The 118,653-nt window shown below is 51.4% G+C and overlaps 5 protein-coding genes across 8 annotated transcripts in view; 3 read left to right on the forward strand and 2 right to left on the reverse strand.

The window, feature by feature from the left end:
* The window catches only part of Fkbp5 (FKBP prolyl isomerase 5), a 115,139-nt gene extending 89,144 nt beyond the window's left edge, over positions 1-25,995 (forward strand). For all 4 annotated transcript variants that reach the window (XM_076917250.1, XM_076917251.1, XM_034524620.2 and 1 more), the window contains 6 exons: positions 5,786-5,942; positions 11,591-11,681; positions 14,564-14,647; positions 18,252-18,437; positions 22,737-22,976; positions 23,860-25,995. In XM_076917250.1, coding sequence (XP_076773365.1) covers positions 5,786-5,942; positions 11,591-11,681; positions 14,564-14,647; positions 18,252-18,437; positions 22,737-22,976; positions 23,860-23,946 — 845 coding nt within the window. In that variant the 3' untranslated portion in view covers positions 23,947-25,995. The remainder of the gene's footprint in view (positions 1-5,785; positions 5,943-11,590; positions 11,682-14,563; positions 14,648-18,251; positions 18,438-22,736; positions 22,977-23,859) is intronic.
* A 30,992-nt stretch (positions 25,996-56,987) lies between these two features.
* Positions 56,988-70,367, forward strand: Tulp1 (TUB like protein 1). Its single transcript, XM_034524033.2, has 15 exons — positions 56,988-57,144; positions 57,259-57,310; positions 57,651-57,732; positions 57,840-57,992; positions 58,408-58,554; positions 59,366-59,461; positions 59,555-59,674; positions 59,872-59,993; positions 63,099-63,104; positions 63,187-63,357; positions 63,540-63,652; positions 65,507-65,618; positions 65,698-65,796; positions 67,886-68,057; positions 69,870-70,367. The coding sequence occupies exons 1-15, from the start codon at positions 57,098-57,100 to the stop codon at positions 70,001-70,003; spliced, it is 1,626 nt and encodes a 541-aa protein (XP_034379924.1). The 5' UTR covers positions 56,988-57,097; the 3' UTR covers positions 70,004-70,367.
* Positions 70,368-71,328: 961 nt separating this feature from the next.
* On the forward strand, positions 71,329-91,446 carry Tead3 (TEA domain transcription factor 3). The gene is made up of 13 exons (XM_034523960.2): positions 71,329-71,716; positions 80,718-80,969; positions 82,085-82,149; positions 85,428-85,490; positions 86,512-86,523; positions 86,962-87,099; positions 87,223-87,272; positions 87,551-87,612; positions 88,100-88,242; positions 88,353-88,526; positions 88,696-88,836; positions 88,945-89,097; positions 89,207-91,446. Exons 1-13 carry the CDS (start codon positions 71,329-71,331, stop codon positions 89,318-89,320), a joined length of 1,755 nt encoding a protein of 584 aa, XP_034379851.1. The 3' UTR covers positions 89,321-91,446.
* Positions 90,943-93,716, reverse strand: Rpl10a (ribosomal protein L10a). Its single transcript, XM_034524035.2, has 6 exons — positions 93,634-93,716; positions 93,364-93,438; positions 93,060-93,140; positions 92,574-92,722; positions 91,306-91,478; positions 90,943-91,144 (listed from the first exon to the last, which is right to left on the reverse strand). The coding sequence occupies exons 1-6, from the start codon at positions 93,636-93,638 to the stop codon at positions 90,974-90,976; spliced, it is 654 nt and encodes a 217-aa protein (XP_034379926.1). The 5' UTR covers positions 93,639-93,716; the 3' UTR covers positions 90,943-90,973.
* Positions 93,717-95,727: 2,011 nt separating this feature from the next.
* Positions 95,728-108,566, reverse strand: Fance (FA complementation group E). Its single transcript, XM_076916807.1, has 11 exons — positions 108,543-108,566; positions 107,596-107,954; positions 105,485-106,136; positions 104,639-104,683; positions 104,318-104,383; positions 103,950-104,093; positions 103,541-103,664; positions 103,285-103,363; positions 100,832-100,898; positions 98,795-98,920; positions 95,728-96,043 (listed from the first exon to the last, which is right to left on the reverse strand). Exons 1-11 carry the CDS (start codon positions 108,564-108,566, stop codon positions 95,942-95,944), a joined length of 1,788 nt encoding a protein of 595 aa, XP_076772922.1. The 3' UTR covers positions 95,728-95,941.
* Between the last annotated feature and the right edge of the window lie 10,087 nt (positions 108,567-118,653).

Genomic DNA, 118,653 nt, shown 5'->3' on the forward strand with positions numbered 1-118,653 from the left:
CCATAGGATTTTCTTTCTTTCTTTGTTTTGTTTGTTTGTTTGTTTGTTTTATTTAGGTTGTTTTGTTTTGAGACAAGGTTTCTCTGTGTAGCCCTGGCCATCCTGGAACTTACTCTGTAGACTAGGTGTCCTCAAACTCATAGACATCTATATGCCTGTGCTCATGCCCGTGCCCGTACCTGTGCCTACCAACCACTGGGATAACGTGTGTGCCACCACCGCCCAGCAAAATCACAGGTTTTTAAAACCATTTCATTATGTCTCAGAAAATAGCCCAGTGTATTCTCAGTCTGAAATGTGCAGTATATGCTTTCATGTGTCTTAGATGCAGGTAGCTCCTTTTTCTACAAAGTATCTTTAGGTCTTCAGGTGGGGTGAAATCATAATAGAGAATAGTCTGGTTTTTTTTTTTTTTTTTTTTTTTTTTTAAAGAAAAAACAATAACAACAACAAAAACAAAAAACCCAAACTACTAATGCATCATTCATTTTAGGATTTTGTACAAAACAGAAGCTGTGGGTGAGTGGTGCATTTGATAGCCTCCTGGAGCTTATTACAATCAGAGCACTGGACAAACAAAACAAAGGCCAGGTGTGGTGGCACACACATTTAGGCCCAGAGGGTGCTGGATCTCAAATTCAAGGCCAACCTGGTCTACAGAGGGCATTCCAGGACAGCAAGGACTATACAGAGAAACCCTGTCTCAAAAGAATAAAAGTTAATTAATTAATTAACAAGGGTGCTGACTGATAGATTCAGAAAGGAAAATTTCTATAAATTGGTGAAATTTGCCACTGTTTCCTTAAAAGCCCTGTTTTTACATTAGTCATTAGGTAAATGCTTATTGAGGATCCTGAGCTGTGTGTAAGTTGTGGTGTACAAAGGTGGTGCCGAGCTCTGGCCTGGCCTGCTGGGACTCTTCCTTGTACTTGACATAAAGTGCATTCTTCCAGAGATACTAAACCATTCAATGGAGGGAGACTCCCTCCTAACGTAGAGGAATGGCCCTGTGTGTGGTTCCTGAGTTCATCTCCATAACCACACGTAATGCACTGCTTACCTGTGAATGGACAGGTGAATTCCAGCTCTCTTCAGATGCTTGAATGTAGCACTTAACTTTCTCTTTCACAATTTTTAAACAAGTTTCTGTTGTATGCTTGTGTATGTTTTGCTTGCATGTATGTCTGTACATACATGACTGGTGCCTGAAGAGGTCAGAAGAGCGTTATATCCTCTGGAACTACAGTTATAGCAGGTTGTGAGCCACATGTGGCTGCTAGGAACTAAACCCAGGTCCTCTACAAGAGCAACAAGTGCTAACACCTAACAGCTAAGCCATCTGTCCAGCCCCTTTGTTCTCTTCAGGGACAAGATCTCATGTCCATAAGGCTGGCCTTGAAATACCAGTCCTCTTGCCTCTCTGCCTCTTGAGTTGAGTGGTAATCAGATTTCCCCCAAATTGCCCATGCCGCTGTGCCCACTCTTAATTCTTAGTTATTTTGTGTGGGTTTGAGAATCATACCTAGTGATTTGTGAGTACAAAGTAAGCACTCTATCACTGAATTCTATCACCAAGCTCCCGAGTACTTAAGATCCCCTGTTGCTGTTTCATGTAGTTGCCTGAGAACAGGTCTCACTAAGTAGCTGCCAACCTCCGACTCACTGTGAAGCCCTGGTTGGTGTCAGCTGGGCAGTGATCCTCTTTGCTTGCCAAATGCCACTACACTTGGCTTTTGATTGCTTCGCTTATCCTAGCAGTTTCAGGTTAGCCAGTGTCATCTCGCCGCAGATGGGGAGACCAAGTGCCCCACAGCCAGAGTTGTCAGGTGGCAGAATAGCACTGGTTAGTATTGAGGGGTGCTCGAGCAGTAAGATCGTAAATGCCATTCCAGTAGTGACTGAGCCTGCCCTCGGCTAGGGTCTGCCTCGAAGTGTGTTCTTGCCCTGGGTTAGAACAGAGCGATGTGGAGCAGGAAGGAAGGCTGTGGGGGTAGGGGGGGATGGGGGGGTGGGGGGATCTGAGCACAGAGCAAGCGGTGTGGAGCAGGAAGGAAGGCTGTATGGGGGAATCTGAGTGCCAAGTCTGACAGGAACGATGTGTGCTCAGGGGTTAACGTGCCTCTCCTCGCTGCTGCAGAAAAGTCTCTGCTTACCTCCTTGGGGATAATAACATTCACTCTCCTGGAAACCCTTGCCCAGCGGGATTGACTGGTCCTAACCTGGTTTCCTCCAGCCAGATGACCAGTCTTCTCTAGTAGGAATGCTGTTACAACACTGCCACTCAGATCCCATGACCCAGTCATTGTTTGGGGGAGAGTGCAGAGCGATCAGACACCAGCTACTATAATTAGAAAAGGAAAAGCAGACACTCACCAAGCTAACGTCTTAGGCTGTGGCGTTTACAGCACTTTTTTAAAAAGTTATACAGCCTCTTCCTCAGTTTTGCTTCCTGAAATACAAGCTGTACAGTTTTGGGGGGTTCTTGCATTCCAGTTTTTGTTACTGCTGTGTGCTCCTCCCTCCCCCCCATTTTAATCGGAGAACAAATTGCTGTCAGCACATCGAGTTCATGTGCCAGCCACATTCAGAACAGGGTGTTCTGTGCTCTTCAAAACAAAATTGCTCTAGGGCAGTAAGAGAACAATAAGTCAGAGCTTCAGCTTAAATGATGTTTTGCAGTGACCGGGCTCACTGATGTGGTTACACTCTGGATGGCGCAGCTGAACTTGGGTAATTTGGTTTGGTTTGACTTTGTGGGGTTTGTTGGAGAACCCCCTTTCAGGTTACACAGACAAAATATTGCCACGTTTAAACTTGTTTATTTCTCTTTACCAAAAAAAAATCCCTAAGTAGAAGCATCCTGTATTCACTTCTGAACACTTGGAGATTGTCGTAGATCATTTGCTTCCTGTAAATCATGTAGGATGAGATTAGCAACAGACCTCCTGAGCCCTAGAGGCTGAGCTCCTGAGTGAGTCATGGTGGCTTGTATTAAATAGTTATGAAGTGAGTATTTGTATGGAATACAGAGTCAGAAGCACCCATAGGTCTTCCAGAGACAGAACAGAGGAAGCAGGGTTCTTAGGAACTGGGTGCCTCTGCATGTGTCAGCTCAGTGAGTCCTTACTGTGACTGCGGCAGCCTGCCAGGGCCCTTGTGCTGTGGGCTCTTGTCAGCAGCCTTGCAGGACTTGTCACACTTCTGTTCAGAAGCCAAATAATCCAGCCTGGGGAATCTTTCTCCTTGTAGATGGAGAGAATCACGGGCTGCTTTACCCTGCTCTGGTCCTTTATTTCTTGTGACTTCACCCTTCATCATGTTATGAGTGGTGTGTGCATGTATGTGTGAGGTGAAGCGTATCAGGAATGTCACCTAAGGGTTTTAATTTGTATTATTATATATGTAAGTGTGCACAGAGAGGTGAGAGGAAATGATTCTCTTCTTCTACCACCTGAGGTTGGGACATCAGATGGAGCCAGGCAACCTTGGGCTAGCTGCTGATCTTGCAGACACAGCTGGACAACATGAAACTGCCTGTGACTCCAAGTCCTGGGGATCTGATGCCCTCTTCTGGCCTCTGTGGGCACCTGTACACATAGCATGTAGTCAAATACACATATGCATAGATTAATAAAACTTTTTTATTCCTTTTTAGATTTTATGTGTATATGGTTTTGTCTGAATGTATGCATGCAGTGCCCATGAAATCCAAGAGGGCATTAGATCCCAGGACCTGGAGTTCCAGCCGATTAGGAGCTTCCATACAGGTGCTGGGAACTGAACCCAGGTCCTTGGCAAGAGCAGCAGGTTCTCTTGCCCACTGAGCTATCTCTCCAGCCCCAGTGTTTGCCTTCCTGTGCTGCCTTTGTCACACCCTGACTTTCTGGTTACTTTCTCCCTCCTTTCCACATTCATCTTTCCTGTACACAGCAATGGCTTAGCACACGGAAAGAAGGTGTCTGAAATTATTTACAGACTGTGGGAAACACAGTGATGGGTTAGCACACGGAAAGAGACCTGAAATTATTTACAGACTGTGGGTATCTCACCTAAGATTTTTAATTACACTTTTATGTGTTATCTATGTAAGCTTGCACATAGAGGTAAGACATTCCACTCTGCAAATCAGTTGAGGAAACTGATCCTTAGCAGAAGTCTCTGGATTTCCTGTTTTGAAAACACACTCAGATTTGATCAACCAAGAGCCACAACAAATGTGGTGATAATTTCCTCCGAGCTAAAGACACTCCACTGCAGGGAGGAAGGTGATGATCTGACAGTGAACCTCAGAAGCCTCTCCCCTCAAGTCTGTTAGGTTGAGAGTACCTAGGATGATAAATCTCAACACTAAAGAGACTCTTACATGGCTTGGGCAGGAGTTCCTGCCCTCATGGACAGCACCATCCATTAGTTTAAATTCAGTTTCTTGGACAAATTTAAGAACAGTAGTTACATGAATTCATAGTTTGTTTGATTGGTTCTTTGATTGGATCTTCTATGTATATGTATTTACTGTGGTTGTTGGGACTGAGCCTCAGGCTCTGTAGTGCTAGGCAGGCCCCCTAGCACCAAGATACGCCCCATCCCTACCCTCCTCTTACTCTTTATTCTGAGGTAGGTTGTAGGTGTCTGAGGACCTGGGCTTACAGGCCGAGTCAGCTCAGCTTAGACACCTAACCTAAGAACTAACAGACCTTTTCCAGATACCACCTCTTACTCCATAGAGAACACTGTGAGCCTCAGGCGTGCGCCCAGACCTCTGATGTGCACGCTTTAAAATAAGGTCGATTCTCTTTTTAAAATAGAAGGGCTGGTTGACAGCCTTTGCTGCTGCTCAGCTGGATGCCCTGTGCTGGATGCAGCCTGCTTTGTTTTTGTTTTTCATATGTATGCACTAAGGGAGGGGGGTGTTTTGTAAGTTGGCTGTTTTATCTAGAACATTCCAAAAGTGAATCTAATATATAGAAGTCATCTGCCAGGCAGTGGTGGCGCACACCCTTAACCCAGCACTTTGGAGGCAGAGGCAGGTGGATTTCAAGGCCAGCCTGGTCTACAGAGTGAGGTCCTGGACAGCCAAGGCTACACAGAGAAGCCCTGCCTGGAAAAACCTAAAAAAAAAAAAAAAAGAAAGAAAGAAAGAAAGAAAGGAAGAAAGAAAGGAAGGAAGAAAGAAAGAAAAAAGAAAAAGAAGTCATCATATGAATGAGTATGGCTGTAAAACAGGAGGCAGTAAGCCACATCTGAGAGCCAGGCTGCCATAGCCTTTGTCTTGAAGGAGCTGACTTAGGATTTGGGTTGACAGCAGTAAGAGCAGCCAAGATGGCATCCGTCCTAGCTTTGTGTGCGACTCTGAGGTCCTGACACATAGCTTACGACTGTTTATCTTCGAGAGTTTCTCCTATTTCTCAGGCCTAGGCTAATGGTGATCTGATCAGATGACTGATGAGGAATTAGCTTTGAAGCTAGTTTCCACGACGAAACAGTCATAGGCTTCGAGGCTTTAAGAGACTGCTGAGGTAGGTGGAGCAAGTTGGAATTGGATTACTTGGAAAATGGGTTATCATTGGACAAGGAGTTCATGCTTAAGAGATTAATAAGTATACATTTAACTTCAAATGGAAAAAATACTGTTGTTCTTAAACTTTCAGACTAGGTGGGCAAGGCTTCCAGATGACACCCTGTGTCTTATGAACTACAGGGGAAGTGGTGTTACTGCACTGTGGGTCAATCACTTGGCAAGCTGTGCTGAGTGTGGCTTGTGACTGTCCTGTGTCCTCACCCTCAGTCCACCTGGAAGGCTGCTGTGGTGGAAGGATGTTTGATTGCCGAGATGTGGTGTTCATTGTTGGTGAAGGAGAAGACCACGACATTCCGATTGGAATTGACAAAGCCCTGGAGAAGATGCAGAGAGAAGAACAGTGTATTTTATATCTTGGACCACGGTAAGAAGCACGTGCCAGTTGCAGTGCCCAGTGCGTCTGCCTGAAGACCGAGGAGTACTCCCTCACTCCCTCTCAGCACTTTGTTGTTGCAGGAAAGCCATTGCATTGAGTTGGGTGACAGTTAGTCTGGAAGTTTGGGGCCCCACACCACCGTGGAAATTTGCGAGTGAGTTGGCTCAGCTGAAGAATGTTTAAGAGTAGGACTATCAGTCTAGCCTTGGTTTTGATTTGTTCAACTGCCAAAATGCCACACCAGCAAAGATTGGCCGTTTCCTATGCTCTCTTGCTCCTCTTGTCTCTGGATTCAGCAGGAGGGTGTTGGGAATTGCAGTAATGCATGATTTACTACCCCTTGAATCCATGCCACATTCTTATATGGAGTCCCTGAAGGAAGGAGCCAGCTTGTTCTTCCTGGATCTAAAGACAGCAGAGATGACTCATTTTTGCCTAACTTTTTCCCGTCATAAGGATAGCCATTAGCACTGCCAAGCTGAGAACCACCCGGCATGACAGTCTCCTGTGAAAACATGCTTCCTATTATTTTTAGATCTAAAATTATACCATAAATTCAACTCTTCTATCTTGAGAAATGGGCCCCTGAGAGGATGCAGCAGTGCGCCTGCGTGCAAGTGCGTCTGCTTGTTGAGAGCAGCCTCCCAGGCGGCACACACTGCCACTGCTAGCATTCTGAGGCTCTTTGGGCTGCCCTCACCAGTAGGGAGTACAATGCTTTTGTCACTCTCCAATGGAGCTATTTCTTCTTTACTGAAAGAGCTACCCCATCCCTTACTTACAGAGTAGGTTCTAATCTTGTTTTTTTCCTGAGATGTGTTCTCACTATGTAACCCTGACTGCCCTAAAACTCAATATGTAGACCAGGCTGGCCTTGAACTCACAGAGATCTGCCTGCCTCTGGCTCCCAAGTGCTGGGATTAAAGTCTCTAATCATGTTTAACCTACCATTCCAAAATTACAGTAGCTCTACAGGCAGATGTCTCAGGTCTAGTCTCACAGGTCACCTCTTTAAAGCTGGTTCTGTAAGGTGTGAGCATTTAGAAACACATGACCCAGGTCTTTAAGTCTTAAGCTCACTGGTAGAGAGTTTGGAGAGCAGACGTTACAAATTTAACAGCAGAGTGAATCAAACTGCGTCTGTTTATTAGTGCAGCTAGTTCTCAGCAGGTGTACAGTTAGTGGTTTGTGGCTGAATCCTGCTCCCTGCCGCCTACCAGTGGTGGCACCTGGGCAAGTCACCTAACTCCCCCAAGACTTGCAAAGTTGCAGAGGCCCAAATGGAGTAATGAGGCGAATCCCACAGCACACCGCCCGCGCTGCCCACTAGCTGTCACTGCTTAATCCCACAGCACACCGCCCGCGCTGCCCACTAGCTGTCACTGCTTAATCCCACAGCACACCGCCCGCGCTGCCCACTAGCAGTAGCTTCTGTTCATTCTGCCCTTACACCACAGAAAACAGATCTCTGGAACGAATGGTAGAGTTTTCCAGTCTTTTCAGGCATAAAAAGAACATCAAGTTCTCCTACATTGTAGTGTATAAAGGGTTTCTCCCCCACACACACACACTTTGGGGGATGGGGATGAATGCATATGTTAGTGCATCTCCAGGGCGTGTGTTGGTACATGGAGTTCTGCCAGTACATTCTATGCAGTGCTTTCTCTGCTGTCTCCATGTGCTGTGTCATACTGTATATGTAGGTAGAGTATCCCTAAGCACCAATCAGAGTCCACTGAGTCTGGGTTGCTGTAAAATGCAGATGGCATTTGTACTCAGTGTCTTCTGCATTTCCCCTCCTACCCTTCCCCCACACGCATCCCAACTGACCTCCGGAGACTCTTTGGCAGGACATTTCCATAAGAAACTAATAAAGCATTCAAGTTTCTCAGTGGAACACCATCTTTTCTTAGTAGTCTTCTTTAAAATACTCTGGCAAGGGTGTATGCTCTTCGAGGCCTTGCACCCTCAGGGATTCTTTTCTCACTTTTTAAAAATTTGCTGTTCTCCTCAAATAAATAATTGAATACTGTGACTGATTTCTACTTAGGTTAAGTGTAGATAACTAACTTTTTCCTTCGTTTTTCTTTATACCTGTTTTGTAACAGTCCCAGACACACCAAAGGCTGTTGAGAGTGGTCAGTCTAATTAGGAGCTGTGTCATAGCCTTAGTTTTCTCAGGACAGTAAAGTCTGAACACGGTCCTGCCTCTGTGTAACCTCTCAGGAAGCACATGTCTCTGGCCTCAGTTTTCTCATCTATAAGAAGCAGCCAGCGAGGGCATTCCTGCTGCTGTGCACTGCAGGGCTGGCTGTCCCTCCATGCTTTAGTGTATTGCCCTCCAAGGCAGCTGCTCCTCAGAGGCCTTGCCTCTGACTTTCATTTCTGATTATTTAGTTTTCAGTTAGGCACTATATTTGCCCAGTTAGGCATCTTTCTGTTTAACACAAAATCAGGCTAGCCATTCCCAGAACTGATGGCTCCCCCCGCACCCCCCCGTCTCTTTCAGGAAGATGTGTTCCACCAATCCTGACAAAATTACTTTGTTTTAACCAGGAGAAATGGTACAAATAATCTTTAATCTCTACTTCCACTGATAATAGCCAGGCTGTGCCTGTTCTAGACCAGTCCCCACATTCGCCATACCCCAATCCCCTGTCACAGAGCCTCCAGCGGAAGTTTCTTTTAGACAGGGTGTTTGTTTTGTTTTGTTTTCAAGACAAAGTTTCTCTGTGTAGCCCTGGCTGTCCTGGAACTCACTCTGTAGACCAGGCTGGCCTCGAACTCAGAGATCTGCCTGCCTCTGCCTCCCAAGTGCTGGGATTAAAGGCGTGCGCCACCACTGCCCAGCTTTAGACAGGTTTTCATGTCCTCAGTACTATGGATGTTTTGTGGTGGATCCTGTCCCACAAGGATGTGCAGTAATATCTCTGACTTCCACCTGCCATCCAGTAGCAACTCTAGGCACTGCTAAATGTCCCTTGACAAAGGAGGATTAAAATCAATCCAGGTAAGTGACATGGTTCCAAAGTGATGCCAGTTCACCTGTCACATTCTTCCCTACCTGACAAAGACGGCCAATCACAACATGCTCTCGGCAACAGACTTAAGAAGTATCCACCTGTCTGCCTCCTTTGAAACAAGTGAAGGCCAGTCCTTACCACTGCGCGCGCACACGCACACGCACGCGCACACACACACACACACACCCCTCCAGGAGAAAACCAGGCTCCATTCCTAGATGGGCCATTGGCTGTTGCACCCTTTCCTCTGTTCCTTTGCTAGTGATACCCTCTGCATGGAGTTAAGGCTGCCACGCCCAGTTCTCCCCAGCTCTGTGTGCCAGTGCTCCAGCTGCACTTTTCCTTGTGTAACAATGGAGGTGAGAAAGTAAGCAGATTTTCCTGGGAAGTTCAGACATGAGGTAGAGAAGTAGCACGTACATCATACAGCATGGTGTGCGTTCTCCACAACTCCCTTGGCCCTGGAGAAGGCCGAAGGGGTTACAGCCTTGACCAGTTTTGAACCTTCCAACTATGGCCTAAAGGTTGAGCTCACTGAGCCTTTTCTGCCGTTTCCTATTTCAAGAGTTGTCCAGCTCACAGCAGACAAACAGTGCGCCAGTAAATTCCCTGCTATTATGCTGACAGCTGATCTACTTTTTTTTCCTTTTGTTCTTTTTGGGATGGTTTCTCTCTATTTGTATATAGCCTTGGCTATCCTGGAACTCACAGAAACCTGCCTGTCTCTGCCTCCCAAGTGCTGGGAATACAGGTGTGTGCCACTGCTCCTGGTTTGGGGCGTTGTTCTAGATGCTGGGAAACACTGAAGCAGACAGACAGAGCTCCATGGGGATCTGAACTAGTGCCCCAGAACAAGCTTACAAGAGCTGGGTGTGCTGGAGTACTCCAGGAAACCAATGCCCAGTAGGCTGTAGCAAGAGGATTGCCTCGAGTTCAAGGCCAGCCTGGGCTACATAACAAGACCCTGACCCTTACAATGACATTTACATAGCCTTGGGTTTTATTTTGTCTCTCTCTCTCTCTCTCTCTCTCTCTCTCTCTCTCTCTCTCTGTCTCTCTCTCTTTCTCTCTCTCTCTCTCTCTCTCTGTCTGTCTGTCTCTCTCTCTCTCTCTTACTAAGTTTTGGCTAGCCGGGCGGTGGTGGCGCACGCCTTTAATCCCAGGATTTGGGAGGCAGAGGCAGGCGGATTTCTGAGTTCGAGGCCAGCCTGGTCTACAGAGTGAGTGCCAGGACAGCCAGGGCTACACAGAGAAACCCTGTCTCGGGGAAAAAAAAAAAAAAAAAAAAAAAAAAAAAAAAAAAAAAAAAAAAAGTTTTGGCTAAAGGGTATTTATCCTGCATCTTAAGCAGGATAGCTGCAGAAGTTTAAGTCTATACCCTCAGAGTGAGGTGCTGGGCTGCTGGGTTTGATTACTTGTTGTCATCTGGTTGTCAGTGTGCCTTTTAAAATCTTTTTCTGTTTTGTTTTTGTTTTTTGAGACAGTATTTCTCTGTGTAACAAGCCCTGACTGTCTTGGACTCACTTAGTAGATAAGGTTGGCCTTGAACTCACAGAGATCCATCTGTCTTTCTCCCAAGTGCTGCAATCAAAGTTGTGTGCTTCTGTGCACTTGTGCCTTTTAAAATCTTTAATACCATGAGAATTTGATATCACGAAATCTGTTGTCTTTGCTAATGTGTTACCCCCTTTGGTTTTTCTGATTGGAGGAGGTGCTCTTGGAAGGTGACTCTGCCTTAAAGTGAAAAGCTTGTTTTAAAACGGAGTCCTTAGAGCAAGCCCACGCCCTTTGCGCGCTCTCTCTCTCTCTCTCTCTCTCTCTCTCTCTCTCTCCCCCCCCCCCCCCCCCCCGGTTCAAATCCCGCGTCTCCCGTGTGACTCTGCCCGAGTCTCATGGGAAAAAACAAAAAACAAAAAATCGGGGTCCTTAGCAAACTCAGTGACTGTCACTCAAGAAAACGACATGAGAGTAGGTAGGGACATAGGGAAAGGTTCCTGTGGGTGAGGGAATGGCGAGGGAGCTGGGGTAAAATGAGAAATATAGAACTGTCACAGAACAGCAAAAACAATAGTAATAAAATAACAAAAATGTGGGGCTGGAGAGGAGATGGCTCAGTGGTTAAGAGCACTGACTACTCTTCCAGAGGTCCTGAGTTCAATTCCCAGCAACCACATGGTGGCTCACAACCATCTGTAATGAGATCTGATGCCCTCTTCTGGTGTGTCTGAAGATAGCTACAATATACTTGTATACATTAAATAAATCTTAAAAAACAAAAAAACAAAAATGTTAAAAGTATTCAAACAGGATTTCAGTGACTTCACTACTGCTGTGATTATAGTAGTGAGCTCTTCTGTCCTTTCTGCTCATAGAGCTTAAAGGGAAAAGGTCCTCGTAGCCAAACAGAAAAGAATAAAGTCTAAAATCAGGCATCAATACTGGGCAGCGTAGTAAGTCCACTGTCCCAGGTAGTACAGGAATTGTGCGCTTGTGCTAAGAGAATCCAGATGCAGGGGTCTGAGGAAACCACAGCAGTGACTCCACACCTCAGACACAGAGGCAGTGCCTGGGATACGCCGTTCCCTTATGTCTTGTTCTCACTCTCCATTTCAGATACGGTTTTGGAGAGGCTGGGAAGCCTAAATTTGGCATCGAACCCAATGCAGAGCTTATATATGAAGTTACACTTAAGAGCTTCGAGAAGGTGAGGAAACTGACTTCTACATCGTGGTAGATTCTTCTCCGTCCTGTTCCTGTAGCCATGCAGTAGGTGGTATGGCTAAATGGTGTTTATCTCTGTGCTTGCTTTTCTTTACCCGTGACTCTTGTCCGGCACACATCTGCGTAGAGCATGGGAAGCTGACATGACACAGTTGAGAGAGGAGAGGAGCTGGTGTTCTTAGTTTTTTACTGTGTGACAGCCTTTTTTTTTTTTTTTCTTTAACTTCTGGGTGGAATCCAAGACTTGTTCCCTTATTTGTTCCTAGGCTTGTTCTTTTTGTACATTTTTTCCTGAGTTGAGGACAAAAAAGTTAACATACTGCCAAGCAGCTCCTTAAGGGAGTTGGGGTGCAGCTTCTCGGTGCTGAAGGGATTGTATACTCCACAGGAGTTACAAAGAGGCCTCCGCTGGGGCTCCAGGTTACAATCCCAACGTCCTGGCCTTGGGGCCAGCGGCTGCAACTAGAGACAAGAAGCAAACCTGCTACCCAGGCTGTTTCTCATACTTGTCCAAGAACAGGAGAGGGGATTTGCCATGGCCTCCAGACATCCTCCAACCCAGGGCTATCTCTGGAGGCTTTCAGCTGTACTTCACTGGGCAGATAGGCAGTTCCCCATAAGCTAAATAAGCTGTCATCCCCAGCTGTATCTCAGTGATCAGCATCTCCCTTCCCCGAGCCCCTCAGGAACTGACCGGCCTTTTTATTACATTTTTATTCCTACAAAATGACCCCCGTGTTCTGTACGGTAAGTCTTCACTAGAAAGTGACCTTCTGTATTATACTAGATTTCAAAAAGAAATTGTCTCCTTGTTAGCCTGTAAGTTTAGGAGGAAAAAGTGGGATTCTCCCTTCCAGCATCATGTCCCCAACACGTGCTCCTGTCATACAGTTGTGTGTTTGGGGGTGACCTCTTCTGAAGGACTGCAAGTTCAGTCCTCATTTTGTCATGGACTTCATTGCTAAGCGGGAGAGAAGACTCTGGTACAGGATTATGAAGGCCTTGAGCTTCCTGCCCTTTCTCCTCTACCTTTCTCCATGCTTCGTGACAAAATGCTACTGTCACGCTGCACCACATGAGTGTGTGCTAGAGACGTGTGGAGCCTCCAGTGTTTACCTGGTTTAGTCTCCTGCCTTGTAGAATGGGAAAGAAGCAGGACAAGGCAGCACAGCATTTGTAGCCCCAGTGCTCCCTTAGCTGAGAGTGTCACCTGACATGGAGACAGGGGCTGGGGCAGATGGGAGGGACACGAGGACTTGCTGGCCAGCCTAGCCAGTCGATTTGCTCCAAACTCAGTGAGAGACGCTGTCTCAAGACATTCAGCAATGATCTGAGAAGAGCGCAGACTGCACAGAACTGTGCTCTGACCGCCACACATGTACATGTAATAACAAGTGAGAAGAGGACATAAAAGTTAGTACATTGTAGGAAATGTTTTCAATAAAGTTTAAGTCAAAGAAAAATATATGAAGGACTGGAGAGATGGCTCAGTGGTTAAGAGCATTGACTGTTCTTCCAGAAGTCCTGAGTTCAATTCCCAGCAACCACATGGTGGCTCACAACCATCTGTAATGGGATCTGATGCCCTCTTATGGTATGTCTGAAGACAGCTACAGTGTACTCATATAAATGAAATAAATAAGTCTTAAAAAAAAACTTTAAAAAAAAATATATGAAAAAATAAACAAAAATGGTTATTCTAAAATAAAAAGTTGGGGAGTGAGCGAGGGAGCCGTGGCCCTGTGCCCTTCATGGGTGCACGCACAGGAGTAATGTTTCTCAACACTAAAACCAGTATGCACATGGCCCTTGGTAACTAGGCTTTCAGATAATTAAGCTGACAGAGGAGATGGCTCTCTGAGTGAGAGAAACTGCTGAGAAAGCTTTTTTCTTTTTTTCTTAATAGTGCTGGGGCCTTGAGTATGCAAGACAAGGACTGTCTGACTGAGCTATGGCCCCAGAGCTGTTGTTTCCAGGCTGTGTGTACTGTTTTGGAGAATAGGGTATGCCTAATACAAGCCGGCAGGTGATGGTGACCTTGATGGATATCTCTGCGGTGATGTTTTTGCATGAGCTCTGTCTTCACACTCATACTTTGTTAAAAATCCCCCAAGTAACGCCAGACATAGTGATGCACCTGTGACCCTGCATTGGGAGGTGAAGGCACGAGAGTCCAGAGTTCAGGGTCAGCAGTACATAGTGAATCTGTTGTTGAATCCTGTCATTTGGGAGGATCAGAAGCCAGATACAGAGTAAATGGAGGCTTGCCTGAGGTACGTGCAGTGCTGTCTGCAAGAAGAAAAAGAAAAGTCCCCAGGTACACGCCTGTACACTGATACTGCTAGAAGCCATAATACATCTGGTTGGGTGACTGGAGAGACAGCTGACTGACCTGGAATTTTAGAAATACTCCATGTACATGCAGCTTGGCCTGGACCATAAGTAGTAATCTCACTTTCGAGTTGGAAAGCAAGCTGGACAGAAATGACCTGCTAACATGACAGCAGCCCATAGTGAGGAAGCTAGAGGAAGGGAAGTCGGGCTCCTTCCGTCCCTCAAGAGGGCTTGCTTTGTCACTCTATAAGTGCAGTCTTTGAGGGTGCTTGGTGCTGTGTTCCTGGCTGTGCTTTGCCTGTTCATCCCTCTTGGACAACATGGGTCAGACCACAGCTGGGCCACAGCACATGCTCTTACTGGAGTACCAGAGCACAGGCAGCGGTGACTCGGCAGTGGCACACAGTTAGACCTGCCAGTGTCTTTGTTTGGGCTGTCTTGTAGACATTGCTGCTGTTTGTTCTTCAGGCGTCGGGTGGTGTGTTCCCTCTTCTGCTTATCTAACTGATGATGACACAAATCTATATGCAGGCCAAAGAATCCTGGGAGATGGACACCAAAGAAAAACTGGAGCAGGCTGCCATTGTCAAAGAGAAGGGAACCGTGTACTTCAAGGTGTGTGAGTCTCTGTAAGTTCTTTCTGTGTCAGGATACTTACCCAGTATCCATGAGCCGTGCAGGCGGTCCCTCAACACCCTGGTAAGACACATCCTCAGTTCTTACAGGCCTGCTGTGTTCGGTATAAGGATTAGTGAACAGAGTGAGTTCGTGCGCAGGAGATAATTCAGGTGCCTGCTCTGTGTGCTGTGAGCAGTGGAACTTCCTTAGAAGCAGGCGAGGCCAACCACCTGCGTCTGTGCCGCTCAAGGCCTAGAGTAGCCTGGTTGTTGTCTAGTGAGCATGAGAGAAAGGATGGAGGGGGTATGTCACAGGTCAGAGTTCACAGGGGCCAGCTCCACACCACACTTCTCCCCTGACAGTCACTAGGACATGAGACAGGAAAGAACATGCAGATTCTTCAAATCACTTTGAATGATTTCTCCCAGGTTACCGTGCTGTGTTTGTTTTTATGTAACTGCAATGAAGACAAGTCTCCTCCTGATTGTTTTAATTATAATTTTCAATTGAAAAAAATTTTTTCAGGCTGGAGAGTGGCTCAGCAGTTAAGAGCACTGGCTGCTTTTCCAGAGGTTCTGAGTTCAATTCCAGCAACCACATGGTATTTCACAGCCATCTGGAAAGGGATCCAATGCATTCTTCTGGCATGCAGGTGTACATGTGCAGAGAACGCATACATAAAATAAATAAAAATAAAAACAAATCTTAAAAATGTTTTTTAAAAAAAGAAAAAACTTTTCTCTTTTTTTCTCTTTAAATTGAAACAGAAGTTTCACAGCAAATATCCTCAAAATAAATGTTTAATAAAGTTTTATCAAGAAATACATCACTACTTATCAGTACTGCTATTAACTGAGCAAAAAGATAAAGTTGCCATTAATGGTACCGGCTGGGTACCAAGAGAGTCCTGGAGATCGGCATGGATGCTGTAGCATCGGGGAGACCAGGCTTGGCCTTCCCAAGAACCTGATGAGGAGGAAGCACTGGGTCTGTGCTGGTCACAGTGATGAGTCAAGTGGAGGGCATTGTGGTGAGAGCTCAGAGTGGGCAGTCTTCTGCGGCGTGGCTGGGTGATGCTCTGCCTCGTAGTGAGGCAAATCCAAGCCAGAAGCCAGCTTTGTTGGCACGCCTTTAATCCCAGTGCTCTGGAAGCAGAGGCAAGTGGATCTTTGTGAGTTTGAGCCAGCCTGGCCTACAGAGCAAATTCCAAACAGCTAGGGCTGCACAGTGAGGCCCCACCTCAAAAAAAAAAAAAAAAAAAAGAATGTGTGGCAGGAGCCCAAGTTTTCTTTGCTTTTCTTTCTTTTAACAGCAGTCTTCAAACACAGTTGTTGGGGGGTTTTGTGTGCTGTTGTTTGGTTGGTTTTTTAATAGTACTGTAAAGCAGAGAGGGCTGAGACAACTCTTCATGAGCCTCTATACTGAGAGACACTGTCATGTCTATGGTCTTACCTGGGGAGTTGGAGAGTGGCACCATGTAGGACATCTGCAGAACTGTGGGGTTATAGTCCCCTCAAAAGGAGCACTGGCAGGGAGGGTAGCATATGTTTGTGACAAAGTTGTAAACTAATATGTGACTGACTCATCAGCAGCCATGCAGAGGTGATATGAGCCCTGAGTGGCGGTTGGGAATCCGGCTGTCACCTTCGTGTCATTGAGGTCACTCACCTGTGTTGCTGGGAGTGTTACAGGGCTGATGCATATATTTCAGCATGTTTCAAACCGTCCTAAAATGGCCAGTCTGGATAAAATCTGGACCATCAGTCACACATATGGAACCCATTATTTTTAACATGTAATTTGATAGACAAGATCTTTCAAAACATCACTCTGTTGGGGAAAAAAATTAATGAAAGGTTCAAAACCACTGACCTAAGACTTACCCCAGAATGTCTCTGAACATTTTGTCCCACCGAGCACTTCCTGGAGGCACCTTCCTCATTCTAGGTGAAGAGCACAGCGGCCCACGGGTCAGGCTGTCGGCCTCAGAGCCAGTGGACTGTCCTCTGCCCACGATCCCTTCTCCCTTCCAAGCTTGAGGCAGGGGCCTTTCTTTCTGCTGCACTGCTCTGACCATGTATCTGATGTGACATGTGCTGTGTGCAGCGTGCAGTGTAGGAGACTGCAGAGCTGGGCTGGACTACAGTTCTGTATCCTATGACATCTGCACGCTGTATTTACCAGCTGTGGGCAGAGAGGGACAGACTGGTATTTAGACTGATGTTGAGACTTCCTTTCAACCTCTGAACACTCATGCAGAAACACAGGAGAGCACTGTCCTCATCCAGTTTTGAAAGTCACTGTCAAGTACAAGAGAAGGCTAAGGATGCTCTGCTGTGTGCGGGCATCTTGCACCCCCTAGTGGTCCTTGGGATGGAAGTGTGGCCGACTCTGGCTGTGCTTGAGGGCTGGAGCATTATGGGGAAAGCTCTGCAGTGTCACAGCCCCACTGTCCTGAGTGCAGTCCGGGCTGGCCGCCCTGTGCCATCTTACAGGATGGGTCCTCCATTCCCATCGTGTTACTGCTTTGCAGAGAAGAGCCCTCACCTATACTCCAGTTTTCTTTGTGTGGTTACAAGCTGCCCTTCCTCTCGTGCAGTAGTGACTACAGCAGTCAGCACACTGTCTCTACCCCACAGTTTGTTGTTTAGAGCATGTGCTATGTCATTAGTCAGCAGGACCATGTCTAGAGTCTGGTTATTCTGAAACAGTGGCTCACAGGGGTCATGTATCAGATACCTTCCATATCAGGTATTTACGTTATGATTCATAACACTAGCAAAATGACAGTTATGAAGTAGCAACAAAAATAGTTTTATGGTTGGGGGTCAGCACAGCATGAGGAACTGTATTAAAGGGTTGCAGCGTCAGGAGGGCTAGGAGCACTGCTCTGGAAGCTGAGGCAAGAAGACCAGAAGTCACTGGACTGGACAATGTAGCAAGGCCTTTGCTGTGTGAAATAAGAATAAAGGCCTGGAGGTAGAGCAGGGACAGTGCTTGTTAGTGTGCGCAAGGCCTTGGAGTGGCAGGAGGCTGATAGGACAGACAAGAGCAGGACAGGCTCTCACACAGTGTTTGCTCTTCAGGGTTATGCACACTGTATGTTACCAGTCACCTGTGTGTGTTCCTCTGCCCGTGGTCAGCACAGGATACTCTGACCCACCCACTCGTACAGTAACATGGTGCCAGGATCTACTGCTACTGAGAGCCGCCCGGGCCTGCTGTGGGATTGCCAGTTACCATATTGCAGTATTTACTCTCAGTGCTGTGTGCCAGGAGAAAAGAGGAAAGTCGCCTCCTCTCCCATAAGCCAAGCGGCTCACCATCCTTTTGAAAGACTGAGGAATGTTGGCTCCAAAAGGTGTCACGTCCTGCTGCCAGGCTGAAGGAATGCTAGACAGCATGCTGTGGTGTTCCCCTGGTCCTGGTCCAGGCCACTCCGCAGGCCAGCGGAGCTTCCAGGGGACTGGGGAGGGACAGCAGCTAGAGTGGGGCCGTCGTGCAGGCCTGTTCCATGTGAGGACCTGGCTGAGGCAGGCCATGCTCACTTCACTGTATCCTTTCCAAGGTGATGCAAGTCATTTGGGGCTTTCTCTCCTAGGGAGGCAAGTACATGCAGGCTGTGATTCAGTACGGGAAGATCGTGTCCTGGCTGGAGATGGAGTACGGCCTGTCAGAGAAGGAGTCAAAAGCTTCCGAGTCGTTCCTGCTCGCAGCCTTCCTGAACCTGGCCATGTGCTACCTGAAGCTCAGAGAGTACAACAAAGCCGTGGAGTGCTGCGACAAGGTGGGTGAGCCGCGCCTCGCCCTCCGCCCATCCTCCCATGGGCACCTCTGCCCTTCAGGCTGCTTCTCTACTAGAGGTCAGCATGAGCTGGACCGCCCTAAAGGATGGAGCTTTCAATGAACTACTTTTATCCTGCATGTTACATGAAACTGTTGACAGAATTGGTAACAGTCTGCATCCTTGCCCTGGTTCTGAGGATGACAGTAGACAAAGAGCTCTGAGTTTCCTTCTTTATTGTTGTGTTTGCAGGGCTGAGGAGAACCCAGGGCATTATGCATGCTAGGCAAACACCTTACCACTGAGCCACACAGCCTACCCCCAGTGATACACTTCCTCCAGCAAGCCACACCTCCTAGTCCCTAATCCTTCTAATTCTTAGAAAGAATCCCATTCCCCTCTGGTGAAGTATTCAGATCTGTAAGCCTATAGGGGCCATTCTTATTCAAAGCACCACAATGGTAAAAGCTTGTGATCTCAGTATTTGAGAGGCAAGACAAAAGTTGAGAGTTCAAGGCTGGCCTGGGCTATATGAGTTCCTGTCTCAAAACCAAGTGCTGTCAAGATAGCTCACCTGGTAAAGGCTACCAAGCTGGTGACAGGAGTTTGAGTCCTAGGACCTATGTGGGAAACAAAGAACGACTTTGTCACATGTCCTCTGGCCTCTTCCTCATTCATAGTATTATGTGCATACAGAAATGTAATAAATTTTTTAGAGATTTATTGATTTTATGCATATGAGTACACTGTCGCTGTCTTCAGACACACCAGAAGAGGGCAGCGGATCCCATTACAGATGGTTGTGAGCCACCATGTGGTTGCTGGGAATTGAAACTCAGGACCTCTGGAAGAGCAGTCAGTGCTCTTAACTGCTGAGCCATCTTTCTAGCCCAATAATACAGTTTTTTTAAAAAACAACAGAAAATAAATATGAAGTGGCAAAAAAAGACATTTTATGTGCTATAAGACTTTAGTTTGCTTGTTTGATTTGTTTTTATCACATTAGACTAAATTTTTCCCTTGAGAAAGAGATATTATTATTAATTACACTTTTTAAAGCTTGTGGGTTTTTTAATATATACAGTTGTTACAAAGTTCAAAATGTAAGCACACAAGAAAGCCCAGCCATAAAATTCCCATCAAGTTTCTCAGAGCCACTCATTTAAAGATTTACTTTATGTAAAATATTTGTACATGTGTGTGTTACCTGTGTGTGGAATATGTGTGTGTGTGTGTGCAGGTCCTCCCAGGGTCCAGAGGACATGTGTGTGTTACCTGTGTGTGGAATATGTGTGTGTGTGTGTGTGTGTGTGTGTGTGTGTGTGTGTGTGTGTGTAGGTCCTCCCAGGGTCCAGAGGACCTGTGTGTGGAGTGTGTGTGTGTGTGTGTGTGTGTGTGTGTGCGCGCGCGCGCGCGTGTGCAGGTCCTCCCAGGGTCTGATCCTCTGGAACTGGAGACACAGGCAGTTGTGATGAGGATGCTGGGAACTGAACTCAGGTCTTCTGCAAGAGGCAGACTCTTGACTTTGACAATTCCCCTTCCCCATCCTTTAAACACTGACTGTGTAGTAGAGAGACTGTGTGGACGGCCTCAGGTCAGATCTCTTTCTCCGTGCAGAAGAAGGACCAAGTTCAGTCTGTGAAGCTCATCAGCAGGTGCCCTTCCCACTGGGCGCCCCTCCCCCCAGATCAGCACTCTATAGATTCCTTCTGCTTTTGGGGTTTGTTTGTTTGTTTGTTTGTTTGTTGTTTTGTTTTTTTGTTTTTCGAGACAGGGTTTCTCTGTGTAGCCCTGGCTGTCCTGGAACTCACTCTGTAGACCAGGCTGGCCTTGAACTCAGAAATCCACCTGCCTCTGCCTCCCAAGTGCTGGGATTAAAGGTGTGTGCCACCACTGCCCGGCTCCTTCTGCTTTTCCAAATGAAGAATAACATGTCTGTTTTTTTTTTTCAGACAAGCTCTCATATCCCAGTTTGACTTCAGACTTGCTATGTAGCTGAACTGGTCCTCCTGCCTCTACCTTCTGAGTGTGGATCACAGCTGCACACCACAACGCTTTTGTTTTGTTGGTGGTTTTGGTTTTTGTTTTTAAGCTGAGGATAAAATTCAGTATTTTGTATGTACAAGGCAAGCTAAGCTAAACCCCAGCCTTTGCATTAAAATACATAGATTTATGGCTGAAAAGATGGCTCAGAGGCTGTAAGAGAACTCGCTGTGCAAGCGTTGGGAACCAGGGTTCAGATCTCAGCACTCACATACCAAGCAAGCCTGGCCTCACCCACAAAGGACGGGATCAGGATAGGAGGATCACTAGTGCCTGCTGGGAGCACTGAGTGGATCGGGGTAGGAGGATCACTAGTGCCTGCTGGTGGGAGCACTGAGTGGATCGGGGTAGGAGGATCACTAGTGCCTGCTGGTGGGAGCACTGAGTGGATCGGGGTAGGAGGATCACTAGTGCCTGCTGGTGGGAGCACTGAGTGGATTGGGGTAGGAGGATCACTAGTGCCTGCTGGGAGCACTGAGTGGATTGGGATAGGAGGATCACTAGTGCCTGCTGGGAGCACTGAGTGGATTGGGATAGGAGGATCACTAGTGCCTGCTGGGAGCACTGAGTGGATCGGGGTAGGAGGATCACTAGTGCCTGCTAGCTGCCAGCCTCTCTGAAAACTTGAAAATTGTGAGCTTCAGGTTCAGGAAGACACCCTACCTCAAAAAGAAATAAAGCAGAGAATAAAAGGGAAGATACCTGTCCTCTAATGTGTGTGTGCGCACATCTGCACACACTTGTATAATACACAACCCGAAAGTAAAAAACAAATATAAACGTAAATAGAGAAAGGCTTGGGCATAATTATTACGTGAAACCAGCACCCTTTCACACAGATGGGTATGTTCTATGGCTCTCCCTCACTGTGCTTAGTGTGAAAAGACCCACCCCTTAAGATCCGTTCTGTGAACCATGGGGATTTACTTAACTGACCCTCACAGGAAGATCTTCAGGGTTTGTTTTTATAAGGGTCATAATAACCCTAAGAGTTATAAGAAAAGCTGTTCAGTATCTCTCCCCTCAGGCTTCTGGGGGTGTCGCAGGATAAGCACTAGAAGCAGAAGTACTCGAGATACGCACATTGAGACTTTGAGGGGCTGAAAAAATGGCTCAGTGGGCAAAGGGCCTGTGGTACGAGCTAAGGACCTGAGCTTGGTCCCTGGTGCCCACATGAAGCTTGTGTGAGGAGCTGGAGGGATGGCTCAGTGGTTGAGGACACATAGTGGCTCAAGTTGTCTGTAACTCAGGTTCCAGGGGGTCCAGCTTCCTTTTCTGGCTTACACAGGTATGCAAGCAATGCACAGACAGATAGCCAGCAAAATAACACACACACAATTCTAGACTGCCCATGATGGTGATGTCAGTGCTGGCCAGCCTAGCCTAGGCAGCAAACCCCAGGCTGATGAGAGACTGTCTCACAAAACAAGGTGGACAGCTCCTGAAGAATGACATCAGAGCTGGACATCTGGCCTAGGTACACGTGATTACGTGCACACATACACCAGAGCTGGACGTCTGGCCTAGGTACACATGATTACATGCACACATACATGTCGCGTGGGGACAGCTTGGCTTGTAGTTAGTTCAAAGATTCAGTTCAGGTTTGGCTGGCTGGGGCTGTGGGCAGAGAATGGTGCAGAAGGGCAGAGCAGAGCAGACCAGAGCCTCTTGCTTCCTAGAAACCCAAGGTGTAATAAGACCCAGCCAAGATGTGCCTTTTAAAGCACACCTCTAGGGCCAGGCACTCGGATGGCAGGGACGAGCGGATCACTGCGTCTGAGGCCCAGCTTGGTCGACATAGTGAGACCCTGTTTTTTAAAAAAGGCACACTCCTGGTACTTTCCTCTAATCCAGTGGTCCTCAACCTTCTAATGCTGTGACCCTTTAATACAGTTCTTCATGTTGTGACCCCCAACCGTAAAATATGTCCTTGCTACTTCAGAACTGTAACTTTGGTACTGTTATGAATCGTACTGTAAACATCTGATAGGCAGAATATGTGATATTAAGGTTCAGTAAGGACTCACTGGTGAGGTGTCTCAGCATCCAGTCAAAGCACTCAGCACCATCTGGGGATCCGGGCTTCCACCCTGAACTGAAGACATTCTGTACTAAAATACTGACAAGTGGGTTTGACGCTGACTGACTGTTACATGACCCTTGTACATACCTTTGTTTATCTTGGGGATTATGCTAAGCACTGAGGTGACTAGAGCAGCAGTCGTCCCTTCTAAACTGTGACCCGTCTGTCCTTAGGCCCTTGGACTGGACAGTGCCAATGAGAAAGGCTTGTACAGAAGGGGTGAAGCCCAGCTGCTCATGAACGAGTTTGAGTCCGCCAAAGGTGACTTCGAGAAAGTGCTGGAAGTCAATCCTCAGAACAAGGCCGCTCGGCTGCAGATCTCCATGTGCCAGAAGAAGGCAAAGGAACACAACGAGCGAGACCGCAGGGTGTATGCCAACATGTTCAAGAAGTTCGCGGAACAGGACGCCAAGGTCAGCCCTGACACGAGGCACCAGAGCCAAGTGTGCCCATGGCCTCGGGTTGTAAGGACACTAGCCTAGGGACAAGATTGGGTTGCCCAGCTGGGAGAAAGAAGCCTCAGGGAGAGACTCGGTGTGGGCACAGGCTCAGGTGAGGAGGCCCTGCCGTGTCCGTGAGAGCTGAGAGCCAACTCCCTGAGATGGCACAGTGCTCTTGTTCCCTGTTCGTTCTTCAGACAAGGTTTCTCTCTGTAGACCAGCTAGCTTCATCTTAGAGATCCTTCTGCCTCTGGCACATGAGGGTTAGGATTATAGGCATCTGTCACCAAACCAAGTTCACTTGTTATTTAAAAAATAAATAAATAAATTCAGCCAGGCAGTGGTGGCACACACCTTTGACCTCAGCACTTGGGAGGCAGAAGCAGAGGCAGGCAGTTGTCTGAGTTCAAGGCCAGCCTGGTCTACAGAATGAGTTCCAGGACATACAAAGAAACCCTGACTCGAAAAAATGACAACAAAAAAACCCTAAGCCCTTCAGCGTTGTTTTCCTAGTGATACTTCCTAGTTGAGTCCAGGTGGGATTGGAAACAGGTGTCCCTGCGGTGGCCTTTGCTGTACACTCTGCTGTCACCCTGAGCCTTGAAGGCAGTGGGTGTATCTGAACACAGGTCAGCTTCCTGCCCCACAACCACCCTCTAGTCCCAGGTCTGTCCTCCGTCTCCAGCTACCAGAAGAACACAGACTTAGTTACTCAACAGCTGCCTGAGGTAGCCAGCTCTTCCATTGCACCCCAACTTACCTAGTGCGCCCCAGATACAAGCATGCACACTTGCTGTAGACCTGATTAAACCATCTCGGGAAGGCAGGGGTTAACTTCACCTCCTTTAACCCTCAGGAAGAAGCCAGCAAAGCCATGAGCAAGAAGGCTGTAGAAGGAGCTGCTGGTCAGACACCCGAGAGTCAGGCCAAAGGCCATGTATGACGCCACGCCAAGGAGGGAAGAGAGTCCTAATGAACTCGGCCCTCCTCACTGGGCTCGCCCCCAACTCAGGACTGAACAGTGTTTAGTGTAAGGTTTGTTACAGTCTCTGTGATTCTGGAAGCAAATGGCAGTACCAATAGCTTCCCAAATAACCGCCTGCTGCTGCCGGGGGTGGGGTGGGGTGGGGTAGGGGGACATGCCAGGGAAACAGCAGAGGAAACCGTTGGTGTGGAGAGACCAAGCCAGCAACTCAGTCCAGCCCATTTCAGTTTGTCACCTTTCAGTGTCCAGCACAGCATCCCTTGTGATCCTAGGGCCCAGCTGCTATGGGTTCTGCATCTGCATTGTGGTCCCACTGCAGAAACCGTGATAAAACAAACTCAGTGGAGCTCTGCTTTCCTATTGGTGGGCATGGCAGGGCCGGTGATGAACACAAGCCCACAGCATGGGGCTCCTGGTCCACAGCTGGGTCTCAGGCCACTTGCCTGCCTTCCACGTCCCCCTCTCAGACTCTTGAGTGTGACTTTCTGTCCTAGCCAGCATGTCCCATGGACTCTGTTGTTCCTCCAACACCCTTCATTAGTGACACCAGGTGGGAGTTTCCCAGGTGGCTCTCTCTATTTTGGGTGAATTTCCAAGGTGTGGAGAGCGGTCAGAAGTGGGCTTATCGTCTTCCCCACTGTTCATCCCTCTCAAGAATGGTGTTAGCGCTCAACCCTCCATGCTCGCTGCAGCTGCTCTGCTCAGCCTCTTGGTCCCATTCTCTGCCTTGCTGTGAAGCACCTAAGGCTTGTTCTTGTCCTAGACCTGGAGTGGACAGACTCCATAGGACTTCCTCAGCTAGGACTGAGGAGCTGCTCTCTTTTGCATTATGGTTGTCTATCTGTAAGCGTGTAAGCTGCTTTTTGGAGGGAACTTCACACTCCTGTATTCTGCAAAAGTATTTTTCAATTTTTACTTTTTAGCTTGGCTTTTGAAAGGCAAACTAGGAGGTTTAAAACAAGCAGTTACTCTTAAAAGCGAGGTACCTGGAGGTCCAGCAGGTAGATGCCTCGCCCTGCACTGCAGCTTCTTCGTTCTGGTGGGGCTGTAAGGGTTGCCAGCTTCCGGTATCCGTATGTCAAGCCAAAGTCTCCAATACTTGGGCATTGAATTTGGGCAAGTCTTAAATAGTTTTGGAGTTGGATTTCAGTCCTACAGGTGATGTATGGGATTGAGCATGGCTGGCTTCTCCACAGCCTAAGGAACCCCCATGGGGACACAGCCACCAGCCCAGTGATCCATGCACGTCTGCCTGGACAGCTCACTTCCAGCCTAAGGACCACCACACTCAAGACGTGTGGCTTTAGTGACAGTCTCCTGGTCAGTCATCAGGACCTTCCACCTGCAGGTCAGCTACTCCTCAGTTCCAGCCCTGCTCAGCGTGCAGCAGTGTGAAGGTCTCGGGGTGTGACTGGGGCCCTCCAAGCTCACACATTGCTTCTGCTGCCTCTTTCCATCCATGTTTTTGAGCCCTGGTCTCGCCCGGGAAATACGGAGCAGGAGCCAACTTTCCCGTGATGTACTAGCGTTTGTAGTTGTCTTGAAATTCTTGACTAGAATTGCAGGGGCAGGGAGGCCATGCTGGAATCAGAGCCTAACAAGTTAGGTTTTTACAGAAAAACTCTTTCAGAGACTTGGGTGACCCTCACCAGCTGTCTCCCAAGGGTGTACTGTGGGCCGAGGAGACCGGTACGGGAAGGGGGATGGATGGTCAAGGTTCTAAGCCAGAAATGGCAAAGTGCCCGCCACCACTGGATTTTACATGCTCTTGTATTCAGGAATTTTAGAGAATTTATACGGAAACCAGAAGATGTCTTCAAATACCCTTAGACTGGATAGTGATGGGTAAACAGATGATAAATTGAAATTTTGGTTTTTAAAAAAATCACATAGACGCTGGAAGTAATGGTGACACACACCTTTGATTCCCTGACTTGGGAGATCTTGTCTCAAAACAAAAATCATTTAGATGCATTTTGTGTTCCTTAAATAAATTTTTTAAAAAGAGGTTTTTCATTGTTCATGGCTTGGGGTTTTTGTTTTGTTCATTATTTTTTAAATTGACTTTTATCTTTGCTTGAGAGTATTTGTGTCCAGCTGCCCTTGGGAACCAGAGAAGAACTTTGAATCTTCTCGAAATGAAGGCGCAGACACTTGTGAGCCGGATATGCGTGCTGAGAACTAGACCCGAGTCCTCTGAAAAGCAGGAAGTGCTCTTACCTGCTGGGCCACCCTTCTCCCGCTCCTCCATTGTTTGGGTCTGACTTAAACACACATTTTTGATGATTTTGTGTGCATGTGTAGCCATGCTTTGTTGCGGTACTTTATTATGTTCTTACGTAGCCCTTCTAACCCCCTGCCCTAGGTAGGGGGGAGAGGGAAGAGGAGGTAGATCTTTTCAGACTGCTTCTTGTTGATGGCGAGTTCCTTGGGTGAAGTCTGAACTTCATTGTCAGAATATCCAATCTTCTCTCTTCACTCACAGCCACATGACAAACCACAGCAGCAATGGAAGCAGCAGCCTCCTCGGGGAGCACACTCCCACCTGAGAGCCCCTCTCAGAGCTCGGCATTTATACCCTGTGAGAAGTTCCCAGAATCCCAAATGTCACACATTGCAGGAACAGTCTGCAGCTGGCAAAACCACTCTGTCTGTTAGAGCACGAGGCAAGCCATAGCCAGCGTTGTGAAGCAGTCTTATCCCACATGTGGGATTAAAACAAACATTCACATAACAACTGGGTTTTTAAGAAACCAAAATTCTCACTACATGTATGGGTGTTTACCCACATGTAGATACATACACCATCTGCATGTGCCCAGGGAAGGCAGAAGAGGGCATCAGATTCCATGGAACTGGAGTTACAGGATGGTTGTGAGCCGCCATGTGGTTCTTCTGGAACTGAATCCAGGTCCTCTGCAAGAGCAGCCAGTGTTCTTAACCATTAAGGAGCTACTTCTCCAGCTCCTGATTAAATAGTATAAAAAGAAAAACGTTTATGTCTACAGCCGTCACTCCCTAAACCCAATGGATCTCCACTGATCTCAGAGGCTAAACAGACTGGCTTTAGTGTTTCATTGCTGTGATAGCACCATAACCAAGGTAATAATATAAGGAAGAGATTACTTGGGGCTTGCAGTTTCAGAGTTAAGAATCCATGTTGGGAAAAAAAAAAAAAAAAAAAAAAAGAATCCATGTTGGTAGGCTGGAAAGAAGGCTCAGGGGTTGAGAGGACTGCCCTCTTCCAGAGGTCCTGAGTTCAATTTCTGACAACCTCCTCACACAAGGCCACACCTCCTCATACAAGGCCACACCTCCCAATCCTTCCCAAGCAGTTCCACCAACTGGGGACCAAGTATTCCAGCCCACGAGCCTGTGGAAACCATTATTGCTTAAACCACCTCAGGGGTAGTTTGTCCTTGGAAGCAGAAAAACTGGGTTGAAGAACTCTAATGGAACTCAACTGAGGAATGTGATTTGGGGGCCTGGAGAGATGGCTCAGTGGTTAAGAACACTGACTACTCTTCCAGAGGTCCTGAGTTCAATTCCCAGCCACCACATGATGGCTCACAACCACCTGTAATGGGATCTGATGCCCTCTTCTGGTGTACAGATAAACATGCAGACAGAGCACTCATACATAAGTAAATCTTTTTCTTTCTTACCAATGGATAATCCAGCTTTTTAACTGACTTAGGAAATGATGCCCTACTCCCACTAACAGATAAAACAGAAGTGACCATCCCAGATGGTATATCCTGTGCTCAGTGTGTTTTACCTGGAAAGTCCAGATTTCCAGTACAGATGTTCTGCAGGCCTGAGATGTCGAAACATTTTGGGGCTGGCCTTGAGGTCAGATCCTACTTCTGCCTCTTAAGTTCTGGGATTAAATCATGTGCCACCTCACCATGCCAGTTCTACATTTTCTTAGGAACTTGGGGTAAGCCAAAGTCCTGCCTGGAACATTGTCCCTGGGCTACACTTCAGAAGCGCTGTGTGCCTTCCAAAGCATGCTGGTGAGGGAGTTGTGACCACGATTGGCCTTAGCAATGTCCCAAATGCTCTCTTACAGTGGCACATTAGAACCCTGTGCCTTTAGCGATTGTCCCTAACACTGACAAAACTGTCCCGGCCAGCGTTGCTCCGCACTGCCCCACGTTTGGGGGTCAGTCAACAGGGTCTAGCAAGACAGAGAGTGAGGATGGATGGGCGAGAGACGCAAAGGATGGAGACAAGACAGAGGCTCTGATCAAGTCCCCTTTATTGAAAGGAAATCCTGGGTATTTGTACACTTTACCACGTGCCTTGCAGCAGTGGACAAGCAGGGGAACACAGCTGAAGGTGCTTTACCATGTGCGCCTTGCAGTTGGGACGCTAAACAACAGAACACGGTATGTGAGAAAAACAAGATGTTTATCAGAGTGTGCTCAGCTGTTGTAGGCTGTTGAAAACAAGTCTCTTGTCAGAGTATATGGCTCAAGATGGCTGCAAAGATGACAGACGCTTTCTGCTAGGAGTTGGCTCCCAACATAAAACCAATTAAATTTGAACCATTTTCGACCCAGAAAATTCAAAGCCACCAGCCGGGCTGTATAGCCCCACCTGTATGTCTGGATAAAGATAGCAGCACTGATCCAGCCTTTAAATCCAGCAATCAGGAGGTAGAGACCTGTGAATTCCTGGCAAGATAGATCTACACATAATGAGTTCTAGATCAGCCAGGGTTATATAGAAAGATCCTGTCCCAAAAAAGTGAAAGAAAGAAAGAGAAAGGGGGGAGGAAGAAAGAGAAAGGAAGGAAGGAAGGAACAAAGGAAACAAAGAATCAACCCAAGGTTGTTCTTGACTACAAGTGAATTGAAGCCGCCTGCAATTCATGAAACCCTGTGGGGAAAGGCGGGGAGGAAGGGACCACCCCTGTCTCTGGACAGCAGCTTATGGCATTAAGCACTTGTGACAGCCCATGATTCAGAGATTCTTTGTCTTCTGGGGATGAGGGAACCTTGGAGAATCAGGAAAGGGAAGGAATCCTAGACTAGACATGCAGCTGACCCATGGTTATGAAGTCACCTGATGCCCTGACCCAGTCCAAAACAGGCCTTTTCCAGACTGTGCTGGGAGTCTCTTCCTGTCATTTGGTAAGCTTGGAATGCAGCAAAGGCCTAGGCCCCATCCCAGACTTCCCAGGTCACCATTGTGGCCTGTGTCTCCCATTTCCTGAAGCTGCTCTGGATAAAATTGGAAGTAGAGATCATTTTGGGACCCTTTTGTGTGTCTTGCAACCTGATTAGTGGAAAAAAGGGGGGGGGGGCAGTTTTCTCATCTCCATTCATGTTGGGCGGCCCGTTCTGCTTGTTGGAATCCTGCTGTTCATTGAAGGCTCAGCTCAGCTGCACCAGCCCCACACTCATGTGGTCCTTGCGATCAGCTACAGTGGACAACAGCGGGAAAGCCACTCCGAAGTCACAGACTGGAATGGGGAACGATCACCATTTCCTGAAGCCCCAGCTGAGCACTGGGGCCCTCTCTCTGGTGAACTTCCAGAGGCAGGAAGATGTGGCCGCTACAAGGTTCTCACTTGAGATCCCAGAACTGCAGGCCAGCAGCACTAGTGTGTCTCAGATGACAGGGTACAAACGTACCTAGTCTCTGGACCTTTCTTACGGTAATTCAGAAGTTCTAGCCCAACTAAGTCTGCTTTGGGATATTATTTTCCTAGGATAACTCTTGCTCCAAGACATTATAATTCAGCCTCAAGTTAATCTCTGTAAAGTTCCTGACCAGGAAAAGAGATGATAACAAATGATTATTAGTATTTAAGGAGAGATGGGAACGCCTTTAATCCCAGCATTTGGGAGGCAGAGGCAGGCGGATTTCTGAGCTCGAGGCCAGCCTGGTCTAGAGAGTGAGTTCCAGGACAGCCAGGGCTACACAGAGAAACCCTGTCTCGAAAAACCAAAAAAAAAAAAAAAAAAAAAGAAAGAAAGAAAGTAAGTAAGTCTAAATCTGGCTGACAAGATGGCACAGTGGGTAATGCCCTTCTCCAAACTGATGACCAGAGTTCATTGTCCAAGGCCCAGTATGGTAGGAAAAAACAGACTGGCCAGTTGTACTCTGACCTCCAAACACATTTACACTTACACAAAATAAGCAAAAAATTATTTAAACCACAATGCATATACACTAATCAAAACCTACAACATAGAGCTGGAAAGATGGCTCCGCAGTTCAGAGCATTTTCTGCTCTTGCAAGAAACCCAAATTGGGTTCACAGCCACAACCAACTGAAAGTCCACTTGCAGAGGTTCTGTATGGTATGCTACTTCTTCTAGTGCCCACACACACCTGCACACAGGTGAGCACATGAACTCATGAAGGCATGCACATACTCAATTAAAAATAAATAACTGAGGGCTGGAGAGATGGCTCAGCGGTTAAGAGCACTGAGTGCTCTTCCAGAGGTCCTGAGTTCAATTCCCAGCAACCACATGGTGGCTCACAACCATCTGTAATGGGATCTGATGCCCTCTTCTGGTGTGTTGGAAGAAAACAACAGTGTGCTCACATACATAAAATAAATAATTAAAAATAAACTGAAAAGAAAAATCTTAACCCCAAGCCTAGCACAGTGACCCACAACTTTAATCTCAGCACTCAGGAGGCAGAGGCAGGTGGATCTCGGAATTTGAAGGCCAGCCTGGTCTATGTAATGAGTTTATAAATAAATAAATAAACTTTAGGCCCATACATAGACTATTGCACGCTGACAATACCAATCATGACTTGAAGTTGGACATGAAGTTAGTAAGATGTTAACACCCCTAAGAGATCTGGGAAGCCATGCCTTGCCCCACTGTGTAGCGCATGACACATGGCCCCAGTCTGGTCCCTGGCAGATACTCAATAAATGGCTAGGTCCCTCATTTCCCTTGAAATGTGGAGGCCGGAAGCACCCCGATGACCCAGCAGCAGTGTGATGTTGAGGGTGCCATAACTGTAATATGGGTCAGCCACCCATTAGCCTATATTCAACTATGTGAATGTGTGTGTCGGTGTGTGTGCACACATGCAAGAGAGATTATGAGACAGTTGACAGTTTGCAGCATTGGTTTCCACCTTCTGCCACGTGGGTTCCAGGGATCAAATCCAGGGCTTGGCAGACAGTAGTACCTTTATCAGTCTAATAACCCTATTTATTTATTTATTTATTTATTTATTTGTTTTTGAGACAGGGTTTCTCTATATAGCCCTGGCTGTCCTCAAACTCAGAGATTTACCTGCCTCTATCTCCCAAGTGCTGGGATTAAAGGTGTACACCATCATCACCCAGCTTCCTTTTTTTTTTTTTTTTTTTTTTTTTTTTTAAGATTTATCTAACATATATAAATGCTCTATGCGCATGGTACACCTGAAGCCAGAAGATGGCGCCAGATCCCATTACAGATGGTTGTGAGCCACCATGTGGTTGCTGGGAATTGAACTCAGGACCTCTGGAAGAGCAGTCAGTGCTCTTAACCACTGAGCCATCCCTCCAGCCTCGCCTCCTCTCCTCTCCTCTCCTCTCTCCTCTCCTCTCCCCTCCCCTCCCCTCCCCTCCCCTCCCCTCCCCTCCCCTCCCCTCCCCTCCCCTCTCCTCCTCTCCTCTCCTCTCCTTTGCTTTTCTTTCTCTCTTTTTTTAAACAGAACATTGCTATGTATTTCTGCCTGGCCTAGACCACATCATATAGACCAGGATGGCCTCAAAACCACAGAGCTCCACCTGCCTCTGCACTTGCCCCAAGTCCCAGGATGAAAGGTGTGCACCACCATGCCCAGCCACGCTGACTTTTTAGGTGGATGCTGGAGGACTGAACGTAGGTCCTCAAACTTGCACAGCAAGCACTTTGCTGACTCCCCATCTTTCAAGTACCATCTTAACATATTTAAGTTAATACTCAATAGTCTCAGCCCGGGAGGTGATGGCATGCACCTTTAATCCAGGCACTAGGGAGGCAGAGGAAGGTGGATCTCTGTGAGTTTGAGGCCAGCCTGGTTGACAGAGTTCCAGGACAGCCAGAGTCACACAAAGAGACTCTGTCAAGGAAAACCTAAAAGGGAGAAAATAGTTCAATGTGATCTCAATGTTGCACAATCAGTCTCCAAAACTCTCCTCTTGACTCTGAAGCCATGCCATTAAAACCTTAAGCCCTCACTCAGTCCCGGCCGCCACAACTCCACGCCTCCAGACCTGATGCTATGAGCAGACTCACAGTGTTTAACCCTGTTCTTTTTGCAGTGCTGGGTGGCAGACTCACACCTGCTAGCAAGGGATCTCTTGCTGAGCTGTGCCCCAGCCCAGTACCTGCTTGTCTTTCTGTGACTGCATTATTGAAGCAGGTGTCAGAATTTCCTGTTCCAAGGCTGAATGACCCATTGTATGCCTCCATCTGTGGGTGGCGGCTGTCTCAATTGAAGAACCAGCTGGGTGTGGTAGCATACACTGGCATCCCAGCACCTGGGATGCAGAAGCAGGGAAATCAAGAGTTCAAAGCTGGTCTGGGACACTTGAGACCCTTGTCAGAGGAAAAACTGAGTGTCATGTTTGAAAGAAAAGGAAGGGAAGGGGAGGGAGGAAGGGAAGGGAAGGGAAGGGAAGGAAGGAAGGAAGGAAGGAAGGAAGGAAGGAAGGAAGGAAGGAAGGAAAAAGAACTTTGTGTAGGTAAAAGTCACTGAATCACTTTCAGCGGCTGTAATGGACTTTGGTGTGTATGGTGTATGTATTTTATGTCTGTATCAGTGCTTTTGTGTCTGTGTGTCTGTGTGTCTGTGTGTGTGTGAGAGAGACAGAGACAGAGAGACCAGAGGCTGATGTCCAGTGTCTTTGATGGTTGGATGAGACCAGTTCTCAGGCTGGAGAGATGGCTCAGTGGTTAAGAGCACTGACTGCTCTTCCAGAGGTCCTGAGTTCAGTTCCCAGCACCCACATGGTGATTCACAACCATCTGTAGTGGGATCCAATGCCCTCTTCTGCTGTCTCTGAAGACAGTGACAGTGCACCCATATACATTAAATAAATAAATAAATAAATAAATAAATAAATAAGACCAGTTCTCCCACTGAACCAAAGTGCATCCATTTGGCTGGGCTGGCTGGGATCTACCTGTCTACATGGCGCCAGTACCCTAAGTTCAGATGTGGTGCCCTCTATACCCAGCTGGGTGTGCCACTGTGCCATGGATGCTGAAGATCTGAATTCTGGTCCCTAGTGTAAAATAAGTGCTTTTCCAACTGAACCATATCCCCAGGTCCTTAAAGCCTTTTTCAGAGCCTCCTGTGAGTCTGAGTTTCTACACTCCAGACTTTGCCTCCTGTCCTCCAAACCGCACAGTCTCTTGGGAGACGTATTGAAAGGCTTGGAATTTGCATAATGAGACGAAGTGTATCTCCCCCAACAAACATACCAGCTAAGCACTGCTGAGCCACACTGCCCCAACCAGTGGAGACAGGTGGTTGTTGGGAACTGCTGGAGAGAGGAGGGCACTGAGCCACACATGCTCCATCTTCCTGTGTGGACAGAGAGCAGACATTTGACTTCATAACGTGATTCTGCTTTGGTTTAGTTTTGCATTTGCAAAACTAAATTTAAAATTAAGAAATTGTCTCTCTCAGAAGAAGAAGAAGAAGAAGAAGAAGAAGAAGAAGAAGAAGAAGAAGAAGAAGAAGAAGAAGAAGAAGAAGAAGAAGAAGAAGAAGAAGAAGTCTCTCTTTTTGGCCTGTGTGTGTGTGTGTGTGTGTGTGTGTGTGTGTGTGTGCGCGCGCGTGTGTGTGCACGCGCGCGCTGGTGTGGAGGTTCATTTTTCACAGGTGTGAGTGGAGGTCAGAAGGTTGCCATCGAATGTCTGCCTTGTTCTTTGTTCCCAGCTGATACATGGAGACAGAGACTCTCACCCTGAACCCAGAGCTTGTCAGCTCCTCAAGCTAGCTATCTTGCTTGGGGGTCCCCTGTCCCCACGCCACAAGCACTGGGGTCATGAGGTGGACACCTTTGCACTTCATGACAGCACTTTAGTTTTTAGTTCCAATTGGATATGAGTAGCTTGTCTATTTTTTCCAATGCAAATACTAGAGTTTGGTGTAAATGGCAATCCTTGTGCCCTTAGGGGCACAGTTGCCTTATCGGAAATCCCAGATGCTGAGAGAGAGAGAGAGAGAAAGAGAGAGAGAGCTCACACACGATCACACACTCATACACGCACATGAGTGCAGGTGTCCCCAGGGACTGACAGAGAACATGAGATTTCCTGGAGTTACAGACAATTGTGAGCTGCCATGTGTGGTGGATGCTGGGAACTGAGTTTGGATCCTTTGAAAGAACAGTACCAGCTCTTTGCTGCTGAACAATTTCCCTGTGGGGGCTGGGGGTGGACAATGAGAGGAAGCCTGGTAAGGACAAGCTGGGCTTGAAGCCCTGGGGACCTAGAAGGGACAGTAGGAGCTTCGCCTGCTCCCAACATCAGGCCCCTGTCACCCACAGCCCATCCCAGCCCCCAGAGAGAATTGTGGCCATCAGTCACATGGGGCAGCGCCCCCAAGCCCTTCCACAGGTAGGTGAGGCATCCCTAACATCTCAGACCAAACTAATAGGAAGCACCTGCTGTCAGACCCCAACCCACCCCAAAGCTGTATAAGATTGTATCCAGAAAGAATAAAGGTATGTGAGAATTATTCTGTCGTCTAAGAATGTCTGTCACCTGAGCTGTAACACTGCCTGGGAAGAACAGCAGCGGCCAGGGCAGCAGCATCACCAGAGCAGTGGTGACAACTAGCCAGAGATATCTGAGGATAGCCTCCGGTACACAGACCAGCGTTTCCCTAGCCCTAAGATCTTGCTCCACCCCCACCCCCACCCCACTGCAGCTAACATGCATTGGTATGGTGCGGTTTGTTTCAGATGTGTTATTTCGTGTTTTGCCTGCACGTGTGTCTGTACGCCACATGTGTACCCAGTGCCCGTGGAGGGCAGAAGGGAGTCAGATGCCCTAGAACTGGAGTTGCAGACAGTTGTGAAATGCCACGTGGATGCCGGGAATTGAACTTGGGGCTCTTTGTGAGAGCAGCTGGTGCTTGTAACCAACGAGCCATGCCTCCAGGCTGCATTTTTGTCTTAATTCATCCCAAAGTATTTTCTAATTCCCTTCATAATTTTTTCCTCGACCCTCGGCTTGCTAAAGAGTCGGCTTACGTCCCACATATTTGCGCCTTTCCAACCGCCTTCCTCCCTTCTGTTATTAATCTGATTTCATTCCACTGTGGTTAGAGCGCACACCATGTACCATGTACGAGCCTTTGTTTGACTTACGTTATTTTAAATGTATTGAGACGTTTCATGGCCACATATGGTCCCCCGCCCCGGCACCCTCCCCGGCACCCGCCCCGGAGAATTTGTCCTGCTTTTAAGAAGATCGTGTGCATGCTTTTGCGTGGCATTTTAAAAAGCTTTTTGTCTCATATTTTATACTGTTTGCCGGTATACATGTGTGGGCATGCATGCCGGCAGACATGTAGAGGTCAGAGAACAACTTGGGGGATCCACCTCGCTGGCCCAGGGTGGCATTTTGTAAGCACGTGTGAGGTCCACTGGGTTTCCAGTGCATGTGGCTCAGCCTTGTACTTCTGTCTAGCTGCGCTGTCTCTTGGTGGACGTGTGGTATCTGAAGCCTCTGTCGTGACTGCTGAGCTGTCTCGCCTTTGCTTCCTCCACTTGGCTTCGTATATTTAGGGGTTTGGTGCACACATGTGTTTATAGTAATGTCTTTCTCCTGGGTTGATTTTTTTCATGGTGAGATCTTCAGCTCATCCTTCAAGAGTGCTTGCTGCACTTCCAGCGGACTCAGGTTCATGTCCCGGCATGCCACATCCACGCAAGGCAAGCACGCTGCCAACTGAGCTGCAGCCCAAGGCCAGTTCGCACGTTTTCTGTCTTACTGCTCTGCCCTGGCTGTCATTCTTGGCCACTGCCTTAGTTTGTGTTGCATAATATAAATATTTTCTAGTGTGACATCCCAATGTCCTTGACTTTTAACATTTTAAAGATTTATTTATTTCATATATGTGAGTACACTGTTACTGTCCTCAGACACACACACCAGAAGAAGGCATCGGATCCCATTACAGAGGGTTGTGAGCCACCATGTGGTTGCTGGAAATTGAACTCAGGACCTCTGGAAGAGCAGTCAGTGCTCTTAACCACTGAGCCATCGCTCTAGCCCTTAACATCTTAATTTAATAGGATACAATTTGAGCTCATACTGATGTAATTTCAATACCCAAGCATGGGGGGAGGAGGGGAGTGATGGTGCATGCCTTTAATCCATTGCAGAGGCAGAAGTAGGTGGATCTCTTGAGTTCTACATCAGCCTGGTCTACAGAGTGAGTTCCAGGACAGCCTGGGCTACACAGAGAAACCCTTTCTCAGAGAAAAGAAAAAAAAAAAAAAAAAAAACTTTAGCCAAATATAGTAGCCAGTTCCAGTCCTTCAGAGAAGAAGGCAGGAGGGTTAGAATTTCAAGGCCACCCTGGGCTGCCTGGAACTCTATCTTAGAAAAAAAGAAATCTATTTCTCTACCATCCCTTTCTCCCCATCACCCCTTCTGACACTGTGAGCCAGCCAGAACATGGTTTTTTCTTTTTGTTTGTTTTGGGGCATACGCTGCTACAACCAGCCAGCCAGCTCCTAACTAGTGAGCCATCTCTCTCTCTCTCTCTGCCTCTTTTTGTTTGTACATCTGGATTTGAATTTCTGTCTTCAGTGTCACTCCCGTCTTTGCCGCCCCCCCCCCCACCTACGGAATTTGGTTTTTTTGTTTTGTTTGTTTTTAATTAAGCCTCAACAGTGACCAAATCATTTGACCATTTGTATCGAGTTTAGATCCTAGCAAAAGATCTGGGGATAGGAAGGTTTTAATCACTGGCCTTGCTGGGGGACACCTACCGGGAAAGGGCTTTGTTTTGTCTGCTCACTCTGATCCCCCTGCCTGCCCATGGCATGAGCTGCTCTCTCTCCTCTGCTCCAGGATCCTGTGCTCTGGAACCTGCAGGGAAGGGCCCAAGCATCCATAGAGATGGGGTCCGCTCCCCAAATTAATGCATGGACACAGAAGGGCGCCTGCTGCCCCACCCCCTCCCCAAGGTGATTTCAGCACCCAGCAATGAGGCCCTGGGCGGATGGTGTGGCTTCACCAAGTGAATGGAGTCTCAGCCACTGCCCACCCGGAGGGAAGAGAGGCCCCACCTCTCCCTGCCCTTCAGTGAGACCAGCTCCACAGCCTCAAGCTCCACCCTCTGCCGTAGCGCCAGGCACGGTCCCACCAGTGGCCACTACCTGATGCCCAGGCTCTGAGGCAATTTTCTGGCCCTCCAGCTCAGCTCTCCCTGCCCTCCCCTGCCTGGCTGGCAGCCTCCTGTAATTACAGGTAAGCTCCCTCAGGGGAAGCCCGGGTGTGCAAGCCTGCTGTGTGGTCTTCCGCTGACTGGCTACGCTATGAGGTGGGCGGAAGTCTGGAAGGAACCTGGGCCCTTCAGTTAAGCACAGCAAGGTGCCACTGAGCAGCGCGCTAGGGATGGGGACATCAGAGAAGCTGCAGAGTCAACCCTGCCACCCTCTTCAATTCGGACTCCACTGAGGCCATGTGCGGGATGGGGGAAGGACAGAGGGGCAGCACAACAAGGGTTTTGGAAAGAAAAACAACAACAACAAAAAACAAAACAAAACAAAAAAAAAACACAGCCCAGGTGATCAAGGTCCTTGTTCGCAAAGTCTCCACAGCCATATACTCGTTATTGCAGGCACCTGAGATCAAGCTTGCCTCGGTCCCTACAGATGGTGCCTTAAGATTTAGTTAGCGCACACCTTTAATCCCAGCACTTGGGAGGCAGAGGCAGGCGGATTTCTGAGTTCGAGGCCAGCCTGGTCTACAGAGTGAGTTCCAGGACAGCCAGGGCTACACAGAGAAACCCTGTCTTCAAAAACAAAAAAAAAAAAAAACAAAAAAAAAAAAAAAAAAAAAGATTTAGTCAGCTGGGGCTGGAGGGATGGCTCAGCTGTTGAGTACCAACTGAAGTTGGGTTCCTAATACCTGAGTGGCATGGCTCACAAGCACCTGTAACTCCAGCTTCTGGAGCTCCTGCCTCGGTGGGCACCTGCATCCAAGTGCACAGAGACACACAAGAGGCACACTCACCTACATAATTAAAAATCAAGCTGTAGGGGTTGGAGAGATGGCTCAGCGGTTAAGAGCACTGACTGCTCTTCCAGAGGTGCTGAGTTCAATTCCCAGCAACCACATGGTGGCTCACAACCATCTGTAATGGGATCTGATGCCCTCTTCTGGTGTGTCTGAAGACAGCGACAGTGTTCTCATATACATAAATAAAAATAAATAAATAAATAAATAAATAAATGAATATCAGCCTCCAGGAATGAGGGCTCAGGAGGAAAACCTGGCACAGTACTAGGCTGCGGCTCAATTCTCAAGAGTGTGCTACCAGCAAGCACAAAGCACTGGCTTCCACCCTAGTTCATCACAGACCAGTGGTGTGTGTCTGTAACCCCAGGTGGAGGCAGGGGAATCAGTGGCCATTGTCAGCTACACTGCTTCTTAGAGCTTGGTCTCCTTGAGACCCTATCTCAAAAGCAACTCATTAAAAAAAGAAAAGCCAGTTGGGCAGTAGTGGTGCACGCCTTTAATCCCAACACTTGGGAGGCAGAGGCAGGCAGATTTCTGGTCTATAGAGTGAGTTCCAGGACAGCCAGGGCTGCACAGAGAAACCCTGTCTCGAAAAACCAAAAAAAGAAAAAAAAAAAAGAAAAAGAAAAGCTAAGCCAGACACGCGTTTGATCCCAAGAACTGGAAGTAATGTCGGCTTTTTGGGGGGTGGGGGGTGAGAAAGGGACACAAGTTGGGCAGAGGGTGAGAGAGGAAAGGAGAGGTGGGCGTGGCAGGCAGAGTCTGGAGCCAGGTAAAGGACTTTGTTCCCTCTGGGCTGAAGATTGAGCGGGATTTTGGTGGATGGGGTTTGTGGCCTGCTCTGACCTGCCCTGGCCTCCCCTGGCCTGCCCTAAAGGGGAGGGAAGAGAAGGTGTGAACAGTTGGGGTGGGTGGGATAGCCAGTAGAGACCTGGCAGGTGCAGACTGCTAACACAGCCCTGGAGGCTGGATTTGCTGTTGATTCCCGGCACCTTCCCTTCCCCCAGGCTGGGCTAGTCCCTGCAGCCTCTTGCCCCAGTGACCTGGTTCCAGAACTTACCTGGCAGGTGGCCCATCCTGTAGTGAGGAGGGAGGCCCAGCTTGGAGGTCATGTCTGTGGGGTGAGGCACAGACATGCCAACCACGGAGAACAGCAGTTTGAAGGGAAACTGGCAGAGAGCCACACAAGAGAGGTGACCCAGGAAGTGCTCTGACTGAAGACAAATGAGGGGCTTGGCCCAGCATGGAACCACCAAGAGTCCACCAGATAGCAGAAGGACACCTCATGTGGCTGTCTTGGAGAGAGTCATTCCTTAGAGGTGACAGGCCATCCACAAGCTGAAGGGCATCAGTCAGTCCTTCAGGGCTGGCTGACAAGGGTAGCATCAGGTACCGATGCCCCGGATACCGTAGAGTCCGCAGTGTTATTCTAGGAGTCAGCTTCCCAGTCCCCATTTCCTCCCATAAAGAGAAGGTTTCCAACACTCTAAATACCAGTTACTAAGAGATGTGAGGGGGTGGCAGGATGGCTCCGTGGGTAAAGGAGCCTGCAGCCAAGACTGATGGCCAGTGTTTGATCCCTGCTTCCCACATGGTAGAAGGAGAAAACTGGCTCCTACAAGTTGTCTTCTCTGACCTTCAAATGCACATGTGCACAAGCACTCACACACACACATACACACACACACAAAATAAGATGCAATGTTTTTGTTTTGTTTTTTTGGTTTTTCCAGACAGGGTTTCTCTGTGTAGTCCTGGCTGTCCTGAAACTCACTCTGTAGACCAGGCTGTCCTCGAACTCAGAAATCCACCTGCCTCTGCCTCCCAAGTGCTGGGATTACAGGCGTGCGCCAACACTGCCCGGCAATGTTTTTTTTTTTTTTTTTTTTTTTTTTTAAACATGTATTTATTAGGGTCTAGAGAGATGGCTCAGTGGTTAAAGGCACCGACTGCTCTTCCAGAGGTCCTGAGTTCAATTCCCAGCAACCACATGGTGGCTCACAACCATCTGTAATGAGATCTGATGCCCTCTTCTGGTGTGTCTGGAAAACAGCTACAGTGTACACTATAAATATAATAAATAGATTTATTTATTTCATTTATATGAGTATAAATGAAACAGCTATGAACTATTCTATACCTTCTTCTAGCCTGGCATGGTGGTGGCTTTTGTCTTAAATCCCAGCACTCAGGAGGCAGAGGCAGGTGGGTCTCTGAGTTCAATTTGCTTACAGTGCAAATTCCAGGACTACATAGTGAGACCCTGTCTCTCAATAAACGATGCTAAACATCTACTCAGCCTGGAGAAACTGAAGCATCCACCAAGAGGAAAACGGAGCCACACTGACATGCATACCAATCCGTGCCTTCTGTGCGGAGTGTAACACCTAACACCTGAGACGGGAGATTTCACTGGTGTGGGGTGAAAGAACACAGGCTCAACAGTATCTTCTGTAGAATGGGCCACATACGATTGCAGTGGTCAAGAGCACGTGAGCCAGTCCCAGGTGACAGAATGGCAGAACCCTGAAGAGTGGGTGGCTCCGGGCCACAGAGGCAGAAGGGATCAAAGGGCTATTGTTGATGGAGTGTGCAGTTGTCCAGTGTACATGAGGTGACTGGTGGAGTCCAGACAGGGCCGCAGCACTCAGATGCAGATGAGCAGAGCATTCTGGGTCAAGGTGTTGAGGGAGGCTCTAATATCTCAGCCCTGCCTGTAATTGTGTTGCTGTCGCAGGCAAGTGCTCTTGCTGGGAGGAGCAGCCACTGCCAGCCTGGGATTAAGTACCTGAAGAACCAAAGAGGGAGATGCTTCGTGCCCGGGGACACCAGAAAGATGGAAGAGAACTGCTAAGCCAGTAGTAAACGCTTTTCTGTGAAGGACCGGTGAGTCTCTCTGGTCCGTGGGTCTCCACTGCAGACACTCAGTGCTGCCCTCTTGTGGGCATCACCTGGGAGATCTCGGCCAGGCTGCCTCATGTTCCCAGCTCAGCTTACAGCTTTACCCACATTCAGTGGTCACCCACATATAAGGCTGTGCCTGTCCAGCTGCACAGGGGTCTGGAAGGGTAGCCTGTACCACGCTAGCCATGTGCCTATCAGAAATTGACCTCGGGAGCTGGCGAGGTGGCTCAGCGGTTACGAGTTAGCTGCTCTTCCAGAAGACCCAGGTTCAATTCACAACGCTCACAACTGTCTGTAATTCCAGTTCCAGAGGACTCAATGGCCTCTTCTGGCCACAGATGGTGGTGCACACCTACAATCACAGCACTCAGGACACAGAGGCAGAAGGATACAGAGTTCCAGGAAAAGTCTGGACTGTGCTGTGAGACTCTTAAGCAAGTGACCAGCTAACGGTTGTAGAGTTTAGAAATTCATTCACAGCCATGGGATTCTAGATCAATGCACAAAAAATGTGGGGTTCTCTATGTGCTAAGAATAGGAAATCCAAAATGAAAAAGTAAGGGAGTTGGAGAGACGGCTCAGCAGTTAAGAGCACTGACTGCTCTTCTAGAGGTCCTGAGTTCAATTCCCAGCAACCACATGGTGGCTCACAACCGTCTGTAATGAGATCTGATGCCCTCTTCTGGTGTGTCTGAAGACAGCTACAGTGTACATAAAATAAAAAGAATCTTAAAAAAAAAATGAAAAGGCAATTAACAAAACCATTCTGCTCTGATGCCAGGTGTGGCATTGCAGCCCCACAATCCCACAAGGGGAGATGGAGGCAGGGATTGAAAAGTCCATGAGCCAGGAAGATGAATTCAAGTCCCATCCCTAGGACTCCACACTATGGGACACCTTCCCTCACAGTCATTCTCTTAATGTTTTTTTTAAAAGCCAGGCATGCTACATGTCCCTGTAACCCCAGTGTTGGCAGCTGAAGGTGGCAGACAATAGAGGAAGACACCTAAATGTCTCTGCATTCTCACACGTGAGTGTGTAACGTCCCCACCATGTGTAAACGCCACACAGCGGAGCACTTACCTGGCGTGGGTGAGCCGTTGGGCTCATTGAGGCCCACGGGAAAAAAACAGCATAAAATATTGAGGCTCAAAGTGAAAACCCCGTGTGGAGATTTTCTCAGAAAGCTACAAAGCACAGTCTCAGGGAGTACAGTCCCGAGCCTGCGAGCGGATACCCTGTGTTTGTGGATTAGAAGACATGGTTTGGGTATAAGGCCAGTAATCCTTCAGCCAAACAGCTTAATGCAATGGCTTCCAAATTTCAACTTTGTTGCTATCAGATTTCTTTTTTGTTGAGTGTTTGTCTGCATGTATGTATTTATGTGTGTGTGTGTGTGGTGTGTATGTATGTATGTATGTCATGTGCAAACAAGTGCCCAGGAAAGCCAGAAGAGGGTGCCAGATCCCGTGGAACTGGAATTAGGGATGGTTATGAGCCATCTTTTGAGTACCTATTGTTTTGAGGCAGGGTCTCATGTAGACCAGGCTGGCCTCAAACTCTCCATGTATCTGAGGATAACCCAGAACTATTTTTCCTTTATTTTACTTATGTGTCTCTGTGTGTGCCATGTGTGTGCAGGTGTCCTCAGAAGAGGATAGTGAATCTCCTAGAGCTAAAGTTACAGGCCATCTAACTTAGATGCTGGGGACAAAACGCGGGTCCTCTGGGAGAGCAGGCGGAGTTCACTACAGAGTCTCTCAGCATCAACCTGAACTCTCGGAGCTCTGCCTCAGCCTCCCAGTGCTAGGATGAGAGGTTTGCCCACAGCTTTCAAAAGATGGTGATGGAAAAATGGGCAGAGCTTGTGTGTGCACACGCACACGCACATTCACATACACTCACACACGTTCACAGACTCACATTCATACAAACACATAACTCTTTCTCACACACACACACACACACACTCATGCACATACACTCACATACACACACTCACACAATACACTCACACACCACACATACTCATTCATATACATACACTCAAACACACATACCCATACACAGATACTCATTCACACATATACTCACACTTAGACACTCACACATACCACACTCTCACACACATACATATAAACACACACATATACTCACACACACTACACATACACACTCACACATACACTCACATACCACACATATACACTCACATACACAGTCACACATACACACATATACACTCACACTCACACATCATCATGTAACTAAATGAACCTGGAACCTTGCACACGCAGTTGGGCTGGTGAGCCCCGTGCCCTCGCCTCTGCTCCCTGCACACACCCTGCTCACACCCAGTTCTTTATGAGGTGCTAAGATCCTCCTGTTAGTACAGGAAGCTCTCTGCCAGCTGGGCCATCTCCTCAGGCCTCCTTCACAAATCTCGAACACTGGGTGCCTTCTGGAAGATTCCACGAGCAAGTGACATACAAGTCACAAATCCACTCCCCACCTCTCCTCACACTATGCTTTTTTCTTTTTAACTTCCTTGGATCTTTTTGTGATTGTTGGTTTGGGGTTTGGCTACTATGTTTTTTTTTGTTTTGAAGTTGAGTCTTATTTTGGTTTTTGGTTTTTTTTTTCTTTCAAGACATGATCTTAATATGTAGCCCACGCTATCCTGGAGTTTACTCTGTAGACCAGGCTGGCCTCACAGTTAGAGATCTGCCCGCCTCTGCCTCCCAAATGCCGGGTTATGCTTATGCTATATCTCAGGCTGGCTTAGAACTCACTATGTAGCCCAAGCTGACTTTCAACTTACAGGGAGCCTCCTGCCTCAGCCTCCCCAGTGCTAGGATTTCAGGTATGCATTCCAAATCTGGCTTTCTCTACACTGTCTCGGGGACACAGTGGAGACTCTGCTCCCTACACTCATCAGCCGAGCACAAGCTGATGGTCCCTCGGGGTACACGGCCAGTCAGCTCACCGGGACCTTGTGGCCCCAAGACCTCAGATGAAGAACCCTGCATGGGTCAGCCTGTAGTGAGAGTTTTGGGATTTTTTTGTTTTGTTTTGTTTTTTTGTTTGTTTTTGTTTTTTCGAGACAGGGTTTCTCTGTGTAGCCCTGGCTGTCCTGGAACTCATTCTGTAGACCAGGCTGGCCTCGAACTCAGAAATCCGCCTGCCTCTGCCTCCCAAGTGCTGGGACTAAAGGTATGTGCCGCCACTGCCCAGCAAGTTTTGGTTTCTTAAAAAACCCAGTTATGCTATTGTGATGGTTTGAATGTGCTTGGCCCAGGGAGTGGCACTATTAGGAGGTGTGACCGTGTTGGAGCGGGTGTGGCCTGGTTGGAGTGGGTGTGGCCTGGTTGGAATGGATGTGGCTTTGTTGGAGTGGGTGTGGCCTGGTTGGAGTGGGTGTGGCTTGTTGAGGTAGATGTGGTCTTGTTGGAGTAGGTGTGTCACTGTGGGTGTGGGCTTTAAGCCCCTCATCCTAACTGCGAAGCCAGTCTTCTGCTAGCAGCCTTCAGATGAAGATGTAGAACTCTCAGCTCCTCCTGCACCATGCCTGCCTGGATGCTGCCATGTTCCCGCCTTGATAATGGACTGAAGAACCTCTGAACCTGTAAGCCAGCCCCAATTAAATGTTGTCCTTTATAAGAGTTGCCTTGGTCATGGTGTCTGTGCACAGCAGTAAGACCCTAACAAAGACAGCTCTGCAAACATGTTTTGTTTGAATCCCAGCTGTGGGATACAGGGCCGCGTCAGATCCTCCACGGCCGCCGGTTATTTGCCTCGTGCTTGCTCTGGCAGGGCGGGGATTCTGCCAGCTGAAGATAGTTTCCTTCTGGGGAACTCCAGAGTGGGTACAAAAAGATCCGAGTCCCAAGACAGAAGACACAGCTGTCTTTCTCCTTCCATCAGGTCGGAAGGTGGCCCTTCAGTCTCAGGATTGGCAGTGTTGCTTGAAACCGCGGGTATCAACCAAGTCCCGGAATGTTCCGCTCCCTGTGTCCCGTGTTCTGTGGTGGAGTTTGAGAGTGACTTCCTTTACTTTTTCGTGAGCCCCGTCACCTCAGCAGGTGCATGCTCTCTCCAGGGAAAATTTTTCTTCTATCATTAGGTTTTACTAGAAGAAGCACGCAGGGGTACAGAACTCCCTCAGACACAGGTTCTCTCACAGTCCCTTGGGAACTGACTAGTGAGGTCAGTGCTGGGTGTTACCACCCTGGCTCCGTGGGTCTTGCCGGTGCCCTGGACTACGCACCGGTGGCCTGACCCTACCTGCCCTTAGGGGCTGGAGGTGGCACAGAATCAAGACACAGACTCTGGGAGCAAGTGACAAAGTGGCCTTCTAAACAACAGTTCCTGATTGGCTGGCTTTGTCTGCACCAGCAACCCTTGGTCTCTCAGGCAGTCCTCAGTTAGGTCGTCCTGCAGGAGATGCTTTTGCGGCTATGCCCCCCACCCCGTGATTAGAAAGAGGTGGCCCCTCTGTTCCTGCTACTCGTGGATATCTGAAGAAAGATCTAGAAGGGTCTCTCTTCTCCTTGGATATCAGTTTACTATTTTGGCTGGGCGGCCGCTCCTCCTGCTGGCTCCGGCAGGTTTGTCACATGGTCCTGAGAAAAAGGATGAGAAGAAACTGGAGCTATCCTGACCAGACAAAGATCAGACTTGCCCCAAGGAACTCCACACCTGAATCAGCAGGAAGTAAATTCAAATGACCCCAAGGACCTCTATCTCCCCACTGGCCTTCCATCCTGCTCGGTGTTGGGGTGTTAGAAGGGATTGGGGTGGAGAAGCCTAGTAGCAGGAGACAGCTGTCTGAATTCAGCCATCTTGGTAACAACCTCCATCTTGCCGGGCAGGGTCAAAACTGAGTTCATGGTCCCAGGCTCCGGTACCAATGCCCAGCCTGCTTCTTCAGGTGTTTCTCGTTACTCAGTAAAGGAAGTAGAGAGGAAAGCTGCCAGGCATCTGGGGCACACGAAGGTGCCTGTCTTGACTTAATCGACTCCATGCCACGCTTGCCCATGCCTTTGCTCTCTTGTCATTCTGGATTCCAGCCCAGGAGGGGACCCTGAAGCCAGGTGACCCAGATAAGGCCCAGTCACCTCTTATCAAAGTGTGATTGGACAATACCACAGCGCCCCCCCTGCTCCCCCAGGTTTTGGGGTTCCAGCCTTTAAAAATGCTATGCATTTTCTCTTCGGGTTGCTTTTCAGCTGCTGAGTCTGTTCCGCAGCCCTGATTGATCAGTGGTGGCCTCGAGTTTAATTCGGTTTTGTCATCTGTTTGAATAAGAAGGTGATTGTTCGAAGACATTCAGCCCCCCGAGACGGTGCTGTTGTCTCTGATTGGTCAGTCCAGCCTGAATTCAAATACAGATCTTGCTAAGCTGGACTCGTCACCGCACATGTTGTTTTGGGTCTTTTGAACTCCAACACAAACGAGTGAGGGCTCAAAGCATTGGACACCAAGAATGGGGGTCTGGGAAGATGGCTGCGGTGGAGGTTTCCAGTAGAGAGGACAGAGCCGTCCAAAGGTGAGCTGCCTGCCGTGGTGTCAGCCCCATGTCTGACGCTGGGAGTTCGCAGGGATAGGAGGAGCAAGAACAGGGACTTCTGAGGCAGGGGTGGGACAAGGTGGGGACACGGAAGCCTCAGACGTGGGAATGGATCAGGGTTAGGGGTCACCCCAGATCACCACAGGCCTGACTGAAACAAATGTATCGGCTTAAGGCTGAGACCTTGGGGCAGAGGGAAGGGTGAGCTCGGCGGCCCTGGAACATGAGGCATGTGGTGCCCTCCTGGCCTGGTTGCAGGAGCCAAGGAAGCAGCCACCAGCAGGGGTGGGTATTGTTCTCAAGGTGGAGGAGGCCTCACAGAAGTCACCACACCCTATCCCCAAACTGCCCTCCCCTTCATCTGTTCTACCCTTGATCTGAGACTCAGGAAGCGGGCCAGATGGGGATTAGGGCAGGGAGGGTGTCCAGCAGGTTGCTATGATGTAAGCCCAGGATAAAGCTCTAATGAGATTAGTCCTGGAGAGGGAGGAGTCCCCACCCTCCCATTTGTGAGGAGCCCTGCCAGTGCCCTGCCCCCCTATCTGCAGACCCCTGCAACAGCCCCCCCCCCCCCCCCATGCATCAGGGAGTCTCTCCAGGGGCCAATGGAAACTAGAGGGCATAGATTTTTCCAGAACCGTGACATGAGCGACTCAAAGGTGCTGGACCAGATCAGAGTGTCCTGCCGGGAGTTGGGGGTGGGAGTGGGGGTGGGGTGTCCGTTTGGGGGAATTGGAAGATCAAGGTCGTTTAATAAGTGGTGCCCGTCTCCCTCTGCCCCAGCAGGAAGACAATGAGGCAAGCCACCACAGCCCAGTAAGAGTAAATCCAGGTCTGAGCACGTGAGTCCGTGGGCAGAATGCTTGCCTGGCAGACACAGACCCCAGCTTCATCTCCAGTGCCTCATATACCCTGTTCAGAGGTACAGGTGGAAACGGGAGAACCAGAAGGTGGAAGCCATCCTTAGTTACATAGTGAGTTCAAGGTTAGCCTGGGCTGCTGTTGTGGTAAATGTTATTTGGGGGTTTTACCCTCACGTAGACAACGTAGCTCCCAAATCAAAGACACAAAACCTTTATATTTATAATAAACTTAAAAGCACTAGAGCTGGGCAGATATCAACCCTCTGTCAATAACCCCAATATGTCACTTGCCTTGTTCTGCCTGGGCTGCTCCTACACCAACAGGCTAGAACCCATGGCCAAGCGTTCATGATCCACCCATGGCGACCTCTTTCTTCTTCTCCCCTAGTGGTCCCTGTCTGAGACCCCAAGCCTGCGATGTTGGGGGGGGTGTCAGAGTTTACACAAAAATGACAAGAATGGTGGCATACTGAGATCTGCTCATCTGGAGATACCATGCTTAGCATTTGAATGAATAGCAGCAGCAGACCAACCCCTACAGGCTACTTAGGAACTTGTGTGGCTAGGTTTTGTTGTCAGCCTGACACACCTGAGTCCCCTAGGATTAAAGGAAACTCTGCTTGTTCCCGAAGCTTGGCCTGTGAACAAGTCTGTGCACCAATTTCTTGATTAATGATTGATGGGGAGGGGCCAGCTCATTTCAGGCAGGGCGGTCCCAGGGCAGGTGGTCCAGGATGCCATAAGAAAGTGGGGCTGGAGAGATGGCTCAGTGGTTAAGAGCACTGGCTGCTCTTCCTAGAGGTCCTGAGTTCAGTTCCCAGCAACCACACTGTGGCTCACAACCATCTGTGATGGGATCTGATGCCCTCTTCTGGTGAGTCTGAAGACAGCTGCAGTGTATTCACATACATAAAAATAAATCTTTTTAAAAAAAGAACCTCCCCTCCCCAAGTTGCTTTTGGTCATGGGGTTTATCACAGCCGTAGAGATCTACCTAGGACAGAACCTATCTCAAACAATGAATAAATAAGAAATATAAAAGCCTGAAGTGTAAATAAAATATCTAATAAAAAAAAAAAGAAAAAAAAGATTAAAAAAAAAAAAACTGAAATATGCTTTAAAGAAGAAGAAATAGAAAAAAAAAAAGAAAAGAAATATAAAAGCAGCCGGGCAGTGGTGTCGCACACCTTTAATCCCAGCACTTGGGAGGCAGAGGCAGGAGGATCTCTGAGTTTGAGGCCAGCCTGGTCTACAGAGTGAGTTCCAGGACAGCCAGGGCTACACAGAGAAACCCTGTCTCAAAAAACCAAAAAAAAAAAAAAAGAAAAAATATAAGCCTGTCATGTCAATTACTTTTTAGCCCAGGCTACCCTCAAACTCAAGCTTAAATGAAAATTCCAGCAAGTTTTCCTTTATTAAAAGTAACCCACGAGGGTTGGGGAGACTCTCAGCAGGCAAGAGAGCAAGGCTCTTGCCGAGAACAGGGGTTCAATCCTCAACACCCACATCAGGTGTGTCACAACCTCCTGAACCTCCAGTTCCAGGGGATGTGACACCCTCTAACCCTGTGGGCACCTGCATGTGCACACACATACACACACACACAAGTAAAACTAATAAACAACTCTTTTTAAAATTAAAACTAGGGGCTGGAGAGATGGCTCAGCAGTTAAAAGCACCGACTGCTCTTCCAGAGGTCCTGAGTTCAATTCCCAGCAACCGCATGGTGGCTCACAACCATCTGTAATGTAATGTAATGGGATCCGATGCCCTTTTCTGGTGTGTCTGAAGACAGTAACAGTGTACATAACATAAATAAATCTTTTTAAAAATTAAATTAAAACTAAAAACTTATACATAAGACAGACTAGGGATTTGTCTCAGCTGGTAAACTCTGAGTGTCTATAAAGTCCTGGGCATGATCACCCGCACCCCATAAAACTGGACATGGTCCTGCATACCTGTAACGCCCAAACTGGGGAGGTGAAAGCAGGAGGGTCAGAGGTCAAGGTCTTCCTTACCTATAGAGAGTGAGTTTGAGACCAGCCTGAGCTACAGGGGACCCTGTCCCAAACACAAAGACGAAATAAAGATTTAACACACAATTCCACTAATTTAATCATTCAAGACAGATAATTAGGACCCCATGTTTGAGGGAGCAGATGGAAGTCAGGTTGCTTTAAAGGGTCCCTTTGAAGTGGAGGAGAGACTCTTGTAATGTGATAGAGGGGTCCTTGGAAGCTGGCTTAATGCCTGCGTGTGGACTTGCCAGTTGGTTTGTCTGTGCCATTTTGCTCACACGCTATACTTCGCAAGAGTTTAAAGAAAAAGTCTCGGGCCAGTGAGAAGGCTCAGGCAGGTAAAGGAGCTTGCCACTAAGCCTGATGCCCTGAGTTCAAACTCATGGGTAGAGGGAGAAAACAAATTGTACTGATTCACCCATCTGAAAATTCCAGGGTTTTGTAGGAATAGCTGTGTATTTGTCAATTTTTATTGGTATAAGCTGAGTAACCTGATAAAGAAAAAGGTTTTATTTGGCTCGATTTTATAGGCTGAAAAATCTAGTAGGAAGCAACCTGTCAGTTTAGTCTTTGGTGGGGGACTCCTGGTGGATGTCCATAGTGGGAATTTGGGCTTCTTTAAAAACACAGAAATATTATAAGAATATGTTTTTGTTTTAATCCCAGGTGTGGGATATGGGGCTGCTTCAGACTGACTGCAGCAGCTGACTGTGATTTGCCTCGTGCTCTAGCAGGGGCGTGATTCTGCCAGCTGCAGATAGTTTCCGCAAGCATGTGACATTTGGAATTCTGGGGACTCTCCAGAGGGTAGGTAAATGTTAGGGCCCTGAGAATGGGCTGTTGGTCGTGGTTTGTTAAGTAGTCGTGAGCAAAGAAGAAACGAGAAGAAAGTAGACATCCTGACAGCGAAGATCAAACTTGCCCCAAAGAACTTGATGTCCCAAATCAGCAGGAAGTGTCTAACGATAATTGATAACATCGCCTCCTTTCCCCTGTCATTTTTTTTCTCTCTTATCTAGTGTGAAGGGGGCTTAACGGGATGGAGAGGGGTGGAAGAAAAATTCACAAAGCAGCCCATGCCCACCTACAGATGTCATCTGGTGGGAGAAACAGAGTTGGCAAATTTCCTGCCAGACAAGCTGGTTCCCATGATCCCATCTCCTCAAAATGATCACACTGAGAACCACCCCTCCAGCCTGTGAGCCATATGCTCCCAGCAGGCCCCAGAGCAGGAGACCCATGTCCCCTTCTCCAGAGCCTTGGGAATGGTCCTCAAGAACTTCCTGCTCTGTCAGAGTCCCTGCTTATCTCTGACTAAGAACTGAGTCCTAGTGAGTCAGCACCCACGGGTCCTGGTCTGGAGGCCGGGAGAGATGTTTGAGCAGGAAGTACCACTGGGCAGGATGTCTGAAGCGGGTCAGAGAGGGGGTGTGGCTGGGGACAGCGCAAGGTGGATGGGAAGAGACGCTATTCAGAAGGATGGAGGGTGGATTGTGATTTCAGGGGCGGGGCAGTTTCGAGTGATGACAGGAGCAGGGCGTGGCTATGTCGATGGGTGGTAGAGGGTGTGAGAGCCACGTGCCAAAACTTCAATAAGAAGGGAGAAGCCCAAGGATGCCCGGGCTCAATAGCGTCTGACTCAAGGAACCAATTCAGTGGCCCCGGGTCATGCGGTGGTGGCGCACGCCTTTAATCCCAGCACTTGGGAGGCAGAGGCAGGCGGATTTCTGAGTGCGAAGCCAGCCTGGTCTACAGAGTGAGTTCCAGGACAGCCAGGGCTATACGGAGAAACCCTGTCTCGAAAAACGAAAAACCAAAAAATAAAAACAAGTTAAAAGCCAGTTCTGAGTTAGGGGCTGACTCTGTGGATAAGAGGGCTTGTTGCTCAAGCCTGAGGACCTGAGGTTGGATCCTAGTGCTTACCTAGAAGCTGAACATGGCCTCTTGTTCCTGTAACCCCAGCAGAGGGAAGCTTTAATGTTAGATTAGAATGACCTGTGTAGGGAGCCCCGCCTGAGGCGGTGACCGGATTGCCCTGATTGATCTAGACCCGCCCTGCCTGTAGGTGGCACCTTCCTCGTGATGGAGAAGAGCACTGCCTTGCCCTTAAGCACTTGGCCTCCCTCTTGCCACAGAGCTAATTTGCCTGCTACCGAAGCAAAACCAGCCAGTCCTCGCTTCCGTCATAGCCCAGGGACCAGCAGCTCTCCAAGATCCTTGCTGGACCACTCAGTAAACCAAGCAACTACCAGGTTCCCAACTCTCACATGTGCTCTTGCTGTTGTTTCTGGTTTAAGGTGACTTTAAAAGTGCACAAGCACACGTGCGTACACACACACACACACATTCACATACACTTCCACTCATGCAAAATACACACATAGACTCATACCTACACAGAAACACAAGACACACATACACTCACACTCACCTACACTTAAGCTCACGCATACACACATTCAATACACACACACACAAGGCTCACACCCTCCGTTGATTCCTCTAGGAAACCCTGACGAACACAGAGAGGCAGAGTCAGGATCCCAAGTTTGCGGGCCAGGCAGTTTAGCCAATCAGCGACTGAGTTCAGAGAGAGCCCAGTGAGAGCAAGAGAGTAAGCCATCGATGCTGATCCCGCCCTCCACACAGGCGGGGATACCCTCCCTCTGTGCACCAGGCTGTATTTCTTCTCTGGTTAAAAACAGGGACCCCATTTGCAGAGAGATCAGGGACTAGTGACTGGCTCAGTTCTAGGAATTTGGATTTTTTAAAGAACCTGGTGTGCCTTTTCTCACCTAGCCGGTTCAGGACCATCCTGCCCAAATGCCCCTCAACCCTTCTGTGACTTCAGGGGTTAGGAGTCCCACAAAGTGTCTGGGTCACTTCCTTGACCAGTGACTAACAATGTCTAGGTATCTTCACTCCCAAAAGATGAATTCCAGAAGAGGATGGATGGAGAGAGGGGAGGAGGGGAAGGAGGAGGGAGAAGAACGCTTCAGGGAGGAGGAGGGTGGAGAAGAAGCAAAAGGAGGAGGAAGAAGAGGAGGAGGAGGAGGATGGAGAAGTCTTGCACCTGCCTCTTGAGCAGTGGGCGCCCCCGTAGGTGGGCTCTGCCGCCACCTGGTGGTGAGGCTGAGTTGGTGCATCCTCATCTGGGCCATCGCCATCCCCTGTCATAGAGGAGACCAACTGGTGGCCCCTCCCACTCCCACTAACCTATTAAGTTCAGTAGTTCTCAATCTGGGGTCGATACCCCTTTGGGTTGAAGACCCTTTCCCAAGGGTCACCTAAGACCATCAGAAAACACAGACATTTACATTACAATCTACAACAGTAGCAGAATTACGAAAATAATTGTTTGGGGTTTTTTTGTTGTTGTTTTTGAGACAAGGTTTCTCTGTGTAGCCTTGGCTGTCCTGGAACTCATTTTTGTAGGCCAGGCTGGCCTCGAACTCACAGAGATCTGCTTGCCTCTGCCTCTCAAGTGTTGACCTTAAAGGCATGCACCACCACTTTGAGAATAATTTTATGGTTGGGGGTCCCCATAACATGAGGAACTATTGGAAATCACTACCTTAGGTTCAGTGGTCTCCTGGGTCCCAGATGCTGGAGGTTGTCCCACTAGAGTCCACAGGAGATCTAGCCTGGCAGTTCCCACCTCTTTTTACAGGAATGGGAGATATTGAGACTCTCCCATTCTGTAACCCAGGTTAACCTGAACTCACAGTAGTCCTCCTGCCTCAGCTGCTGGGATTACAAGTGTGGGCCCCTGTCCTCTTTAATAAGTGTGTTGGAATGTGTGATACTCTGTCTGCAGCCTTACAGACAGTCCCACAGTTAACAGAGTTAAGAGCGAGCACTTGGGCCCTGGCAGCCTTAACCCAGGCTAAGCTACCTGCTCTCAGCAGGCCGCAAATCCTGGAGTGCAGGATCAGAGGCAGAAGAAACCAGTGAGTTTGAAGCTAGCCAGAGTTACATGGTGAGACTCTTGTCAAAAAACCAAAAAAAACCAAAAAACCAAAAAAACACCTCAAGAATAAATAACTGAATAGTTGTAATGAAATAGTCATAATGAAAAGCAGAAAAAGAAGATTTATCCAGCATGGACACACTGAAATGAGAAACAAAGAGGCCCAGTGACCCTCCAGACCATCTTTGGGACTCTGATGTGAGGTTTAGGTTTAATGGAGTCAGGAGGTACGCATAGCCGCATAGCTAAGCAGTCCAGGTCAGAGTGTAGCTAGGTCAGAGTGTGGCCCCGCCCATCCCTCAGTGCGGTCTGGGCTTTGGTCTCTCCTGCAAGGTGGTCTGGGGACATCCCAACTCTTTGGAGACCGTTGTCTCTATAGTTTCCTTTGTTAAACTTCTTTTGAAATTATTTATGTTATATATGTGAGTACACTGTCGCTGTCTTCAGACACACCAGAAGAGGGCATCAGACCTCATTACAGATGGTTGTGAGCCACCATGTGGTTGCTGGGAGTTGAACTCAGGACCTCTGGAAGAGCAGTCGGTGCTCTTAACCGCTGAGCCATCTCTCCGGCTCTCTTTGGGTTGGTTGGTTGGTTGGTTTGCACCCATCAGTAGAGTGCTCCCTGACGCTGCTCCTGGGGGTCTGAAAGCCCACTAGGAGGATGTAATCCTTCCAGTGAGCAAACAAGTTTCATAGATGGAGAAGCTGCAGCGAGGACAGTTGTCGGTCGTCACCAGGCTGGGATGTGTGTTGCAGGTCACACATGTAGTTTGTTTCTGGCTGAAGACACAACTTTGGCTTCCTCCGTGGTCCCACCGGCTCCCTCGCCACTCCGCCGCTAGGGGGAGCCAGGGAGCCTGAAGTTAAGTCCTGTTCCGGGTCTGTCATCCGTCGTTGGTCATCCCCACACCCCCAATACCTACCCAGTTTTCTGATCCGTGACAGGAGGTTATGGGATCTGCCGGACATAGGGTACTGGGAACATAGTAGGCACTTCGCAAAGTATCAGTCAGTTGCTAGAATTCCCCCGTGTTAGGTGCAGTTAGTCACAGAGGGGAAAGGGCATGTGTCTACTGGTATTTAAACCCAGAGACTAGGCTTAAGAGAAAATAAAATGGTCAAAGGAGGGGGTGTAGAGATAGCTCAGCAGTTGAGAGCACTCGCTCTTCTTGCAGAAGACTGGGTTCGGTTCCCAGCATCCATTTGGCAGTCGACCATCATCTGTAACTTCCAGGTCCAAGTGCTACGACGTCCTCTTTCACCTCAGAGAAGGCAAGCTTTCGGTGAACAGATCTGTGTGAGGGTAAAACATCCACACAGCAAAAATGAATATTGTTTTCTAGAAAGATATTATAATAAATAATAAAAAAAAATACCAGGCCTGCAGTAGGTGTCTTGTCTGGATTCGTTGAGTGCAAGCAGTGACGCTTTAGGCAAGTGACTTAAGTCACGAGTCATGGGAGTATGTGGCTGGGATGAACTTGGGGAACAGGCAATCTCTTGTCTTCTGAAAGTTGATTTTAGAAAGCAGCTAAATTTATGTGGAATTGAGTCTGGTGACTAAGGCCAGGCAGGGATCTGGTTGAGAAATATCCCTTCGAGCTCCAAACAAGGTGTAATTACAGAGCCCAAGTCTGTTTGTCCTGAAGTCCAGGAGGCAAGCAGATCAAAGCTTATCTGTGAGCCAGACCTGACTCTCTCTCACCCTGTGCTGGATGCTAAATGCTCAAGATCCTAAAGTCACCTCTGACCCACCTGAGTCCCCTTCCCATGCCTCAAGCCAGTAAACCCTCAGAGGTCTGCTTTTCCCAGAGTCCCCTGTGGGCGGCCCCTGCCCGAACTGACTTTAGGAAATTAAGATGTTGCTGTCAAGGGGAGGGAATTTGAATACTCATACATTCTTCTCAAGATGACTCAAAAATTATTTATTTTTAAAGTTATGTTTGTGTGTGTGTGTGTGTGTGTGTTGTGGGTGCTTTGGGACACATGTGGAGGTCAGAGGACAGCTTACAGGAGTTAGTCTTGGCTTCCCACCATGTAAGTTCTGGAGATCAAACTTGGGTCTTTGAGCTCTTACTACTGAGCCATCTTACCAGACCTTGGCTTTTGTTTTGTTTTTTTTTAAGAATTATTTTTTAAAAGATTTATTTATTTATGTATTTATTTAATGAATATGAGTACACTGCAGCTGCCTTCAGACCCTCCAGAAGAGGGCATTGGACCCCATTATGGATAGTTATGAGCCACCATGTGGTTGCTGGGAATTGAACTCAGGACCTCTGGAAGAGCAGGCAGTACCCTTAACCGCTGAGCCATGTCTCCAGCCCTAAGAATTACTTGTATTAATATTGTTTTTGAGGGGCTGGAGAGACAGTTCAGTGATTAAGAGCACTCCTGTGAGCCCCAGGTGAAATAAAAATTGCTATGTGAAATCAAACCATGGTCAAGATGTGTGACTGTGGGGAGAGCCAGCAGGCCCTAAAGAAGGGCGCCCACGGAGAGTGTTGTGTGTAACTACTCCTCTATTACTCCATCTCCTTCAGGATAGCGACACCACGTGGCTTCTTGGGGCTATTACACCTATCTTATACGTGAGGGAACGGGGTGGGGGTGGGGCGTCAGCTCTTCAGTGGCAGGCTCAGGGCTGCCTTCCAGCACACGAGGCTCTTGGTGACCCCAAGGGCCTGTGTCTAGCAAGACTCCCTCCCTGATCTGGAAGCTTTGGGGACCCCTTAACCCAACAGAACACGTTACATCTCTCACACCAATATTCTAAAGGCCCCAGACCTTTAAGAGTGTTTCTCAAGCCAAACCAGCAAGGCAAGCCTGTGATCCTACACTTGGGAGGCAGAGGCAGGCAGATCTCTGGGAATTAATTCAAGGCTAGCCTGGTCTACAGCAAGTTCTAGATGAACTGGGGTTACATAGTGAAACTCTGTCTTAAAAGAAAAGTCGAGCTGGAAAAATGGCTTACACAGGGCACACACATGTCGCCACACCCTGGAAGGAGAGGACTGATTTGTGGTCAGGACCCCTTCACACATAAACCATGACATGTGTCCCTCCCACACGTGCAATAAATAAATTAAACATTTTTAAATGAGCATATCTCAGGCTGAGTATGGCGTCACATGCTGACAATCCTCACACACAGGAGACTGGAGAATCTTGGGTCCCAGGCTAGCCTATACAGGAAGGCCCTGGCTGCAGAGTGAGACCCTGTCTGGTGAAAGAGGGAGGGGAAGACAGTCTGGAGGGCCAGCCTGGCCATTTACTCTCCAGCACCACTGACATCTTAGATAGGGAAGTGCCTGAGTCTGGTGGAAGGTGGTATTCTTTTTTTCCAGGCTGCTGTACTGAGGAGAGCTGGGCTCTTCCCTTCAATGGTTGAGTCCATGGGGCTGGAACATCTTGTCCTCAGAGGTGCGTCCTGATGGCCTCTTGGCCCGGAAGGTGGGGAGAAGCTGAGCTGAGATTAGCTAGGGAGGAAGGGAGGCTGGGAGCTTCGGGTCACCAGAGAGGGGTGGCGGCCCTGGCAGGAACACAAGAGCGCCATGCCACTGCAGGAAGAGACCCTTCGGGAAGTGTGGGCGTCAGACAGGTGGGAGCCCCCACATCGCCCCCACCTGAACCCCAAACCCTAGTTTTGGGCCCCAGTGGGGAGCGGGAGAATAGAATGCAAGAAGGGAACAGCCTGGTTCCTTTGTTCCCTCAGCGGCCATGAAGAGGACTGTCTGAGCCCTGAGCCCCCGCTGCGCCCCAAACAGGTGGGTCACCCGGTTTGGGGATTAGAAAGGAGGTGTGAAGATGTTTTGGTGTGCACAGGAAGGGGGGCTGCCTGGGAGAGGTTCTCTCACCAGCACCTGCAGCTCTTGGCTTGACGAGTTTAGAAGAAGAAAGGGGGGTTAGGATGTGGGGTATCCAGAAAGACTTTGGGGGGGGCTTTGGGTCTTGGAAGTGACCACCATGTGTGGATAGGACATCCACCCGGAGCAGGGGCTGCAGCACCCCTTGGGATAATCCGAGGCTATTTCTGGAGGCTCCAAGAGATTAGAGGGGATGGGAACCCTAGAGTCCCCTTCTCGCCCCATGACCCCTATTCTGCAGCGACCCGCCCAGGGACAGAAGTTGAGAAAAAAGAAATCTGAGACCCCCGAGTCTCCGGAATCCAAACCCCGTAAAGCTGGGGGTGAGTCCTGGGGTGGAGTGGGGAGAGGCACGGGAAGGTGCGGGTGCGGGAGGCTGAAGTGGGGACCTCCAGGCCAGGACCCTGCTGAGCCCGAGGTCTGGCCCCAGCTGGGCGCAGGAAGCACGGGGAGCCGCCCGCAGACCCCGCGGAGCCGCGCGCTGCGCCCACAGTCTACGCCAAGTTCCTGAGGGACCCCGAGGCCAAGAAGCGGGACCCCCGGGAGACCTTCCTGGTTGCCCGCGCCCCAGACGTGGGAGGCGGTGAGTGACGGGGAGGGGGTGAAGGACAGATGGTGCCAGCTGGCCAGGGAAGCAGGTATCACCCCCCCCCCAGCACCCAACCCTGGGGGGGGGGCAGTTTCTCTGCTCTGCCCCGCTCCCCCTCTCCTACACTATAGGAAAACTGAGACAGCAGGAGTCCAACCTTGAGCTACAGCTAGTAACCGTAAGTACCCCAGATTGGTCAGAAGCAGCCTCACAACGGCAAGTGGGCAAGTGAGGCCGGTGGGAAGGCAGATTGGAATACACAGACAGACAGATCAGGAGGGAGGGTGACTGGGAGACAGAGCAGAGCCCTCCCACCGCAGCCTACTGCAGGAAGGTGCTGGGAGCCCCGTAGCACCCTACAGGGACTAAACCTCTGGAGCCTGTTTTATCAGAGAATTTCTCTCCACAGAGGAGGATTCGGAGAAGGATTCCGATGATGATGACGACGATGATGATGAAGAGGAGAAGAAAGAGGAAAAAAAAGAAAAAAGCTCTCTGCCCCCCAAGAAAGCACCCAAGGAGAGAGAGAGGAAAGCCAAGACTCTGGGATCAAAGGGTAGGTTCAGGGAGCACCCAGGAGCCCGTGAACAGGCAGAGAATCCTCTGGAGGGGCGGGTGAGACCCCAAGGCTCCTCATCACTTTCGACCTTGTGAAGAGGTGATACGCTCTCCCCCCTACACACACTGGCGGTCTCTAAGGAGATCAGTTGTCAGGGCTGCCACAAACTATGGAGGTGCTCCAGGACGAAGACTGTTTTCTTGGTGGGGTTTTGCCTCGTGTAGATTAGCGTTATAATTTTTATAAAGTAAATAAAGGTAAAAAAAAAAAAAAAAATCTGTGGCTAAAGACACTGATGGCGCCAGGCTTGGGCGCTGGCCCAGGAAGGTCGGGTCAGAAATGTGTGGGACACTGGAACCGGGTCTCTGTGGAGGGGCAGAGGCTAAGGGGCTGGGGAAGGTCCCTTCAGGAGAGGCTGAAGGATTCAGAGGTTCAAGCGAAGACCTAGCAAGACCCATTCATTCCGTCCCTGCCTCTTAAGTAGGGGAAAAAAAAAAAAAAAAAAAAAAAAAAAAAAAAAAAAGCGCCGGGCGGTGGTGGCACACGCCTTTAATCCCAGCACTTGGGAGGCAGAGGCAGGCGGATTTCTGAGTTCGAGGCCAGCCTGGTCTACAGAGTGAGTCCAGGACTACACAGAGAAACCCTGTCTCGAAAAAAGAAAAAACAAAAAAAGCTAACACAAGACCAATAGACCCTTGTCTGGTTTGGGCACCCCAGGGACCTGAAGCTGGGTTAGGAGTTAGCCCTCAGCCCCAAAAGGTTCCTTCCTTCCCTGACCCCGCCCCCATCCCCAATCTCCTGTTCCCAGGGGATGTAGGAAGCCCCGATGCCCCTCGGAAACCACTCCGAACCAAGAAGAAGGAGGTAGGGGAGGGAACCAAGCTGAGAAAGGCCAAGAAAAAAGGTAAGACCGGACCCCGGGGGGCGGGGGGCGGGGGGCGGGGGGCGGGGGGCACTGGGTGTGGTGCTGTGGTGACTCCGTGGATCCTGTCTGTAGGGGCTGGAGAGTCTGACAAGGACCCCTCTGGGAGCCCAGCAGCCGTGAAGAAGAAGATTCCAGCAGCCATGTTCCTAGTTGGGGAAGGTGGCACAGCTGAGAAGGGTGTGAAGAAGAAAGGTGGGTGGCTCAGGGGTGCTGGGACCGAGGACGTTGTGTGTGCAGTGCCCCGTGACGGGTGTGGGTGAGAGCGACACCACGCGGCAGGCTTCTTGATACCCCTGATCGCCAGGCTCTGACAAAAGAGGATGATGGGTATTGGAAAACGTGGCCAGGTGGGGATGAGGGGTTTACAGCCTTTTCTCCTCCACGCTCAGGGCCCCCCAAAGGCTCAGAGGAAGAGAAGATGGAGGAGGAGGAAGAGGAAGAAGACGGGGATGCATCCATAGTGACGAAGAACAGCAACCAGAAGGGCAAAGCGAAAGGAAAAGGCAAAAAGGTTGTGACCCGAGGGGCCCGCGGGACTTCGGGGTGAGGACCTGGCTCCCCATTATGTGACAGGGCACAAGGCCTAGGAAGATCAGGTTCGTGGGAACAGAAGAGACAGGGAACCCACGGGCTGCAGAAATATCTTTTAGCTCCCAGTTAGAGGACATGTGTACTAGGGAGGCTGAGCACTCCGCAACAGGGCTGGGTTGTTTTTTTTTTGGGGGGGGGGGAGGGCACAGATAAAGTCTTGCTATGTAGCCCAGGCTACCCTGGAACTCTGGCACTAGGATTACAGGTGTGAGTCCTAGGATTCCAGGCTTCCTTGAGGCACAACTTAGACACCTTTGTGAACGTCAAAGGGCTGAAACTGGCTAGCTGGACCAGTTTTAAAATGCTCCTCTGAGCTCACCCTCAGGACCCGTGGACGGAGCAGCCCGGGTTCCATATGCACACATATGGGAAGTGGCAAGCACAGGCAGCAGGGTCAGGTTGTTCAGAGTTAACCACAGCTACACCCTGAGGTTGAGGCAAGCCTGGCCTATATGAGACCCTGCCTCAGACATAAAATAGGGCCAAGGCAGAGAGAAAGCAAGCAAGCAAGCAAGCTGGGCAGTGGTGGCTCATGTCTTTAATCCCAACACTCCGAAGGCAGAGCCTGTGTCTCTCTGTGACTACTAGGCCAGCCTGGTCAACAGAGTGAGGTATCCAGGACAACCATAGGATAGCCATAGCTACACAGAAAAACCCTGCCTCAAACCAACATAAATAAATAAATAACTAGCTGGGCTGGAGATGCCTCTACAGTTAAGAGCATTGGGTGTCCTTACAAAGGAACCCGATTTGATTCCCAGCACCACCCACTTGGCACTTCACGTTTTCAACTCTACTTCCAGGGGCCCTGATGCCCTCTACCACACTCTGAAGGTACCAGGCGCACCTGAGATACACAGCCATGCACTCAGGCAGAACGGTCACACAAAGAAAAAAAAAAATACATCTTTACATATAGTCAATTGATCTCCGGCTGCCAAAAGGCTCCAGAATGTTCCCCAAAGTTACAGAGTCCATTCTGACTGGACGTCTTCCACAGTCAAGATATGTTGCTAAGTACTTTGAAGATAATATAGGCACACATGCTTGAGTTCACAGACAACTGGGGGCCTGGCTGAGATTGTCGTACACAGCTCCTCTAACGAGACGGCCCAAGAGCCAGCCCTGGTCCAAGCTTGCAGGGTTAATCGTTTGTGGGGGAGTGTCAGGTCTTCTGGGATGGGTTCCGCATTAACCCAGATCCCTGTGGTGGTCATAGTATCTTACCTCAGGTAGAGGCAGCCCTCAGAGCAGCAGGCTTCTGAAATTCACAGGTGTTAGAAATGTTTGAGTAAGGTTTTCCCCGGCTCACATTCCACACATAATCTGGTCTTTCCCAAGTTTCTTCTGGAGCAGGCTGGAGTCCAGTCAAGATGGTCATTTACCCCTTGGCATTGTCCCCAGGCTGTGTCTTACCTCACACAGGTGTAGGTCTGCCCTCAGCAAAGGGCTGTTCCCATAGATAACTCCACAGCCTCAGGGGCTGAAACCTCAGCCTGATAGGTCCGTCTGTCCCCTGAGGGACTCCAGTCCCTGTTCCCCTCCTGTCACAACCAGAGCAGGGGGTGAAAGGGCACCAGGGCTCACCCTGCCTCCTCCTGTAACTGGCGTTACTAGGAAATTCTCCAAGAGTGAAGTGAGCTGATGGGTTCTTGAGTCAGCTATGTCTTGCGGAGTAACACACAGCCCCCAAGCCTCCGGGCTTCAGCTTTCTCCTGCTAAGTTTCTGGGGATCATAAATCTAGGCACGGCTTCACAGAACCGTGTGGGCTCAGGGTGTGGCACATGGCTGTAGTCCCTGGAAAACCTGGGAGAAATGGACAGTTTCTACATGGTTTCTACATTTCTACATTGTTTCGGTCATGGGTTAGAGACCTCTCTTCCTCTCCATATAGACTGATATGCATGGCAGTTTCCACAGAGACAGCTACTTCCCAGTGTGTTGAGGACAATGAAGAGACTTATTTGGACAGCTAGACATGGTAGTAAAGACTTCTACTCCAAGCGCTGGGACGCTAAGGAGGATTTCAGTGAGGCCAGCCTGGCTACAGACTTTGAGGCCCTATAGTGAAACCCTATCTCAAATAAACTAAATAGTGGCTGGAGGAATGGCTCAGTGGTTAGAGCACTGGCTGCATTGGCAGAGGACCTGGGTTCAGTTCCCGGCACCCACGTGGTCACTCACAACAACTCATAACTGCAGTACCAGGGGTTTTTGTACCCCCTTCTGGCCTCCAAGGGCACCAGGCACATGTGACACAGACAGGCTGACAAAACACTCATAAATATTACAAAAACCAAACCAAACAAACAAACAAACAAAAAATCACCTCCACAACAGAACTGGTCATAGTAGGTAGTGTTATCCCAGCATTTGGGAGGTCAAGGAAAGAACATCAAGAGTTTGAGCCTAGCCGGGCGGTGGTGGCGCACGCCTTTAATCCCAGCACTTGGGAGGCAGAGGCAGAGGCAGGTGGATTTCTGAGTTCGAGGCCAGCCTGGTCTACAGAGTGAGCTCCAGGACAGCCAGGGCTACACAGAAAAACCCTGTCTCGAAAAAACAAAAAAAACAAAAACAAAAAAAAGAGTTTGAGGCTAGCCTGGGCTACATGAGACTCTATTTTAAAAAATGAAAATGGCCGGGCAGTGGTGGCGCATGCCTTTAATCCCAGCACTTGGGAAGCAGAGGCAGGTGGATTTCTGAGTTCAAGGCCAGCCTGGTCTACAGAGTGAGTTCCAGGACAGCCAGGGCTACACAGAGAAACCCTGTCTCGAAAAACAAAACAAAACAAAACAAAACAAAGCAAAACAAGAAAATGAAAACAGGAATGTTATATCCAGCTTACAGACCTTTGGTGGTAGAATATGGAGTCAAACTGGGACTGTTTGTACTCAGGCTAAATAGTTATAACACATCACAGAATCTAGAGCCTTCTATCATGGGGCTGGGCTGCTGGATATAACATGAACGAGGCACCTCAGCTCCCAGGTCTGGATGCTAGACCTTGCTCTTTTCTCCCTACAGAAAGTGGTAAGTGGTGGCCTGTCCTCCCTGGGGTGCAGAGATGGGACCTATGGAGCGGGGTGCCCTGGCTGATGCACCGTCTGTGCAGCAGGAGGAGAGAGCCCCATCTCCCCCTGTGGAAGTGGGTGAACCCCGAGAGTTTGTGCTGCAGCCAGCACCCCAGGGCCGGGCAGTACGCTGCCGGCTGACACGGGACAAGAAGGGCATGGACCGCGGCATGTACCCATCCTATTTCCTGCACCTGGACACGGAGAAGAAGGTCCTGAGAAAGGGAACGGGGCATTCTAGGGCTGGGGGCGGTGTCGAGGGCAGAGAGGGAATAACTGTCTAGAGCTGGGGGCGGTGTCGAAGGCTGGGGGGTGTCTAGGGCTTGAGTGTCTACGGCCTCTCTGGTCCCCCAGTTCCATCTGTCTCACTGTCACCTCTCTGTCTTCTCTTCAGGTGTTCCTCCTGGCCGGCAGGAAACGCAAGCGGAGTAAAACCGCCAACTATCTCATCTCCAGCGACCCCACCAACCTGTCCAGGGGAGGAGAGAATTTCATCGGGAAGCTGAGGTGCAGCTGTGCTTCTGTCCCTCATGGCTGGTGGGGTGCTCACCCCCCCCCACACACGGGGTGCTCCAGAGACGCTCCAGAGACATCTTCCAGCCTAGGGCATTTCACACTCTGACATGCATAGATCTCTTGGGGGAACCTTGTCTAGATGGTTTTGGGGGGGGGGCATGCCAACACCTCCCCCAGGGGATATAACCAAGGGTCTAGCTCCATGCAGGCAAAGTCAGGCCTGTAGTCCTTGTCATTGAGAGCTAACACTTCACACATAGAATCAAGGAGGTTATACTACAGGGTGTGGTGGTATGTGCCTATAATCCCAGCTGCTGGGAAGTAGACAAGAAATATCAGGAGTTCAAGGTCATCCTTCCCTGTGTAAGGAACTTGAGGCCAGCCTGGGCTATGTTAGATGCTGTCTGAGAGGGGGTGGAGGGAATGCAGCTTAGTTGCTAAACCACATTTGGTCCCAGCACCATATAAATCAGGTGTCATGGAACATGTCTGTAAAACCAGCACTTGGGAGGCAGAGGCAGGAGGATTCACACTTCAAGGCCAGCCTTGGCTCTACGGCAAGTTCAAGCTTCACAGGAACTCCCGAGACCCTGCCTCACGTCCTGAACCCCAGAACCAGCAGGCAGAGGCAGGCAGGGCTTGATGAGTTCAAGGTCAGCCTGGTCTATACTGTGTGACAGTCTCAAAAACAAGCAAAAGCAATATTTACTGGGTGAATGAACAAGAAAAGGGGTGACTCGGTGTCACCAGGATGACTTCCTGGCCACCCAGTTACTCTGAGGGCTTATTTTGTTTCTGTATTTAACAAAAGGCATGTAGGGGCCTCCCTGAATCTCAGACATAGTTCTAAACACTTGCCAAATATTAGCCAAATGTTGTATTTTCTTATGAACCAAACCAGAGGGGGATTGTAGCTGTTCTGACTTTCAGGTGAGAAAGCTGAGGGCTAGCAAGACAGCAAAGGGGGTGAGGGGCTTGCCACCAAACCTGATGATGAGAGTTCAATCCCAGGGACCCACATGACAGAGGGACTGAAAGTTGTTCTCTGACCTCCGCTGTGTGCATGACCACACACACACACACAATCACACACAATCACACACACACACACAATCAATTAATCAGTCAACTTAAAGAATAATCAATGACAACCAAGTAGGATACCTGAGACTTTCCTGTTTCCTAGGGCCACATAGCACACAGATGGAGCAGAAATTTGAATGATTTGCTTCTTAATCTTATTAGTCTGGGTATGGCCTATGCAGGCACAGGCATGCTGGTATATGGTCATGTGGAGGTCAGAGGACAACTGTGTGGGGTTAGCTCTCTTTCTACCATTGTGTGGTTCCCAGGGATTGAACTCGGGTCCTCAGGCTTGTGCTACAGACACTACCACCTTGCCAGCCTTTTTTTTTTTTTTTTTTTTTTAAGACAGGGTTTTATGTAGCCCAGGCTGGTTTGGATCTCACTACACACACTGGAGGATGACCTTGAATTCCTGATCTTCTGCCTCCATCTGCCAAATGCAGCTGCTTCTGCCACATCTGGCTCTGCTCTTCATGCTGTTGGAGATTGAAGTTAGGGCCTGAGGCATGCAAAGAAGACTTAGCAGGGTGCTGATGAGCCCCACAGCCAGACTGTGTCAAAATAACAATGATAAATAATAATAATTATCTTAAAAGCTCCCCTTCCCTTTAAGGGAAGCCTGGATCAGGGCACATGACATGCTTAGTCCCAAGACACACACCACCCCTTGCTCTCCCTGGGAGGCTATGGGAAGGCTCTTGGGGTAGGAGGTGGTGGGTACTCCCCTGCCTTAGCCCAACTCTCTCTTTCCAACCTCAGGTCTAACCTCCTGGGGAACCGCTTCACTGTCTTTGACAACGGGCAGAATCCACAGCGAGGGGGAAGAGGTGATGTGGGAAGCCTGCGCCAGGAGCTGGCAGCTGTGGTCTATGTGAGAAGCCACTGTCCCCGCCATGCCAGGTTCTCCTCAGGTGGGATGCAGCCTGATGCCCTCCCTCTCTGTGTTTCAGGAAACCAATGTTTTAGGCTTCCGAGGACCTCGCCGTATGACCGTCATCATCCCTGGAATGAACTCGGACAACGAGAGGGTCCCTATCCGGCCCCGAAACGTGAGCCTCTACCATCCTACCACCTGTCCCCCAGAGCCTTGCTCTCTGTTCATCCACTCAACATCAGGGCCAGGGATCCAGCTTGGCCAAGTGACTCTCCTGGGTACACTTGTCACAGATTCCTCTGGCCACTTGTAGAATGAGCTCAGGTTCTCTGTGACTGAATTCATGCCAGGCACAGTGGCACACCCCTGTAATCGCAGAACTTGGGAGATGGAGGCAGGCTCAGTAATTAAGAGCTAGATAGCAGGAGAATTCCAAGACCCTAAGCTACTTGTAACACTGTCTCAAAGAAATAAACAGGTTTCCAGGCCAGCCTGAGCTACTTGTAACACTGTCTCATAGAAATAAATAAGGCTGGAGAGACGGCTCAGCAGACAATCTCTTTCAGAGAGCTTGAGGTTTGTTTGGAGGATTGGGGGGGGGGGGGCGTCTGAGGCAGAGTCTCACTAAGTAGACCAGTTCAGCGTTGAGTTCCGAGATCTGCCTGGCTCTGCCTCCACACACTGGGATAAAAAGACATGCACCACTATGAAGCAATACGACCCCTCTTGAAGCTAGAGTACCAGTGGGTGAGGGTAGACTGTGACAAATGAGCAAAGTCTGGGAGACATTAAGTGTTAGGGAAGGGAGGGGGAGCAGAGAGGGACAGCAGAGGCACATGGTCGGCACACAGGTTTCCATCCATGGAAGGAGGGTGGTCTTTAGTTTAGGTTTAGGGACATGGCATTCAGAGAGCCTTACAAGGAGCCTGAGGCAGAGGTACCTGATGGGTCAAGAGGTCAGTAGGGTGACCATCATGGCTAAAGGTCACAAAGGCCGAGGTGATTCCTAGGGGTGGAAGGGGCCTGGTTAACTGGCTTTTGCTCGAGAGACATGAGAAGTCATATTGGGGTTTGGGGCCATTGAACGACACTTTAAAGAGGCGAAGTTGGAGAGTACGCAGTGTGGGATAAGAGGGAGAACTAACCAACCAACCGTCCTGGGCTCTGTCACTCTTGTAGGCTGTGTGAGCGGAGGATTTCAGAGAGCAATGACTGGTGTGTCTCATGCTCTTCCGTGACTGATGTCCCTTTATTTCTTTCTGGTGAAAAGTAATAGCCCTGTCAGCTGCTCATGCATCCTCCCTGCTGGAAGGCCAGGCTGTCCTAGATGGACAGGCCATCCTAGGAGGCCAAGCTGGCCAGAGAGCTGGGCCCTGCAGGTTCCCTGGGCCCCACAGTTGCTTCTTCTAAGCCCAATTCAGTAAGAACCAACATCTAAATGTACCACGGCAGAGAGAGAGAGAGAGAGAGAGAGAGAGAGAGAGAGAGAGAGAGAGAGAGATGGAGTGGGCTCACCCAGCAGAGAGCTCACCCGGCAGGCGGGAGGTGCTGGGTTCCATTCCAGTACCACAAAACACAGGTTTCATGGTTCATGCCTGTGACCCCAGCACTCAGGAGGTAGAGGCAGGAAGATCAGAAGTTTAAGATTATTCTCAGCTATACAGGGGGTTTGAGGACAGCCTGGGCTATATAGGACCCTGAAAACACACGCACTTGCACACACACACACACACACGCACGCACGCACGCACGCACGCACGCACACACGCACACGCACGCACGCACGCACGCATGCACATACGAACTCGTACACATGAATAAAAAGGAGGACTTGGAGATATCTCTGCTAATAAAGTTCCCATGCACAAGTCTGGACCCTGAGTGTGGAGGGTGCTGGGGAAAACCCATGCAAAAGTTGAGCACAGTTCCTGTAACCCAGCACTGGGCAGGAGATGGGTGGATCCCTATAGGCATTGATCACCCAGCTTTGCCCAATCAGTGAGCTCCAGGTTCAGAGGAAGACTAGAACTGGAAGGTTCTAGACTACCAAGAACTCCTGTTGGGTTCCGGGTGCACCTTTCCGCTCTACCACAGTGTTCCCCAACAGGGCTTCTTCTCAGCAGGGTTCTCCCTGCATCTGCTGATGCCTTCTGTGGGCGTGGCAGTCCAGTCTGAGCAACAGCCACACACACATCCTGGGCCCCTGAGTAAGCCCAGCCGCCTCTAACCACCCTTTCTTGGTTACCTCTCCTCGGGCACCCCAGTCCAGTGATGGGCTACTAGTGCGTTGGCAGAACAAGACACTGGAGAGTCTCATCGAACTCCATAACAAGCCACCCATCTGGAACGAAGACAGTGGCTCGTACACCCTCAACTTCCAGGGCCGGGTCACCCAGGCCTCTGTCAAGAACTTCCAGATTGTGCATGCTGATGACCGTGAGTATCCGAGGGCCACCCAGACCTTTTCCCACCAACTCCTACCCCTGCTCCCTCCCAGGACCCTTGGGTAGGTGCTAGGACATTCCCAATGGTACCTTGATGAAGGGAGGGATAAGTTGCTGAAGTCTGGAAGCCACACTGAGTCCAACCCCTTTGTATGGAGTAGGTGGGGAGACCCAAGGCCCTACAGAGGAAAAGAGAGAGAGAGTTACAACGTATTGTTATCAAGATGATTGTCCTAAGACAAGGTCTCACTATGTTGACTTGGCTGTTCTGAAACTCTATGAGGCCCAGGCTGGCCTGAAACTCACAGAGATCCCCCTCCCTCTGCTTGCCCAGTGCAGGGATTAAAGGCATGACCACTGTGCCCTGCTAAAATAGAAGATTGTGTTTTTAAGGGCAGGGACCGTTGGGGTTTGGGCAGAAGCATACACCCCCTTGTGTGTCGGTGTGTGTGTGTGTGTGTGTGTGTGTGTGTGTGTAGTCCCAAGCAACCTGCAGGAGTTAGCTCGCTCTTTCCCTTTGAGCTCTGAGAATCACATTCAGGCCTTCAGGCTTAGCAAGAAGTAGAGTATGGATCCCACATTTCTAAGTGTCTATTATGTCCTTTTTTGTGTGTTTTTGTTTTTTAGGATTTATTTATTTATTTATTTATTTATTTATTTATTTATTGGTTTTACACAGAGACAGGGTTTCTCTGTGTAGCCCTGGCTGTCCTGGAACTCACTCTGTAGAACAGGCTGGCCTCGAACTCAGAAATCCACCTGCTTCTGCCTCCCAAGTGCTGGGATCAAAGGCGTGTGCCACCACTGCCCGGCAGATTTATCATTTTTATGTGTGTGCCTGCATGAGTTATATGCACTTTGTGTGAGGTGCCCACAGAGGCCAGAGGGTGTCAGATCCCCTGAAACTGGAGTTGTAGGCAGTCATATGGGTACTGAAAACCAAACCTGAGTCCCCCAAAAGAGCCATCTCTCCAGCCCTCTGTCTCTTGTCACAGACTTACCAAAATGAGGGTCCCTCTCAGAAGCTTGGGCAAGAGGTCCCACCGGGAGTACCACACAAAGGACTCCGGGTTAGAGGGTTTGGCCAGTACTATGTATCTAGTACCTCCTGTCTCCCCAGCCTTGGGACTACTCTCTAGGCTAGTTCTTGTAGGAGCCTGATCTGCCCCCTGACCAGAGCTGGGGTGGAGGGGGGTTTGTTTTTGTTTGTTTGTTTTAAGGTGGTCAGCTTTGTCCTCAGAGAGCTCCAGGCCTGGACATTTGGGAGGGAGGTAGCAAAAGGATTAGGAGAAGTTCAAGGCTAGCCTTGGCTACATGAAGTCCTGTCTCAGAAGAGACAGAGAAGGGAGGAAGGGGCTGGGGGAGGCTGATCAGTTGCAACTGATAGCCCTGATCAGAACCGGCGAAACCTGAGTCCAGTGCAGTGAAGGAGGGAACACCTGGGGTTAGAGAAGGGTCTGAAGTAGGGTCAAAGGTTAGCCTTATGGACTCGGGGCAGGCCAGAGGAATGAGGCCAAAAGACAAGCAGTGAGGGAAGGGTTCTGGTTTGGGCAAGTTTGACAGGGTCTGGTACTGCTAGATTACAGGTTTACTGTAGCCCCAGGCGGCAGGTGACAAGGTAGGGCCCTGCCCTGCAGACTCTGTGTGACAGACCCTGTACAGGCTGGGCTGATTGGATGACACAGACCAGGGAGGGTGGCCAGAGGCTGCATGGGGGCTAGGAGTTCAAATCAAGGAACAAGACCTCGCTTTGTTGAGGGGTTGCCTGCCGAGATGGGGGTCACTCCACGGTCTGTGTTCACAGCCGACTATATAGTGTTGCAGTTCGGCCGCGTGGCAGAGGACGCCTTCACGCTGGACTACCGGTACCCGCTGTGCGCCCTGCAGGCCTTCGCCATCGCCCTCTCCAGCTTCGACGGGAAGCTGGCCTGCGAGTGACCCCACAGCCCCTCAGCGCTGGGAAAACATTCGGTTGGGGGTTGGCAGGGTCCCTCCTCCACAGCTCCTATGGAAGGGCTCACCCCTCTGCCTCTCGGTGACCTCCGTACATCCCCCAGCCTGGCACCGGCAGAGGCAGAGGGGATGGAGACGAACATCTGGTCGCCCAAAAATACTTGCCTCGCCCCCTCCTCCCCAGTCACTTCCTGTCCGGGAGCCAGAGTCAGATGTTCGAGGCCCCTCCGGGCCCGAGTTGGGGGGGGGGAAGGGTAGTAGGGGGGAGGAGACGACGGTGAAGCGGAGACAGGGTCCCACATCCCTAATAAAGTCACGTCCCGGGCGGAACGCATCGGTAGTTCCTGGATTCGTGTGTGTAGTAGACTCAGGTGCTTGCGCGTGTCCTGCGCTCCCGCGTCCCCTTCTCCTGTCCTATGGAACCTCGGCTAGAGCTCAGGGTCCGGGCCCCCGACTCTCCGGCAGCAGAGAGGAGAGGGAGGGCCCCAGAGGTAGAGGAAGAGGGAGAAAGGGAGAAATTCGAGAAACAAGCCACTCGGGGAGAACCAGACAAACCGGGTCCGGGCAGGGCGGAGCCGGGTCTGGGGCCCGGAGTGGGGGGCGGGCTCTCGGCGGGAGGGGAGCTGCAGAGGCCTGGGCTTCCGCGGACCGGAGTAGAAGGGTGGGGAGCCCGAGACCCCGTGCGCGCTCGGGTGTCACTTGGATGGGCGAGACCTCGCTCCCCAGGACCCTAAACGTCTCCGGGAGTTCAACCCAGTGGGCAGAGCTCCACTCTTGGCTCCGCCCCAGGCCTGATCCCTCAAGATTCAGCGGAGTACCCATAAGGGGCCTGTGTAGGGGAGGTGGGGACTCTGAGATGACCAGGGAGAAGTGGGGTGTGCGGGAGTGTGAATCCGCAGCGACGGGCGTTCTTGGGGCTGGGTGGTTAGAGAGACAGCAGGCCCCGGCCCGCCTTAGACCACTCCCCCCAAATAGCACCGCCCACCCGTGGGCCCGCCCGCCATTGGCCCCGCCCACCGGTCCCGCCCCTCCCGCCCGCAGCCCCCACCCCCCGCCCGGCTCCCTCAACACAAACTTTCCGTCCCGCTCGCTCCCTCCTCCGCGCCCAGCACCTCCCGCTCCGGCCCGGCTCATTCCGTACATTCCGGCCATCCCCCTGCCCACGACCCCCCTTCTCGGCCCCCCTCACTACTCCCTCGGGCCCGGCGGAGCGGCCCGGCGGAGCGCCCCCGGGAGCTCGGAGCAGGTAAGCCGGGGGAACGCAACTCGGAGGCCTCGCGCGCAGAGGTGACTGCTCGGGTGGCTTCTGGATGGCGGGGACCCGGGACACTCTGGGGGCTCTGAGCTATTGTCCAGCCCGCGCCCGAGCCCAGGACCTGGGTGCCGGGAACTTTGGAGGGAAGGGGGGAGACGCTCTCCGGGAAGCCCCGCCCACCCCACCCCACCCCCCCGCGACCCGGAGGCTGGGAAGCCCGGAGTGTCCCGGGTGCCCGGGCCTGGCCCCGCCGTGTGCTGGGGTGTGCGCCCGGAGCCGCGGGCTTGGAGGGCCTGCCGCCGGGGACTCGTATCCGGGGCGCCCTTTGGACTCCGAGAGCCCGCGGGCCCCGGGCTCCACGCAGGCCTTGGCCAGGGCGCGCCAGTGTGCGCGCTGCTCGCGGCTGCGCTGGGACCCGGCCTGGGTGATCTGGAAGCCACAGTGTGAGCCCGGAGCGTGTGCGCACCCAAGGGCGGGGTTGGGGGGACGCCTGTCCCCTTCAGTTCTGCCGCCCGCGTCCGGGCGAGTCCCAGCTCCTTGCTCCAGGAGCCTCGCTCGGGACGCGGCTGGATTTGGGGCCTTCCCCTGCACTTCTCCGGAGAACTTGTTAAGGCAGTTGTGAGCGGCTGGGCTTCCCACTCGGGTCCTCTCCATTGTCTGTCACGTCTTTATTTCTGACTGAGAAGGGAGACCGGAGCGCTGGTGTGGGTCTGTTTTCCAGCCCCAGCAGGCCCTCGGGCAGTGTCACTGAAGCCCCTACTCTACCCACCCCCCAACAGGGGCCCTGATTGAGGGCTTAGATTGTTAAAGAGCAAGGAGGAAACGAACGAAGCCTGGGGCCGGGCTTCTCAGGGCCTGTGTGTCCCTCTGTATCTCGAGTTCTCCAGGTAGGGGCAGAACCAAGTCAGGCCTGGACTTGTAGTCCAGCCGGGAGGATGGCAGTGGGGGCTGGACAGAGCTTTGAGGGGCTGGTGTCCATGGTGGTTCCGTGTATTCGAACTCTCATAGCCTGGATCTGTCTGTACACACAGGGTTCCGCCTCAGTGCTGGGGTCTGGGACACCCCTACACACACAACCAGCTTGCGGGATACTGCCTCCTGGGGTCAGGAGGGAAAGCAGATAGAAGTTGAAGGCATAAGGAGACTGTGTCTCTGCCCTTCCTAGTCCCCGAACCTCCTTCTCCAGACCTGTCCGGTCTTTCCTTCCCACTCTGGTCTTCCCCGTTGTCTGACATGCTTTTTATTCCTTCATGGAAAGGGTGAGGGGTCTGTCTACTCATCCCTTGGGCAAAGACTGGACACAAGACTGAACTACCCCCTCCTCAGGGAGGGGCTGAAAGCCAGGCCTTCCCCACCTCCAGGGAGGGAACTGTAATTAATCCTAATTAGCACTTTGGGGAACAGAATGGTCAGTGGTTGGCAGGAAATCTTTGAGTGTGTGCACACACACAGGTGTGTGTCTACCCAGGCTCTTTTCATCCACCATCACTGAAGTTTTACACCCTAACTTGTTCTGCTGTTGGGGGAAAGAAAAAAAAAAAAAAAGCCTAAAAAGAGATAGCTCAGCTGAGGGCAGGAGACAGGTCTCTGGCTTGCCAGCTGTGTTGGTGGCTCCTCAGGTGCCTGATCCCTCATCTCCTCAGAGGCTTGTTCCCCTGTCTGCCTTTGGTCTCCACCCATCAGGGAAACTGAACCTGGCTGGGGGTGTCTGGAGAAGTGGGTGGGTAGCCCCAGATAGTACAAGGAAGGGGTGGGGAGCAGAGTCTGGGGAAGGACATGTAGTTAAAGCATGGTAGCCTGAAACAGATCTGAAGGGATGGGGGAGGCTGCGTGGAGTTGGGGATACTTGCCTTTGTAAATGGGGTTCAGAGGTCACTGGATGGCTACCATCAGCCTCAATCCTAGAGCCTTTCAGGGCCCCCTACGGTTCCACATAGGAGCTTTTGCTGGAACAGAAGCCACCAGTCCTGTCCTGGGTGGATACAGAGGAGCTGAGGGTTGGAGGGGGGACTTGAACTTGAGGAGTGGTAGAGGGAGCTGACACAGTGTTCTCGGGTTCCCAGGAGGTTCCAGCCTATCCCCATGGGTCACAGGAGCTGTGGCAGCCCAGGACCCCAGCCTGAGCCTGTCTGGTTACACTTGGGGATCGGCAAGCCGCTGCTGTCCCGTCTTCTAGAGAGGCATTGCTTGCTCCAGACCCTCTGGAGGCTAGGGCCAGAGAATCCAGACCCAGGTCCCCAGAGCCTTAGGCCTTGGGGTTTCCTAGAGTGCCGGATTGTTTCCTGGACTCCCTGCCAGGCCTGAAAAGACAGGAAGTGATAGACGGAAATGGGAACACAGCTGCGGTTGAATGGATTTGAGGGTAGTGAGGGGTCCTCCATGTGGGCCACACTGTGCAGTGGGTATGTGTGGGAAAGGACCCAGGTATAGTCTCTGTGACCACAAGTGGGAAAAGCCACGTAAGGCGGCGGGCAGCAATGTGTGTGTGAGAGCCACATTCCCCCCCCCACCATCACTTCGGTCATGAGAGAAACAGACCTTGGGCTGTCGGGAGAGACAGCTCTGAGGGTAAAAGGAGTTGGATGTCCAGGACCCATGTGGTGGAAGGAGCCTGTGAGAATCTGGTGTAGGGCATGGAGATGCCTCTGTGTGTGTGTATGAGTGTGTGACAGAGAGAGAGAGAGAGAGAGAGAGAGAGAGAGAGAGAGAGAGAGAGAAGCTCCACCCCACGGGGATGACATTCCGGTGTCAGGTACCACACTAGGGTAGTTGTGGAGAAAATTTGTGTGTCTGTGGGTACACTGGCTGTGTGAGGGACCATGGTGCTGAGATTCTACCTGAGGGGGACATTCCATGTGACCTGTCATGTCATGGTGTGGCCACTTCTGTTGTCGGTTGTGAAATGATGTGTGAGGTGGCTTTGGGTTTGCCTGTGTGACTATTGATGACACTACGTGTGAGTACAAGGACAGGGCGCTCTGCCGCCACAGATGCATACGAGGGCGCAGTGTGTCCCGAGGAGCTGGATGCAATCTATGCAGTCTGTATCCTGTGAGACAGCCTGGGAGAGCCAGGCGGAGTATGTGGCTCTCTGTGTGAGAAACTGGGGTGTGACTGAGACCAACTCCGTGGGTGGTCACTGCCTCAGCTTGTGTGGGTGACATTCTCAGGGCTCTGCCACACAGGGTGTGGGGGCCTGTGACCCCAATGTGCTATCTACCTGGAAGATACCTTGGAAAAGATACTGTCAAGTCAGGTGTGGCGGTGCGTACCTTTGGAAGCAGAGGCAGGTGGATTTCTGTGCGTTAGAGAGGCCAGCCTGGTCTACAGAGCGAGTTCCAGGACAGCCAGGGCTATACAGAAAGAGTCTGTTTCAAAAAATTTTTTAAAAAATGATGTGAAAGAAGAAAGAAGAGAGAGAGAGAGAGAGAGAGAGAGAGAGAGAGACTAACATTGTAGATGTTATATGTACAAATTTTTGTTTTTAACACAATATGACTTTTTTTCTCCACTCACATTTGCAACTCCCAACACATGGGAGGCAGAGGTGTGCGGGTGGTGAGTTCAAGGCTGGCGAGAGCTACAAACTGAGACCTTATATCAAAACCCAGTAAGAAAAAAAGGTAGTTAAAATGACAAATTTACCTTATAACACACGAAACCCTAATTTGAGTTTTTCTTCGAAGTTGTGAACCCCAACACTTGGGAGTACCGCAAGTTCCAGGGTAGCCTGGGTTTCCAAAAAGGGTGGTGGGGTCAGCGAGATGGCTCAGCAGGGCAAGATGCTTGTGGCCAAGGCTAACAACCTGAGTCTGATCTCCAGGACTGATGTGGAGAGGACTTCTACCAGTTGACCTCTGACCTCCACATGTGTGCAGTGGCCCGTCAGTGCTCATACGTGCATGGATAAATAAATAACTACCTATGAATACATGTGAACATCAATATACACATATAAATGCATATATTTAAAAAACAAGAGGCTACACCTTGCTATGGCAGCTGCCTCCTGTGAGAGGAAGGGGAAGGGAAGGTAGGATAGAAGCCTATGTGCTTATAAAGGATACTGACTTCAAGTGGCATCATGTTCGCTGGCAGCCCAGTGGATGACCTGGGGCAGGTAGACAGACATATGTTAACCAAGCTTTGTGAGACCCCAGTTCCTCAGATTGTCCCTCAGCCTGTCCCCGCTGGATCTCTGAGGTTCCTTCTACTCGGAGACCCTGGAGAGGGGTTGGAAGGTGTTCTGTTCCTGGACCGATCAGCTTTGTCTGTAAGAGGCCTAGGGGCTCTGGGGAGGGGGCTGTTCCTGGCTGGGGCGCCTAGAAGTGGGGGAGATGGATGGGAACCGTGGCTCTCAAAATTGGAAGCACATTAGTAAGCTGGAGCGGTGAGGCCCCGCCTTCTCCAGTGGGTCTGGAAATTACTCCCTCCTGTGGAGAAAGGGAGAGGGTCCTCCCTCCCCCAGCATGGCAGGGCGTGGCAACTTGGCAGGTCCCTCCTGGGTCCTTAGACTGGAGGTGGGAGAGGCACAGAGCATCTGTACCCCCTCCCCTAGCCCATTCTGGTCCCAACCAGAGCTTGGCCACTTGTAGGGTGGGAGCCTCTGGCAGCTGGAGAACAGCTGGCTGCTGTTGGGGGTGGGGTGGAGGGAAGAAAGGCTAGGGGTGTGGGGAGGCCCAGCGCGCCCTTTCCAGCCCACGGTGGAGCGCTCCGGGACCCACTGATTTACCCACGTTGGGTTATAGCTCCAGTAAGCGGAGCATTTGGGGGCTGGGATCTCTGGAGGGCAGGTAGCTGCTGACAGCAGGGCCCAGCTCAGCCTCTGTACCCCTGGGAAACACATCGATGTTAACCAAGCTTTGTGAAACCCCAGTTCCCCAGGTTGTCCCTAAGCCTGTCCCCGCTGGATCTCTGTGGTTCCTTCTACTCGGAGACCCGGGAGAGGGGTTGGGAGGTGGTCTGTTCCTGGATCGATCAGCTTTGTCTGTAGGAGACCTGAGGGCTCTGAGGAGGGGGCTGTTCCTGGCTGGACACCTGACAGACAGCGTGCCTCGGCTCTGCTGTGCCCCCACCAGCTCTCGGGGAGCCTTCGCCTAAGCTTGGCTCTCCCCCCTCAGAGGGAGCCACTGGACTGGTGGTCTGGAGGAGCAGGGCCTGGACAGACGCCCAACTCTGGCCTCCACTCAGAGCTGTCTGGCCAGTTCTGCCCGCAGATCTGGCCCCGGGGCTGGGAGTGGGCAGCCAGGGCCCCTTATCTCCTTGGGCCTCCTGGCCCCCTTCCTCGTCAATGACCCCCAGGCTGAGGGCCTGGGACGGGGAGGAGGCAAGTGTGACTGATTTGCGGGCCGAGGGTGAGGAGAAAGACTAAAGCCATGCAGGAAACTCCAGCTTGAGGGAAGAGGGTCTGTGGGAGGAGGAGCTGAGCCAGGCCCCACCCGCCCCTCCCGCCTTTCTCCTCCTCCTCATGGGTCAGTCTTTACTCTGATCTAACTTCCAGGCCCCCCCCCCACTTCCTCCTGCTGTATCCTTATGGGTCCCACCTCCTTGCCTCTTCACCTGGGTGCCAGTGGGCCCATCCCTAGGTCCTTGCTGGGTGTGGACGGGTTACTCTTCTCCCTCCTCCTACCCCAGATGGGAGTCCCTCAGTCTGCCTGCCTGTCTGGAGAGCAGGCTGTCTGGCGTTTGCTGGTTTCTGTCTGCTCTCTCTCTCTCTCTCTCTCTCTCTCTCTCTCTCTCTCTCTGTGTGTGTGTGTGTGTGTGTGTGTGTGTGTGTGTGTGTGTGTGTGTACAGTTCGCTGTTCTTGTTTGGCTCGTGCTAGGTGACTCTTCTGGGACCCTTCCATCCACCTGGGCCCATCTGCCCCTCCATTTCCTGTTCCCCTGTTCCTCTCAGAACACAGCCTCCAGCTGGAGGTTGTCTCTGGGGACTGGCCTGCCCAAGTAAGTCAGCCCCTTGAGACTCACAGCCTCCTTTCTCCCATGTGGTCCCAGGGTTTGGGGGTGAGCACCCACACTCAGCCACTATCTTCACCCACCATAGTAACCCTGGGAGGGCAGTTGTGATCACCCCAGTGGTCTCAACCCCTCCTGAAGGATGTCTACATGAAATGATGTCAGCAGAGGAGACCCCTGACCACAGTATTTGCTGGGCAGCCAAGAACCTTTCAGACATGTGCTGTGTGAAGCTGTTGAGGGGGGGGGCACCATTTATGTCATCTGTATGGACACTCTGCCCTCCAGAGGTGTGTCCCTAGAACCATGTCAGGCCTGTCCTGCAGGTGCCCAGGAGGCATGTAGAGTGTGTATATTAGGGTCCCTACTCCTTGATACTTTCTACCCCCTTTGCCTTTTTCCCTCCCCAGCTATCTATCCAAGATCCCAGCCAGGGGTTGCCCCATCCCCCAGCCTGTCCCAGCTCCCAGGCTGCTCTGTTCGCCATATTTGGCCACATGCTCCCTCGGGGGCGGGGCAGGACTGACATCACCCAGGAGGGGGGCATGGCCTGGATGAGGGGAAGCAGCCAGAGACTTTGGGGAGGCCAGAAAGTTTCTTCAGAAATCAGGCTACCAGGACTCCCCATGCTCTGAGTCTGATTGTTCCACTGGAGGTTGAAGGCCCGGACTGAAGGCTCCTATCTCTGGGTGGGTCCTCTGACCCTTCCAGCTGGTCCGACAGCCAGCCCGTTAGCATCAGACTGGTATCTGAGGAGGCTAAGGCCTTCACTGCTCCCCCAATGGCCCCCTCCCCCAGCTATCACAGCATCTTGTCCGTTTCTTCTGTAAGCAGAGGGTTACCGACCTAGACAGGTCCTGTGGTGAGGGACAGGCTCTGGATAGGAGCATCTGACCTTTGCTGCCCACTGGCCACCGAGAGAGACTCCTGGGTACCTTGGAAGCCACCAGAAAGGCTGGTCTTGTACAGTGGTGTAGGGTCTTTGAAGTTTTTACACCTACTTGAGCTGAGGGGGCTTCGTGGCTTGGACTTTCTTTTCCTATTCAGGCGGTGGGTTTCGATGCCTTTTTTTCTTGTCTACAGGGTCAGGGAATGAGCAGCAAGGGCCTCTCTTCTCCCCCATGAATGCTGGCTGCCATCTCTGCCAGTAGCCAGTAACTCTCTTCAAAACCTAGCTGTATGTTTCACTGTGTATCCTTGGGGTAACTGTTTAACTTCTCTGTTCCTTGGGTTTCCTCGTGTACAAAGTAGCAATAATACTAAGTAGCACTTCTGAGTCCATGTATAAAGTCCCACACTTGCCTGGTGTACGGAGGCGCCACTGTTGGAAATATTAACACTAAACCTGATGTCCAGCGCTCTGTGTAATTGCATACATATGCCTGGGAGGCTGAGGCAGGTGAATGGCCAGCTTGGGCTACATAGTGAGACTGTCTCTAACATAGATATGTCCTGGAACTCGCTCTGTAGACCAAGCTGGCCTCAAATTGGGAGATCTGCCTGCCTCTGCCTCCTGAGTGCTGGATTAGAGGTGTAAGCCACCAGGCTGGCAGATGCTGCATCCCTGCTTCCCCAGAGCAGAAGTCATGGAGGTCTAGAGATCCCCAGGTTCCGGTGTACCGGGGTTGCTAGAGATACAAGTGGTGTTCATGGAGGATAGAAAGGGTGCCCCCCCATTCCCAGAGCCTCGACCCATCTGCCATGTGGGCCAGGACAGAGCTGTGTGGGGGTGGTTTATGGGCTGGTGTGGGGCTGAGGAGGCACAGGAACAGGAAGTGGATGGAGGCCAGACTGGCGGAGCCAGGTTGCTGGCTGCACCTCCTAGCTGTCCTGTGTAGTCTCTGTCCTGGCCACTCCCAGGGCATCACCGGGCCCATGTTAAGGTCCTCTGTGGGGTGGGTGAGAATGGTCTCACCTCACAGCAGGACTGCTCCAATGCTGGTAGGAGTGGGTAGTGAGGACCCTGACTGGAGTCTTCACCTCCTTCCCCCTGAGGGCCGCAGACACACCAGCCCTTGCTTGACACTCCTCTTCAGAGACTGCCTGGGGAGCCTCAGCTTTCTTGTTATAAATAAGTATCCTCCATGTCTGCCTGTGTAGAGACTGACCAGATTTGCAGTTGCCATGTGTGTGGGGTGTAGCCCTCACATAGTCCAGGCTGGACCCTCACATAGCCCAGGCTGGACACAGCTGAGTGTGACCTTGAACTCTTGCCACAGCCTCCTAAGTGCTGAAGTTACAGGCTTCTACCCTCATGCCCAGTGTTTCAAAAGGTTTTTAATTTGTGATTTGAGTCAGGGTCTTCCTGTGCAGTCCAAATTGAACTTTGCAATGAGTCAGCCACCCAAAGCTGGGTTACAGGCAAACACATGCCTGGCTCAAACCAGCAATCCTCCTGCCTCGGGCTCCCAGTTGTGCAGCACCTGTTGATATGTATTACTGTTATAGTTGGTGATCAAGATCTTTTCCCTTTTACCCTTTTTAATTTATTTTTATTTCATGTGAATGGGTATTTTGCCTGTGTGTATGTGTCTGTGAGAGGGACTGGAGTTACAAGTGTGAGCTGCCATGTGGATGCTGGGAATTGAACTCAGGACCTCTGGAAGAGCAGCCACGGCTCTTAACCATTGAGCTGTCTCCCCAGCCTTTTACAGTTTTATTACAATTATTTATTCCTATGTGCATGTCTATGCCTGCGTCTGGAGGTTAAAGGACAGCTTCCAGGAGTTGGTCTCTCCTGCCATGGTGTGGCCCCTGGGTGGGTATCATGTAGCCCAGGCTGTTTAGTGGAGGAGGCTGGATTCCTGATCCTCCTGCCTCAGCTTTCTGACTGCTGGGATTACAGGGGCACACCCCCACCCCCACGTGCAGCTAATATTACTGTTTCAGTGTTTCCAGCCTAGCCTTTTAACCCTCATAACTTAAGGAAACCCTTTTTTTTTGTTTGTTTGTTTGGTTGTTTTTTGTTTTTTTGTTTTTTGTTTTTTTGAGATAGGGTTTCTCTGTATAGCCCTGGCTGTCCTGGAACTCACTCTGTAGGTCAGGCTGGCCTCAAACTCAGAAATCCGCCTGCCTCTGCCTCCCAAGTGCTGGGATTAAAGGCGTGCGCCACCACCGCCCGGCATCCCTTTTTGGTTTTTAAAATAGATTTGCGCTTTTAATTTTGTGTATGTGTGGCATGTGGGACCAGAGGTGTCAGGGTCCCCTGGGACTGGAGGGACAGGCAGGCGTTAGCTGGACATGCGTGCTGGGAACGGGACTGGGATCTTCCACTCCTAACCGTCTCTCCAGCCCTCACCTTTGACTTTTTATAGGACCCCCATGCTCAGAGAGGTAAACTAACTCCTGCAAGGTCACACAGCTCTGAAGAGGCTTGATTAACTTCAGTCTCCAGCCTGGAGCACTTACCCGTGGTGTGGGGAGCACTGAATGTGACCGCTGGGGTGGGTGGGAAAAGCCTGCCCTAACCTTTGACATCTGCTTGTCTAGGCTCAGGCCATCCAGGGGGCTCAGGCCCAGAGCCCAGAGCAACCAGCACAATAGCGTCCAACAGCTGGACCGCCAACAGCAGCCCCGGGGAGGCCCGGGAAGATGGGTCCGAAGGCCTGGACAAGGGGCTGGACAACGATGCCGAGGGGGTGTGGAGTCCGGACATCGAGCAGAGCTTTCAGGAGGCCCTGGCCATCTACCCGCCTTGCGGCCGGCGCAAGATCATCCTGTCAGATGAGGGCAAGATGTACGGTGAGTACCAGGCAGAGGTGGGCGTGGCCCCGCCCGCTGGCTCCGCCCCCTGCTCTCTGTTCCTTGCCAGACCGGTTGGTTGGGGGAGCCCTGGCGGCTTGCCCGGCGGGCGAGTCCGGGCCGGCCCGCTTGGGCTGCGTGTGTCTGGGGCCTCCTCCAACTGCACCTCGCAAACAGGCCTGCCACAGCCCACACGCGCCCTGCCTCTCCCCAGCCCTGCCGGCTGGAGGTTTCGGGGTGACTCAGGGGGCCAGGAAAACTGGGTCAGTCCAGTGAGCCTCTGTCAGGAGCCTGTGGCCTAGTGAGGCAGCCCCAGACTCCAACTCCCAACATCCAGGATTGAGGGGATACCATAGGGAGATTAGGGGCCCACTGTCTGGACAGGACAGTCCCTTGATGCTTAAAAAACTGCACTCTTGGGACAGGAAGATGTTCTGGGGTGCCCCACCGGGTGGGGCCGCCTGCCCACACTGCACCCTCACCAATGGCTGGGCAGCCCCATGGGGTATTTTTAGACAAGGGGTTGGCGGGTAGGGAGGAGCAGTGGGGCCTGTTCTGTCATCGCAGAGGAATTTAGGGAATGTGGCAGTTCTGGGGAGGCCAAGAGGTTGGGGGGCTGAGCGCACACCCTGGATGCTGACATACACCCTGTGGTATGTCTAGGCGGCCCCCACATTGCATAGCCTACTCCCCAAGATGGTCTCTGGTATTGTGCAGTCTCTACCCCCAGACTCATTGGGCATTGTTGTATAGTACGCTCGCACATGGACCGAGTGACAGATACACCTTGACCCAAGCTGTCAGTATAAGAGATGCATCAGAGATCTCCTGTCTTCCTCTCACTAGAGAAGGGACAGAGCTTACTCAGGGTCTCCCATGACCGGGATGAAACCAGACAAAACAGCTCACAGATAGGGGACATGGGCTGAGACCCACCCAAACCCCCAGCCTCTGAGCCTTGCTCAGAGTGATACCTTGCTGCCCAGGAAGCCTGTCAAAGCTTTTCTGTAGGCCATGCCCTCCCCCAAGTCCTGGAGGCAGTATACAGTGAAAAATAGGCGTGCCCAGCCCTGGGTTCTACTCTCTCTGTCCTCACTGGCTGTCTCCCTCACTAGGTCGAAATGAGCTGATTGCCCGCTACATCAAGCTGAGGACTGGAAAAACCAGGACGAGAAAACAGGTAGAGAGATGGCCCTGGTCCCCTGCCCCCCCCCGACCTGAGATGACCATGGTCCCCTGTCACACCACCTATGGGTGCCTTGGCTGTAGGAAACACAGTTTAGCCCACAGGGCCTGCTCACCGGTCAGAAAGATGGGTATTTGCCTAGTTGGGGTGGATAGTAAAACAGCTACAGTCCTGCTGGGGGTGAGCCTGAAGGAGGAATGCCAGAACCTCCATCGGAAGGTGTGGGAGTTAACCAGGGAGGGGAGGGCCATGCCAAGTGGGGGTTCAGTACATCAGGCAGGGTAGCAACCCCCACAGTACCCTACTTGCGTCAGCACACACCAGAAAACTGCCAAGTGATGGAGGTCACACCATTCGGCCTGCCTGTGACCAGAGGGCCACTCAGAGCCAGCTCTTCATTGACTTCCCACATGATGCAGGGTTTCCATTGCTGTGATCCAGACCCACGACCAAAATCACCTTGGGAAGGAAAGCGTCTGTTTCACCTTACAGGTCTAGATATCAGGCCACCACTGAGGAAAGGCAGGAGCCTGGAGACAGGAGCTGGAGCTGAAGCAGGGGCCATGACGGTTGCTTCTTGCTGCCTTTAAATATATATATATATTTAATGTATATGAGCACACTGTCCTTGACACACCAGAAGGGGGCACCAGATCCCATTACAGATGGTTGTGAGCCACCACGTGGTTGCCGGGAATCAAACTCATAACCTTTGGAAGGGCAGTCAGTGCTCTTAACCATTGAGCCATCTCTCCAGCCCCCTGCTACCTTCTTACAGTATCCCAGACTTTCCCAGGCATAGTACCATCTAGAGAGGGCTGGACTCGTCCGCATCAATCAAAGGGATGCACCACAGGCTTGTCCACAGGCCATTCTGGTGGGGACATTTTCTCAAGCCTGGTTCCCTTTCCAAATGACTCTAGCTTGTGTCAAGTTAACATAAACCTAAGAAACTGGGAAACGGGAGTTTAGTGATACCTCCCACCTCACCCACGTATTGTGTCACTGAGCTAGGTGGAGTGGAGTCAAGATTGGACCCTACACCTAACAGGATGAGCTAGGAGAAAGGGAGGGAGCCTGGGTAGAGGGGGAGGCGGATCAGGGAGTGGAGGTGGTTGTGGGGCAGTGAATCCAGGAAGCCAGCCAGGAGGCAGAGGCAGAGACTACATTCACAGGGTGCTCCTGGGAAAGCTGGCAGCTGTGGGTGATGTTGGATGAATTAGATCTGGGATACCTAGGGGAGACGTCAACTGAATCTCTAGCCCTTCGAAGGGTTGGGACTCAAACTCCACACCTACTTCTGAGTGTACATAGACAAGCCCCACCTGTCCCTAACCTCAACTCTTAAGAGGGTTCTAGGCTCATGCCTAGGGCATTTAGTGATGCCTGCCCTTGGCCCTGAATGAGTTTCTATGGCAACCTCAGAGACATTCCTTGGGCCTTCAGTGCAGCAGAGGTGGCCACTCGGGCCCCTGTCCATAAGCTCAGGCCTCCTGCACACATGCGAGTGGCACATGCGTGTACTCTGAACACTTGAGAGGCTGAAGTAGAAGCACCCCGTGAGTTTGAGGCCCCAAAGTAAGGCTCCATCTCAGTCCCGTCATCCCCCAGATGACACAGACTCTGAGGTTCCGATAGTCTGTGCTACCTGGGGTTAAGTTGACTTCCCAGCCTCGGCACCTCACAGCTGTGAATTAAGAGATACATGGAAGCAGCAAGTGTATCTGCTGCCGTTTCTGCCACACCCTTATTCTTAGGAACCCGGTTAGCCCTGTAAGTTCAGACTCTGAATCAAACCAAGCTGGCCAAAGGTTGGGCATACGTCCTGCCTCTTTCTGACCCCACTTGCACCTACTCCTGGCTACACCGACCACACAGGGCAAGCCAGCCATCTGGGGATTGGTGTCCATACCTCCTGTCACTTGTAGCATTGGGACCCCCTCTGATTGAACTATGTAGCCCAGGCTGGCCTTCCACTGCCCGCCTCTACCTTCCAAGTGCTGGGGTCAAAAGTGTATGCTACCATGCCTGGCACAATGACTTCATATTAAACAGACAGGCAAATATTAAGTTGGGAGTAAGCCCCTGCCTGTGACTTCCAGCGGTTAGAGCTGGCCCTGAGGAGGTGGCCCCAAGTGCTAAGGGTCTGAAGGAATCCTGGGAGAATAGCTTGGTAATGAAGCCAATAGTCCCCAGAGTCACATGACCTGGGTTTGAATGTCAGCTCTTTATCTGGCTGTGTGATCCTGGATACATAACCGAGCCTCTCTGGGCTTTGATTAGGTCATCTGTAAGTGAGAGGGTTGCTGCAAAGATCAAATGAGTTGGGCGTATGAAGCCTGGGGAACGCCAGCACCCGTGTTTGGTGGCCACCAGTATTGTCGGGGCCTCCAAGTGGAGCATGCAGCTAGGGGGCGTGACTGGGGTTCCAAAAGAACAGTGTCTTTATGGGAATAAACTTTTGAAGAAAACCCACAGCAGCTGCTGATATTGACCACGGAGCAGCCATGATGGCTTGTGGTCTGATCCTGGACCTTGTCATGTGCCGACATACAGTCTGGGCGCTGTTGGCCTGGGATTAGCTCAACTTTAGTCTTTGGCGCTGTCAAGGAGCAGATTACTGGGAAAGAAAGCCTTTAAATAAAAAGTGCCTACTGTGTGCATAACTCTGTTCATGGAAAGGCATGCCTGCCTGGTACAGAAGAAGCTGAAGGAGAAACAGGGGAGAGGGATACAGGGGGATACACAGGACAGTGAAAAGATCTCTGATAGAAGCGGCGGCAGGCAGGCCTTTAATCCCAGTGCTGGGGAGTCAGAGGCAGGAGGATCTCTGTGAGTTCAAGGGCAGCTTGGTCTACATAGTGCATTCTAGAACAGCCAGATCTAATGCTGGGAAGAACCACATGTCTAGCCCGTGTGGTATCTGCAGAGGTGAGGATTTCTATGAGGGGAAGACCCACTTCCTTTGGGTCAGGTACAACTCTCACCTGAGCAGAGCTTGACCAGCAGATCATGGGCTGGGATTCTGTTCTGTGAACAACCTACACTGTGGTGCATGGTGGCCCTTGAGACCACTGTGGGTTAAGACCAAGAGAGAACAGAATTGGCAATGCCAAGTACCACAAGGCATGTGCCCACTGAGACGCCGAGCTCTCCCATCAGACCCTGCTCTGACAGAGATGAAGGCTGGGGTGCTCCTCCGCCCCGGCTATCCTGGCTGTGCCTCCTCACCCTCTGTGTTTTCCTTTGTTGCGGGGCATGGGACCTCCTAGGTGTCCAGCCACATACAGGTTCTAGCTCGGAAGAAGGTTCGGGAATACCAGGTTGGCATTAAGGTACGTTGGGTGCCTAGCAGGGCCTCTGGCCCCTTCCCGGGCCTCATCCGCGGTGCCTTGCCTGTTCTGCACACTGCAGGCCTCTGCCTGGTCAGCTCTCTGGCCCACCATAGCTCTCTCTAGCCTGAGCTCTGTTCTCTCTCTCCTGTCCTCCGCTCCTTCCTTCTCTCTTTCCCTACAGGTCTGTAGTCACTTGCAGGTTCTAGCCAGGAGGAAATCTCGGGAGATTCAGTCCAAGCTGAAGGTATGGGCCCCCTGGCTCTTGGCCTAGCCCTGCCCAGCATCCTTTTGGGCCCAGACCAGGGCCGAGGAACTGAGAGGGTCTGACACACACAAGTGATGGCAGTAAATTCAAAAGCTCCCAGGTGCTCGGTGTGGTGGCACTTTTAACCCTAGCACTCAGGCAGAAGCAGGCAGATCTGAGTTCCAGGACAGCCAGGGCTACACAGTGAGACCCTTGTCTCAAACAAGCCTAAAATTAGGTTGTCAACCTTCACAGGCCTCAGGCCCTGAGGACTACACAAGCCAGTGGCCAGCATCTGAGGGCTACTCAAGCCTGCTTCTCTCCTGTGTTCCCCCTTGTTCTTTTCTCCTGACTGTTGCTTGCTAATGGCCTTGGGGACTTGAGGGAGGACATGAAGGATATTGGCTGGCAGCTAAGTGGGGCGTGGGGAGAACAGACAATTACCAGGCTGAGAACTTCAGTCTGGGGTTCGAGATCTGCCCCCTGTTTTTCCAGCCTCTGAGTCTGCCAATCCTATGGGGCTTACTTCTAGGACAGACACACAGACCCGTGGTCCTTTTTCTTCATTGTCATCTTGCCAGACAATCCCTGGCTAGCAGGCGCTCCCTCTCCAGGTGGGGAGGGGAGGGCCCCCCTCCAGTCCCCCAGCAGCCTCTTGGCTTCCTTGGAAACTGACATCCAAAATACAAGGTGGGGGTGGGTTACCAAAAACAAGTCCCCTCCCCCACAGAGCCCTCAGGTGTCTCTTCTAATGCACTGTCCCTTTCTCCTTCACAGGCTATGAACCTGGTAAGTAACCCAGCACCCCCGGGGAGGGGCTTGAGAGCACCTGGTGACAGGCAGTGTGGGGTGGAACAGAGGTGGATTACTCACCAGACATGCTTCTCGCCTTCAGTACAGTGCCGCTCAGCCTAGCAACCAAACCAAAGTCCCTAAACTGTGAAATAAGAGTCTGGTTTCGTTAAAAAAAAAAAAAAAAAAAAAAAAAAAAAAAAGTCACAGGTAATTGTGAGCGTCCAGGAGGAGCACGCAATGCCCATGTGGGATCCTTTGCGAGGGGCCACTGTACTGGGGCATGGAATAAAACAAAGGGTATTTCATACTGTGGGCTGTGCCCAGAAAGGAGACAGACACCAGGAGACTGGGACCCAGCGAGGGTAGACACACAGAAGCTAGAATTCCTACCTGAAGGGCCTGGCCCAGGCCTGACGTGACCACTGTCCCCAGGACCAGGTCTCCAAGGACAAAGCTCTCCAGAGCATGGCGTCCATGTCGTCTGCCCAAATCGTTTCTGCCAGCGTCCTGCAGAACAAGTTCAGCCCACCTTCCCCGCTACCCCAGGCTGTCTTCTCAACCTCCTCAAGGGTATGGCTGGGCTGGGCTGGGCTGGGCTGGGCTGGGCTGGGGCAGGAGGCTAGGGCAGGGGCTGGGGCAGGCTGGGCTGTAACTGACAGTTTCTGGGTACTGAGGCCCTAGCTTTGTCCACAGTTCTGGAGCAGCCCCCCTCTGCTAGGACAACAGCCTGGACCTTCTCAGGAGTAAGTATTGCCTACCTGAACTGCCGTTAAGTTAATCTCTGGTCACTCCAGGTTCTCAGTTCTGAGACCACGCTGTGAATACCTTTTTGGGGGATGGAAGGGAGTGTAGCCATTGGCTTTGGGATGCAGCTGGGTGCCATCAGAGTTAAAACGCAGAGGTGGTGGGCTAGCTTGTGAGCACGCTCCTTAAGGTATCGGCTCAGGGGAGGCAGGGGAGGAACGGGGACAGGTGAAAGGTCCCGAGGACATCTAACCTGCTTTACCTTTACCGTCGGCAGCATCAAGCCCTTCGCTCAGCCTGCCTACCCCATCCAGCCTCCCCTGCCTCCAACGCTCAACAGTAAGTGTCCCACCATGCCATCTAGTGCCTGACACCTCTGGTGTCTGCCCTTCCGTTTGGGACCTGTCTATTTGTACTGGGTGGGTGACAGCTATAGGAGTTTGAGAGGTTTCTATTCCGTGTAGAAAAAGAAAAAGACACCAAAATCTTGCCGGAATTCCAATCTACGTGATGGTAGTTTTGTTTTCGGTGTAAACACACATTAACAGAGGCACACATAAAAAATCCCATGAGTGCTAGCTACCAAGATTACCTCCTCGGTATTCTTGACATCCACAAGGATGCAAGAAGACATTGGTCACACACATGTCCCTCCCCCCATGTCCCTGGGTGTGGGTTGAGGGACTCATCCACCTATGGGTTCTAGACAGAGACCCAGGCTGCCTCCTAGGCCCCCCAGCACACACGCTTCCTGGACACTGTTCTGGGCTTTACAGACCAACCCTGCTGTCCACCACATGTGGTAAGTCAGAGCTAACCCTTTTAGGTTATGAGTCCCTGGCCCCGCTGCCCCCAGCCACTGCCTCTGCCTCCTCTGTGCCCGCGTGGCAGGACCGCACCATCGCCTCCTCCCGGCTACGCCTCCTGGAGTATTCTGCCTTCATGGAGGTGCAACGGGACCCTGATACGGTAATGTGGGGACGGTGGGGAGTCTGGCCCATGATCCAGCATCCAGCTCGGGGTCCTAGCAGCGGGGTCCTCGGGCCTGCAGGCTGACCCAGGTTCGGCCCTCCCCACAGTACAGCAAACACCTGTTTGTACACATCGGCCAGACAAACCCTGCCTTCTCAGACCCACCCCTGGAGGCGGTGGATGTGCGTCAGATCTACGACAAGTTCCCGGAGAAGAAGGGAGGCCTGAAGGAACTCTACGAGAAAGGTCCCCCGAACGCCTTCTTCCTTGTCAAGTTTTGGGTGAGGCCTACTCTTCTAACCCAAGATGGGCAGCTTGCCCAGCTCTCTGCCCATCCTCCCCCATTAGTGGGCCCTGCAGGCCTCTGGGTAGGTGGGATGGAAACATGGGGGTGGAGATGGGGAAGCAGGTGGCCCAGGCCTCTGCAACACTCTACCCTTCCCTCCCCAGGCTGACCTCAACAGCACAATCCAGGAAGGCCCTGGGGCCTTCTATGGCGTCAGTTCACAATACAGCTCAGCTGACAGCATGACCATCAGTGTCTCCACCAAGGTGTGCTCCTTTGGCAAGCAGGTGGTAGAGAAAGTAGAGGTGAGTGGAGGTCGGGGGTGGGGGGTGGGGGGGGGTGGGGGGCGGTGAGTGGCAGGCACAGTCAGGTCAGCAACACCCAGTCACGCTCCTCCCGGCCCCACTCTGCAGACAGAGTACGCCCGCCTGGAGAATGGCCGCTTCGTGTACCGCATCCACCGCTCGCCCATGTGCGAGTACATGATCAACTTTATCCACAAGCTGAAGCATCTGCCTGAGAAGTACATGATGAACAGCGTGCTGGAGAACTTCACCATCCTGCAGGTGCGAGGCTGTCCTGTGGCTCGGTGGGGACCGGGCTAGCCTGGAGGAGTCCAGTCTGCCCAGCTGTTGCCCTTACTAAGTCCTGGTTCCTTCCTCCCTGCCCCCGTAGGTGGTCACAAGTCGGGACTCACAGGAGACCCTGCTGGTCATTGCTTTTGTCTTTGAAGTCTCCACCAGCGAGCATGGGGCACAGCACCATGTCTACAAGCTTGTGAAAGACTAGCATGCTCTTGCTGTCCACAGGATGGATGCAAGACGGACATCCTCCACACGTCTGCCTGGTCTCCTGGGGTGTGGGTTGGGGGACTTACCCACACATGGGTTTCAGGCTGGGACCCAGGCCGCCTCTCTGGCTCCAGCACACATGCTCCCCGCCACTGTTCTGCGCTTTACTGGAGAGAAGAGGGCTCCGTGGTGAGGTGGCTTGTCTGGGCCCTGAGCCACAGATGACCAGGCTCCACCTGGCCTCAAGTGACATCAGGATTGTACTATGGAGGACACCTTGGGGCTTAGTGTATGGTTGCTGGCCCCTAGGGGAATGTACTGGCAGATGGAGGGTAGCATGAGACTGGGGAGAAGCAGCTTGTAAGGAGGCCCTGGTACAAGGTGTCCAGTTGGGGGACAGGTTGAGAAGGGCCCACACTTCTCTGTACCTTCTGGCTACAAGCCTGTTCCCAGGCCCCTTACACAGCAAGTTTGGGTCTCCCATACCAGTGCCAAGATGGAGGCCCACAGAAGCAGACATAGCCGGAGCCTAGGTTCAGCTACCTCCCTAGCACAGAGCTGGGTACAGGGGCGGGGAAGGGGCTGTGCTGTAGGATGGCACAACTGGGCTGAAGCCTAGACAGGGCTCTACTTCCTGTTCTCCCAGCATACATACCAGCCACTAGGCACCCCTCCCATGTCCTGAAGACAGGTGGCAGGAACAGGAGGCTGCCCCTGCCTTCTCCACATCCAGGTCCCAAGGCTATCTGGGTATTTATGAGTTTCAAATGAAGTACTGTGCACCACCCCCCTCATCCAGCCGGAGCTTCCAGGTCTTCACCAATGCATACTGCTCAGGCCACCTCCGAACCCCACCTAGGTTTTATAACATGTATTATATATATATTTTTGTGTATTTTTAAAATCCAGCTGTGATGGGCTATATCATAAATGGCTCAAGGCAGGGGGCCACTCAAGGCTTGACTCCTGCTTTAAAAAATTAAAAAGATGTTTCTGGGTCAGGACAGTTGTGCCATATGCAACCTAACCACCACCTCATCACATGCAGGCCCAGCACCTGTGGCCAGAGCTCACCTTTCCCAATAGCTACTCTAGCAAATGTGGGAGCCCCTGGGATCACATTAGACCAGGCTGGGCCACCTATAAAGCCTGTGGGGCTGGGATGCAGCTCTGGAGCAGTTTCAGTAATTCTCAGACACCTATCTTTAACAAGGTGGTTCAAATGGACACCTTGCACATTCACTGGCCAGCTGGTAAACCTACGTAGGCCCTGCCTTCAATTCCACAGGTTCGTGCTTGCCCCTCAAGTCCCTCTGGCTTTCAGAGGCCTGCCCAAGATGCAGCCTGGAGGCCGCAGTAGGCAGGACTCTGATGTCCACTGCGGACATGAGCAGTCTATAGGTCTCTTTGCCTGTCACTGCTAGAGTCCCCCTCTGGAAACATTAACAGCCCAAAACCACAACTGGAAAAGGCCAGGTTCTAAATTCTACCCACCCACAAGGGCGAATTTACAATGAGATGAACTGTTAGGTGTAAGCCAAGACAGTATGAGCAAAGGCCACACAGCCACCCCTCCCACCCCTGAGAAACACTCCCCCCAATCACAGGCAGACCAAGGGCTGGATGGCAGCAGGAGCTTTATTGGAGCATCCTAATAGAGTCGCTGGGGCTTGCCCATGGTGCTCTTGATGTACAGGGCCCGGACGTTTTGCCAGTTTTTCTTGAGCAAGGACACCAAGAAATTGACAGCCAGGTGGATGTTGTACACCAGCTCGTCGTCAGTCATCTTCACATGGCCGACTGCCACAGCCAGACACAGCACCTGCACGGAGAAGGTCACCGGGATGAGCATGCATGGACATGGCAGGCCTGTCCCTCCCTCTCTCCCTCCAGTGACCAGGCTTCAAGATCCAGGTGAAGCCCAGGGCTAAGGAGCCCAGACCCAGCTCCTTCTGGCTTCCCACTGTGAATGCCCTGACTGACCTTCTTCATCTGGAACTTGATTGTAGATTTCACCTCATCCACCTTGGCCACCATGTTTTCATTGTGTGTCAGCAGGGAGGGGAACTTGCCAGCCTTGTTTAGGCCTGGGCCCAGGATACGTGGGATCTGCTTGATCAGAGACTCGGAGGCCAAAAAGGCATCATACTTCTTGGCTAGAAGAGGTCACAGACTATTTAGGACCAAGCCAAAAAAGCAGTTCAAACAAACCTTGAAAATGAGAAGGCCGCCAGATTGTCTCCTCAGACCCATGACCACTGAATAATTCCACGCTCAAGTCCTCACATGGGCCACAATTCCCGGTACACAGCACAGAACCGAGGGGCTGTGATGGAGTCCCAGCACGCATGTTAGAATCACCGTAAGCCTGCATTCAAAGTGTCTCAAAATATGGGCTGGAAAGGCGGCTTAGCAGCAAAGAACACTGCTCTTCCAGAGCTCAATTCCCCACTTGGGAGGCAGAGGCAGGCGGATTTGAGTTCGAGGCCAGCCTGGTCTACAGAGTGAGTTCCAGGACAGCCAGGGCTACACAGAGAAATCCTGTCTCGAAAAAAGCCCAGCAGAGTTCAATTCCCAGCACCCACTTGGTGGCTCATGACCATTTGTAAAGGGAACTGCTGCCCTCTTCCGGTGTCAGCAACAGCCAGCTCACATACGTAAAATAAAATCTTAAGGAAAAAAGGTGTCTCAAAATCTGTCCAAGATGAATGAACCAAGCCCAGCTATTTGAGAAGCCCCAAGCAGGCCTGCCACGGTTCAGCCTGGGAACCCTAATGACACCCGAGAACCCAGGGCAGGGTCCTGTGCACCTCAAGAGAGGGTCACCTTCAACCACTGGCAGAGACTCAACAGTACTCCAAATGTTAGACCCATGGAGCTGTTTCCTCCTATCTGTAAACTACAGCCTAGCTCAGTGGACAGAAGGGGCCTGCCACGCCTGACCACTGCACACCCAACCCACACGAGGCCGCCACACCCGAGACCCCGTGACCCCTCCATAGGTTACCAACCAGAGACACAAAACCCCAAACCACTAGCTATGTGAGGGCCTGCCTCCATCAGACTGGCCCGTGGGGGCAATTTTCTCCATTGCAGACGGATGTGAAGCCCACTGAGCGGGGCCACTCTTGGGCAGGCGGCCACGGGGCGTGCGAGGCGTGCCAGTAACGCACTGAACCACCTTCAATTCAGCACCGGGTGAGCCCCAACTCATCTCGTACCCCCCCCAACCCCAGGCCAGCTGCACCTACCCAGCTTTTTGACCAACTTCTTGTTCTTATTGAGCTTCTTGAGCGCCTCGATGTCCATGTGGGGGATATCCACGGCCTTGGCTTCGTCACAGTGCTGCTGGTCCCCCAGGACGCACACCGAGAACTTGGGGCGAGGGGTGGACTTGAGCCTGCGTGCGAGGGGGGAGGGGACGACAGGACAGGTCACGCCCGAGGCTGGACGCGCCAGCAGGCTGAGGCGTCGGGGGCGGCAGCGAGCTTACCCGGAGGTGAGGACACCAGCCTGGCTTCTCAGGCTAGCCGGCGGGCTCGGCCGAGGCCTCCCCACGCCTCCCCTCTTGTTTTAAGACCCAGGGTGGGGGTCCGTCCAGGCAGCCTGGCCGCAGCAGGACTCCTGAACTACCCTGGCACGTCAGTGGCCCCGTGCCCGCCTCGGGCTCGGCCAGAGCGGCACGGGAAGGCCACACGGGGACACTGAGGGCTGGGTGGGGTGAGAGCGGTGCCAACCTGACGGTGCCCGAGAAACGTTTGTCCTTCTGAGGGTCGTAGTTCTTCAGGCTGATCTGCAGCTCCACCGTCTCCAGGAACCTAAGCGAGAGGGGCGCTGTGAGCCCGGGGGATGCTCGCCATGCTCGCCCTGCCCGGGGGATGCTCGCCATGCTCGCCCTGCCCGGGGGATGCTCGCCATGCTCGCCCTGCCCGGGGGATGCTCGCCATGCTCGTCCTGCCCGGGGGATGCTCGCCCTGCCCGGGGATGCTCGCCCTGCCCCGGGGGATGCTCGCCCTGCCCGGGGATGCTCGCCCTACTTACTTGCGGCGCTTGCGCTGGTTCCCGTGCAGGACTTCCCGCACCGCCTCGTACAGGGTGTCGCGTGAGACTTTGCTGCTGTTGGGGAGAAACGAGGGCGCTCAGGGCCGGCCATGCTGGGCCCCCGGGCCGGATGACAGGCCCACAGCGTGCCGGGAGAAGGCTCGCGCCAAGGCCAGCCGCCGGGATTGTCTCCGAGACCGGGCCGCCGGGCGTCCGCGGGGAAGCTGGGTGCACGGATGGCGGCGGATAGCTTCCCCGATAAGTACTTACCTCATGGCTGCGGCGGCCGCGGAAACCGGAAAAGAAGGCAGAGCGCTCTGCGCAAGCGCTCAAATAGAGCGCGTGTTCCCGCGAGAATTGCTCGTTCCGCGGCCCCGGTCCGCGCTCAGGCGAGCCGGAGAAGCGCCACCGTTTGCGGCCGCTGGGGGGCGCCGCCCCGCGGCTTGCACCGTGACAATTGCTTTGGAGGCAGCTGGCAGTCCTGCCACTGGGACTTGGGCCGAAGCTGTGCCCTGGGATCGGGTGTCTCCCTGCTCTCTATCTTCTGCCTGCCCCATGTCACCGGCAGAAGCGTTCTCCTTCGTCGCCTAATTTGGTGATGAGCCCCGGAGAGCCGCTGGGCAGCTGTCGCTGTCCCCCTCTAGCCCGTGCGTTGTGCAACAGGCCGGCCACCGCATGTGGGCAGAGAGGCACGGATGACAGGAATAGCTCCAGGAAGTGATCCTTGCTGAGCTCCGCAGAACTGGAAAGCGTCTTGTGACTGGATGAGGATCAGATGTGCCTCATTTAAGCCTTGAGCCTCCACCTGGGAGACGGCGCCCACCCGACTGCCCTGGCCTTCTGTATAAAGCACCCCCGACTCAGCCTACAGGCAAGATGGACTTTGGACAAGTGCGCCCCTGCAACCCCATCTTTTCTCATTTTCTGTATTTCAAACAGAGTCGTTCTTGTGGCCCGATCCCTGTGTTTTATTAGAGAAGAACCGGGTCAAGGATCCGTGCAGGGAGCCTAAATCTGGAGTGACTCCTTCAGGCCACCCTCTCTGGAACGGGTCATAGATGTGGCCAGCATCCACCATTTCCTGGGGACGGAGCTGAGAAGGGTTCATCTCACCCATCCACACACATACAAATCCAGCACCCGTCAGGCAGAACAAATAAAGCGGGTTCACGCAGGGTCAGAGTGGAGTTCAGGAGCAGGCGGGTTGGAGCTTCAAGTGCCAGCCGCACTGTAGAGGCCACCAACACGGTGAGCTGCTGACCTTTGTCTCTTAGACACTGTTCCCCTTGCTCCTGCACTCTGCATAGCTTGTTCTCAAAAACCAGACTTTCTCACTGGCCTGGCTTCCCTCCCTCCTCACAGGGACGGGGACTCGGAACTTCAGAGGAAGCTATGGTCTGAGAAGCACCACAGCAGGGCTGAGGTGGGAGGATGCTGTCATGAACTTTCTTAAGCTAATTCAGTCACGTCAGTGTGGTAAATTTTTGTTTCTTCGTGTGACCCTGACCCTCCTGGAATTCGCTCTGTAAACCAGGCTGGCCTTGAAATCAGAGATCCACCTGCCTCAGTCTCCTGAGTTCTGGGATTAAAGGCGTGTGCCACCACTGCCCAGCTGTGTGCTCAGTATTTGTTGAGCTGAGGTGCTGTGGAAACAGAGATGTCAAACAGGTCTGCAGCAGGCACCCTGTGTCTTTTCTGCTCCCCTTTCAGCCCATAGGCTAGACATCCCTCAGATCCCAGCTCAAACGTTAGCTGCAGCTGAAGACTGCTCAGTGGGAGAGCCTTAGTCTGGCAGGCAGAAGACTCTGGTGTCCAGGCCCAGCATTAAAACAAAAGGTATGGGTCCCAAGCCCTCGCTCGGTGTAAAGTCACTCAGCCTACTGCATTCCCTGACACTCAAAAGGCAGCTCTGACAGACCTGCTGTGACCGGAGGGGTGGGGGTAGGTAAGGGGGTGAAGGGGGTTATGGGAAAGCAGGCCCGTCTAAGAACACAGGTGCTTGAAGTTCTCTGTAGCTGACCTGTGTATGTTCGTACGTTTGTACTGTGCACACATGAGCACTCTGGGATGCAAACATGCCTCACCACACACACAGACACACACACAGAGGTCAGAGGAGAACCTCGGGCGCTGGTTCTTGCCTTCCATTTTGTCTCAGGCTAAGCTGGCCCTACAGCTTTTGGGGGACTCTCCTGGCCCCACCTCCAGTCAAATCTCAGCCTCACCCACAAACTTTTCTGAGACAGGTCTCTCTCAAGTAGCTTAGGCTGGCCTTAAACTCTGCAGTTAAAGATGACCTTGAACTCCTGATCCTCCCGCCTCCACCTGAGGGCTGGGATTACAGGGGCAAGCTACCAAACCGGGTGAGCTTTCTTCTTTTTATTAAGAACTGTTACAAAATCACTCAGTTCAGAAACAAACGAAACATTCACGCTGGAAGTTCCGCCGCCCACCCCCACTCATCCTCCACCCGCCCTGTATCCTGATGTGGTCAGGAGTGGGCAAGAGGCAGCTGACTGCTCAGGTTGTATTCTGTAAGCAAGAGGCAAGAGGTCAGGGCGGCTGTCCTCCTGGGTGGTCAGCGGGACAGATGTCTCAGCGCTGCCTGCAGGGACTTCTTCAGGAAGGTGGCATTGGGCTCTAGGGCCACAGCCAGATCCAGGCTCTGCTGCTCTGTGATCTGGAGAGAAGGAATCGGGTCAGGGCTGCAGCAGCCCGCCTCCCCATCTCAACACTGTACGGGCCCTGTGAGGGAGAGAACGGAAGCGAGGACAGGCTCCCGAGCACCCCAACCTTTCTGCCTCTTGAGGTGAAGCCTGCACCAGGAAGGCCTGGCGTTCTGTCAGCTGTGGAGCTCGGAGCAGGCCCCGCTGCTAGATTCACCCTGCACTCATGACCTTGCCAGGCTACAGATGAGGAGAGGGATTTCAGACGTTCCTCAGACCGACAGTGCTTGCTCGTGTGTTCTCGTTCTCTCTCTCTTTCTCTCTCTCTCCCTCTCCCCCCATCTCTCTCCCTCCCTCCTTCCCTCCTGTTCCTATGTCCTCTATGGGGCTCAGGTTCTGCATCTCCAGTCTCCAACCTCCACTCCTCAAAGACTGGACCTTATCTAAAGGTCCTGATGCCTCTGGAGGTTGGCCCTTCTGGGATCTAGAGAGGTCTGTGGAGGACCCAGGGGCTCCAGAACTGCACAGCACACAGAGGCCCCCATTCCACTTGCCCGGGATCGTGGGATCAACAAATTACCTGCATGATGGCCAATCTTGATTGTCAACCTGACACAGCTGGGTGAAGAGGGAGCCTCAGCTGAGGAGCTGCCTCCACCACATCGTGGCCTGTGGGGCATTTTTGTGTTGCCAGGTAACACAAGAGGGCTCAGCATGACCAGGGGTCCTGGTGACCAGGGGGTCCTGGTGACCAGGGGTCCTGGGTTGTATAAAAAACAAGCTGAGCGTAGCCTTTAATCCCACCACTCAGGAGGCAAAGGCAGGAGGGTCTTTGAGTTTGAGGCCAACCAGGTGAACATAGAAGATTCAGGCCAGCCTGGTCTATATCAAGGTCAGGCTTACCTGGGTTCCATCCCCAGCACGGCATGAACCAGGCTATAATAGTACACCCAGTAATCCTGCACCCAGGAGCTGGAGACAGGAGGCTCAGACGTTCAAGGCCGCCCTGAGCTACCTGAGGCCTTGTCAAAAGAGCGCCCTGGCCATGACCCGCACAGGGCCTTCTAGGACAGGCTGCCGGGCCTGGGCCAGTGAGGGGGCCCAGAGGGTGAAGGCGCTTGCTGCCAAGCTTGGCTACCTGGGTTTGATCCTGGGACCCACATAGTGGAAGGAAAAAACAAACTTCTGAAAGTTGTCCTCTGCCCCTACACGTGCACACACAAAATACATCAGTTAAAATGCAACTGAAATATTAGAATCAGGGCTGGAGAGACAGTCCCACATTTAACATCACTTGCTGCTCCTCTAGAGGAAGTAGATTTGGTGCCCAGCACCCACATGGTGGCTCACAACTGTGTGCAACTCCAGTCTCAGGTGATCTGATGCCCTCTTCTGGCCTCCACAGGCACTGCATGCACGTGGAACACCGATACATGTGTATGTCTACATATATAAATATATATATGTATACATACACTTATACATGTATAGACACACACACAGAGAGAGAGAGCATGTGCACAGATCCATACACAGATATCTAAAAAAAAAATTAAATACATCAGCATTAAAAATCAATCTGGGCATGTTCGTAGGACGTGTAGCCCCAGTGCTGGGGATCCCTAGGCTCACTGGTCAGGCAGGCAGGCCAGAGAGAGCTCCAGGTTAGCTGAGAAACCATGCCTGTACAGTGGAGCTGCTACACAGTCACTGTGGCATAAGACCACAGCCCCACAGGAGGTGAGGCAGCAGAGGGAACAGTGACTGCGGGCTGACACACAGGACAGGCTAAGAGCACAACCTCAGAGGGCTGGGCTCGGTGCTTGAGCGGGGGACGGGGGAGGAAGTCATAGCAGCCAGCAGCCTTGTTGCAGCCTCCACTGCCTCTCACACCTGAGCTCCTGGTTACAAGGAGCTGCTTGCAGACCCCAAGGTCGGTCCTCCCTCACGCTGTTATGTCTTGCCAGGAGCGGCTTTCCCCAACCCCAGCCCGTGGCCAGCCATGTTTTTTCGGTGTGCTGGGATGGGAGTGAACCTCTCATACAACGTAGACTGGCTGTGCATTTGCTATGTACAGAGCTTGGCCTTGAACACATTCTTTTTGTAAAAAAGAGAAAAGAGAGTGTCTTGTATTCAAGGCTGGCCTTGAACTTCTGATCTTCCTGCCTCCACCCCCTCAGTGCTGGGATTTTATGGGCCCCCGCCCCCATATCCAGTCTACAAAGTATAAGGAATTGAGCCCAGGGTTTTAAGCTAGACAAGCACTCTGCCAACCAGCTACCTCCTCAGCCCTCCCCACTTATTATCATTATGACTAATGTGGGGGGAGGGGCGGATAACAGGGTCTCTATATAGCCCTGGCTGTCCTGGAACTGACAATATAAATCAGGCTGCCTCAAACTCAAGAGATCCACCTACCTCTGCCTCCTGAGTGCTTAGAATAAAGGCATATACCACCATGTCTAGCTTTATTTATTTTTGTGTTTTGTATTTGTCTCACTGTGTATCCCAGACTGGCCTTGAACTTAGAGCAAACCCCCTGCCTCAGCCTGCTCCATACATTCTCCATCCCCAGGCACAATCCCCCATAAGGCTTAGCTGCCCTCCTCCTTTGTCACCAAATGCTTGTGCTAGGCTCCTCCCAGGCATGACCCTGGAGACAGGGTCAGCTCAAGGGGAAGGCCAGCATGCTGGACTTTCAGAACTTCCCAACGCACATACTACTCCCAGGGATCCTGGCTGGATGAGCCCCTGCCGACACTCACGCTGGCCTGGTACTTGGTCATCACCGTCAGCATCAGCTTGGCATAGGCCATGGAGGTGGTGGCTGCCGGCCCCTCTTTGCAAAGCTTCTGCATCAAGACACTGAACGCCTCAGAGGTCATCTCCACCTGCATGCATTGGGACATGGGACAGCGTCAAACCCAAGCTATCCACCTCCTGAACAGAGTGCTCTAGAATGTTCCTCCTCAAACCCATGTATTGGAAGTCTTGGTCCCAGGGGGAGATGCTGGGAGGTGGGGTTTGTCTAAAGGGGACAGTGGTAGCCTGGCCTGTTCTCTCTCTCTGCTTCTTGGCTGCCATAACCAGAGCAGTCTACCCGTCACCATCTCCTTCCACCATGACGGTGCCTCATACAGGTCTAGGAGCAACCGACCAAAAACAGATAAAAGCCTCTGAACTGAGAACACAAGCCAGCCTTTCTTCCTGCTGCTGTTTACTTAGGCATTTCATCACAGTAAGAGAACACTGACAGATACAGGTCTCACAGAAGAGCAACTGCCCTCCCAAAGGCTCAATTGGGGCCACGGGGAGCCAGTGACTCCACTCTGCCTCAGTGTTGAAGCCGGATTGAAGGCAGGCCTCGTGAGGTTCTGAGGTGCACCACCAGCTCTTCACGTTGACGAAGGACCACTAACATCAGGTGGTCGTCGGCATTTCACGCCTGCCGTTGTCTCTACTCTCAGATAAGGAGACCTGACCTGGGCATAAGCTGCCTCGGTCAATCAAGTCCTGAGTTCAATTCCCAGCAACCACCTGGTGACTCATAACCATGATTTACATTACATGAATTACATCTGTAATGGGATCCATGCCCTCTTCTGGTGAGTCTGAAGAGAGCAATGGTGAATACACAAAATAAATAAATAAATCTAGAATCACCGTAGAAACACATCTCTGGGTGTGTCTATGAGGGCGTCCCCAGTACGGTTCCACTGAAGGAAGGTCCTCCTTAACTACCGGAGTCACCATCCCACCGACTGGGGACCCTAGCACAACCAACTGGTTCATCTCTGCTTTCTGAACGTGACACAACTTAACCAACAACCTCAGCCTCCTGCCCCAAGCCCCTCCCAACATGACAGGCTGGACCCTTAAATTGGAAGCCTAAACCAAGCCCTCCTTCTACAGGTTGATTTTGTGGGGGTATTTTATCACAGCAAGAAGGATGATTAATCAATTATCTAAGATGCAGACAGGAGAGAAGCTAGGAAGGGTATAATCTGAGGACTCAGGGCAGGAGCCCAAGGTCATCTCTCTGTAGTGAGTTCAGGGGCAGCCTGGACTAGCCTGGACTACTTGAGACCTGTCTCAGATAATGACAATAATAATATAAAGATGGAGAATTTTAGGTGGTAATATAGGAAAATGCCAAGATATACTCTTAAAAGAGAGGAGGGCTAGGGATGTGGTTCTGTTGATGGAGCCCGTGACCAGCATACACGGAGCCCAGGGGTATCTAGTAACTCATAAAGTATGGCATGGTGATGCACAGCATGTACCCAGTCCTAAGCTCAGACTCCAGGTGAACACACAAAAATCAGGCACACGGGGCTCAGGGCGGGTGGGCTTCAGCCCCCATGAGAAGCAGAGAAGGCCAGTTTAAGGCCTGCTGTGTAAGCAGCAGATATGAGCACTGCCCTAACTTGGTGCTAGGCGCAGGGCTGGGGATGCCTGGGACAGAGTCAGAGGAACATGTTGCCTCCCTCCTGTTGAGTTTTTAAAGTTGTGACTCTAACCTCGTGTGTTGGGGCACACCTGTAGTCCCAGCATGAGGAAGAATGACCAGGAATTTAAGGTCACCCTCCACCACACAGGGGTTCTAGGCCAGCCTGGGCCATGTGAGAGAGAATTGGAGATGCCAGCCCCAAGGTAGGTGTTACTACAAGACAGGGCTAGGTGACCAGGGGTCAGCTGTCGGTCCCTGCCTGCATCTGCAGGGCCTTCTGCAGTGACACAGGTATAAGGCAGCGGCCTGCTTGCCTAGCCCTGAACGTAGCCTCTCGAGGGAGCATGCTCACCTGTCGCTCCAGGAGCGCCTGCAGCACCGGGAAGGTCTCCTCCCTCCAGGCCAGCTCCAGGACCTGCCTGCACAGAAGACACCCGGTAAGGCCAGCCTTCACAGCCACACGGGGTCCACAGTGGAACAGCAACGGCCTTACTGAACAAAGCAGCTACAGACCCCAGGTTTTCCTGTGCAGGTTTTCCATGTGACTGTGGAAGTGCCTAGGCTCTGAAGCCCAGTGGTCATCGAGCAGTGGCTGGCATTATTTGAGCCTACTACCCCACCCCCACTATAGTTTTGTTTTTTCTATTTTATTTCTATGAATACACTGTCTGTCTTCAGACACACCAGAAGAGGGCATCGGATCCCATTACAGATGGTTGTGAGCCACCATGTGGTTGCTGGGAATTGAACTCAGGACCTCTGGAAGAGCAGTCAGTGCTCTCTCCAGCCCCCCGCCCCCGTTTTTGTTTTGTTTTGTTTGTTTTTTCCCCTTTGAAAGACTCACAACTATGTGTTCTAACACTCAGGAGGCAGAGGCAGGAGGATTTCTGAGTTCAAGGCCAGCCTGGTCTACAGAGTGAGTTCCAGGATAGCCAAGGTTACACAGAGAAACCCTGTTTTGGAAAACCAAAAAGAACTTACTCTGTACCCTAGGCTGGAACTCAAAGTAATACTCCTGCCTCACTTTCACCTGAGTGCCGAAATTTGACACATGAGCCATCAAGTCTGGCTCCTAAGCGGCATTTCAATTTTACGTCTGGCCATGGAATCTGTTTTACTATTTATTTCAGCTGCATTCATCCGGGGTCCTTTGAGTGGGTTCTAAGAGTGAGACCCATGGGGTCAGACTTGGTGGCACAAACCATTACCCAGAGTCATCTCTCCAGCCTGACTTTGTGTGTTTGTTTTAGAATTTTTATTCTTCACTTGGGAGGCAGAGGCAGGCGGATTTCTGAGTTCAAGTCCAGCCTGGTCTACAGAGTGAGTTCCAGGATAGCCAGGGCTACACAGAGAAACCCTGTCTCGAAAAACAAAACAAAACAAACAAACAAACAAAAAAGGTTTTTTATTCTTTTTAATTATGTGTGGCTTTGTCACCTAAGTTCAGGTGACCAGGAAGGCAACTAGTGTCAGGCCCTGGAGCTAAAGCTACCGGCAGCTGTGAGCCACCTGACGTGGGTGCTGGGAGGTGGAACTGGCTCTTCTGCAAGGACAGCATACTCTCACCTGCTGTCTCCCAAGCCCATGTATCTGTGTTTAGGAAACAATGTACCCCAGGCTGGCCCCAAACTTGCTATGTATCAAGACTAGGTTTTTTGGGGGGAGGAGGGGCACATTTTTCGAGAGAGGGTTTCTCTGTGTAGTCCTGGCTGTCCTGGAACTCACTCTGTAGACCAGGCTGGCCTCGAACTCAGAAATCCACCTGCCTCTGCCTCCCAAGTGCTGGGATTTAAGGTGTGCACCACCATTGCCCGGCTGTCAAGACTAGTCTTAAACTCCTGATCCCCCTGCCTCTACCTCCCAAGGGTGAGATTACAGGCTTATACCACTAATGCCCAGCCATTCTTTGATTTTACAGTCTAAATTTAATCCCAATTTTGAGCACTTACATACTAGAACTATTACATGTATTTCGGTGTTGAGACTCATATGTACTAAACATGTGCTCTTCCACTGAACAACGCTGAGTACCTTGGATGTCCGATTTCCTGTGAACTCACAGAATGCACTACCACACAGACTACCTAGAAAACGTCCCAGAGTGACCACCAGGCTCAGAGACAGGAATGAGGAGTTCAGGCCTGTGTGCCTTATAATTCCAGCACTTGGGAGGCAGATGGTGGGTGTTCAAGGCTAGCCTCAGCTATGAAGTTGTGCTCAAGGCCAGCCTAGGCTACATACAACCTTGCTTTGAAAATAAATACATGCCGGGCGGTGGTGGCGCATGCCTTTAATCCCAGCACTTGGGAGGCAGAGGCAGGCGGATTTCTGTGTTCGAGGCCAGCCTGGTCTACAGAGTGAGTTCCAGGACAGCCAGGGCTACACAGAGAAAACCTGTCTCAAAAAAAAAAAAAAAAAAAAAAAAAAAAAAAACAAAACAAACAAAGAAAAGAAAAGAAATATGTATAGATAAACAAACAAGCTTGAGTTAATAAGCAAGGTCAGGATTGAACTCACATCTGACTGTGGCAGCGCTCTTAACTACTGCAGCTAAGCTTACCCTGGGCTAAGCTGAGCTACTTCTTAGAGGGACGACACCAAGAAAAACTGGGGAAGATGCCAGGCATCCCACCCAACATGGGCCCAGAGAAAAAGGGCACCAGGCAGGTTTAGATCTCAGTGCCATGATGGGTATGCGTGCATACATGAGTGTGTGCACCGTCCTAGGGGTGAAACCATGGCCTCACTCAGGCTTGCCCTGGCCAGAGAGCAGAGTGAGGTTAGCATTGAAGCCTGCACACTCACCCCAGAATCTGGACCTGCATGTCTGGTTCCAGGGACTCGTCCTTTATAAGGGAACACAGTAACTCGGTCTGCGCAGGACCTGGGCCAGAGACAGGAGAGGAGAGAGGGCTGGGGAGGGCAGGGGAAGGCAGCCAGGGTCAGGGTGCCCGCTGTCGGGGAAGGAACTGGTCATGCATTGGCCCCAACTCCCAGCAGGCCCCTTGGGGTGGAGTGTGCTGGGCACAGAGGGTGGGCCTGGGGCTGGTTCTGTACGCACCTACACCTGGGTCCTGGAGCACGGGACAGAGGACAGTCCTGCAGACAGCATAGGTGTACTTTACACAGAAGGAGGTGAGGGCCACCCTGAGAAGTCTGGAGGCAGAGGACTGCAGGGAGCGGATCTAGTCACAAGGGAGGGGGCGGAGTCACGGCTTCCCTTCCTCACTGTTTACCTCACACACATTGCAGATGGCAATCCATGTTGTGGAGGAAAAGCCAGGTGTTTATCTGTCTAGAATCACACTGGCTCCATCTGGGGCCCGGGTGGTAAGAAGTTACATGCGTAACAACATACAGCCAGAAGCCCACCCCTCTGCCCCTCTGCCCCTCTGCCCCTCTCCCAAGCCCCTTGCCAAGGACTCAGAGGATCCCACTGTCCCTGGCCTTCCGGTGCCCCCTGTGCCCACCCGGTCAAGAAAGAGGCTCCTGGCCAGCACAGAGGCGTTGCTGATGCTGAGGGCTGGTGTTAGACCCAGCAGGTGGCTGCAGAGCTGCAGGAGGTCTCCCTCAGGGATCTGGGGTAGCTGTAGCTGGCTGCAGAGCAACTCCATCTGGGTGGGGGACACCGAGGACACTCAGCTGCCTCTGCTAGGCTACAAGCCCAGTGGGCAACAGAAAGGGCAGACAAGGACATGGTGGGAAGGGAAATGCAGCATAGAGCAGGGAGAACTGCTTCAGTGGGAGGAGCCTGGAGAGGCGGAGCATGCAAGCCCCGCCCCTGAGCTCCATGGGAACAGGCAGGTGTGGGGGTGACCTCAGGGCAGGGCCGGCTCACCTGACTGGGACTACATTCGTGAAGAAACTGCAGGTCCACCGGGGGCTCCTCCAGCCCCTCCTGCTCCTGGGAAGGCAAATCCTACCTAAGGGTGGCCGGCAGAGTCCTTGTGACAGGTCACAGAGGCTACTCTTCCAGCACTCCCAGAGGAGGACTTCCTGGGGGGAATGATGGCCTGTCCAAACTTGGCCCTGTAGTGTCTGTCAGATCTCGGTCCTAACCCAGCCCCACGCTGGGCTCCCTGATCTGGGGCTTCCCTGGGCATGGCTATGGTACAGAGAGAAGCCAGAAGGGCTGTGGTGGACGGGGAGAGCCGGTCACCTCCTGGAAGGCCTTCAGCAGCTGCTGCAGCCTGGGCACCTGGTCCTGTGGAGGAGAGCGTGGTCATGGAAGATCTGTGGTGCAGCAGGGCCTCTCAGTTCCCTCTGTGGAAAACACCCGGGCAGGAGCTGGGGAACTGGGTCCAGCTCCCAGCACCCACACTGGGCTGCTCAAAATCTCCAGCCCCCTGTAACTCTAGCTATGGGAGACCCGACACCCTCTTCTGGCCTCCATGGGCCCCACAAGCATGAGGCACACATATATGACAAATAAAAATTCTAAAGGTGTTATACGGGCAGGACCAACGGGAGCTGAAGGGCAAAGGCAAATTCAAAGGAAGCAGGTATGTGTTGCCTCCATCTTATAAGATGCCCAGGGCTGGAGAGATGGCTCAGTGGTTAAGAGCACTGACTGTTCTTCCAGAGGTCCTGAGTTCAATTCCCAGCAACCACATGGTGGCTCACAACCATCTGTAATGGGGTCTGATGCCCTCTTCTGGTGTGTCTGAAGACAGTGACAGTGTACTCACATACATAAAGTAAATAAATAAATCTTTTGCCTAGAGGCCTGTGTGAAGCCCAGCCCACCGCTGTTCTCTCTGCATCCAACCTCAATGGGGTAGGTAGATCCCATATGGGCAGCCTGGCCCTTGGCATGACTCCCATCACCAGGCAGAGCAGCAGGAGCTGACCCCACACAGGTGCTTCCTGCTCCTAGCCCATCAGTCTGGGGAGGGGAAGTCACACTCCTTCCAGCCCCCACAACCCACCCCTCATCCCTAGTCCGTGGACCACAGGGAGGTCCCTGCTGGAAAACAAGTCCCAACCAGCTTCCCAACCACAATACCTGGACAACTTTGGGCAGCTCCACACTCTCAGCTGGACCCTTGGCCTCCTCGACGCCCGGGCCAGTGTCCGGAGCCTCGGATTCAGTATCAGGCAACACACCTCCGGCATTCGATGCGGATTCCGAGGACTGCAGCTTGGGTCTCTCTTCCCGTTCCTTTCCTTCCTCCTCCTCCTCCTCCTCCTCCTCCTCCTCCTCCTCCTCCTCCTCCTCCTCCTCCTCCTCCTCCTCCTCCTCCTCCTCCCAGCCGCGGAACCGTTTAGGGGATCTCTCCGACTCAGCCTCTTCCTCTGGCTCTTTCCTGCGTTTCCCACAAAGCTGAGAGAGTCCGTCCTCTTGCTCTGGATCTGGAGCCAGGGCCAATTTCAGCCCCCTCCCCCCTTGGCCCAGCCGCCCACACAGGTCTCGGAGCTGTGACTGACAGCTGGCAGTCAAAGGAGAGGAGCCCCCCACAGGGACTCCAACCCCAACATCCCTCCTTAGCAGCTCCATGAGGGCGTGGAGCCAGGCATCAGGGATAGCCGCTGTGTCCCGCTGGTCAAGCTGCAGCACTGAGCGGAGGCCGCTTTCGGGTAAGGAGGGTTGAAGAGCCAGCAGAAGGGACATCAGGTTCTTCTGGCATACCCCAGGCAACCGGAGCAGCAGTGGGATCCTAAGAACACAGGTTGGTTTTGTTTTGTTTCTGAGTTGGGAGGATCTCAATATGTAATCCAGGCTGGTCTTGACCCCTCAAACCTCCTGCCTTAGCTGATTACAGGCGTGTACCATACGGCGGACTGGCTAGGGAGTCGGACATTGTGGCAGGGAACAGCCAGGGACTGGATGGTGGTACTGGATGATGGAGTTGCTGAGGATGAAGGGGTCAGGAGTCAGAGACACCTGACACACACCAGGCCCTGTTCTTGGACCTCTGGACCAGAAAGGGCTCCACAGAGCAAGTGGGACAGGAAGCAGAAGGAACTCCCTAACAACCCTTCACCCCACCCTTCACTGTTCCCAAGCGGCCAGCGGCCCCAAGTAACCAGCGTATTCTCTCTTTCAACCCTGGCCTCCAGGGCTTCCCCAGGGTCCCATGCATTTAGCTCTCTAGGATTCCACTGAGGTAGCAGTCCAGAGCCAGTGTGACCAGTACCAAGTGACCATGTCTTTGAGACTCCCTCTGTGTCAGGGCTATTATCACACAGAGGTGCCTGGTATATGAGGATAATAGAGGGGAGAAAAAAAATTTTTTTTTCCTTTTTTGTGACAGGGTTTCTCTGTGTCGCCCTGGCTGTCCTGGAACTCGCTCTGTAGACCAGGCTGGCCTCGAACTCACAGAGATCTGCCAGCCTCTAGTTTTGCTAGCTTGTGCAGCCCAGGCTTTCAAGTTGAAGCAATCCTCCTGTCTCAGCTTCCTGAATGCTGAAATTAGAACCTACACTATGATCTGTATTGTTGACACAGGTGTCCACTTGATATAAGTACATCTGTATTGGAGATACTTTATTATCATTATTAAAGATTTGTTTATTTGTATGGGTACACTCTTCAGACACACCAGAAGAGGGCATCGGATCCCACGGTTGTGAGCCACCATGTGGTTGCCGGGGGAATTACTCAGGACCTCTGGAAGAGCAGTCAGTGCTCTTAACCACTAAGCCATCCCTCCAACCCCTATTCTTTTCCTTTTTTTAAATTAACGGTTGTTTTGACAGGATCTTTCTATGTCGTCCTGGCTGGTCTTTAACTTAAAGAAACCCTCATGCCTCTGCCTAACAAGTAGTGCTATTACCAGCGTGCACCACTACAACCCGTCTTTTATTCTTACAGTCTCGCTGTTGCCCTGGAACTCAAGAGAGGCATGCGCTCGCCTCTGCCTCCTGAAATGCTGTATGCACGACCAGCTCAACAACTGGAGACGGAAGCGAGCATTAAAGTCACTTAGAATTCTGCCTGACAAAATGTCTTCAGTGTCGCAGGCCAGTGTCAGCTCGCACGCTTGTAATCCTATCACAGAGGGGATGGCAGCAGGAGTTGGGAGGCTAACCTGGGCTAGATGGAACCCTGATTCAACTATACAAATAAGCAGGGGGGGGGGGTTGGCGGCGAGGGGGCCACGGGCGGGGACTCACAGCTCCAGGCGGCCGTCGGAGCCCCGCACCTCGGGCTCTGCGCGGCCCAGCGCCTCCAGGAAGCCATCCCAAGGGAAGTGCTCATCGCGCCGGCCCAGGGCGCGCAGAGCCCCTAGCCCGCGCCGCGCGCCCTCAGGCCCTGGCTGCAGCGCGTGCAGCAGGAGGCGGGCGGGGGCCTCCAGGGTCGTCCAGGGCGCCGCTCCGGCCGAGGCCGCGGTGTCCGACACCGGCCTCGCCAGCGCAGAGCCGTCGCGGGGCAGCGGCCAGGAGACGCGAGACCGGAGCTTCCCTAGGCCCGCGCAAAATACCCCGCGCCGTGGAAAACCGGAGCGCAAGAAGAGAGGCAGAGGGGGCGGGGCCTAGCGATCGGGGCGGGACCGGAAGAGCGTGCTCATCGGGAAGGGGCGGAACCAGCAACTAATCAGGCCCGTAAGAGGGCATCCAGGAAAGGGGCGTGGTGCGGGGGCGGGGCGAGAGCATCAGGAAGCAGCTTAACCCCCTGCATAGTAAGAGAAGCCTGCGAAGGGGCGGAGCCAGTTCCCGCGACTGGAGCCAATCTGGTCCACTCTTGATGGAGGGGCTGTACTATACTGCTGTCTAATCTTATTCCTTCTCCACGTCTCTCTTTAAATGTTTCTTTTCAAGAATTATTGGGTGATTTGCTTTTATATATGTAAATGCACCATGTCTGGTGCCCGCGGAGGCCAGAAGAGGGTGTCAGATCCCCTGGGACCGGAGTTAGAGATGGCTGCGAACTTACACGTGGGGACCCCTGCAACAGTGGCTAATAACTCTTAACCGCTGAGCCATCTCTCCAGCTCCGTTTCCATTTTTCTTTTTTTTTTTTCTGTGTATGTGTGTGCCTGTGTATATGTATGTGGGCCACATGTGTGCAGGAGTCCTGGGAGGCCAGAAGAGAAAATCGAGTTCTTTGAAACTTGAGTTACAGGCAGTTGAGACTGCACGCGCATCCTGGGGAAACCCAGTCTTTCCGAGTACAGTTAGCACTCTTAACCATTAAGCCATCTCTCCAGTTGTTATCCCTTTATATTTTTATTTTTAATCATGTGTATGGGGCGTATGTGTGCGGTTGGGAGATATCCGTATGTGTGTATGGTGTGTGTGTTCTGAACCCTGATCCTCTGTGAGACAGCAGCATGGTCTCTTAACTGATGAGACATCTCCCCAGCCACAAATTATCAAATATTTTGACTGTGACAGTTAGTTTCAGGAAGGATAAGAAAGGGAGATAAATGGAGATGTCTTATAATAGGGTGACCAGGCAAGATGAATCCGATAAAGTCCAGGTCAGCAAGCCTGTAGGGAAGTCGCTGCAGGCAGAGAAGAAACAGGCCAATGGCCCTGGGGCTGTGGGGTGTCTGCAGAGGGGGTTAGAGAGGTCACCAGGCTTGAGGTCACACAGAGGACATTGGCTTTCTGCTCTGAATATCGTGAGAAGCCATGGCAGTATTTTTGAACTGATTTTGATCTGAGCCAAACTATTTATTTATTTCGAAGGAATGAGTTGTCGGGAAAGATTCACAAAGGGTGAGAAAATGCAAAAGGACCAAAAAAAAAAAAAAAAAAAAAAAAAAAAAAAGCTTTCTGTGTTCCAGAGAGGAACTGTGGGGGATGTGGGCCCTAAGAAGTACAGCCCGGACTGTGTATGCCTGAGAAGCAGACATATCTCTCCCCCAAGCCTCAACCACGCACAACCTCACTCCCTGAGATTTTTGCATTTGAGTCATCTGGGTAGAAGTGGGTCAGAGTTCTAAACCTGGTTCAGGTTTCCAGGTTCAGAGAAGTCCAGGACGGTGTCCCCACCCACTGAGGAATGTACAGCTCAAGGCCTCCCAGAGGCCAAGGAAATCCATGCCCCCTGGGGACAGGGGCTAAAAATGAACACTCTTCAGACTGCATGGGACAGCTCAGCTATATCTTACTGCTTTTCTTCCCAAGTCCTTCTACAAAACAGTAAAGTTTAAAAAAAGTCAAAAACTTGTAAAACAGCTAAGGACCCTTCCTCACCATGGGACTCCCCCCATCCCAACACCCATGCTTCCTCCCCTGCCCCACCCCAAGCTGAGAAACTCAGCTCAAAGGTGGTGAAGGGTTTGCAGCAAAGCCCTGGAGGGATTACCAGTCACCACTGAGACTTCCCACCCAGCAGGTCCCTCCCCTTCTCTGCTCGCTCGCTCTTTGTTTCTTCCTTTCTTCCTTTCTTTCTCTCTTTCTCTCTTTCTCTCTTTTAGATTTATTTATTTATATATGTGAGTACACTGTTGCTGTCTTCAGACACACCAGAAGAGGGCATCAGACCCCATTACAGATGGTTGTGAGCCACCATGTGGTTGCTGGGAATTGAACTCAGGACCTCTGGAAGAGCAGTTAGTGCCCTTAACAGCTGAGCCATCTCTCCAGCCCCCTCCCCTGTTCTTTCAAGCAGCTCCTGGCAGCTGAAAGCCAAGGTAAGAGTGCATGTCCCCGCCCCCGCCCCCCAAAGCACAGGACCAAGGCCAGGGCACAATCTGGGAAGAACACATCTTTGTCTATCTCGTTGATCTTTAGGAATGATGTCGGCCACAATACCATAAAGTAGACAGAGAAAAACCCAGAAGCCTTTGGCTTTAGCCACAGCTGATTGGGGATAGACTCACAGGTGAGGCTGGGCGGGCTGGACACAGCACAGTATTGTCACATTGGGGTAGACGTCATCTATGGTGCTCACATAATGCATTACATTTACGGTGGGTATTTTAAAAATACTGGTTCTCCTGTAACCTAGGCTGCCTGCCAACTTGATATGTCACTGAGGATGACCAGGAACTTCTGAACCACCTGCCTCCACCTCCCAAGTACTGGGATAATGGGTGTGTGCCCATACTCCCAGCAAGGAGCAAACTGAGGGCTTCTGCCTTCGGGGCAATCCTACTGACTGAGCCCAGGCTCAGCCTTCATGGATATTGTATTACCTTTTTATTGCTGTGATAAAATACCATGGCTGGGGGCTGAAGACATGGCTCAATATTTATGAGCATTGGTTGCTCTTCCAGAGGACCAGAGTTCAATTCCCAGCACCCTCATGGCAGGCAGCTCAGGACTGTCTGTGACTCCAGTTCCAGTGGACGTGACAGCCTCTCACAGACAGGCAGGCAGAACACTGCTGCACGTAAAAATAAACAAATCTTTAAATAACAACAACAAAAACACCAGGACCAAGACAGCTTGTATAAGAAAGAGTTAATTTCATTTGGGCTTATGGTTCCAGAGACTTAGGAGCCCGTGATGGCAGAGTAGACTAGGCTTGAGGGTTGGATTAGGAAACGCAGAGCAGATAGCAAACTGGGAACTGCTCTTGGCTTCGAACCCTCAACGCTGGTCCCTGGTGACATACTTCCTTCGACAATGCCACACTTCCTACACTTATTTAAGTAGTGACACCAATTGGAGACCAGCGGGCGTGGGCTCCGGGGGCAGGGAGGTGTTTCTGGTGTAGGTAGATTCAGTCAGATTTGAAAAAGTCAGTAGTAGCTTTCCCCCCTGGAAACCAGATCTGGTTGAAAGGCAGTGAAAGGAGAGATGGACAATCCGCTGGTGGGTGATGTTCTCCGGGTCACACACAGTACCAAAGCACAAGCTGTAAGTGGGACCGGCGAGGATCCACCCCTCCACAGCCCTCCCCCTGTAGAGTTGACGTTTATACCCCCGTCTTCCAGCAGGTGGCAGTGGAGCGCTTTAATGGATATCCTTCAGAATGCTGTCTTGAGGCAACGGAGCGGGAACCTTATGCTCTTTTTTTTTTTTTTTTTTTTCTTTCTCCAACTTATTTTTACTAGTAACATACAAGGATGGAACCCTCAGCTGTGCCTCTGTAGCCAAGTTAGAACAGTGCTTTGGGCTACGGGTGGCCTTAGCTCGTGCAGCCGCAGGCTAAGGGATGTTGAGTGACCTGGCCAGAGTGGGCTGTGGACACTCAGGGAGGCCAGCCAGGGTCGTGAGTGCACGGAGGAGGACTTTGTCATAAAATCCTTCTTAAATCCATGACAATCTGGGCCCTTCTCACTCCTCATGTACCAATTACAGGCCCGGGGCCCTCAGAGCACCCAGGTGGCGGCAGAAATTCCTTAAAACAACTGTGCTTTCTCTTTCAAAAACTACCGTCAGGATGGCTCCAGGAGGTAGCCCCATGGGAGTCCCCAGGCTTCCCTTTCCTGGCCCCTACGTGACACCAGCCACGTCAACACCTGGGCTGGAAGCTTTGAGTGGCTTCTGTTTTTGTTTTGTTTTGTTTTGAGACAGGTTGTCATTATGTAGCTCTGGCTGGAACTTGCTGTGTAGATCAAACTGGCCTAAACTCTGCCTTCTTCTCTCTGCCTCCTAAAAGTTGGGATTAAAGCTATATACACCCACACATCTTTCTTTCTTTTTTTTAATGTTTTGGTTTAATCTTTTGAGACACGGTGTCCTGTTGCTCAGGCTGGCCTCAAACTTGCCATGTAGCCAAGGAGGACACTGAATTGCTACTCTTCCTGCCTCCTCCCTTTGAATACTGGGATGGTGGCTATGCACCGCCGCATTGGTGTGTGTGTGGGCATGGGCATGGAACCCAGAGCCTCCTGGGAACTATGCCAGCATTCTACCGACTAAGCCACACCCGCTGCCACACCCCTAGCCGTGAAGTGAAGGTGAAGTGTTTGTTCTCTCTCTGTCTCTCTGTCTCTGTCTCTGTCTCTCTCTGTCTCTGTCTCTCTCTCTCTCTCCTCATTCTTTTGAAGATTTACTCTACCTACCCCCCCAAGACAGGGTTTCTCTGTGTAGCCCTGGCTGTCCTGGAACTCACTCTGTAGACCAGGCTGGCCTCGAACTCAGAAATCCGCCTGCCTCTGCCTCCCAAGTGCTGGGATTAAAGGCGTGCGCCACCACCGCCTGGCGAAGATTTACTCTCTGTGTGTTTTGCCTACATGGATATCCGTGTACCACTTGTGTGCCTGGTGTCTGCTGAGGCAAGAAGAGGGTGTTGGAATCCCTGTTACTAGAGTTACAGACAGTTGTGAGCCACGATGTGGGTTTGGAGAATTGAACCCAGGTCCTCTGGAAGAGCACCCAGTGCTCTTAAACATGGAGCCATATAGATTTAGACTTTTTTCTTTTTCTCCCCTGCCCCATACTCTTCCCTGCCTCGCCCTCCCCCGGTTTTAAAACAGGGTTTCTCTTTGCAGCCCTGGCTATCATGGAACTCACTCTGTAGACCAGGCTGGCCTGGAACTCAGAGATCTACTTGCCTCTGCCTCCATCCAGAGTGCTGGGATTAAAGGTGTGTGTGATGGCAGGCTTGAGCCACACAGGTCTCTGAAGTGTTCCTCTACCTCAGTCCGTTTGGTCTCCCAGGTCTCCTCTTCCTTCTGAGTCCCTTCCTTTCCTCTTTGTCCCTCTTGGTGCCAGCTTGGGCCTGAACATTGGGGTTCACATCCATTTGCCTCCTCAAGCTACATAGACGGTGCGTCAGTTTCTTCTTCCACAGTTTGAGGAGACTAAGGCTCACACAGCAATGACAGGTGACCCTCCCCCACCTCCATCCACACCCACCACACACACCACAGACTCTCATTCCAGTCCTCAGGCACTGGGCTTGACAGACCTTCCAGAGCCTTCCGACTGGGATACAAGTGACCAATGACCACTGTAACCTCCGTCTGTCTGTGGTACCCCTCATTTTCTCCTCTCAGAGGGCCCTGCTCTCCCTCTGTTCCCCAGGGAGTTGCTTTCCCTCAGTCGCTGACCAGGTGCTATTGTGGTTCACAGGCAAGTCCCGCAGATGAGGCTGACGGAGCCTTTGGGGTGGCCAGGGGCCAGAAGGCCATTCCTCCATTCCTACACACACACACACCTCCCAGCCGCCCCAGGATGACTTGAGGATATCCAGGGAGGAATGCTGCTCTTCCATCCTATGCACAGGTACCTCAGGCAGTGAGTGTGGTTGGATAAGATGCCAAAGGCCCACATTTTATCCACACGGATGCCAAACACTGAATCCTGACTGTTGTCCTACTGTGGCCACAGGGTGGCTCGGACACAGTTCCAATACAGCCTCGGGTGGCACAAAATGTTCCCAAGTTCCCCAGCCCTCCAGGTCTTAGCATCCTAGAGGGCCAGCGTGCCGCCATCTGCCCCGTCACATCACCTGACCTCTGGGTCTCCAGCTTCTCAAGTTGAGGCCCTGCTGTGGAGCCTTCAACTCCTGTGTGAGGTCTGACTCAGCTTGAGGCTCCCGGGAGGGGCTGTGGTTCCTGTCAGAAGCTTTTCTGTTCACTCATTCATATGGCCTCTACAGAGCCAACTTGCATGCACGGCTTTGCAGTGAACGAGGCTCTAGCCCAGGCCCCGCCCCCGGGAGTCTCAGGAATCTCTCATGTACCCACCATGTACCCTGCAGGACGGTACCCGACACCTACAAGCACCTGCAATGGTCCAAATTCATAGGTGTTTAGAGCCTAAAATACACTTAGCATAAAGGAAGACTAAAACTTTCTTTTCTTTTTTTTTTTTTGGTTTTTCGAGACGGGGTTTCTCTGTATAGTCCTGGCTGTCCTGGAACTCACTCTGTAGACCAGGCTGGCCTCGAACTCAGAAATCTGCCTGCCTCTGCCTCCCAAGTGCTGGGATTAAACGAGTGTCCACTAAAACATTTTATGTTGATTCAATTAGTTGATAATATTGCACATATAATGTTGTTCCATTAAACTACATATAGAATGCTTTTGTGGGTGGTTGAGATGGGGTCTTTTATAGCCCAGGCTGGACCAAACTCAAAGCAACCTTCATATCTTAGCCTTCATGGGTCCTGGGATTTCAGGTGTGAGCCACCATGCCCAACTACAGGGAAATTATTATTATTATTATTTTGGTTTTTCGAGACAGGGTTTCTCTGTGTAGCCCTGACTGTCCTGGAACTCTCTGTAGACCAGGCTGGCCTCGAACTCAGAAATCTGCCTGCCTCTGCCTCCCAAGTGCTGGGATCAAAGGCGTGTGCCACCATTGCCTGGTGGGAAGTTTTTAACTGTGAAAGTGTGTTGGGTGCTGGTGGCGAACGCCTTTAATCCTAGCACTAGAGAGGCAGAGGCAGGAGGATCCCTGAGTTCAAGGCCAGCCTGGTCTACAGAGTGAGCTTCAGGATAGCCAGGGATACACAGAGAAACTTTGTCTCAAAGAGACAAACAAAAAATGGTACCACGTGGGACTGGAGGGATGGTTCAGTGGTTAGGAGCACTTCCTGCTTCACGGAGGATCTAGGTTCAGTTTCAGGACTCAGGTTTGAGGCCAGCTTGGGCTACTATATCAAGGTCCAGGCTAGCTCATGTCTCAAAAATCCACAACAAGGGCTAGAGCAGTGGCTGCTCTTGCAGGACTTGGGTTCAGTCCCAGCAGCCACAGGGTGGCTCACACTATCTGGACTCCAGTTCCAGTGGCTCCGACCACTTCTGGCTTTTGAAGGCACCAAGCATACAAACGGTGTGCAGGCATGCGTGCAGGCAAGCAGCCATACACATAAACAGACAGACAGACAAGTGATGGTTTCCATGAGTGCTTGGTTACTGGGGGTGGGCTTTGAGGCTTCAAAAGCCCACACAACTGCAGTTAGCTTTCTTTTTCTGCCCCCTGCTTGTAACTGAGATGTGAGCTAGCTAGCTACACTCCTTCCATGATGGTCATGGACTCTAACACTCTGGAATTGTAAGCCCCCAACAACATAGATAAATCAACATTGCCCAAACAAAACGACCCTGAGACTCTGAGCAGGACTGGCGCCTTACCCCAAGTGACACCCTCCCCTTGTCAGCTCCCTAATTCTCTTATTGGTTAGACTGGCTGGTGAGCTTGGGGGATGGGGCATTGCTGGGAAGATTTTTAAGTCAAAGTCTGTCTGTCAGTCCATCCCATCTCCTCCCCTACCCTATGCCCCTTTCTGCCCCCAGCTAGACACCAAACCCAGGAGGCTCGTAGGTGAACACTCTGCTCTACTACTAAGCTCAACCAAAAATTCTAAAGTTAGAGGTGGACACTGAGTAGTCAGAGGTCACAGGTGACCGGGGGCCTGGGAAGGGAGCAGCAAGGGAAGCAGAGAGGCCGGAACGGTCAGTCGGGAAGCCATCAGGACTGGGCGTGTCATCCATCGGGAAGGTACTGAGAGATATGGTTGGGGAGATGAGGGCCAGAGAGAGAACCAGATCAGTCCTTGGTTACAAAAGCCCAAACTTAGTCTGGACCGAGCTCTCCTGACCTTTCCCTGCCCTGTGGGGGAAGGGAGCACTGTGATCTCTTGTAGTAAACATCCTTTTGAGTTTTTGGCCTCTCACCCAGTCTGCTTCTCTTCCAGCTTAGAAAACCCACGAGTCTCAGTCTGTACACCCATCCCTCCTTCTGTCCAAACCTCAGCTCTCCAGGGAGGATGGATGGTTTCCGGGTATCAGCAAATAAATTTGTACTAAAGGGTGAGTGTCTGATGAAAAGCCGTAGTGGATGTGCAGAGCCCGGACACAAAAAACGGGAAAGAAGGTAAGGGGAGGTCTGGAGAGATGGCTCAGTGGTTAAGATGGCTCTTCCAGAGGTCCTGAGTTCAATTCGGAGCAACTATAATGGAATTTGATGCCCTCTTCTGGTGTGTCTGAAGACAGCTACCGTGTACTCATATACTTGAAAATAAATAGATTGACTGGGTAACCTTGGTAACCTTGGCATGTTCCTTCCCACTCTGGGCTCTTTCTTCTTTGTGACAAGGAAGCCCTCCTTCCCCTGATGTACTCAAAACTCTTAAGGAACTCAGCTTGCAATAGCTAGATTGGACCCTAAGTAATTTTACACCTTTCAAGTGCTTCCCTGAGATCCAGACCCAACCTGTACCACTATGGTTGCTGGGGACAGGGGCCACTTTCCCTCTTACAGCTGCTGTCCCCAGACTATAGTGTCCATCCCAGCTGCAGTCCCGGTGGGAAGCTGGCAGGGATGTTCAGGTGGAACCTTTATTCCACAAAGCCTGAAGAGGGAAGGACCACAGACAGCCACTGCCCCCATCTCAGGCCTGAAGGAAGGGTGTAGGACTCCAGGGATGTGGGTAGGGTAGGAGGACTTTGGGGTCTTTACGTAAATACTAGAAGTCTCCAAGGATTTTGGAAAGTGGGATGACCTAAGAGTTGTCCAGTTTCAGGCTTGGGACCCAGGACTGAGGGCACGTAGAACTGAGGCCTGCTGGGAACCTGTACTGTAAGAGGTGTGAAGTTAAGTAGAGCTAAGTATAGTGTTCATGCTGGGCTGCTCCAGGAAGCCCTGAGGGGGGACCTGACCTCTCATCCAGGTGACTGGCCACGTGTCTTCTTATCAACGAAATCAGTTTGCTATTCGGGTCACAAGTAGAACCTTACCAGTGGCCCAGGCTCTGTTCAATCTGGACACTCTAGGTTGGATAGCCAGTCTGCCAGTTATAGTCTCTCTGGAGTGAATCACAGCAAGAATTTGATGGGGCTGAACCAGGAGTGACCCTGAGCACATGTCTTGGTTCCCCCGTCACACCTGTCAAAACACCTACGGTATGGGAGTTACCGGGAGCCGGTGTCTCTGAGGCCCTTGAGAAGGACCTCAGGTAGACGCTGCTCCTCCCACACGGGGCTTGCCAGCATCCCTTGAACCCCATCAAAAAGTTAACAAAAGGACAAAGGAGGGGGTGACCCTCTCTCACCAGAATTCCCCTGACAGGTGAGTCCCTCCTCGTGACAGATTCTGAGAATAACAGTGCCCTGGTGGGTTCTGCTTGGCGGCATGCTGGTCTTATGGTGCCCACGCCTTCCCTGGGGGAGATGCCAAGCAGTCTAGCTGGGTATAGAGATGCTTGTCCCTGATGAGTTTCCTTCCCCGGGGGACCCAGGCTGCCTGGAGATTCTGGGAGGTGGTCAGGGACTTTCCTCACTGAGGTAAACAATCTGTTGTGTAAGTTCTCAGCTGGAGACCTGTGATTTGCTGGGGTGGTGGAGAGGACGCAATGAGGTCATGGCTAAAAGATGCTTGGCACTCCCAGCTCAACATGAGCTCCCAGCAGGGGAAGAACTAAGGCCTGGGGCCAGGAGACCTGATGTGAGCTAGGTGCTTCTGGTCCCTAGGTTTCCTCATCTTCCCTGCATCATGTACCAGGATGGATGCCGAAGAGAAGGACCATGAACTCTAAGCTGACTTCTAAGGTTCGACTCCCACTGGGCTCCTGTAAGCCAGCAACGATGGACAGGGCTGGACAGAGCTGGACCACCCTGCTCAGTGTGGGAGACGTGGCAAAAGTGAGCAGATCCAATAAGAACTCAGCCAGGTAAAAATGCAAGTTTTAGAAATTATTAAGATTGAAACAAGATCTCACTATACAGTCCTAGTTGGCCTAGAACTTTATGTAGACCAGGTTGGCCTTAAAGTCACAGAGATCTACCTCCTTCTGCCTTCTGAGTGCTGACACTAAAGGCCTGTGTCACCACACCCAGCCCTGGCTGCTCTTGCAGAGGACTCGAAGGCTCACAGGTGTTTGTAACTCCAGGTCCAGGGGCTCTGACGCCCCCTTCTGGCCTCCAAGGGCACCAGAGATACAAATGGTGAGCAGGGAATACATGCAGACAAAACACTCACATGTGTAACGATTAAAATTAAATACTTCTGGCGGGCTGGAGAGATGGCTCAGTGGTTAAGAGCACTGACTACTCTTTCAGAGGTCCTGAGTTCAATTCCCAGCAACCACATGGCGGCTCACAACCATCTGTAATGGGATCCAATGCTCTCTTCTGGTGTGTCTGAAGAGAGTGACTGTATACTCACATACAAAAAAATACAAAAAGATAAACAAATCTTAAAACAAAACAACACCCCCCCAAAACGACTTCTAAGCCTGACTTTAGTTCAATCCCTCAGACGCACATGATGGGGGCAGAGAACAGAACTCAGCAAGCTGTCCTGTGAGCCACACACCCTGGCCATACCTCAGACGGTGGAACTCAATGGCCCCCTGATCCTTGTTCCATAGGAAATGAAGGA

The sequence above is a fragment of the Arvicanthis niloticus genome, chromosome 20 (genome assembly GCF_011762505.2).
Source record: "Arvicanthis niloticus isolate mArvNil1 chromosome 20, mArvNil1.pat.X, whole genome shotgun sequence".
In the NCBI taxonomy this organism is placed as follows: Eukaryota; Metazoa; Chordata; class Mammalia; order Rodentia; family Muridae; genus Arvicanthis; species Arvicanthis niloticus.

Bases quoted from the DNA above. Each gene is read 5' to 3' on its own strand.
- Tulp1 (XM_034524033.2), top strand. From the start codon at position 57,098: ATGCCACTGCAGGAAGAGACCCTTCGGGAAGTGTGGGCGTCAGACAG. The intron at 57,733-57,839 runs GTGAGTCCTGGG...GTCTGGCCCCAG, and splicing joins CAAACCCCGTAAAGCTGGGG to CTGGGCGCAGGAAGCACGGG. The intron at 65,619-65,697 runs GTGAGAAGCCAC...TCTGTGTTTCAG, and splicing joins AGCTGGCAGCTGTGGTCTAT to GAAACCAATGTTTTAGGCTT.
- Fance (XM_076916807.1), bottom strand. From the start codon at position 108,566: ATGCGCGTGCAGTCTCAACTGCCT. The intron at 103,665-103,949 runs GTGGGCACAGGG...CCTTGTGACTAG, and splicing joins GGAGCCTCTTTCTTGACCGG to ATCCGCTCCCTGCAGTCCTC. The intron at 98,921-100,831 runs GTGAGCATGCTC...CAATGCATGCAG, and splicing joins AGGCGCTCCTGGAGCGACAG to GTGGAGATGACCTCTGAGGC.
- Rpl10a (XM_034524035.2), bottom strand. The intron at 91,479-92,573 runs GTAGGTGCAGCT...GACCTCTTCTAG, and splicing joins GAAGTTGGTCAAAAAGCTGG to CCAAGAAGTATGATGCCTTT. The intron at 91,145-91,305 runs GTCAGTCAGGGC...TTCTCCGTGCAG, and splicing joins TCAAGTTCCAGATGAAGAAG to GTGCTGTGTCTGGCTGTGGC.
- Tead3 (XM_034523960.2), top strand. From the start codon at position 71,329: ATGGCGGGGACCCGGGACACTCTGGGGGCTCTGAGCTATTGTCCAGCC. The intron at 87,273-87,550 runs GTAAGTATTGCC...TACCGTCGGCAG, and splicing joins CAGCCTGGACCTTCTCAGGA to CATCAAGCCCTTCGCTCAGC. The intron at 87,613-88,099 runs GTAAGTGTCCCA...TAACCCTTTTAG, and splicing joins CCTGCCTCCAACGCTCAACA to GTTATGAGTCCCTGGCCCCG.